The sequence below is a fragment of the Amblyomma mixtum genome, chromosome 10 (genome assembly GCF_055824585.1).
Source record: "Amblyomma mixtum isolate Tamu chromosome 10, ASM5582458v1, whole genome shotgun sequence".
NCBI lineage: Eukaryota > Metazoa > Arthropoda > Arachnida > Ixodida > Ixodidae > Amblyomma > Amblyomma mixtum.
In genome coordinates, this window is record NC_143021.1 from 163,645,038 (window position 1) to 163,789,216 (window position 144,179).

General features: G+C 49.1%; 3 protein-coding genes and 1 pseudogene across 5 annotated transcripts; 2 read left to right on the forward strand and 2 right to left on the reverse strand.

The window, feature by feature from the left end:
- Nucleotides 1-7,787: 7,787 nt before the first annotated feature.
- LOC149327578 (uncharacterized) lies at nucleotides 7,788-9,755 on the reverse strand. The gene has a single exon (XM_089565032.1). It carries the CDS (start codon nucleotides 9,753-9,755, stop codon nucleotides 7,947-7,949), a length of 1,809 nt encoding a protein of 602 aa, XP_089421158.1. The 3' UTR covers nucleotides 7,788-7,946.
- Nucleotides 9,756-32,985: 23,230 nt separating this feature from the next.
- brun (trafficking protein particle complex subunit brun) lies at nucleotides 32,986-120,327 on the reverse strand. Of its 3 annotated transcripts, XM_089562902.1 has the most exons (24): nucleotides 119,860-120,326; nucleotides 114,323-114,485; nucleotides 113,615-113,684; nucleotides 110,747-110,931; nucleotides 105,416-105,603; nucleotides 87,112-87,281; nucleotides 81,876-81,947; nucleotides 79,339-79,458; nucleotides 76,128-76,191; nucleotides 75,350-75,446; nucleotides 72,953-73,099; nucleotides 69,584-69,809; nucleotides 67,183-67,309; nucleotides 63,606-63,798; nucleotides 60,920-61,005; nucleotides 57,047-57,169; nucleotides 50,373-50,416; nucleotides 47,574-47,716; nucleotides 45,862-46,011; nucleotides 44,247-44,343; nucleotides 42,330-42,423; nucleotides 39,546-39,644; nucleotides 37,952-38,076; nucleotides 32,986-33,281 (listed from the first exon to the last, which is right to left on the reverse strand). In XM_089562902.1, exons 1-24 carry the CDS (start codon nucleotides 120,125-120,127, stop codon nucleotides 33,099-33,101), a joined length of 3,234 nt encoding a protein of 1,077 aa, XP_089419028.1. In that variant the 5' UTR covers nucleotides 120,128-120,326; the 3' UTR covers nucleotides 32,986-33,098. The 3 variants fall into 3 exon arrangements, with proteins under 3 accessions (XP_089419028.1, XP_089419029.1, XP_089419030.1); XM_089562903.1 differs by lacking the exon at nucleotides 39,546-39,644; XM_089562904.1 differs by lacking the exons at nucleotides 32,986-33,281; nucleotides 37,952-38,076; nucleotides 39,546-39,644 and having other exon boundaries at nucleotides 42,405-42,478; nucleotides 44,125-44,343; nucleotides 119,860-120,327.
- Nucleotides 120,328-127,748: 7,421 nt separating this feature from the next.
- On the forward strand, nucleotides 127,749-128,806 carry LOC149327580 (uncharacterized; annotated as a pseudogene).
- A 3,657-nt stretch (nucleotides 128,807-132,463) lies between these two features.
- Nucleotides 132,464-136,117, forward strand: LOC149327581 (uncharacterized). The gene has a single exon (XM_089564918.1). It carries the CDS (start codon nucleotides 132,464-132,466, stop codon nucleotides 136,115-136,117), a length of 3,654 nt encoding a protein of 1,217 aa, XP_089421044.1.
- Nucleotides 136,118-144,179: the final 8,062 nt, after the last annotated feature.

Consider the following 144,179-nt stretch of genomic DNA (forward strand, 5'->3'; position numbering starts at 1 on the left):
AAGTTCTTTACGCCAATATCCATTCATTAAATCGGTAGCTGCTGAGAGATATTTACGATATAGATTTCGCAGCATCTTATTCGTGACAACGTCCGGTCCCGCGGCTGATGTTGTGCGAAGGTGACCGATTGCAGCCCACGACTCCGGGTCCTTTATGTTTGTGTCTTGCTCCTCGTTAGGGGCACTCGCGTAGCTATTAAGGGCGTTGCGTTTAGACATGTTTAGTTATATCTTGCGACGTTCGTCCAGGAGCTCCGTGGAGGAGAATAATGGGGTAAAATTTTTAGAGAGCGAGAGACAGAGAGCAATTTAACGGAAAGAAGGTGCAGAGGTCGTCTGAAAAATCGTTGAGGCCAGTACTAAGGCTAAGTGCAGAAGAGCGCTTGGCCCGCCAAGGACCGGTGATAATCTGCTGAGCCCGAGTGAAGCTATTCACTCCAGGAAGGAGGGGGAGGGGAAGGGAAATAAGAAGATGTAATGGCAGTGTTGCCTGAGTGGAGATTGTGTTCTTAGTCCAGGGTTTGGCGGAGTCGCGTCTGGCGAGGAGGGAACATAGTAGCAGAAAAGAGGAACACTCACCAAGAAAGAAAAAAGGAAATACAAATTGACCTTTCGGGGCCCGTACGGGTCCCTAGTTCACAATGCGGCGGATAGACGAAGGTGGTGACTTATGTACGGTGCAGCTGGCGTAACGAGTATGCGTAGATACCAGGATGGTTACCCCGCGTTCGGTTTAAAACATGTGGTGTCGTTTGGATGTGATGTGATTCTAAAAGTACGCGGCAAGATAAATACTTCTCCGTCGCAATGACTGAGGCGTTGTCCCAATAGATGGTATGTGATGCAGCTTGATAGTGCTCAGCCAATACATTTTCTTTCGTGTGGCTTTTGGCGACGTCATCTTGATGTTGTTTCAAGCGCCTAATGAAATTACCTGATTCGCCGATGTATGAAGTGTTGCAATCTTTGCAGGGATTATTGTATACCACTCTGGGATATCTGCTTCGTACAACCGGATCTTTCACTCTGACAAGTTTTTGCTTCAGTTTACTTGGTGGCACGTTGGCGATATGGACATTGTAGTCCTTGAAGACCCTGGCTAAGGCCTCGATGACTCCTGGAGCGTAGGGGATGCTTGCCCGCTTACTTTTATCGGTGGCTGTTGTTTCGACGTTTTGACGTGAACAGCGGCATTCTCCGGTTCTTATCATACTTTGAGGGTACCCGTTGTTGGAAAGGTCCTTCCTCGCGATTTTTAGTTCTGATCTGAGTTTCTTCGGGCTTGAACAAAGGCGGAAAGCGCGGCCAAAAATTGCGGGCGTAAAGGAGCGTTAATGCGCCACAGGGTGTGCCGAATGAAAACTCAGGTATCGACCAATGTGAGTGGGCTTGCGGTACACGCACGCTGCGAAAATATTGCTTGTTCTTTGCACAAGTACGTCCAGGAAGGGAATGGCGCCATTCTGTTCTTCTTCTTTGGTGAATTGTATTTGCGGCTGAAAGGAGTTCGGGTGTTCAAGGAAACGGCTTGCATCCTGTCGGCGAATCAGACAGAAACAGTCATCGATGTAACGGAGAAACAGTTTAGGTGGTGGATGAAATGAAACAAGTGCTTCTGCTTCAATGCGTTCTAGCCAAACATTCCAGCCAAACGGGGGAAGAATGGCCTGCGCTGTGGAGCAAGCAGTGGGTAATGTTAACCCTGGTAAGCGAGAAGAAGCTCGTTGCCGTGCCATCGGGATCCTTTCGAAGTGTTTCGGAAAGAAAACAGAAACATTGACTTCCCCTGAATTGCAGGACTTGAAAACACTCCAAGAGAACGAAAACATTGCCATCCTGCCTGCTGACAAGCGGAATTCAACCGTCGTTCTGAACCAATCGGACTACATCCTGAAAATGACGACACTTTTGCAGGACGAGGCGACGTACGAAAAAGTGAACCGTGACCCCACAAAGAAGGTAGAGACAGAACTTCAAAGACTACTTTCCGACGTCTTCAAGTTCGTCCCACCAGAGAGCAAGCACCTCTATTTTCGGCTGCTGTGCCACAACGGCTCGGCACGTGCTATCTACGGCCTTCCTAAGGTGCACAAACCGGACATACCACTGCGCCCTATCGTAGACTTTACGCGCTCTCCACTGCACGCGCTCTCCGGCTACCTGCATCAAGTGCTTCGCCCTTTGATTGGATGAACAACGACGTATGTAAAGGACTTCTCCCACTTCGTCAAGAAGCTAAAGGACGTCACTGTAGACGACGAGGACGTCCTAGTCTCTTTCGACGTGAAGTCATTGTTTACGTCAGTCCCGGTAGACTTTGCAGTTTCATCCTGCAAAAGCCTTCTAGAAAATGATGCCTCGCTCCCTTCACGTACTGCTTTAGAGGTTGTTGACCTTTGTCGTCTGCTTGAATTCTGTTTGGGCAACACGTATTTTGTCTTCAGGAAGCAACACTACAAACAACTCTTTGGTACAGCCATGGGTGCTTTCGTGTCCGTCGCATGCGCAAACATTGCTCTAGACCACATTGAAGCAGAAGCACATGTTTCATTTTATTCACCCCCTAAACTTTTTCTGCTTTACATCGATAACGGCTTCTATCTGATTCGCCGACAGGATGCAAGCCGTTTCATCGAACACCCGATGTCCTTTCAGCCGACAATGCAATTCACCAAAGAAGAAGAACAGAATGGCGTCATTCCCTTCCTTAACGTACTTGTGCAAAGAACAAGCAATGGGTTCGCAGCGTGTGTGTACCGCAAGCCCACTCACACTGGTCGGTACGTGAGTTTTCGTTCGGCACACCATGTGGCGCATAAACGCTCCGCTGCGTTCGCACTTTTCGGCCGCGCTTTCCGCCTTTGTTCAAGCCCGAATATACCCAGATTAGAACTAAAAATCGCGAGGAAGGACCTGACCAACAACGGGTACCCTCAAAGTATGATAAGAACCGGAGAATTCCGCTGTTCACGTCAAAACGTCGACACTACGGCCACCGAAAATAGTAATCGGGCAAGCATCCCCTACGCTCCAGGAGTCACCGAGGCCTTAGCCAGGGTCTTCATGGACTACAATGTCCATATCGCCCACGCATCACCACGTAAACTGAAGCAAAAACTTGTCAGAGTGAAATACCCTGTTGAACGAAGCAGATTTCCTGGAGTGGTATACAAATTCCCTGCAAGGACTGCAATGCTTCATGGATCGACGAATCAGGCAATTTCATTAGGCGCTTGAAACAACATCAAAATGACGTCGCCAAAGGCCACACGAAAGAAAATGCCTGGGCTGAACACTACCAAGTGGCATCTGATACCATCGATTGGGACACCGCCTGTCATCGAGACGGAGAAGTATTTATCTTCCCGCCTACTTTTAGAATCACATCACATCCAAACGGCGCCACATGTTTTAATCCTAACGTGGAGTAATCTTCCTGAGATTCACGCATGGTCATTATGCCACCTGCACTGTTCATAAGTCACCACCTTCGTCCATCCGCTGCCATTGTGAACAAGGGACCCGTACGGGCTCCGAAACGTCAGTTTGTTTTTCCTTTTTTGCTAAGTGTTCCTCTTTCCTGCTAGAATGTGTTCTGTGTCCGCCTTGAATTCTGGGCAGTTGGGACAATGAGCTGTGTCACGCCATTCGGTGTTGCAGAGTATTAGAGGCCTGTCAAATGTTTAGGGGAATCCCCCAAGGTGGAGTTGATTTGTAATAAGGGAGTAATTACTCATTGACGTCCACCCAAGCGCAGCCATACGGCTACAAAGAAAGCTAAACAGCTTTCTCAGAAACTTCGCAGTTAAAGAAAAATTCGTCCTGGTGCGGGGTTCGAACCCGGGACCACCGCTTCACCGGAGCAGTCGCTTTACCAATTAAGCTAACCGGGACGCCAAGCTCATGGTAGGGCGAGAGCGAATTGATCAATAACTCGAAGTGGGAACAGTGTTGACCAAATGTTTAGGGGAATCACCCAAGGTGGAGTATATTTGTAATAAGGGAGTAATTACTCATTGACGTCCACCCAAGCGCAGCCATACGGCTACAAAGGAAAGCTAAACAGCTTTCTCAGAAACTTCGCAGTGAGAGAGAGAGAGAGAACAACTTTTATTTAGAAAGCCTGCAGAGTCGGTTAAGCTCCCTCCAAGCAGGGAGGACAAGCTTCTACCGCGACGCGGCCACTACGTCAATCTCGTGCGTTGTGCTCCTTGAGGTCTTGTTACGTCCCTCGCTACTTCCGCGGGTTCGAGAGGGCCGCCGCCCCCTTCCTGGGGGTGCCGCCCCCGTCTCCTCGGTTTCGCTCGGTCGCTGCCTCTCGAGAGCTGCCGAGACCTGCTGGACGGCCTTGAGTTGTGTCTTATGATCACAGCTCCTCGTTGCAGCCTCTAGCTGCGGCGGGATCGTCGTCTTCTCGCTGGCTTCGCGCGGATTTACGCTACAGTCCCAAAGGATGTGAGCCGCGGTGGCTCTCTCCTTCGCGCACAGTCTGCATATGTCACTCGCGTACACACTCGGACACACGTGCTTAGCTAGCACCGGGGTGAGCAGGGACCCCGTCTGTAACTGTCTATATAACACTGCCTCCTTCCGGGTAAGCACCGGGTGAGGTGGCGGCATAGTCTGTCTGTTCAGTCTGTACCATTTCACTATTTCGTTGAAGGTGGTCATCTTGTCCTTGGCACTGCGTCGCGACCAGGACTCCGAGTCTGCCGTACTTTCAGCCGCGCGGTTGGTTAGTCCTCGCGCGGCCGAGTTGGCCGTCTCGTTGTGGTTCACGTTTCCGCGTACCGACACGTCACTGCCCATGTGGGCCGGAAACCACTTGATCACCACAGGACTGTTGCGTCCGATGTCTTCGGCCTTGCGCAGTATGCGCGCGGCCTCACTACATACCCTACCCTTGGCGTAGTTCTTCACTGCCGTTCTAGAGTCACACAACACTGTAGTACATCCGGGGTCGGAAACGGCCAAGGCGATGGCCACCTCCTCCGCCCGGTGCGCTTCTCGAGTCCGGACGCTCACCGCGGTCTTCGTTGCACCCGTCGATGCCCCGACAACCACCGCCGCGTATGCGTCGGTGCTCCCTTGATACTCTGCCGCGTCCACGTAGGCGGCGCCTTCTTCTCTGGCGTGGAGGTCCACGAGAGCCCTGGCCCTCGCCAACCTCCGCTCCCTGTTGTGCTCGGGGTTCACGTTCTTCGGGATCGGGAAGACCCTGAGCTTTCTGTTGATGCTATCTGGTATAGGTACGTCTTTCTGCTGCTTGCCTTCCCTCGGTTCGAGGCCAAGGTCCCGCAGTATCTGTCTTCCGGTTCTCGTTTCGGAGAGACGCTCGAGTTGCGCCGTTCTCTGTGCTTCGGCTATTTCGTCCAGCGTGTTGTGGACTCCCAGCGCCATGAATTTTTCGGTGCTCGTGCTCCCGAGGAGACCGAGTGCCGCCTTATACGCCTTGCGTATGGTGGCGTCTATCTTGTTACGTTCACTCGGCCTCCAGTTGTGGAAGGCGGCCACGTACGTTATGTGGCTAACTGCGAAGGATTGAACGAGCCTAGTCAGGCTCTCCTCCTTCATCCCCGCTTTTCTGTTGGACACCCTCTTTATGAGTCTCATTGCCGCAGCCGCCTTGCCCGCGAGCTTGTTGACCGTTTCACTGTTGACTCGGTTTCGCTGGACGAGCAGCCCGAGTACCCGAATCTTCTCGACTTCCGGTATTACCTGTCCTCCCGCCGTCTTGACCGTGATCTTGGGACGCTCGTACTTGACTTCCATATTCTTTCTTTTCCTGCACGATCCTTTCGGGGGAATCACCAGCAGTTCTGACTTGGCCGGGGAGCAAACGAGTCCAGACCCGTCCAGCTGCTCCTCGTTGGCGTTGACCGCTTCTTGCAGCGTTGTCTCGATGTGTCCGTCGCTTCCTCCCGGTACCCATAGCGTCACGTCGTCGGCGTAGATGGTGTGCCGGACTCCCGCTACTCTTTCTAGCCGGGTGGCCACCCCGATCATCACGAGGTTGAAGAGTAGCGGGGAGATCACTGACCCCTGCGGAGTTCCGACGCTGCCCAGCTTCTTCTCTTCGAGCTGTAGGTCTCCCGCACAGGTTTCGGTGGTTCGTTCCGTCAGGAAGTCTTTGATGTACTGGTATGTCCTCCTGCCCATGTTTAGCCTGGATACTTGGGCCAGGATAGCCGAGTGCCTCACTTTATCAAAGGCGCTCCGCAAGTCCAGCCCGAGTACGGCTCTGTTGTCCTTGGTGCCCGTCGTATCGTCGATGATCTCGTTCTTCAGTAAGATCATGGCGTCTTGCGTCCCGAGTTTGTTCCGAAACCCGATGATGGAGTTTGGGTAAAGCTCCGATTCTTCCAGGTAACGCTGCCACCTGTTCATGAGAACGTGCTCGAGGACCTTTCCCACGCACGAAGTGAGTGAGATCGGCCTGAGGTTCTCTATGTTGGGCGGCCTGCCAGGCTTGGGGATGAGGATCGTCTTGGCTGCTTTCCATTGCTTGGGTAGCCTTCCTTCTTGCCAGCACTTGTTGTAGAAGTTCGTGAGCGTTTCGATGGCCGCTTCGTTGAGGTTCTTGAGCGCTCTGTTGGTCACTCGATCGGGACCCGCGGCAGACCTTCCATTGAGTTCCTGCAGGGCAACTCTTACTTCCCAGGTCTGGATGTCGCGATCTAGCGTCTCGTTCTCCTTGCCTTGGTAATCCGGGTGTCTTTCCGTGGGGGTGGTCGGCAGGTACTTGGCGTCCAAGCGCCGCTTGACCTCGTCCTCCCCGTGTTCGCAGATTGCCTTGTGTAGGATCCTGGCCAGGTTGTTGTGTTGGTGGCCCTTGGTCTTGGTTTCGTCGAGGAGGTGCCGCAGCATGTTCCACGTCTTGCCCTTGTGCATCTGTCCGTCGGCTTCGTTGCAGGCCTCGTTCCACTGTTGGGTGCATAGCACCCTGCAGTGGACCTCGATCTGCCTGTTGAGCTCGGCGATCTTCTTCCTTAGACTGCGGTTGGTTCGTCGCTTCTGCCACCTCGCCTTTATGGACTGCTTGGCTTCTATCAGGTGGGCCAGCCGACTGTCCATCTTGTCTATCCGTTCGTCCGTCTCTAGCTCTTTGGTGGCTCCTTCCGTCGTCTCAACGACGTTGGCCGCCCATTGCTCGATGTCCGTAATGTCCTCTTGCACCGCGGGTAGCGCCTTTCGAAAGGCGTCCCAGTCTGTAATGCGATGCTTTCTTATGCCGGTGTTGCCTTGGCCTTCGAGCAGTATGACGACCTCTACGATGTAGTGATCGCTGCCCAGCTCTTGGCCCGTGTTTCTCCATTTCGCTTCTCTTGATCCTCCTTCAGTTTTGATGAAGGTAAGGTCCGGAGTTGTGTCTCTCGTAACAGATGTGCCGATCCTGGTGGGAAAGGCCGGATCCGTGATTAGGTTCAGTCCGACGTCGGTGGCGTCTTGCATCAGCTCTCTCCCCTTGACCGTCGTTCTGTGGTAGCCCCAGTCTTGGCTCGGTGCGTTAAAGTCTCCGCACACTACGAGCGTATTGCTTCCCGCGACTGAAGCTGCCTTGTGGAACAGTGCCTTGAATTTCTGTTGTCCGTGGGACGGGTTGCTGTAGACGTTCACCAGGAAAGTGCCCTCCCTCCTCTTCTTTCCCGTGATTACTTCCACCGTGCAGTGTTCGATGGCGCTTCTGCCGATCATTTCGTGTTCCACGAAGGTGATCCCTCTCCTAACGAAGGTGCAGACCCCTCTGCCCTTGCCCTTGGACGTGTCCCTTTTGCTCGGCGGGCTGTCGTGCGACCGGTAGCCCGGTAGTTTCGGCGTTTCTTCGCTGTGTGTTTCTTGAATCATTATGACGTCTGGTTTCCTCGTTAGTTGCTGCAAGTGTTGCTGCAGCACTGCTCTCTTGCCGGTAAAGCCGTTGCAGTTCCAGTGCCAGACCAAGAGGTCTCTCACTGGGGGTGTGGATGCTGCTGTACTTGCTGTCCCGTCCATGATTGCTGCAGTTTGGCGGTGATCTGTGCTTCCATACATTGTATTTGTGCCTGTATCTGCGTCTGCAGCTGTGCTTGCATTTGCGCCATCATGTTCTGGATCGTACTCTGTATATTCGTTGTCATCTGCTGAACCGTTTGCGCGAGCGCAGTAAGTCGTTCGTTGGTTTCCTTGCTGGTCGCCTCGAGACGGTCGAGTCTGACGTCCTGTTTTTCGATTCTCTCCATTGTCTTGCGTTCCTTGGCGACCTCTATGGCTCTCCTCTTGGGAGCCGGTCCCGCCGTTTTCGTGGCTCTCGGGTCCACCTCGACCTCTAGTTCGTCCTCGGTTATCTCTTCTTGTTCCCTCTCTTGTGCGGGCTTCGGCAGCAGCTGCTGCTGTTGCTGCATCGCAATTAATGTCGTTAGCTTCGCGTTGATTTCCTTGATGGTTGCGTCCTGCTCGGCGATTCTCTGCTTCAGCTTCTCGTTCTCGTCTCTTAGGGCTTTTATTACCATTCTATTCTCTTCTTGGAACTTCTTCGTGGCGTTTTGCGCCGGTGGTTGTCTCTTCTCTGCCATGTTAGCCTTGACTGCTTCGGCCCAGGTGACTCTTTCCCCCGGCTGCGACGGTCTGTAGCGGCTGGCGCTCCTGCCTCCCTTGCTGTTGTCCCTCTTGCGGCTGCTGTCGCGCTGCCTCGAATCCCCACGGAGTCTCTCAGCAGACGGCGCTCGCAGCGGCGGAAAGCTTTTCGGATCCAGTTGTTGCTGCATGGCTTCCATCTTGCGTTCCCATTGCCGTTTTTTGACCACATACGGCATCTTGTACTTGTTTTTGCATTCCCTCTCGCCCGTTGGATGCTGTCCCCCGCAAAGCTTGCACTTGGGCTTGCATTCGCGTTTGTGATCCTCGCTGGGGTTCACGATTCCGCAGCCGAAGCATACTTTGGCATTGGGATTCGGGCATACGTCTCTTCTATGGCCGATCCTGCCGCATTGCCTGCACACGTCAAAGTGCTTGCGGTAAAGCCCGCATCTGACTAATATCGAGCCATACTTTACGTAGTTCGGTACTTTTTGTCCAGCGAAGAGTACTATCACTGTGGTTGTATTGCCGATTCTGTGCGCCTCCACCGCTAGGGGGTTGCATGGGTTCACGATGTTTTCGGTTATCTCTTCCGGGGTGTCTTGTACGGCTATGCCTCGGATGACTCCCTTGACCGTGCCGTCCGGCGCCGTTCGGTAGGCGCTGACTTCGTATGCCTTGTCTCCTACGTTTAGGGTTTTGACCTTAGAGTACAGCGTGGCACGCCTCTCGTCCGGGGTGCTGACCACGATGATGTTTTGCTGCGCGTTCGTGCAGATGGTGTCTGCTTTGGCTTCTTCCTTCGTTATTCGAACCGCCGTCATGACGGCCGACATAATTATTGAAACCTCAGTTCTCGCTACGTTGAGACCTCCTCGTGGTCTCATAATTATCTTGGTGTCTTCCTTCGGCATGTCTATCGGCATCATCGCCGCTTTCGTTACCGAGGCTGCAACTCTCTTAGCAAAACTGGCCCTAGTCTTGGGTCTAGACTGGCGAGTAGTGGCGGCGGACTCACCGTTTTCCTTGCCGGCCATGATCTGCTTGATGCGCTTGCCGGAGGCCGACCAGCCTTCGGCTTCTTCCGGTGTAATGTCCTCTCCGGGAACTTCAATGGACGTACGCCCGCCGAGACTGCCGATGCTCGGCGCTGACGTTATGTTGTCTCCCATCGACGTGGCCACTTCCATGTCGGACGCCATCTTGGTCGTACTCGTCGTCGGGTTAGGCCTAGCGGCCGGGCCCGTCGCCACCGGTGGTCGTACTTGTGGTAGGCCGACGCTAGGCCTAGCACCGCACCAGAGAAAAGTCCTCGTAAATCGGGAGAATCACGTACCGCTTGGTCAAAACTGGTACCGGTCGATGCCCCGCACCTTCGCGCACACTTTGATACCAAATATATCGCGGTAACTGTAAATTAACACTGCGTTAATTGGCATAATAGCAGGGGCCGATGAGAAGCGCGTCCCCTCCCGTCGGCGACCGCAGCGCCATCCAACTTCGCAGTTAAAGAAAAATTAGAGGCCTGCGGTCTAACCCGCGGAGTGAATGGCTGCGCCGATGGCCGAGTAGTCAAATGTAGTGGCAGGCGTAGTTCATCTTTTCGCGCCACAGCAAGTTCAAACCCGGCTCTGTACTTCATCTTTTTTCTTTGGCGGCGCTTGTGAGAACCAGGTTCCTGTTCCGGAATTCTTCCCCTCCTCAGCAATCCACGTGCTGCCGCGGTGGCTCACTAGTTATGGCGCTAGGCTGCTGCCCTGAAAGACGCAGGTTCGACACCGGCCGCCGCGTTCGAATTTTGATGAAGGGGAAATTACGGAGGATTGTGTACTACGCAATGTAAGTGCACGTTAAAGAACCTCAGGTGGTCGAAATTTCCGGAGCCCTTCACTACGGCGTCCTTCATAGCCTCAGTCGCTTTGAGATGTTAAACACCCCCAAACCAAACCAAATAACATTCCACGGTTGGCAGATGGCCAGTGTAGCGCCGGACGGCGGTTGCTGGCTTTTCACTAGAGCGAGGTTTTTATGCTATCACCTAAAAGGGCAGACAAGATGATCGCAGACTGTAGCCATAAATTCGTGTTGTCACAGACACCATTTATTCATTTCATGAGTGCAGTCTACTCCTCCCTCAACAACCAAAACTACTATACGCCTTGTATGTCCGCATGAATAAACAGTTGGTAGTCTTATGTGTCTTATGTGTCCTTTCTTTCTGTCCGTTGTCCGTTTTTTGCACTAACCTCTTCAGAAAATGCACCACCAACTAGCCCGGCAGCTTGCTCTCCTGTACTAACCGAAGTTTTTGCATTGGGAGCTGAAATCTATCTGGGCAAATGGCAGCGTTGTCGTCGGGGCAAACGGGAAGATGGTAACGAGGAAAACGCGAGGAGTTCTTGCATATAGCAAATGGAAGGGAGAATTTCCGGTGACCTCAAGAATTGTTGTGTTATAAGCGTACGTGACATACGGTAGCTCTGCATCCCCGTTGCAATAGTCAGAGGAGATTTAGAGGGACAACATAGTTGTGCGGGTGCAGTTTTTGCGCTTCGTAGGATCATTTATCTGCGGGTGGTACGATGTCTTATGCACAAAGCCGGAGCATTTCTTCCATGGCATCAGCAGCGAATTGCCGTCGACGATAACTTATAATAGCAGAACATTTTGCTGGGCTAGTTGGTTCATTCTGACATTAGTGAAAACAGCGCGAAATAAGAAGCCCGAAGGTGAAACGAGGAAGTGACAGGAAAGAGCGCTGACTGACAACTGAATTTATTGAGCGAAACTCACGCAATATATAGGAAGACAGTGGCAAAGATAGTCAGATGCAGTCAACGTCACATGGTGCAAAGAGCCAAAAAGCGAAAAAAAACAAAACAGGGTGATAAAGCTAAAGTGAACTGAATCTCAAAAGGGATGGTAACAAAATGAAAACTACACTCAATGACTATACACAGTTAATGTCACATGGTGTAAAGAGCCATAGAAGCGATAAAAACATAACAGGGTGAAAAGGCTAAAAGTCACCAGAATCTCAAAGGAATGGTAACAAAAAAATACATGATGACTTAAACATTTAATGTCACAAGGTGTAAAGAGCCATAAAAACCGATGAAACATCCATAGCAGGTAACAAGGGTAAAACCGATAAACACTGGCGAAATGGAATTGTGGAAAGAATAAAAAATGACTGATTGTGACAACGTAAAGGCTAAAAAAATGCACAGACCTTAACAATAAAACGATGCAACAGTGACACTCAACGATTGAAACACGCGTAGTGAACAATAAAAATTTAGCAATGCTGTTCCAAAAAGGCAGGGTCACTCCCGTACCAAGATTTAGACGCGTCACTGACGCATTCCAAGCCCTTTCTATTTATAAAGAAAGCTTCCTTCAACTCCCGGGCTACGCTGTCTCTACTCCTATCAAGAACAACAGTTTCGCGTAATCGAGGCATGCATTTACAATCTTTGCAATGAAGCGCTAGATTAGAGCCAGTGCCTTTTTCAAGTGAGCGCTCATGTTCCCTTAAACGTTCGTTCAGGCACCTTCCGGTTTGTCCAATATAAACTTTGTCGCATGTAAGCGGAATCTGGTAAATCACCCCTTCCCTACACCTGACGAACATGTTGGCATGCTTTACGCCACAGGTTTGCTGTCTTGGCTTTTCGTTGTTTATCCTGTGACACAACGTAGCTAGCTTGCAAGGGGCAGAAAAGACTACGGGAATCTCATATTTATTTGCAACCTTTTTCAAATTATGTGCTACCCGGTAGGAATACGAGATAACGGCTGCCCTCACCCTCCTATTGCTTTCCTGAGTAACGTTTTTCTTCTTGCCTTTAACTTTCTGAAGCAGGGTTTCAGTCACTGCCGAAATCACAGTCTGCGGAAAACCTGCCTGCAGTAACCGTGCGGTCTGCAGTTGGAAGCTCTCTTGCATGCAATGCTCGCATGATTTTGTTAGTGCAGATGCTAATCCTGATGTGGCTATGGCTCGTTTAACTGTTTTTGAGTGAGCTGACTCGTAGGACAACAGCTCCTTTTGACTTCGAGGCTTGTACATCCAACAGAATCTATCTCGTTCCAAGGATAGTTCCAAGTCCAAAAACTGTAACTTGTTGTTTTCTGGAAATTCACAAGTGAATTCCAAACCATGGCTCAGTTCATTAAACGTATCTAGAATTTCATTTACAGTGGCTCTGTAAATGAAATTCATTTCATTTACAGAGCCACTGTAAATGAAATTTTTCAAATTTCATTTACAGTGGTTTTCAGGTATGTCGACGATTTTTTAGTTGTGTTAACCAAGCAAGACGCAGCAGCTTACAGAGCCACTGTAAATGAAATTCTAGATACGTTTAATGAACTGAGCCATGGTTTGGAATTCACTTGTGAATTTCCAGAAAACAACAAGTTACAGTTTTTGGACTTGGAACTATCCTTGGAACGAGATAGATTCTGTTGGATGTACAAGCCTCGAAGTCAAAAGGAGCTGTTGTCCTACGAGTCAGCTCACTCAAAAACAGTTAAACGAGCCATAGCCACATCAGGATTAGCATCTGCACTAACAAAATCATGCGAGCATTGCATGCAAGAGAGCTTCCAACTGCAGACCGCACGGTTACTGCAGGCAGGTTTTCCGCAGACTGTGATTTCGGCAGTGACTGAAACCCTGCTTCAGAAAGTTAAAGGCAAGAAGAAAAACGTTACTCAGGAAAGCAATAGGAGGGTGAGGGCAGCCGTTATCTCGTATTCCTACCGGGTAGCACATAATTTGAAAAAGGTTGCAAATAAATATGAGATTCCCGTAGTCTTTTCTGCCCCTTGCAAGCTAGCTACGTTGTGTCACAGGATAAACAACGAAAAGCCAAGACAGCAAACCTGTGGCGTAAAGCATGCCAACATGTTCGTCAGGTGTAGGGAAGGGGTGATTTACCAGATTCCGCTTACATGCGACAAAGTTTATATTGGACAAACCGGAAGGTGCCTGAACGAACGTTTAAGGGAACATGAGCGCTCACTTGAAAAAGGCACTGGCTCTAATCTAGCGCTTCATTGCAAAGATTGTAAATGCATGCCTCGATTACGCGAAATTGTTGTTCTTGATAGGAGTAGAGACAGCGTAGCCCGGGAGTTGAAGGAAGCTTTCTTTATAAATAGAAAGGGCTTGGAATGCGTCAGTGACGCGTCTAAATCTTGGTACGGGAGTGACCCTGCCTTTTTGGAACAGCATTGCTAAATTTTTATTGTTCACTACGCGTGTTTCAATCGTTGAGTGTCACTGTTGCATCGTTTTATTGTTAAGGTCTGTGCATTTTTTTAGCCTTTACGTTGTCACAATCAGTCATTTTTTATTCTTTCCACAATTCCATTTCGCCAGTGTTTATCGGTTTTACCCTTGTTACCTGCTATGGATGTTTCATCGGTTTTTATGGCTCTTTACACCTTGTGACATTAAATGTTTAAGTCATCATGTATTTTTTTGTTACCATTCCTTTGAGATTCTGGTGACTTTTAGCCTTTTCACCCTGTTATGTTTTTATCGCTTCTATGGCTCTTTACACCATGTGACATTAACTGTGTATAGTCATTGAGTGTAGTTTTCATTTTGTTACCATCCCTTTTGAGATTCAGTTCACTGTTAGCTTTATCACCCTGTTTTGTTTTTTTTCGCTTTTTGGCTCTTTGCACCATGTGACGTTGACTGCATCTGACTATCTTTGCCACTGCCTTCCTATATATTGCGTGAGATTCGCTCAATAAATTCAGTTGTCAGTCAGCGCTCTTTCCTGTCACTTCCTCGTTTCGCCTTCGGGCTTCTTCTTTCGCGCTGTTTTCACTAATGTCAGACTTATAATAGCATTGGGTGCGCCACAGCGAAGAATAACAAAGTGTAGAAGAAAACATCACCAGCCATTGCGGTGGGCGGGAGCTGTGGTTTCCGTGTATCTGGTGAGATATTCTACTCATACAATCATTAGCGGCGTCCCTTTGTGACTTTGGGATGGACCAAGCTGGTCAATTCCAATCTTTTTGAAAAGGGGAAGTGGGTGGTTTGACGGGCTGCAAAAGACCGACCGGCGTGGTCTTGCGGCCAATAAAAACACTTGCGTATTCGGTGTGAGGTATGAGGAGCCTAGATGTCCACATCTGATGTCATCGTACATAGCGTGCAAAGGTTGCGCGCGGAGGTATATCGGGATGGTGAAAAGCAGGGCAACGCCATCGACAGGGTAGTTAATTGTGAACAAAATAGAATCTTCGTTAGTAAATGGCGTTCAGTCTACTCGTCCTTCTGCCTCTTCTATAATGGGATGCAGTGAGAGGTCGCTGCGTTGCTCTCGCCTAAAGGTAGCCATAGTTCTGAACGTCGGCGAGAACGAAGCCTAACACCCTTCGAAACCATCTTCATCTTTGACCATTGTCGGCCATTGGTAGCATGGCAAGCAGTCTGCATCACTGTGACGGCGCCCACTTCTGGACGAGACAGCAAAGCTATGGTCTTGAAGGCGCAATGCCCAGCGCGCCAGGCCGAAGTCCGATGGGCCAGCATAGAGAATGATGGTCTGTGACAATAGTGAAGTGGCGTCCATATAGGTATGGTCGGAACTTGTGCGCAGTGAAGACAACTGCAAGGCACTCCAATTCGGTGACAATGTAGTCGCCTCACATTTTGTTAACTTGCGGCTGGCATAGTCTATAAACGTACTCATACCCACTGTGCAGCTGGAGAAGCACCACCCCAAGACCGACGCCACTCCTCCTCGCGCATAATCCCTTTGACTACAGAAGCGATGTGTTCTGTCTCAGGTACGTCGATGATGGCGACAGCTGCCACATTAAAAAGGCGGCCGAATTTGGGCGCTATTCGGTGCGCTTTGGGCGCCTCAAATGCAAGGCACCGCTTTATGACATCTGCAGGCGGTGTCTCGTGACATACGGAAGTTATAGACGTCTTTAGGAACCCCTTGAGATGATGCCCCATCCCGTCTTCTAGCATCTGCCGGCTCGCAGTGCGAAAAAGTTTCGATATATCCTCGATGTATCGCGTGCATGTTTCACCCAGCAGCTGGCCTGTCTGGGACAGTTAATATTCAGCGCGTTCCTTGTTCGCAAGAGTATCTCCAAAGTACTTCGTGATTTCTTCAACAAACCAGCTCCAGGTGGTGAGACTTTCCTCCCGTTTGCCAAACCATGCCAGAGCCGTGCCAGCAAGGAAGAAAACAAACTATTACAGGTGGGCAGCACAGCTTTAGCGGCTGTATTTGCTGCATACTGTCGGAGCCATTATTCAACGTCCTCTTCTATCTCGCCGTGGAATACACGCGGCTCTCGCTGATGGGGCAAGGACGTCTCTTCCTCAGCTCTCTGCTCCTGGGTCTGCGTCGCATGCGTGGTAGTCATTGAAAGGACCTCTTGAGGCGGTAAAGGTGGCAAACCTGCTACACAGCGGCTGCGAAAGAGTACTGGCGAATCCAGGACATTTTCACCCAGCACCTCCACCAAATATACCGGATGAAATGATTTTAATACAGGTGCGAGCTCAACGAATCAGAGCTGGCCGCAAACGCCTGAGAGCCCAGATTAGACTGCGCGAGCCTCCCTCTTCTTCGAAATCCGCAGTAAGACGTTACGCGGCGTAACAATATGATTTGACTCCAGAGAAAAGTTTTTTGATGAAGCTCGGTAGCTGAAAAAACCTGAGTGAAAGCTCAGCTTTTCAACTTAGAAACCGACCTTTCAAGTCGCCACGTTGCTGAACGTCGGAGGGCGCCATGAGATATGTACATGGACATACATCATTGAGGTTGGTCGAGATGATCAAGTGCACGTTGTCCTGAATGACTACGTCGAACGAGTTTGCATTTGAGTGTGGATGTTGAGTCCCAGATAACTTGCTTCGACATTGCACTAGTCGTAATCTTAAGAGGGGCAATGATGATGATGATGACAAACTTTATTTGGAACAAGGGAGTTTTGGTCACGTCGGTCGTTGGGCCCCCGCACGGTCCCACTGCACTCAAACGTTCATGTCCCGGAGGCTCATGACGCTGGCAGCCCGGCATGTGGCGATGGTTAGCTTGGCCGGGTCCTCAGAACGCAGTAGGGTCTCCCAAGCCTCCCAAGTGGTAAGGTGCTCCAGGCCCCGCGGGGGAGGATCCGCCGGGCAGAGGAAAAGAATATGGTCGAGAGTGGCTTTGGGGTGGTGGCAGAGGGTACAGGAAGGGTTCGTGTGGACTGGGTGATATCGCGAGCGTATATAAGGGGAGGGCAAAGTGCGTCTTTGGAGCCGCCTCCAAAGTGTCTGATGGCAATTGTCGAGGGAGGGATGAGGTAGGGGCTAGAGCCGACGCTCGGCTTTGCAGGCCTGCGTCATTTTTACTGAATTTGTGCGTGCGCTCCCGCGAGAACCCCAGGTCGGAGGCCGCCGGTGCCCGGTTGAGAGAAGCTCGGGCTAAAGCGTTAGCGGCCTCGTTTCCGGGATTCCTGGTGTGGGCAGGCACCCATATCAACTCCACATGGCGGGGCGGGTGCGCGGCGAAGAAAGGGAGGGAGCGGGAGGGGCGGGTGCGCGGCTAAGCTTACGTCTTTCCAGTTATTACAAGCATAGGGCATCTTGCACGTTATAAAGCTCTCTCATCGCTGTTAATGTCATTCGCTTATTTTTGCCCTTCGATATGAGAAAATTTCGGCTGTCTAAAGAGGGGCAACGTTTCTTTAGATAGACCCAAGCACTACGATTTTCTCATATCGAAGGGCAAAAATAAAAGTAAGCAAATGACATTAACAGCGATGAGAGAGCTTTATAACGTGCAAGATGCCCTGTACTTGTGATAACTGGAAAGACGTAAGCATAGCGAGTGGACAACCGTACATCGGCGAGGCGGCGGTACAAGGCGAAATTCCCTGAAGGAATCGTGATCAATGGTTCGAAATGTGAATAGGGCGACTGTACCCTATTAAACCCTAGCGGACTGCAGCGGTACTTGGCGGCCTATTTGAAAGAGGCTCACCGCGGTGCTGTGACGTAGGATGTTGCCGTGCGTGATATTGTAACGTAACGTTACAAAGAAGTCTCCTGCGCCGAGGAACACCGGCAGCCAGTCAGGTCAGCACGAGACGGAGCAGAGTCACTTCGTCTTTCTCCAATGGCCCGTTGCGTTCTTCCTCATCTTCTCAAGGAAGGCATGCGTCATCCCCCTTGTTTGCAGCATCGCCTCGATGCGGCCGACTAGTAGCATACTGGTGGGCTATGGGCTGACAGATAGTGGGCTAGGTTGGTACAGGAGGAGCGCAACACAAAACGGGGCACTATCAGTCTCCAGATCGGTCAGCAGGGCGGCCGTGGTAGGGTTTCATTCGGACGACGTGTACAACGTCAGTGAGCTTGCGTCGTCTGCGGCTTGAGGGGTCTCGGGTGGCAGATTCTACTTCGTAAGAAACGTCACTGATGCGGCGGAGGACACGGTATGGTCCGAAGTACCGGCGCAGTAATTTTTCCGACAGTCCGCGATGGCGAACGGGTGTCCAAATCCATACATAGTCTCCAGGCTCGTAGGAAACAAAGCGCCGTCCCTGGTTGTAGCGATCAGCGTCTAGTTGCTGTTGTAGGTATATACGCTGCCGTGCCAGCTGCCGCGCTTCTTCTGCACGCTGAGCAAAACTAGCGACGTCCATATCAAGTTCACTTTCGCAGTCAGGGTATACGGGCAACATCGTATCCAGGGGAGTGGTCACTCGGCGGCCGAAGACAAGCTCGAAGGGAGTAATCCGCGTCGTCTCTTTAAGTGCCGTATTGTATGCGAACGTGGCGTATGGGAGAATTTGATCCCAGGTCTTATGCTCTATATCCACGTACATGGACAGCATGTCGGACAGAGTTCTGTTTAGCCGTTCAACCAGGCCGTTAGTCTGCGGGTGGTACGCCGTGGCCCGTCTATGGCTAGTGTGTGTAAGATTCAGCACTGCCTTAGTCAGGCGGGCCGTAAAAGCTGCCCCACGGTCGGTAATAATAATAGCCGGGCGCCATGGCGCAATACGATGTCGTGAACAAAGAATGCTGCGACTTCGGTGGCAGTTCCATTTGTGAGCGACGCGGTCTCAGAATACCGGGTCAGGTAATCCGTCGCGACAACAATCCAACGCTTTCCATTAGTTGACTTTGGAAAAGGGCCAAGAAGATCCATTCCCACTTGTTGGAAAGGAGTTTTCGGTGGAGCAATAGGTTGAAGAAATCCGGCTGGTTTCATGGGGGGAGATTTTCGACGTTGACAGTCACGGCAGGTTTTAACATAAGATCGTACTGAAGGTAATAATTTCGGCCAATAATACTTCGCCCGAATTCTGGCAAATGTGCGACTAACTCCCAAGTGGCCGGCGGATGGTTCGTCGTGACAAACGCTCAAGATGTCAGGCCGTAGGTTCATAGGTACTACGAGTAGGAATGTCTCTTGTGATCTTTAAAAATTGCGCTTGTAGAGAACCCCACTTCGTAAATTGTATGACTGCAAGCCACGACGAAAAACAGGCGGTACCCGACCACCGCGGCCTTCTAGGTACTCGATGAGCGGCGCCAGCTCCTGGTCCTTGCGTTGAAGGTCAGCCATATGGGATTGAGTAATGGCCCCAATGAAGGGAAAATCGTCGGCGTTTTCCACTGCAGCGGAGTCTAAGGGCGCGCGTGATAAGCAATCTGCGTCTTGGTGTTTAAGTCCCGACTTATAAACAACGGTAACATCATACTCTTGAAGACGAAGGCTCCATCGAGCCAAGCGTCCAGACGGGTCTTTGAGGCTGGCCAGCCAGCACAGCGAATGATGGTCGCTGACAATACGGAAGGGTCGTCCATACAGGTATGGTCGAAACTTGCTTATGGCCCAGATTACCGCAAGAAACTCCTTCTCCGTCGTTGAATAGTTCGCCTCCAATCGGGATAGTGTTCGACTCGCGTAAGCTATAACTCGTTCTACGCCATCTTGCCACTGGGTAAGTACAGCCCCAAGGCCAACGTTGTTGGCATCAGTGTGGACGTCAGTCGCTGCGTTTTCATCGAAATGGGCGAGTATGGGGGGCCTGTAGAGGCGGCTTCGGAGCTCCTGGAAAGCTTGTTCTTGATCGCCTCCCCACAGGAAGGGTATGTCTTCTCTGGTTAGGGCTGTCAATGGTTCAGCTATCTTGGAGAAATCTTGGACGAAGCGTCGGTAGTAAGAGCAAAGGCCCAGAAATCGCCGAAGTGCCTTTTTATCGCTGGGACGTGGAAAACTTGACACTGCGGTAGTCTTGTCGGGATCAGGGAGAACGCCGTGTGCACTGACAACATGGCCAAGAAAGCGAAGTTCTTTGAAAGCGAAATGGCATTTCTCCGGCTTGATTGTTAATTGTGCGCCTTTGAGTGCTTGAAGCACAATGCGCAACCGGTCCAGGTGTTGCTCGAAAGTAGGCGAGAAAACGACGACATCATCTAAGTACACTAAGCACGACTGCCACTTCAGACCTGATAAAACCGTGTCCATCATACGTTGTAACGTGGCCGGCGCAGAGCAAAGACCAAACGGAAGCACCATAAACTCGTATAGGCCGTCGGGCGTCACAAATGCAGTCTTCTCTCGGTCTCTCTGATCCACCTCGATTTGCCAGTATCCGCTTTTGAGGTCTAATGAGGAGAAGTACCTGGCATCGCGTAGACGGTCGAGGGCATCATCAATCCTGGGGAGCGGATAGACGTCCTTTTTGGTCACGTTGTTTAGTTTCCGGTAATCGACACAGAATCTCAGGGTGTCATCTTTCTTCTTGACGAGGACTTCTGGCGACGCCCATGGGCTCGTCGAAGGCTGGATTACGTCATCCGCAAGCATCTCATCCACTTGCGTTTGAATGGCTTCACGTTCCTTAGGAGAAACCCGGTACGGGCGTTGGCATATCGGTAACGTGGCCTCATCGGTTATGATGCGGTGCTTGGCGACAGGAGTACGACCGACCTTGGAGCCAGTGGCGAAGCAGTCTGCGAAATCAGTCAGAAGAGCCGAAAGAAGATTCCTTTGATCGGGCGTCAAGTCCGGGCTAATTTTAACGGTTTGAAGGAGACGGCAAGATGTAGCCTCCTCTTGAGGGTTGGCCCCGGCGGTGCACAAACGAGGCGAGGCAGTTACGTCGTGAAGGAAGGCAACAGCCGTTTCCTTGGCGAGGTGCCGCATCTCCTTAGCAAAATTCGTCAGGAGGACAGTAGCACAACCGTTATGGAGTTGAACGAGTCCTCGAGCAACGGCTATCTCCTTCTCGAGAAGTAGCGGGAGGTGCCCATCCGCGATGCCCTCGTAGTCGTGAAACAAGTCATGCGCACAAGAACAAGCACACTAGACCGTGCTGGCACCCTCACGTCATCGTCGACAATACGCAGAACGTTGAGTTCCGGATCCTCGATTTCAATGCGCTCCACGGCCCGTTTCGTCGAGACCGTGACACGCGCTTCTTTCAGGTCAATGACAGCGCCGTTAGTTTGCAGGAAGTCTAGGCCAAGGATCAAGTCTTTCGAACACTCGCGAAGTACGACGAATTCTCCGACATACACAAAACCCCGGATGCCGACACGCGCTGTGCACTTGCCTACAGGGGTAATCAAGTGACTCCCCGCCGTGCGAATTTTCGGGCCGGACCAGTGCGTCAATACTTTCTTCAATTCGCAGGCAAGGCCGTGGCTCATTACCGAGTAATCAGCACCGGTGTCTAGTAACGCCGTTACATCGGCTCCATCAATCTTTACGCGCAAATCGGATGTAGTGTGTCGGATGCTGTCGCCACCTGTCCCAAGCGGAATGTCGTCGTATCGGTCGAAGGTAGCCCGTCGGATGCTGTTGCTACCTGACCCCAGCGAAATCTCGTCGAGTCGGCGTGACGAGGACGGAGTATTTTCACAAGGGGGGGCAATGACACATGCCTTCCTTAGAAGATGAGGAAGAACGCAACGGGCCATTGGAGAAAGACGAAGTGACTCTGCTCCGTAGTGAGAGGTAGATTATGCGCTGGAAGCGTGCCCAGCACCTCCACCAGATTTGTAACGTAACGTTACAAAGAAGTCTCCTGCGCCGAGGAACACCGGCAGCCAGTCAGGTCAGCACGAGACGGAGCAGAGTCACTTCGTCTTTCTCCAATGGCCCGTTGCGTTCTTCCTCATCTTCTAAGGAAGGCATGTGTCAATATGACCTGCATAGAATTTATGCTGTGTAAGCAGGTTGGCGAGTTTGCCACTGTACGCCTAAGTTCTCCGCAACTAAAGCGTCTTTACGTTTTCAAACCTAAAGTCGTACCACAATTCACATAGTGCCTGAGTACCTTCCCGTGACACCTGTCCAACATTCCTGGATAAAAATTTTGAAAATCGGAAAGCTTTAGTGCACCGTTATGGAAATATTGAAGGTAATGGTCCGTTCTTGTGCCATGTAGAAAAATCTTTCCTTAAAAGTGTTTCCATCAAAACCCTTCCATCAAATACACCTTTATATGAAAATATTGCGTTTATGAGCGGCTTCCTGCTCAAAAATGCTTTTCTCCTGAATTGTTCGGTATGGAAACACAACCAGCTGTTACCCTCGTACACACTTAACAGAATATTTTCGGTGGGTGCCGTGAAAGCAGGAAACGATTTTTCCTACCTTAAGAAGTCTGCGCTTTTAGAGTATCGATGCCTGCGCTATACTGCTAGCTGCGGAATTATTGCGCATTCGCTTCTGGCGTGGAAGATTGATGCCGTGTTTTTTTTTTTAGAAAAGTACATTGTTTTGTGAATTTCACACTCTACTTATTGGGGCCTTTAGGGCCACAAAGCATCACATAAGCTACTTCAATCGTACAAAACCACTAACGTTTAACGTCTTTTCAATAGCATACGCAGCAGGCAACGCTGCGTAGGTTTGCAAAGTGCAGCACCTCTCCCTTCGACTTGAATCGACAAGCATCAAAGCACGGGGGTTGCCTACGCTCCATGTCGATGAAGAAGAGAGTCCCGGAGACCATGTCTGCCATAAAAAAAGACGGCCGCGACGAGGAGCCAGATCATATTGCACGGTGCATATTGCATATTGCAGATCATATATGGAACTGTGAATAATCTTCGGATGAATTTGCTCTTCTCGAGCATTGAGACGGAAAATTTTCGTTGCGATGTCCTAGCAGCTGGTTGTTACAGCAGAGGTGCTCGAGGCTGTGGCTCCGTGCTGGGCTTGCACACGCTGGGAGCAATATTGGGACGGGGCTCCTCAGACGGGAGGCGGCACTGAGGTGGCAAGCTCATCGATTCGAACCTAGAGGCTTGAAATTACCGGCTTAGCTGGCGTCGGGACAGCGGGGACCAGTGGTGAATTCAGCTAGTTCAGCTAGAGGCTTCAGGCGGTTAATGGCCATTTTGCCGGCAGCCCCAAGGACAAGGCGAATCGGCTATTGTAGGTGCTGCAGAAACAGGTGTCAAAGCAGCACGGCATGGATGGAGGCTTTTCGGTCACGAAACATCTGCCCCATCCGATCGCCAGTCCATTCCGGAAGAGTACCGGCCGCCAAAATTCCCGCAGGTGAAGACCTGCTGGATGCAGGAGCGTTCCAACGCTGCGGTTCCCTCCAGCACCTTCCTGTCCAGGGTATCTCCTGTGGCTTCAGAAAAAACGTTCGCCAGGTTACCGGCCATCTCAGGAAAAAGCTTCGAGACAACTTGATAGTAGCGCTTTGTCTCCGATCTGATGTGGTGAGGACTGAACTACGCCTATACCCGGAGAATCCATACTTGCAGGTTCTTGAGCCTGAAAGATAGAAGAAGAAACCTCTGCTGCCGAATGTCCTGCTTTGGCTGGTTCGGTTCTGTGGACGGGCTGCCAGTACCGTCCATGGCTCTACGCCTTGTGACCACTTGTGGGCGCAAGGCTTGGGCTCGAAGCGAAAAAAAACTCTCAGACGTAATGGCCCCCTTTGCCATATCCTGAACTGCTTTGCCGTTGCCGTTACAGGAGTACAGAGACCCGCCCACTGCCTGTCCGAACGCGTTGATTGGACTCGATTCGTGAGGCGCGCGCGCTGCTGCCAGACACCTGAAGCCATCTGGCACCCTCATGGCAGTGTGCGCATGCGCACCGGCAGAGTGCGGTTTGCCGGTAGTCCGGAAACGGTAACGCGGCACACGGTATGCTAAAGGTGCCTAATGAAGCTAGAAGTCTACAACTGTCGCGTGTGGTCATGTGCGCATATCCCAGCCATTCTTTGTTTCATTATTCTCCGCCTAAGTTTGTTTTTATACAAAGCCTTACGGGGGGCTAGGAACGCGTCTTCACCGAACGACAACTCCCTAAGGAAGCGATATGAAGTCGTAATTGAATCCTGCATGGCCTGGCGATAAGTGCAGGTGATATTAGGTATAGTTTTGTATTCAGGTAGTGAAATGCTCACAACGTGAGTGATGCCGCGGGCAGCAGGGTTTGTCAGCAGCGGTAGGACACTACAAAGGTTCGGGTCAAACCCGCATAGTGCTCTTGCGATGACGGGCCCGGTATTCAGCTACATCATTCCCGTTTTAGTGATTCGCAACTTCGCCTCCGCTTTTCAACCATTAATGCAGGGTTGTGCAGTTCTAACAGCTATTCATAATTCGCGAGATTCATTTCGGAAAATACATGTGCTTGCGGAGATTGCTCGTTTCCTGTAAGTGAAAAAACAATCTAGTTCAAGGACGGCAAGGGGCGCTTTTGGCCTCTCGAATTTAAGCACGAATTTTTTTGGATGTCGTCGTTTTTTCTCTAAAATTCAGATTTAAAGCTCATCTTTCTACCTTAAGCTATTGAAAAGTGTTGCACCTCACTTTTACAGCTTACGCTATTACATCACTATTACAACACGCGCCAGAACGAGTGAATAAATGTCTAAATAACGTAATGGTTAAGGCAGCCGACAAAACGAAGATTGTGAGTAGCCCGGGCGCCGTCCGTATGCAACATCTCGTTATCGACACACATATTGCTCAAGCCTGTTCGGCTCTCGAGAGAGCTGTGGGATTGCGCTCATGTGCTGAAACACTTCAAAGCAGACGTGCTCTGAAAATCAGCTCAGCACCTTATACCTACATATCACGCCATTTGAACGTCGAACGAAAATAATATTTATCAGTCTAGCAGGAGAACAGCAGTTCGCAATTGATGGCTCGGTGCTGTAATTCGCAAGAGAATATGTCTACTTAGGGCAGGTAGTCACCTCTGATCCGGATCATGAGAGGGAAATAACTAGTAGAATAAGAACGGGGTGGAGCGCATATGGCAGGTTCTCTCAGACCATGACTGGCAGTTTACCAATATCCCTCAAGAGGAAAGTATGCAACAGCTGTATCTTGCCGGTACTCACCTATGGGGCAGAAACGTGAAGGCAAACAAAGACGTTTCAGCTTAAGTTAAGAACAACGCAGGGAGCTGTGAAAAGAGAAGTGATAGAGGCGTAACGTTAAGAGATCGGAAGCGGGCGGAGTGGGTGCGGGAACAAACGCGGGTTAATGACATCCTAGTCGAGATCAAGAGGAAGAAATGGGCTTGGGCAGGGCATGTAATGCGAAGGCAAGATAACCGCTGGTCCTTAGGGGTAATGGAGTGGATTCGAAGAGAAGGCAAACGTAGCAGGGTGCGGCGGAATGTTAGGTGGGCAGATGAGATTAAGAAGTTTGCGGGGATAGAGTGGCGCAACTGACGAAGGACAGGGTTAACTGGAGAGACATGGGAGAGGCCTTTGCCTTGCAGTGGGTGTAGTCAGGCTGATGATGATGATGATGAACAGCGACCTATACAGGATTGGAAGAGCATGATTTGTACCATGTTACAATGAGGACAGCCTACAGAGCGCAGTGTTGTCTTTTAAGCTCGGTGAGAGGTCCGAGCCCATTCCCCGCTCTAACGCAAGATGTCAATTCCTCACTGCGTACAAGAAGTGGCCGGCAGTGGCGCTCAATACAAATGACGTTTAAAAGCTTGGTTAAAAAACAAAAAAACAAGGTGGTGCGTGTTCGCCCGCTCGGCGTTTTGAACAAGTGCATGATTCTTAAGCAGCTGTGAAGTTATAATTAAGCATCAAAAGTGTTCCATAAGCAGCGAATAAAGTTCTACGCTTTATTTCTTCATTTTTGATCGAAGTCATTTCTTACTGGCAGCGATGGTTAATTATAAATAGTTTTCCAAAGCCATTGGAACGTGCTTATTTTCAGTAAACGGGATGTTGGAGCTTCAATTAATGGCCGCAGTGGTCGTGTTTCTAAGCAGAGAGAAAGCACGAACTCCTGTTTCTGGAACGCTATTTGTAAGAAGACCCGGAGGGGCCGAAAGTTTATGCTTCTCCCGAATGACGTTTCGCTTAGCCTACAAATGTGCTATGGAGATCTGAAAGCATGCAATCGAGGACGATGATTTAACAAACTGCTCTTCGTCAAGCAATTCAATAAAGGTATTTCCCAAGCGGTTTCGATGAAAGTCCAAATTTTCAGCCTTGAATTGTAACCTCAGCAGAAGCTTAGCCTTTTTTCGCAGAACCAGAAGCTTGTGCGAGCAGAGAGCTGAAGCATCCCAAGGCGGCGGTGTTGTATAACTCAGTCGGCGAACGCGTTACGAGCAAATCTGTCCTGCGTCAGGCGTAATAACGCTCCACTAAGAACGCCGGAGTAGTTGAACTTTGTATTTTCCATGTTGGTACAGCAGAGTTTCACTCCTGCTGCTAAATTTCAGTAAAACGGGCTTTTTAACTTGTGTTGTATCGTTCAGCGTGTCTGGGGTTGAGTTTCGGAACATTTTTTTTCGTAGCAAATGTGAGGAAGCTGATTAGACTCGATATACAAATTTCACATTTAAGCATCTATTTCCTTGTCAGAGAAAAACTACCTGCATAGAATTTTGCCGCCAATATATTTCTATTCCCATCACAATGAAGGGAGCAGCTATAAAGGAGAGAGTATGGTTTGTAATATCCTCAATAGCATTCAGCAACGAACAGCTTATTTAGGGTTGAGTAAACTTTTTTTCTCAGTCCGCCCCGTCGCCCTGCCTCATCGGTGTCGCTGTCAGAACGGCACGTGTCTATTTATCCTGCAATAATGGTTGAAAAGCGAAGGCGAAGTTGGGAAGCACTAAAACGGTAATGGTGTCAACCAGGCAAGCACGGGAAAAGCTACTCGAGTTCTACAAGCTCCAAGATAAGAAAGGCAAACTGGTCGTTGATAAGCTGCGCATCGACAAAAATACCTGCGTATATTATAGCGCCTAAATAGTATGCAGAGTGGTGTTGTAAGTATTTGTGCGTCCTATTCACTCGATCTTTGAAAGAAGCTGTTTTACCGTGTGATTGGAAAACTGCTAGAATTAAGCCTTTGTATAAAAGTGGAGAGAGGACATGTACAGAAAATTATCGCCCTATTTCGTTAACTTCGACAACGTGCAAATTATTAGAACATATCATTCATAAGCATCTAACTTATTTTCTCGGCGAGCATAATGTACTGGCAGATGTTGAACAGGGTATTCAACATGCACTGAGCTGGTCGAGACGATCCATGATTTTGCAACAGCAGTCAACGAAGGAAAACAAACAGATGTTATCTTCATGGACTTTAGAAAATCTTTCGATAAGGTTTCGCACAAAAAACTTCTTCATAAACTCAGTTTTGTTATAAATAATAAACAGACATTAACACGGATACGATCGTACCTATCTGATCGCCATCAGTTTGTCAAAATACATAAAACCCGCTCCAATCATGTTCCTGTCGATTCTGGCGTCCCCCAGGGATCCGTCCGTGGCCCCCTACTGTTTTTAATATTTATTAATGATATTGTTAATGACCTGTCAGTAGGTATTAAGTTATATGCGGACGACTGTGCGCTGTATGAGAAAATAAGTTCGACTGACGATCAAATTAGGCTGAATAATGATTTTAAAAAACAGTTTCTTGGTGTGAGAAGTGGCAAATGTCAATTAATTTTGAAAAAACGGTATTTATGAGAATAGCACCTCAAAAGAACCCTCTTCTATATCACTATACTGCTAATAGCAATTTTTTTCATGAAGTTACAGAATATAAGTATCTATGCCTATGGATTTCTGATAACCTCTCTTCGACCAAAGATGTAGACTATATTTCATCAAACGCTCTCCGAAAGCTCTTTTTCTTATGACGCTCGCTTAAATTAGCGACCCCTGGTACACGCCTCCTTGCCTACAACACTATTATTAGACGAATCTTACAATATGCAGTCATTATCTGGGACCCGTTGACAAAGGTAAACATAAATGAACTTGAAAGAATCCAAAAGAAAGCAGTAAGCTTTATATATAACTCTTACGGGCGAGCATCCGTCAGTGATCTCCTCAAAAAAAGCGGCTTACCCTCTATTCCTAACATAAATCACATACATGTATGTCGCTTAAAATCTTTCTTTCAGTTAATAATAAATTCTTCTTTCAGTTAATAATAAATTCAAAGTTGACACCTCTAGTATCCTTACTTATTCCTCGGGGTAGCTCCAGACGCCACGCGACAATGATTTGTTCCGCACCCCGGCCGCGCTTCTCCTGAGCCGCACTTGGAAAGTTGAGCGCGAGGGGGGGACAATCGAGTACAAAAAAAAAAATGCCTAGCTTATCCCTCTCTCGATTCAGGAATTTCCTGTCTTCAACGCGTTCTGCGGCGTTCTTTCGTGCGGTAGCTATGCGTGCTCCTCTGTGGCCCGCTGCGAATTTCACCCGTCCTACAAGAACTACCGCAGGGTCGTCACAATGGGTCAGGTGGCCTTCGTTTTATCTGAACCCTTCCTGTCAGTCTTGCCTTTGTGCGGTGCCTATTGCACCTGGCGTGCCGCGATGACAACCTCGGACGATTACGCTATTGGCCGGCCTTTAACCTTACAGTGTCCTCGGCCCGTACTTTGTCCGTTCTCTGGAGAGCACCCCTTGGTTTGGCTCTCCTTGCGCGCGGCCGCCTTCCAGAAACTGCCCTAGGAGATCGGCCTCGCGGTGTCCTCACCCTCCGCATCTTCTCTCTGACGCAGCACCGAGCCGCATTTCCCACTTGGTTTTGAACAATGGGCTCGTGCTTTTGGCGAGTCACTGCATGTCGCAGTATCTGACTCTCCCGACGGCAGTTTACCTCCTGCTGAGCATAACTTGCTCTCCTGAGGCTTGCTTTTCGATCCTACGACCCTAACGCTCTGGCCCGTAACTTGATCTGAGTCACGCTGTTCGGCTAACGCAGCGTTATTGTCCTGGGTACTACCCTCTCGATCGCAGCAATCAGCCTCCTTCCCGGAAAGTGCATGCTCCTCTGGAGTCAAAACCGCCGCGCTGCACATTTCCTTACTGCTAGCATTAGTGCCCTCATTATCCCCCGAGCCCTCACGGCTTGCGGATATGCACTTTCCGCTAGCCTTAGTGCCCACATTATCCCCCGAGCCATCACGGCTTGCGGATATGCACTTCTCGCTAGCCTTAGTGCCCACATTATCCACCGAGCCCTCACGGCTTGCGGATATGCACTTTTCGCTAGCCTTAGTGCCCACATTATCCCCCGAGCCCTCACGGCTTGCGGATATGCACTTTCCGCTAGCCTTAGTGCCCACATTATCCCCCGAGCCCTCACGGCTTGCGGATATTCACTTTTCGCTAGCCTTAGTGCCCATATTATCCCCCGAGCCAGAACTAGGTCCGGTTTGCGCAGCTTTTTCCAGTCCATGTCTGCTCCCAGGCGACGGCTAGTCTGTACACTACGTGGTCAGAGAAGATTCCCAGAAAATCTCTGGAGCCACATGACATTACCTAGGTTAACAAATTTCCAAAGTTGTACAACCCGGCAAAACTCAGAGACAAAACCGTGCACTTACCCATACCAGAGCCAGGACGCCGCGCAGACCATCACACCACTGCCATCCAGTAGATGTGACGGGTGGTCGGGACCAGGGTCTTCACCGCATGAGGACGAAGCAGGCGCAGACTACGGAGGGAAGTCTTTAGGAGGAGTAGTAAACTTGGAAGGTTTATTTACATTATGTACAATAAGCAAGGGGACCAAAGGTCAGGAAAGGGATGAAGCTGTCGACAAGAGGTCAGGGAAGAAGCACTGTGACACAGCACAGATTGCTGCTTAAAATGCAGTTCACATTCCCCAGGCCCCCAGCTAGGGAATCTGATCTCTGGGCGAGTGTCCAATGGGCATTTAGCTTCTTCTTAGGCTCCGCCCTCGCCACGTGACCGCGCATACCGCACAGACACACACACACTGGCAAGGAGGAACTTGGCGCCTGGCCGTCGCGAACTGTTTGGTTTGCCGCGGGCCGACCAGGCCCAAAGGTCGTTCGCTGCTGAGTGACGATCCTGATCGTGGGAGACGCGAGTGCTGACGGCTCCCACCGGTGACCTCTTCAGGTCGGTGGAAGGGACAAATCTGCCGTGACCACCCCCGCTTTGTCGGCTGCTCAGGGGGCACGCGGCCAATGGGAATTGGCGCCGCCGTCTCCTCTTCTAGGCCACAGCAGAGTGCAGTTCGGCACCTGCAGTGCCGCATTCAGCATCGCCGGCGAAGGGGATTAAAGCCTTTGTTCACGCCGACGCCGTCGCCAGAAGCCGCCCCCAGGCCAGCGTTTCCTTGCGTCTTCTGTTAAAAACAGCGCCTTTGATCAGCGTAGCCCGATGGCGCCAGCCCGGCTCGCCGTTCTCCGCTGGCTGGGCCCCCGATCACAACAGTAACCTTAGTAGAATTGCGAAAGCAATTGAGCGCGTTGTCCCTTCTTCGCTTCGTTCTTTCGTTGTTGCCTCTCTTACGCGCTCTCCATAACGAGTGCAATCCACTGAGGCGAAGCGCATATATGAGAGATCAGTGAGATCAACTGAGTGTTGTTGACAGTCGCGTGTCCTAGTCTGCGGTAGTTTTTCATCATAGAAAAGCAATTAATTAGCAGATACTAATTAGCTAACTTTTTAATTATTGCCTTCAGGAAGAAAGTGTCAATGCAAGAGTTGTACATCCTATTGAAAAATAACCATTTGCCGTGTTTGCAACAAGGTACCACTGATACAGCTTCTTTTATTTGCCTTAAAAGAAAGCCCGCGAAATACAAAAAGAACCACGTGGTGGATGGATGGATGGATGGATGGATGGATAGGAGCGCCCCCTTTGAAACGGGGTGGTGGCAATTGCCACCATGCTCAGCTTTTCTTTATTTATTATTTTTTTTGTTTACTGTGTTGGCAATTCTCATTAAGATTCTCCATCAACTTTGCCTACGGTTTCCTACTATTCTAACCTTATTCCACATCTCTGCTTTTCAGCCACCAATCCTCCAATCGCTTTTTGCTGACTTCCACTGCAGATTTATTTACATGACCATTGTTATCTTTAAACCCTAGGGCCTCAGAAAGAGTGACTGTGCCTGCATCGACATCCGGATGGATACCATCACATTTGATTATGAGGTGTTCAATTGTTTCCACAGATCTACCACACACTGCACATGTGTCATCTTCGTTAAATTTCTTTTTGTAGCTGCGCGTTCTAAGACACCCTGATCTAGCTTCAAAAAGTAGGGCACTGCCTCTTGAGTTATCATAGAAAAATTCTTTCCTGATCTGCCTTTTCCAGAATCGATATAGTTCTACACTATGTTTCTTTTCCATTGAATTCATCCAATTTTTAACTTCCGCGTTTTTGACCTGTCGTCTAATGCTCTTTCTTTCTCCGTCATCATGACCGGCATACCGCAGTCGTGGCCTAGTGGTTTGAGCGCCCGTCTCGGCTGCGGGAGGTGGATGGTTCGAAACCAACCCACCGCCGGGCACCCACCGGTCAAAAGGGTACAAGCGTCCCCCGGCCTGGCGCTCGGCTTCCTTTAGGGGTGTACGTTTGGGAGAAGTGAAAAAGGGAAGCAGTTTCAGCGCTCCCAAACGACCGGTCAAGCAACTACATCCGCTTATGTTTGCAACGCTGTCCCGAACAGGGTTCGGCGTTTTGAGGTGGTGGCGAGATATGCGCCAGGAACTGCATGCTTATGCGTCATGGAAAGTAAACGGGCGCTGCTTTTCAAGCAAGGGAAGCGCGGCTCGCATGGAGCGCTTTTTCACGCAAATCCTCGCCTCGAGTGATAGGCATGTAGGCTATGTGGCCGTGCCGCCGCACTTGCACCGTCACGGACTGAAGAAGCGGTCGCTCTAGCGCCCACGCGAGAGTTGCTGGCGTATATATCGCAGCCATCGCAAAACGCCGAACCACGTTCGGGACAGCGTTGAAAAGATAAGCGAATGTCGTTTCTTCACCGGTCGTCTGGGAGCGCTGAAACTACTTCCCTATCGCACGGTTCTTTTTGTATTTCGCGGGCTTTCTTTTAATTAAGGCAAATAAAATAAGCTGCATCAGTGGTACTTGGTTGCAAACACGGCAACCGATTATTTTTCTATGGGATCTACAATTCCTGCATTGACACTTTCTTCCTGAAGGCAATAATTAAAAATTTAGTTAATTAGTCTCTCGTAATTAATTATGTTTGCATAGTAAAAAAATACTGCAGACTAGGACACCCGACTGGCAACAACCCTCCGTTGGCCTCACTGGGCTAAGGGCACTTCGCCTTTTTTAAAAGCTTGGTTACATTTAGCTGGGACACCCTGTATATACACCCCCCCGCGAGGCGACACCTCCTCTCCGTCTACCCCAGCGGAGCACATCTGGTGGAGCGAGCGGCGACGGCAGCGGCGTCGACGGCGGCGCCATCTGTTGGAGCGCGGCTGCGGCGTTGCTAGGCAACGGCGGCTCAAGGTCGTCCGTGGGCCAACGCATACGGCTGAAGTGCGACCATGCGACGAGCCGAGCTGGCTGGGGTAGTGTTCCTTTCACAACAAAAAACAGCAGTTGCTAACACTGGGTCATGATCCGTGTTATCCTGTATTACACCGCTAGACAATCGCAACAGTAAATGAAATCAACTTCTTAATGTTTGACATTATCAAACAAGCCAGGTATCAAAATTTTAGAGCTTATATTTTTTTTCTCGTGGTTAGCTTCTTGTTTAGATAAGTTTTACCAACGGACTACTCTTTTGCAGTGGAGGAATTGTGTGCGGTGGTCCTGAGTGTGGGCGGAGCTTCACTGTAGACTGAAGTGAAGAGAAGGAAAGCATAGCAGGGGCCGGCAGAAAGTTAGGTGGGCAGATGACGTTACGAACTTTGCGGGAATACGGTGGCCGCAACTGGCGAAGGACAGGGTTAATTGGACAGACATGGGAGAGGCTTTTGCCCTGCAGTAGGTGCAGTCAGGCTGATGATGGTGATGATGAATGGGTGATTCTATATCTTCAGTCTTTTCCTCTTCTTACCCTCGCTGCAAATCGTTTTCAGGGCCCTTTAATTACTGCAGCAGAGTTAGTGGAGTACATGCCACCGTGAAAATTACGTAACTGTTTATTAACATTTCATCACGCACAGTAACAATGTTAAATGGTTTCAGTGTGTGTTTTACATAACACCACATGGTGCAGCCACCTAAGAATGCTTCATCAAAGGGGTGCCACGGTGACTTCGATGGGTGGGCAGCACTTCCAGACGCGCTCGTCATCTCTGAGACCGACTGGCGGGCGCTGCTGCTGTTGCTGGGCACGGCAGCTGAGCTCCAGCTTGTACACCCCCGTCAGTAGGAAGGCCAGTGTGAACTCATGAGCCTCGCTCGCACCCGGATCGACCTGCAAAGTGCAGTCGCACTGCCTCTATCAACACCAACATTGACGGTCTTGACCGCTGGCAGTGCGTTGTACACCTCACTCAAGAAAGCACTGTCACACCAGAAAGCGTTAGTCACATGCACAAAGGAAGGAAACTGGCGTGCTCCCAGCATTGCAGGGTTCGCAAGTCGGGAAAGCGACACGTGATTGGCCAGGTGCGTCCCTTTAACCCTTTCAGGCGCTTTGTACACAATTGTGCAAGCGGCATACTTACAGCTTTTTCTGAGAAACTGGAGCACTTAACAGCGATTTCATTGTTTCAGTGAAATTGAGCACCCTTCTTGTTGCAAATAAGTTGCTTTTTTGTATCATGTAGCGAATGCAGTAAATAATATTTCACATAAGAGTTGAGCTAGGTAGCATTTTGTCCGCTGCTTTTGTGCAGACAAATTTTGCCGCCAGTGAAAACATAGATTGTTTTTGCTCAATTTCGAGTGTAATGTGAATCTTCGAAACACAAAGCAATTCCACAATCCCTAGGATGTTTACTTGACACACGAGAACATTTCGATGTTATTATTTCTAACAAATCAGACACTTTGTACGGAATTCTCCACATTGTTGTAAGAACTGACCTGCCGGTCTTTCATGTTCTAAAACTAACGAATTCCCTTTCCTGAGGCCTGAATATACTACTTAGGTGAAAAAATAATTGATGTCAGTCAAAACAAAAAAAATGGCGCCGGAAGGGTTAAATGCCAGCATGCTGGCAATAGAGAGGAACAAGAAACCCAAATACAGATGCAGCAGGTTTATACTGTGGTGACTTCATGAGATAAAGTATACATCACTTAATGGCGCAGTCTACACGCCATGTGAGTGTGGTCATTAGAGCTTGATAGCCAGCACCTGGCAATCTTAATGCAACAAACACATATTTTGATGAAACTACATTAAAACAAGCGAGTAGAGTAAGAGCAAGTTATGTCACATAAGATGAACGCTTTTCATGCCTTCAAAAAGCACGCAAAAGAAGTGAGCTGTCGCCAAATAATCATGGGCAACCAGTAGAAAGCCAACCATGTAGAAACCCAGCCATTGGAACTTAATTCCTGGCATAACGCGGTCTCTTCCATTAAACTATCGGTGCCACATGATGTTTTCTTTGTGTTGTGTTCATTGTACATTGCTTCAATTTATTAGTTACTGCCTATCACATTGCTCGCGCTATGTATTCAACCATGTTATATGTAATCTTTTTGTGGGTGTATTGTACATAGTCATTTTTACAAATTGTTACTCCTGCAATAGCCCCAATAGGGGCTGCAGTATGTAAAAATAAATAAATGTACTTGTGCACATGTTCACAGCATGCATGCAGCATTTACAGGCAATCAATACCAATCATCAAGTGTGAAATGGACATTTGCAAATGAATACCGACAATACGAATACCTGCCCACTATGTTCCAAAACGCACCAATCATCGCCACACGGTTTTGAATTTCAACAATTAACACCTTATCAGCATTTCAGTCCTTCTTGCATCGTGCTTCAGGTCAATGGAATCACCTTCCTGCTGAAATCTTCGACATCAGTGATAACCACCATTTTCACAATGCATGAGCTAACATTGTATAAATAACAAAATTTTTATACCACTCATTGTTCTTGTTTATGCATTTCTTGTTTGTAAGCACTCCCTTCTTTAATGCCTCTAGCCCTGAGGATTCAATAAATAAATAAATATTCAATCTTAGACATTTGTAACAAACTAAAATTATAAACGAAATGTCTGGAGCAACAAAGTTACGACTTTTATGTCCTATAGTAAAAAAACATGGCTACTTGCAAAAATGTAATCATTATAAGAGCAGTTTGCTCTTCAATGTGGTCTAGAGCACATAGCATGTGTCTTTTTATCTGACAAAACTGTTCCATAAAGTAGCTTGTTATTTTTTTGAATGACTCTATACTGAATCCAATCAGGAAAGGTGCCAGGCAGGTGGATAAAATTTGTGACAGTATGTGCTCCATACTTACAGGAGGTATTCTGAGGGTTGGAGTGGGAAAAATTAGTTACGAGCGTTAATAGGGAACACCTAACGAACCCTCCAATTTCCTAATGCATTGCAGCTGCACGGCTGAGGATAAAAGACACAATGTACAACTGTAGACTTAAAAGCGAATACTGCCATGATGTAAGAAGGGGGGAGGGGCATGCATAGGGCATTATATTCACACTTTTATTGTAGGTGCGAAAAATAAAATAAAGCACAGCATAATTCAGTAAGAGCACAAATTAGCCTAACTAAGTAAATGTGCCTCCAACGCCGTTTAACTTGGAAGCTTTAAAATGTGACCCAGGAAGTAAATTTCATTCAGAGATGGCGTGAGAGAAAAAAAAACAACTGTACTTGAAATAAATAAAACTTCCGCACAGGTAGACCAGTGTGCTCAGAATAATACTGTCCTCCTCTACTTCCCTAGATGTCAGCACACACAATTAAGGGGGGAGCCTGGTCTTGAAAATTTTTTTTATTAATCTAGTCATAGTTATGAAATTTTCAGGGCACATGTATTTTTCTGCGCTGATTCTAAATATGTCATTTAATTGATGTAAAACAATTTCTTGAGCAATTATGCACTCTTTATACAAGTATTTTACGAAGAGTTCTCAAGAAAATTTGCTGTGGGAAACTCACTGAAATGTATGGCATTGGGTTCTCTTGACACCAAGGAATGCATTTAGGGTAAAATCGTCATCCTGGCTCTCATAGAACTTGAGTTACGGGGTACTGCAGCTGCCACTTCAGAAACAGGAATACACACTTTCCTTCTCATTTCTGAAGCGACATCTTCAAAACCCAGTAACTCGAGTTCTGTGATAGGCAGGATGATAATTTTACCTTTATTGCATTCCTTGGTGTCAAGAGAACCCAATGGCATGCATTTCAGCGAGTTTCCCACAGCAAATTTTTTTCAAAGCTCTTTGCAATATACATTCATGAAAATTATGTAAGTGCTCAAGGAATTGTCTTACATGAAATTAAATGACATATTTAGAATCGGCACACAAAGATACATGTTCCCTGAAGATTTCTTAACTGTGACTAGATTAATAAAAAATTTTTTTCAGGGCCAGGCTCCCCCCTTAAGTATGGCATTGTAGATTCTACTTGTACCCAATTAGTTCAGACTATACACGATTTTGCGAAAGCTATTAACAATAGTAGCCAAACAGATGCCATTTTTATGGATTTCGCCAAAGCATTTGATAAGGTCTCTCACAAAAAACTGCTTTCCAAAATTAATAGCACACTCAGAAATAACATAATCATTAATTGGATTTCAGCATATTTGAATAACCGTCAGCAGTATGTCTCTTTTGGGGAACATTCCTCTCAAACTGTTTTTGTTGACTCTGGCGTCCCTCAGGGCTCAGTGCTTGGGCCACTCTTGTTTATCATTTACATTAACGACATCGTGAAAGACATTCCAGTTAATATTAAACTATATGTGGATGATTGTGTGCTATACTCTGAAATTAAAAACATGTCAGATCAGGTAAAACTTAATGAGGCTCTTCAGAAAATTAATGCCTGGTGTGATGCATGGCAGATGCCTGTCAACTTTCAAGAAACCGTGTATATGAGAATCACTCACAAGAAAAGTCCACTGATGTTCCAATATTCATTTGATAACAACATTCTTTCCGAAGTCTCACACTACAAATATCTAGGGCTATGGATTACTAACAACCTTGACTGGACTAAACACATTGATCAAACTGTAAATAATGCAAACCGTAAACTTTTTTTTTCTTAGACGTGCATTGAGACTTTCCACACCCCGAGTTCGGCTTCTAGCGTATAAATCGATTGTCCTTCCAATATTAGATTATGCGGCAATAATCTGGGATCCATTCACCAAAACAAACGTAAATAAAATTGAAAAAATACAAAAGAAAGCAGTACGTTTTGTTTACAATAGCTATGGACGCACATCAGTAAGTGACCTCTTAAACAGGGCTGCTTTAATATCTATAACCGAAAGGAATCGCGTTGCTCGACTAAAGTTCTTATACCAATTGGTCAAAGGTCATTTTAAAATTAACATTGATCGACTAATATCCTTCTCTTCAGGTTATTCTACAAGACAACGTCACAATCTTACAATCACCCCTTTCACTCAGCGTAATAACTGCTTTAAATATTCTTTTTTTCCGCGAACAGTAACGGAGTGGAATCAACTTACTAACGACGGAGTCCTACAGCTATCTGTAACATCATTCATTGGCAACCTCAGTGCACAATAATGTCCTCTGTCATGCATTCCCGTTTCCCATTTTTTTTTAACTGAATTTAATATTGTGATCGTTTTGGTGCTCTTTTTTCATTTAATTAATTCCCTGTTGACCATGTTCACTGATGACTTGATAGTAGTGTATTTATATGCCCCAAACCTTAGTGTACTTTTTTGCTGTGTTACGTCATTGAGCCTTTCATTTTTGCTGTTGTGTTTTTGTTGCTTATTATTAATTTGTGGCCTTTGTACTTTTTTTTCTTAATATTTGTACTTACCTATTTTCTGTATGCTCACCCTGCGAAAATCCCTTCCTGGGATTGCAGTATTAATAAATAAATAAATAAAATGCGCGCACACACGCCCATAGGAATGAGTGGGCGTACATGTTCAATGAAGAGCTTGTCAGAGCCAACAAACACAGCCTTGGAGTCGAGCCGGTAGCTGAGGGTCCCATTCTGCCGGTCTTGGTAGCCCACAGCCGACAGCCAGAGACGCTGAAAGCTGACCTCTGCAGCAGAAACGAGCACGACAGAGAGAGTTATTTAATAAACCCTGTCCCGTAATGCCCACCAATTTGAAAGAGGACATGCAAGGGACGCAAACATGTTCTTTCAGAACTGATGCTATAGTAAGGTACAACTTTAAAAAAACAGCAGTTGCTAACACTGGAGCGCGGTCCACGGCATCCTTTATTACTCTGCTGGCCAATGGCAACAGTAAATGAAATCACCTTTATAATGCTTGACTGTATCAGACAATCCATGTATCAAGGTTCTAGAGATCATAATTTTTTTCTTGTGACAAAACTTCTTGTTTATGTAACAAAAAATGTTTACGCAGCGGACTACGTTTTTCGACGTGGAGGAATTCTGTGCGCAGAGCTTCACAGCAGACGTAAGTTGTATCGACTACAGTTTCAATGAGCCCTGCAGCGCCTCTAAAAAATAACCGCATAAGGATCACAAAAAATGCCGCTGAGTGTGTACGTCAGTGGAGATACTGTGCATAAGTGACACAGAAAACACGGAACATGCACATAACAGCAGGAAAACGAAACACGCATTGTCTGCCTGGCGTTATGTGCATGTTCTGTGTTCTCCGTGTCAGTTATGTGCAATATCTCCACTATGAAAACTAACCCCCGTTACTGCCTTGTGTACAGTGGCTTAGAAGCAATGTCGTCTTGAAGGAATTTGGTGCAAAGACTAACACCATATTTACAAAAGCAGGGGGCACTTGCAGATGCATGATGAAATTGCTTGACTGTGCGGCACGCATTTCTTAACTTGTTGCCTCTTAAATCAGGCTGAGGCTGCCGAAGACGACGCCGTGTTCACACAATGCTTTAGTTAACATATCGAATGAAATTTGCGTTATATTCGTAGCTGTGTAGTATTGGTGCAAATGTGGTACTTTCACAAGGCTAAACAATATCGAAAACCTGATAACATGAAATATGATAAGTGAAAGTAAATAATTGTCACATGAAGGGACGATAAGACCAGTATGGAAGGTATTTCTGAGTGTTTCTTTTATAAATCGATACTTTGTGTTTAGTAAGCAGCCAATTACCAGACAGCATCCTCAGAACTATGCCACCACCAACAACTGACACAGTGAGGATTTTTGTTGCTCCGAGTCACTTTACTATCACCATCATCATCACCAGCATGACTACGCCCACTGCAGGGCACAGGCCTCTCCCATGTCTCTCCAATTAACCCTGTCCTTTGCCAGCTGCGGCCACCGTATCCCACTTCACTACGTAGGGGTTTTACTGTATGTGGCATAAGAAACTCTCGCAATGCTTGCATAGCAAGACTGGGGTTGTTACAGTTGTGCCGTAAAGAAAAACAAACAACATAAAAAGTCTGGCAGCACAACACCCCTTCTCCGCTCCTGAAGCCACAATGACTCAGGGCGGGCACAAAGGGTCACTCTTCACTGTTGGCAGGTGTGGCAGCCAGTGAGACTCACGTGACACGTTGCGGAGCAGCACGCTCAACCGCAGGGGCTCCCCAACGGGGAACACATACTCCTGCTCGGGGCTGTGGAGCCTCCCGTCCACCTGCACCTCTGCACATTCCACAAACGGGGCACATGCAAGTTAAAGTTACAAATGCAACTCAACTACAAAGGTAACACTGCCTGTGCAGTTTCCTAGGGAGCAACACGCTGTTTAATAATGTCCATCCTAAAGAGACTAAAAAAAATTCCCGACGATTACGTTATTTCCTAATGCGAAATTTCGGCGCAGCTCATCAGCTGTTTCAGCCTTTCGATAGATTGAGGCAAAGAATTCGAGCAATACATCTATGTACAATTACAGACAACTTATTATTTTTCACACATATTCCTTCTTCAAGAAACACTCCACTAACAGTAAAGTTACACTTGAGAGAGATTCCAATACAAAAGAATTATTGCACTTAAAGTGCACTACCACAAGAGAGAGAGGCAAACAAAGAAAACACAATTTGTTCACTGAAGCTTAAACGGCGGCTCGGGCGGTCAACGCCCTTCTTATATGGGCTCGCTCGACGTCTGTCTGTTCTTTGCACCAAGGCAGACGTGCACATACACACAAGGTCGGCTGTGCAATCTCCTTCTCGCACTGGGTGCACGTCCTCATTGGTCAAAGGCCTGGAGTGGCTTCGAGGAGCATCTGGAACTTTCTGCCATGGCACCACCACATGAGTGAAGAGGTGGAGGGCATCTCTTAGCGCAGGCAAGGCTACGCCCTCTTCATCGACATCGCGTAGAAACGACTCGGACAGTGTAGAACAATCGACAGCAATCCCCCCCGCGCGCCGCCCTGGCGAGCGGTGGGAGAGGGGGTAGCCAGGGGCTAGTTGCTGTCCAGGGGTTCCTTCTCTCCCATTTTACGACATGTGCTGGCGAGACGCCGCGGCGCTTTTTTTTTTTCTTGCTAAGGAGGGGAGCAAGTTGCGCTTTTATTACCCTCTCCTGGTTCCAACGAACGATGACGGCGACGCCGCGAAACGCACAAACAGGTGCCTAAGAGCTGCACTCGAAAGCACTTTTATTTTCATTTCCGTTTTTGTAGTCTGAGCATGCTTGCCAGTGATGGACAACAGCCTCAGAGCCAAACCAGTGCACATCTGTACCAGCAAAATGGACAATCTCTCACAGCACATACAACAGACGTGTTAACAGGAAATGCAAAGCCACATAATCCATCTCTTATTGGTGTGTGAGCAGATGAAAGCTGGAATGAACAAAACCTTTATTCTCTGAAGAATCCGAAAAGCCAACACTTTTCATGCAGCTCATCGACTCATCAGGCCTCAGTTCACTGTACAACACCACCATGCAATCCAGCTTTCTATTGTAGCACACAATGGCATGCTCTCATCATACTGGACAATTCACACCAGTCCTTCACACGAAAAATGGAAAACTTTGCGCACAGCAGGTCAACACTGACTTTGTTCTCACAGAGGCCTAAGAAAACAGATCAATCACTCACTGTAATGAAAATCAGCAGGAGTGTAGACGTAGACCTCTCTGCATCAGGAAACCTCATGCGTGCATGCATACTTAAGTCTCAATGACACCCTGTGCACAAAATACACGTCTCTCTTGCTGCTTCTCACTCACTGTGGTGAGCGCCTATTCACACCCAGCACTGGAAGTGTGTGCCAGCCCTTTGTGTGCGACCCCACGAATTCGAGGAAAGCGATGCACTGGCATTCCTCGTTCGCAGGATTGCAGGCTGCCATAACTATCCCTCTACTTCTATCTCTTTCTCTCTCGCCTGTGCTTGTTTCGTTCGTAAATAAAACCAGCCCCCCAACATCCTACGCATTTACCAACATGCGTCTCCTTTGGGCCTCTTGGCCAGACCAAGCTTGCCCTACTATACAGTATTGTGCGTTTTTATCGTGAATATTTTTAAAAAATTTCCCGCCTCAACCGCTAGCTCAGTAGCGGTGAAACTGCACACAGAGCTTGCGTATTATGGTAACTTTTGTATTGTAGCAAGTTTTACAACGGTACTTACTTAAGCCGTGCATAATGCAAAAACGTAATCGTCTGCGTAGAGATCGGTGAATCAAAACCCGCAAACGCAGTTTTTTCGCTGAAGGGCGACAGTGGCACCATCTGTTTCCTGCAGTGGAAAGCATCACTACAAGGCGCCGAGGCGAGCGTTGCAAGATGCGCGGACCCTTTGAATATGCCGTTCCAACATTTGCGTCCATTTCAAGTGTAGCGCTTCCAACATTTTCAGCAAACTGGACAGAAAAAATTATCATAACAACTGATTTAACGAGTCTTTACCATTCAAAGGATATTGTTTGCAACGCTCATCTTGCCGCCTTGTCATGACGCTTTCTACTGGAGGAAATAGATGGCGCCACAGTCGCCCTTCAGCAAAAAAACTGCGTTTGCGGGTTTTGGTTCAATGATCTCTACGGAGATGATTAGGTTTTCGCATCATGCACGGCTCAACTAAGTAAGTACCGTTGTAAAACTTGCTACAATACAAAAGTTACCATAATACGCAAGCTCTGTGTGCAGTTTTATTGCAAACGGTCCAGCGGTTGAGGCGGGAAAATTTCTGAAAATATTCACAATAAAAACGCACAATACTGTATACTATATACTACAAAGTACATACTACGATGCTTCTTTACGGCGATCCCAATCACACCATCTTCTTTTCACTCTTCTCCCCCTTCTTTTTTTTCTATCTGTGAAGCGGTACACCCAAGGGGCGAGAGAGGTGTCGCCACTTACCCCACTGCAGGGGCGACTGCAGGATGGTGTCGAGCATGTGTGGCGTCCAGGGCACCTCGTCCAGGCTGGCCTCACCACCACGCTCCAGGGAGGGGTGCCACACACACCGTCAAGGACACTGTGCCTTCTTGCTCTTCCACATGCACTCACTTGTCCCCAAGAAACACGCTCCCGTTTGCTCTAAACTGCCGCAAGTGGCAGCGGTCATCACCATCATCGTCAGCCTGACTACGCCCACTGCAGGGCCTCTCCCATGTCTCTCCAATTAACCCTGGCCTTCTGCAGCTGTGGCCACTGTATCCCTGCAAACTTCTTGATCTCATCCGCCCACCTAACTTTCTGACACCCCCTGCTATGTTTTCCTCCTCTTGGAATCCACTCCGTTGCCCTTAATAAGGACCAGCGGTTATCTGGCCTTCGCATTACACACAGGTACACAGGGTTTAATGCCCCAAAGCTGCACATGAGCCGTAAGAAGCACTGCAGTGCAGGAATCCGGAATACAGTAGCATCTCAATCATACGAATCTCAAAGAGTCATGAAAAATGTTCGCATCATCCGAAATTCTAATCATCCAAAATGAATAAAACCTGTATACAGAATTCATGCGAATCTGTTTTCGGTTTATGGGGTTCACTTATGGCTGCGCACCCCCACTGATTCGTGACGTCGGCATTGTGTTGGTTGTGTGGCACCTCTTACTATTCCCGGTGCGCACCAACTGTTGACCCTGGTGTCAACGATGTACAGCCAGCAAATACTTGTGCTCGGGGGTGTGGTCACGGCTCACACATTCTTATCATCAGCAGTAGGGTGGGGGGTTGTTTGTAATATCCAGTTTGCACACAATGCACTCTGGCGATGGCATTTTACGAATTCCTATCATCCCGATAATATCGTATCAATCGGTAGCGTATCCCTGAGATTGTGCTGTATTTTGGGCCACCTGTTTCAAAACATGCCACCATATTTCTCAGTGCTACAGCCAGCCACAAGAAAGATGATTTGAGTACAGAGCTTTCAATCTTCGCGCAAAAAAAAAAATATGCTTGCTAAACTTCAGTACACTATCCCTTGAGGGTAATTTTTTAAATTTAAGTTTTCTTTGTTTTTAAAGCAACCATTTACGACAATTTACATCATTTTCCCTTTGAAATGTAACAGCCTTTATGTCAGCTCCTGAGATACGAATTATGAATGTACTGAGTGCATGATTAATGAACCATCACACGGATGTTGAAATTTAATGTCAATTACGAGGATATCCTTTGTCAAGGTTTCTGAATTTGGCCAACAGGTTTGTCCTCAGGACATTGTGGCTAGTTGAAATCTGACCACAATCACTCGTGTAAGTAAGCTCGGGGCAGAAACGTGGAGGCTAACAAAGAGAGTTCAGCTTAAGTTAAGGACAACGCAGCGAGGAACGCAAAGAAAAATGACAGGTGTAACGTTTAGAGATCGGAAGCAGGCAGAGTGGGTGAGGGAACAAACGCAGGTTAATCCTAGTCGAAATCAAGAGGCAGAAATGGGCCTGGGCAGGGCATGTAATGCGAAGGCAAGATAACCGCTGGTCCTTAAGGGTAACTAACAGAGTGGATTCCAAGGGAAGGCAAGCGTAGCAGGGGGGCGGCAGAAAGTTAGGTGGGCGGATGAGATTAAGTAGTTTGCGGGTATACGGTGGCCACAACTGGTGAAGGACAGGGTTAACGGGAGAGACATGGGAGAGGCCCTTGCCCTGCAGTGGGCGTAGTCAGGCTGATGATGATGATGAAACTCGATGCTCCTCTGAGTTTACCTGAGATTCCTTGAGTTACTCTGAGGCTTCACCCGCAGACAGGGCAACTCTTTCGCTAGTGAGGCATCTGGTGCTAGCAGACTAAAAGGGAGGTTTCCAGCATTCACACGAGCCAAGGATATGAGCCACCAACGGAGGGTGACGGCATCCCGCAAGTGCTGTCGGCAGGCTGGCTCCAGGCGAGACAGTCGAGCAGACCCTTCCTCCTCGCAGGGCCAGCTGCGAGAGAAGTACAGTTGTTTGGCTCCCTGGCTCAATGTCCAAACATACTCAGACTAGTGGGTAACACGTAGGCCTGGGCTGACACCAGGGGAAACTGATTCCCACGGCACTGGCGGAAGGAATCGTGGACAGTGAATGCATTAGTGCCACGAAAACCAGCTGGTCCATCCAGCCTGTCACTCTAAGGCTGCTTGCGGTTTGTGAAAAAGTAATCCAAAGCATGGTTTATTCAAGGAAGAACATTTATACAGCCTCTGCCCTTATCCATGCTCTTAATCCCAGTTGACAAACATTCACAGATATGCATCAAGAAACAGCATTTCACTGTGGCGAAGAACAACTGATGTGTCAATGATGCAACTATCACCTCGCTTCTTGATATAGAAGGCTTCCACGAGCTCACGTTCTGCCCTATCTCAGCTTTTCAATAGCACTTTGCAATCAGATAGTCGAGGCTTGCAGGCTACACGCTTCTCTTTCGAGCAGGCTTGGCAGTGGTCTGGAAGATGGCCTCTCTCCCTTAAGGAATTCGTGTTCCAGCAGGTGCTCATTAAGACACCGTCCGTCATTAATACCCGTGCCACACACGCACAAGAAATGGCAGTAAATGCTTGAGGCCTTAAGTTTGTTAACCCCATTATTTTCGGAGTTGGTGCTACACGTCCACATTTAATGCCATTGTCGAAAGTGACGATGACGATAACACTTGCAAGGTAGTCAACGGTTTCATCTGAATATAAACATTCCTAATGAACACAATATATCGGGATGTTGTTCAAATGTAATGCAAAAACGATTTTCCAGAAAATACGGGTGTTCCTGCTTTGCAAGTTGAAAAAGTAGCCATAAACTTGCATGTCAACACCCAAGTCGAGAGTACCTGTCAATAAGGCTCGTTAAAATGGCGCTCTTTGCACTGAAAATGCGGTATTGACACCTAATCTGACTGAAAGTTAAGAGTTAACCATTGCCTACTGGTTAGGAAGTTGTTACTAACAAAGTTGTATGCTTTTCTGTGTGTGGAATGGGAACGAGAGTACGCATTGCACAGGTGAATGAGTTGTGGCGAACTCAGTAGGTCGCTTGGTTTGGTTTGGTTTATGAGGTTTAACGTCCCAAAGCGACTCAGGCTATGAGAGACGCCGTAGTGGAGGGCTTCGGAAATTTCGACCACCTGGGGTTCTTTAACGTGCACTGACATCGCACAGTACACGGGCCTCTAGAATTTCGCCTCCAAAGAAATTCTAGCCGCCGCGGCCGGGATCGAACCCGCGTCTTTCGGGTCAGCAGCCGAGCACCATAACCACTGAGCCACCGCGACGGCCAACCCAGGTTGCGAATGGCAGTAAGGTTAATGCCATTAAATTTATGCATGTGGCACTGCACGAATCCCATTGAAACTTAAGGCAGTAAGCACTTAATGGCATTAAATCTGTCCGTGTGGCATGCGTATAAGATATTTGTACCCCCCCCCCCCCCCCCCCCCCCCAGGCCCCCTCACACTGGGTGACCCACCTGTCGGCAGTGCACCGGGGGACAGTGACAGGGATGCGGCAGGAGTCCTTGGCCTCGAGCAGCAGCGGCTGGCGCTCGTCATCCGCACGCAGCTCCAGCTCGTGCTCCGTCTCGTTGCGGAGGTCCAGCACCAGGTGGCACTCAGTGGGCCTGCACCACAGAACCAGACACGGGACTGAAAGCACTGAAACGTACAAAATAAAACAGCCACTAAGTTATACTTGGCAAGGCGACGCTCACCACCACCCCGATTCAGCGGGGATGCCCACAAAATTCATCCATCCATCCATGGATCAGCTGGGTGAGAAGGATGAATCCCAATACTGTAATCCACCTTCCTTGCAGGTGTCACGAAATATGTCACACATTTGAAAGACTGGTGCAGCGGTGAAGCAATCTCATCAGCTGTCGCAGTGCCTGGTGAACAAATTGTGTTTTGCTTGTTTGCCACTCTCATGTGTTAGTGCACTTTAGGTACAATAATTCTTTTGTATTGTAATCTCTCTCCAGCGTAACTTTGCACGAGTTGCCCTTTTTTGTTAATCACTTTGTATATGTTTGTACTAGTGATTCTGAAATCCTCTGTATCGTCTCTTCACTGAATAAACTTTGTTTTGTTTTGTTAACCTTTGGCTCCGACCCATTCTCTGGCTTGCGATCGGCGAGAGATGGACACGAAACAACCAAAAACCTCTTGTCACTTGGCAGCTGGTCTCTGCTGAGCTTGCCACGCTGAGTTGAGGGCATCTCCTTTGCGTCCGAGACTGCTACCCCCCCCCCCCCTACGTTCTAAGGGTGTCTGGGAACTGCACGCTAAAGTGCGTGAAATGGTGACAGCAAGACCTTCCACTCTCAGAAACAACACTAAGAAAAAAATTTCTTGCGGGAAACTCGCTGAAATGTATGTTATTGGTTTCTCTTGACACAAAGGAATGCAATAAGGGTAAAATTATTTTCCTGCCTATCATAGAACTTAAGTTATACGGTATTGAAGTTGCCGCCTCAGAAATGAGAAGTGTGTATTTCTGTTTCTGAAATGGCAGCTTCAGTACCCTATAACTCAAGTTCTATGATAGCCAGGAAGATAATTTTACCCTCATTGCATTCCTTGGTGTCAAGAGAACCCAACGACATACATTTCAGCGAGTTTCCTGCAGCAAATTGTCTTAAAACTCTTCGCAAAATACTTGCATAAAAATTGCATGAGTGCTCAAGGAATTGTTTTACATGAAATTAAGTGACATGTCTAGAATAGGCACACAGAAATACATATTCCCTGAAGATCTCTTAACTGTGACTTCATTGATAAATTTTTTTTTTCAAGACCAGACTCCTCCCTTAAGACAAGCACCACTCATCAAGCTGAAATTGGTGGTTGGCCACCACCACCCTCATCATCATCATCCTGACTACGCCCACTGCAGGGCAAAGGCCTCTCCCATGTCTCTCCAATTAACCCTGTCCTTACCCTGCCACCGTATGCGGCCACCGTATATCCCCGCAAACTTCTGAATCTCATCCTCCGCCCACCTAACTTTCTGCCGCCCCCGGCTACACTTGCCTTCTCTAGATGTCCACTCCGTTACCCTTAAGGACCAGCGGTTGTCTGGCCTTCGCAATACATATGCCCTGTCCAAGCCCATTACCACCACTATTACCACTAGTGGCCACCACTACTACTGCACGTAAAGCAGAGAGGGAGGGGGACGCACTCCTGGGCGGGCAGCACGTCCCATCGGGAGATGAGCAGTGACGGCTGCACCTCCAGGGTCAGGGCCAGCCCCAGCTGGCGGCAGTAGCGCGCCTGCAGGCCGGGGCCCCCGCTGTAGCGCAGCTGCACCACCACCTCCACCACCTGCACACAGCAAGGGTTCCTTCCTCACCTCAGTCGGGCATTCGCATCAGAGACACTGCTTCACTGAATAGCTCTTCATAGGACACCACAGGCAAACAAGTCCAGCTAGGTCAATACATTAGTATGACCAGCTGGGCAAGTCTCTGGTAATCTGCTTAACTTGGAAAGGGCAAGGTAACAGCAGCGGACAGACACTACTTTCAACTAATACCCCTGTGACACGGGCACTTTCGATCCTCATTGAGCCAATGCTCATCGAACTCAATGCAGATCGACCGTTGTCACACGGCCACTTTCAAGCGCAATCGAGCTCGATCCTGCTCGACTCGATGCCGATTCCTCAAGAGTGCTGAGGTTCCAAGCACAATCTAAAGCACTCTCACTCTCACGAAGCTGTAAAAAAAAAACACTAGTTAACAAAACAAGACCCCAACTGTTGTTGTAACTGATTGAAATGCAAGCCAGAACATTCTCAGGCATTAGGCCTGCTTATATGCAAACATATTTATAAATAATCTCGACACCATGCTCCAAGCTTCGCCGTCAGTGTAGACAAAGATGGCGTCCTCCTGCTCGTCAACGTGCAAACCGTGGAGCGAGCATGAGACGGCCGCTCTCATCGACTGCTGGCAAGACCGCCTAGATGATTTGTGGGGCCAGAGGAGGAACACCGCAGTCTACACTGAAATCGCGGAGGCGTTGCAGACCCTCGGGTTCCATTGCACAGCAGCAGAGGTGCGCCAAACGTCTGGCTACAGATTTGGCTGCCGCTGTACCCGACTGCACAGTGTTGCCGGACATCACCATGTTCTGGCTGTTGGAGGAACATTTGGCGCCACTAACACACGAGGGAAACTTCTCGATGAGCATCGAAAATGCCCGTGTAGCACCGGATGGATCCAATGTGCTCGAAAATCTGGATGCAAATCTAGTTCAATGAGGAATGAAAGTGCCCGTGTGACAGAGGTATAAGGCTTATCGCAGGCCACATGAATATGTATAGTACACAGAGAAGAAACCACAGTGCCATACAGGTATAGTCTAAAAAAGGCTAAAAATAAAAATAAAATGCACCGCGAGTAAAAAAATCGAGTGCCCTTTCAGACACCTCTGGTGAGAGTGAACAAGGGGGTACTAACGCAGGTGTAAGTAGCGCCTATCCAGTGCTGTCGTCTTGTAGCGTCCCTAACAAAATTGCATTCTTCCCAAACAATAGATTAGTGCCTTGAAATGACAAGCATCTTACCACTACCGAAAACGGAACCATGGCCAGCTAGAAAGTGTTGCCACTGTCAAAAAACTGCTGCCAGCTCTGGCCAACACAGCTGCACTCAGTGGAACCTGCTACTTGCAAACAGCATTCCTAGAGCAGTTCGTGTTTTAAAGTGGCTGACAGATGCAGCAGAAATGACTGGCAGGTGCTGCCATCGGTGGAGCTTGAGAGACCCAGGTTCCTCCTCCTGAGCAACCTCTCGTGAGCAACCATTAATTTAACAGCCACCTGCCTTGGCGGTCAGTTTGCTCACAATCCGGTGGGCAAGTTGTGATGATGCCACAGGGTCATGTGATCTAGGCAGCCCACCTAGGTTGGTGGAGTGGCCGGTTGCTCCGGCAGCTCCGCCTGCGAGGCTTCAAACAGTCGCCGCCGCCTCCGCCACCACTAGACAATTTTTTCCGACATGAAGGTACTAACGCTGTCATATTGAAGAGCCTGTGCAGCACTTGCTCATGGTGCCCGAGTACATTTCAGTCTGGATTTTGATGAGACTCTAGAGACTTCAGTTTCAAGGACCCCATGTCACAGAAAAGCGGGTAACCTCATCAGCGTCGGACTGGCCTTAGCCTGAGCAAAAAACCCCAGATGCATTAATTAATGAATAAACCTTAGTACAAAATTGGTCCAGTTGGGAATGAAACCAGGGACTCCAGAGTGGAGACAATCTAGTAAGCTCATTTTTCAGCCAGGGTCTGTTGCAGTGGACACAGTTGTTGCCAGACAACACTCTTTTCTCTTTCCTCTTATCTTTCAGTCTCTTCTATCTGCCAGTCGGCCAGCCCCTGCACTTTTCCTTTTCATCCTTCTCTCAGTCACAACCAAACAATTCCCTAGTAAATAGGGACCTTGTTTCAGAAGGATGTTTTAGAGACATGTACTCTGGTGCCCATTCCTTTGGTGTACACCCAGATATGGGTATTTCCTTTCCTCAAAACCAACTTTCATTTCATTATCCTTGAGGCCCTTAGGGCCTAGTTTGGTGTCCACTGAGATATGAGAGAGACAGTCCTCATTTTCTTTCTTTAAAAACCAGTTTTCCACTGAGATATGAGAGAGACAGGCCTGAATTTCTTTCCTTAAAAACCAATTTTCCTTTGAGATCATCATTTCCCCGAAACCAATTTTCATGTCATTTCCCTTCCCTTACAGTACGGTTCCTTGCGCTCCCACTCTTAAAGACTAAGCTTAAGAGACCTCCAAATTTTTCCATCTATTCTGCTGATCGGGCTAGCAGTGTGGTTACAGAAAACCACCTGTGTGCCTGTGATGTTGCCGGTGACGCTGTTCTGTCACTCAAACATGGCACCACGGACGAAATGTGGCAAGGTGAAGCAGCATTAGATGCCGAAAGAAGTGACATCCAATCACAGCGCAGCTCACCCTGGTTGAAGGCGCAGCCACCTGCGAGCTGTCCACTGGGCCTCCTGCAAAGCATAACAGTGCAGTCGTCTTCTTTCTTCTCTATTCACAACACACACAAGTTTTCACAACAGAACACTCCTTTGTGTTACCACACATGCTCACTAAGAGCCATTGGTTAACAGTCCATGTTTCTATTTGAAAAAGCTAAGTTCTTATTTGCCGCTTTTACTCGTGCCAACAATAGAATTGCCTTGTGCCAGTGTCACGCTCCCAAGATACAGCTAATTAAAGGGGGAAGCTGGTCTTAGGAAAAAAATTTTTGCTAATGAAGTCACAATAATGGAATATTCAAGAAACATGCAGTTTTGCATGCTGATTCCAAATATGTAATTTAATTTTATGTTCAACAAGTCCTTGTGCACTTATATATTATGCTATGTAACTTTTTGCCGACAGCTTTCAATAAATTTTGCTGTAGGAAACTTGCTAAGACGCATGCCATTGGCCTATCTTGACATCAAACTATGCAATAAGGGCAAAATTCTTGTTTTACCTATCATAGGAGTTGAGTTACAACGTTTTGAATTTGCCACTTTACAAACGGGAAGAAACTTCTGATCTCAATGCCCTATAACTCACCTTCTGTAACACGCAGGTTGATAACTTTACCCTTATTGCATAGCTTGATGCCAAGGCAAACCAATGGCATGCAGTCTAACATGTTTCCTGCAGTAGAATTTCTTTCAAACTCTTGCCAAATGCTACCTAACATATTGCATAAGTGCACAAGGTACATAAAACTAAATTACATATTTGGAACCAGCACGCAAAAATGTATGTTCCCCGAAGATTTCATGGTTGTGACTCCATTAGTAAAAATTTATTTCTGAGACCCTCTTCCCCCCTTAAAGGGACCCTGAAATGATTTCGATGGACACATTCTAGTGCAACGGATCTATAGAGGTGGTCTTTAAAGGGGTCGTGAAACGTTTTCCGAAAATTTTGAACGACGTGTGTATTTGGAATGCTGACCCTTCATTCTATAGTATACTTTGGTTCGTTTCATCGTCTGGGTTGATTGAATAGCGAAAAAAACTAAATTTCGGTTTCCCAGCGCGCGTCCCCCTCAACTCACAGCAAACGTCATTTTAAGAAGCCAATCAGAGGCTTCTGTCGTCAACACAACATGGCGGCTTAGCGAGGCCTGTTTAGCCATAGTTGACCGAGGTTACAGCACGCATATTGACTCGAATGTGGCACCGTCGTCTGCTCAGAATGGAGTCTGCTAGCTCTCAAGCTGACACATGTGCGAAAAATTGGACGGCTCGCCGCACCAGTCGACGCTTGCGAACTGCCGCCGACAGCAAGCAGGGACACGGAGCAGCAAGCATCTTTGCGCCACTAGACTCATGCCCGGCCCACATCCGGTGTAACACTTTGCCACCGCACACCAGCGCCTGCGCGCTGCTTGGCTACTGAAGTTCGCACCAGAAAAGACAAAATAGCGATGTTATCAGAAAGACTGCAGGCTGTACTCGGGCGGCCACAAAGCATGCCTGCCCACGTAGCGCGCTTTCAGCAACGACGCTGGACGCGGGCGCGCCGGGCGACGAACTGCACTGCTCTCTGGCTGCCCTGGTCGTCGCTAGGCCTGTTTCGCATCGAAGCCGCAGTGGACAGCGCTTCGGAAGTAGCCTGGGTTATGATAAAATGCCTGCTTTTGGCATCGCTTTACTGTCAACAGCATCGTCTCACAACAAAACATATGGTCATTGTTGCGGTGCGCTCGGCAGCGGAGCTATATAGCGGACGCCAGGCGCGCAAGCCGGACCGCAACGGCCGCGGGAGCTGAGCGGCGGTTGTGGCAAGAAATTTGCTCGTATTACAGTTGCTGCTTCTACCAGCAACTCGGCATTGTACAACGATCCTCAAAAATGATCTATTTTCCACGCTTCTTGCTCCCAAAGTTTATTATTTACGTGAAGAAAAATATTTAGCTCATTTTTATGACGCCAGCAGACGGGATCCAGGTTTGCCGGCCGGCCTGCAGACTCGCTGTACTTCACATTCGCACCAGAAAAGAAAAAACAGCGCCATGCTATCAGAAAGGCTGCCTGTTATATTCGAGCAGTGGCAGCATGCCGAGCTTTCGGCAACGACGCCGCCTGCGGACGCGCCGGGCGATGAAGCTGCAATCGAGGCTTGCCGGCGGCCCTGGTCGTCGCTAAGCCTACCTGGTTTTGCATCGATACTATCGATACCGCAGCTGAGGGAGCTTCGGAACTGGTCAGCGCTGTAAAAGGTACTACTCTCGTCACCCCTTTAACTGTGAACCTGTCCCATAATAAAATAAAGATATGCTCGATTTCCGCGACTCCAGCGGAGCTAGCAAATGCCAGCTATGTGAGCGGCGACCAGGCAGTAAATAAAGCGGTCATTGGATGAAATTTGCTTGTATCGCCGAATTAAATGCTGCCAGCAACTCGGCATCAGCCAACGATCCTCAAAAATGATTCATTTTTGGCATTCATCTATTCCAGTGCTTGTTATGAGCATGAACAAATAATACTAGCGTGTTTTTCTGACGCCGGCGGCCGGCATCCAGGCTGACAGGCCGGCCCCGAGAAACGCGCCCCCACGTCATTATGGCGCTGGCGCTCTGCGCGCTCGCATTCTGCCCCTTGTCAGTGCGACGCGCCACGTGCGGCTGAGCGCAGGCGGCGAGCTGCTGTCAGTCGTTGTTACGCCGCTCGCAACGGCACGTCGCGCGCCCGGCAAGTAGCAGTCATGCCGAGAGACCGCGACACCTCTGCCTGCGGAAGCCCCGACCGTGAACCTCCGAACCCGGTCGTGGACTCGAGTCTTCATCTCTATCGCAAGGGGTGGGTTGACTCGCAGCCCCATCTGCAAATTATGCCTAACCCTCTTCACGCTTCTGGACTATATTTTTCTGCAGCAAAGAACAGAAGCGCGGAGCCGATGCGCGCCGCGATAGCTGACTCGTTCGTATCGAGTTCATGTAAACGGAGAGTCGTCGAGATGGGCTGACCTTGCTCAGCTCGATTCTCTGACTCAAACCACCGCGGTCAAGGAACACCACCTATAATAGGCTCACGTAAGCAAGGCTACGTCGAGCCGCTGATACTGAAGCCAAGAAGGATGGAGAAGCAGAACCGAAACCGAAACTGGTCCCAGGTCAGTGATTGATATATGACCATGCGCTGCAGTTTAACAGAGTGCAATTACGCGTGCAAATAATTGGAAAACCTTGTTTCACTTTCTGAATTTCTCATAAAGCTATTATTTTAGGGCAAACGAAAGTTGAAGATATCTCTACGTTTCTGAAGATCTTAAAATGACATAGTCGAGTAGTGCGTGTGCCAGCCAACGGCAGCGCATGGTCGTTTCATGAGCTCAAAAAGGCAGCGATTTCGAACGGGCTTTATTAAATGCAGACTCAATATTGAGTGGAAATATTTCGGAATTAGCATGTCTAATGTTTATGGAAGCAGTAAAAATTAAAATCGGGCAGCTTCATTTTCTTTTCACAACCCCTTTAAGGGTACTTGATTGAAATTTGACAGCTCTGTGTGGACCCTAAAATTTAAAAAAAATTTTTAAAAAGTGCTGCTCGCAAGCGATTAGGACAACACCTAGGCTCGCCCAGACTGCCCACTGACGTCATCGGGAGTGGAAAGGTGTCGCCCTAATCAGTTGCGAGTTACTGCAGGTAGCGATCGAAGCCTCTTCGAATCGCAGTGCACAACTGCTGTGATCATTAATGTTTGGCTTACGGTTTATGGGGGTTTAACGTCCCAAAGCGACTCAGGCTATGAGGGACGCTGTAGTGAAGGGCTCCGGAAATTTCGACCACCTGGGGTTCTTTAACGTGCATTGACATCCCACAGTACACGGGCCTCTGGAATTTCGCCTCCATCGAAATTCGACCACCGCGGCTGGAATCAAACTCGCATGTTTCGGGTCAGCAGCCGAGCACAATAACCACTAAGCCACCACGGCGGCTGAGGCCTGAAGTGTTGGTTTATAAAAAAAATCAATAAGAAATGCCTTACACCCTGCTCTCATCTTCCCTTAATATGGTAATTATTTATTTTCAGTTACCACATCTCACAATGTTTGAGACTTTTCTTTTACGTCTTGTGGATGTACCACATTTACATGAATACAACGTGGCTATAAAAATAAAGCGAGTTTGATTCCATGTCAAAACCAAGGTTTTGCATGATTACAGCATCGTCTACTGTAGATTCAGCGTCATTTAAAGATCCACAGAAGAGGAATCTGAACTCGTATTTTTGAAGCGAAAAGCTTCACTAGGCTGGTCAACACCGGGTCTGGCGTATGCTCCGTGATCAGAATTAGCCACAGCTGCACGTGCGCAGAACCGAATGATGTCACAGAAGAGGCGCAGGCCCCACACAAAAGGCTTACCAAAGAGGAGGTGACAGATGCGCAGACTACCCGCACCTGCACAAACTACACAAGATTTTCCCTACACAATATGCAGATGAATGCCCATGGTGTCAGGGTAAACCTACACTAGAACATATCACATGGACCTTCCCTAAGGCAGACTTAGAGCCAAGGATAAGCAGCTCGTGTGTGATGCAGTGGGAGCACTTGCTGGCCAGCGAGGGCGAGGAAGCGCAACGATTTCTCGTACGCCGAACCACGATGGCAGCGGTCCAGTGCGGCACCTTGGACCAAGGATCGACCTCGGCACCCAGTGACCCGCAAGGGTCAAGAATACTTCAAATTTATCAACAATAAAGTTTTTTCCATCCATTCAGGTGGTCGGAGCGGCCGCCGCCGCGACTCCACCGCCTGACCTTCTGGAGCAGCCGCGCGCTACTGCGTATGTGCGCCGCCTCCTCACCGCCACTACTACTGCGCGCTCGCCTCCTCGCCACCGTTGGACCTTTCGTTGCAGCCGCGTGTTTACCACAGTTGCTACGCATGCGGAAGGAGGGCTATATAACGCGCTCGCCTACACCGTTATCGCGGTGCTCCCAGTGCACTGTGCGCGAACTGCGACAGCCATGACGTCAAACCAAGCATAACTGCAGCCTTTCGCTTGTATATCCAGGCGTAACCAGAGCTAAGCCACTGCCAATTTTGTTACCGCGGCAACTTAGTCTGCATGTTCCGAGCATTCTTAGAAACTTCGAATTATGGTCCTGTGTGGCAGATTTTCATAATTTATATCAGAATAAATGTCCCTGCTCCCGCCTTTTTTGCACTCACCGCAGAGCGTAGGAGGAGTCAACTAACGTGTGTAGTGCCTTTGAGGCAGTTGCGCGGTGGCTTCGCTTTTGCTTTTATTTCTTTTTTTAGGTTTCCGTGAATAAATACACCCAGTCGCAGACTACACAGCTGCAAATTAGGCCCACGGAAATAAAAATACGCCTGGACTCCTTGCTTTCGCCACTCGCTACGTATCACTCCACCGATGGCAGAGTGGCAAGCCGCCACGGGACTGACTGGGAGGTTGGTTGACTCCTCCTACCGTCTGCCGGCGAGTTCAAAAGAAGACAGGAGCCGGGACGTTCAATCCGATTTAAATTAGGGAAATCGGCTGCACAGGGCAATAATACGAAGTTTCCAAGAACGCTCAGAACAGGTAGATTGAGTTCCTGCGGTAAAAAGATGAGTTCAGATTCCTCTTCAGTGCACCTTTAAGAAGCAGTAGTCAAGAAACGCGCCTGACACAGTCAAGCGCGGCAAAACCGACTATGCAGTTCCGCTGCACCTCCGCTTCTTGCCGCTGCTTCCCTGTGCTTCGCGCTGCCCTGCAATGAACACACCCCCTTTTCTTCCCTTTTCTACTCCTCCTTGCACTTTTACTGGCTTTCCTTTCTCAGCGACCTAAGCTGCCTTCTTTCTGTGTTCATACCAAGCTTTACTTTGTCTGCGCGTGCCGCACGCTTTGCCTCACGGCCTCAAGGTCTTCCAAAAGTTGGCTTCTCCTCGCGGCTCTGGAGCTTGGTAGTAAGGCCACCTCAAAGAGCGCCGTTTTACCGTTTTCAGTATCTATTTGCCTCACAATCCTAGACCTCGCGCTTGCTGCGATGGCATCATTCCGCGGGAAGCACATCGCCGCGGCCAGGCGCTCTTTACTATAGCCGTTTCCTGGGAAAAAAAAATCTTTCCAATAACCGGAAAGAAAAAAATTTACAGCAGTCTATGGACGACGAAATGGGACTGCAGCTCCTCTTTAATATAACCGAGTTTACGTAGTGGGTTTCTACTGTATAGCCAAACACATAGTTAAAAGCCACTATACTTCGGTCAGAGGTTAACAATCTTTAAAACATTTATTCAGCTTGAAGATCAAGTCAGGCAACATCAGCCACAGTCTTTGTCTGGGCAAGGACTGCAAGTCCCCTCGTGAATAGGATAAAATACTCAGTCGTCCCCTCGCAATGAGGGGCGAGAAACCGAGGTCAGTGGTAGCAAGTAATCCCACATCGAAAGCCTACAACTGTTCACACTTTTTCCAAAGGAAACATTCAATCCTATAACACGCAAGCACACACACACACACACGTGGACGAAAGCATTTCCCCTCCATTTCTTTTGGCTATAAGAGATGCAAGACATTTGGTCAGTCCGAACATGACATCGTACAAAGGCCAACTGTGGCTGCGGATGCTCCCACAGTGCGTGCTCACCAGGAAGCAGAAATGGTGCCTGGCCGTGCACATCGAGGGTCAGGGAAGCCGCAGAGCCCGGCAGCAGGGGCAGCTGTGACTGCAGGCAGTCGGGGCTCCACTGGATGAGGCTGCGCTCGGACTCTGCACATGACATACCGTATTTTCCGGTTTATAAGACGCAGCTTTTTTTCAAAAATCTTGCTGGTGCGTCCTATACAAGGGTGCGCCTTATACGCGAACTTTTCGTTTTTTCTTTTTTGCGAATTCAGAAATTACTCAGGTTCATGCTCAAGCTTTTTTCACCAAAAAAATATTGCTGCCAATAACGCGGTTGTAACACGGTTAATACTTCAATACGGGGACCATCGTGTGCAACTTTTTCAGGTGAACTTTATCATGAAACGGCGGGGATGATGACTTCTGGGATCACAAACAAATGGTCGTTTCGGAGGCCCCAAGCAAAAGTAATGTGAAATGCCAAAACAAGGCGATAATTGCGCTTCTCGCCATTATCAAGACAAGCCAAGACAAGCCAGCATTCTTTTTTAGTGACCCTTTGCAACTTTGTTTGCTCCATGTATGTAGCACATACGTAGTGTGTGTTTCAGCCGCATTACCTTTAGAAATGGGCGAACTTTTTGATAGCGCATCTGAAGATGAAGACTTCGAAAGTTTTAAGTAGAAATAAAATGTTGTTGTGGACATATGGGAGAGCTCTTTCGTTTTTTTTCTTTCTTTTTTGCTAAAACCTGGGCGGGTATGGCCTGCGTGCTGCCTTTTCGATCACTTAGCATTGCTTAAGAATTTCTCACAGGTACGGTGCATTTCACGATGGTGGCGCAAGCGTGTTTAATTAAGCCTCACTAACCTAACTGGGTAAATTGGGGTGCATCTTATATACCAACTTCTTTAGTGACAGCCTGCATATATGGCGGGTGCGTCTTATACAGGGGTGCGTCTTATACACTGGAAAATATGGTACTCAATGACTGAACCGTAAGGAGGTCTGCAGTGCAATGAGAAAATGAAGCTCTTAGCTCCCACCTGGACTAGGCCCATAAGTGGATGGTGACCATGCAACACAAGAGCCAGAGAAGGAATGGAGAAATGAAACCAACATGAGCACCGTCCGATGCCTGGGGTTCACACTACCTTTGCATCCTAGGTCTATTTTTGCCACATTCACCGGTTCTGTTGCACCATTGAGCCAGAATTTGCTACCCTAGTTCAGAGTTTAGTTCTAGTACCGAGGGCACTTTACCTTCCTGTGGGCAGTGTTCGTGTCATCTGTGCATCCCTCATCTTGTTTTGCACTGTATTCTTCAGCTATGTCACACCAACAAGCTCAATTCACTACCCTTCATTGGGATCATCAATTCTGGTTGCATTGCAGAGCAGTGTAGACCACCAGAACAACACCGCAACGAGTATTACATCTGGTTGTGAGCTGTGGAGGCAGGTGTTTACATGATGCTGCACTGCACGTGCCCTCGAGCCTTCTTGTCATTTTGAAGTCATTGGGGGTGCATGAATAGGCAGAAACCACCCAACGACTGTTATGCCTGAGCTCCCATTGCTGCGTGCACTGCAAGTCCACTAAACGACATAACAGTGCATGCATTAATCTATACTTGCATGAGCAAGGCAAACTCGTTCCCACGTCAACGAAAGAGCGATGCAGAAAGGCACCTTAGCTGAAAGAGTGGTCCGCTGTGTCCACACAAGCTACCATCCAATCAACACCTCCCCGCAGATGTGTAACAAAATGAGCACTACCAGCTAAGGCACTGTGAAACAAGGAACACCAGCAGTTAAGTAAGGTGGGACTGCCCATGAACCAGTAATGCAAGCAGGCAGGCAAAGAACGGGAGTAGCAAAAGTTGGGGAACTTGATTAATGTTCATGGTGAAGAGAGAGAGAGAGAGAGAAATGGACAGAAAGGCAGGGAGGTTAGGCTACCCTACACTTGGGGAGGGGAACAAAGGGGCAAAAAGGAAAAAGAGCAGCAAGGAAATGAGTTTCTCAAATGTCCGGTGACGACTATGTCACGGGGGCAGAGGGCGCGCACAGAAAACTTGAAGATTATAGATGGGAACACAACGCCGAGTCCCTTAAGAACCTCGGGAGCGCTTTCACTGCTTTCCTTTGTGAGGAACGTTGTGTCCAAGGCCCCAGAACTTCCTGCATGCTTCCAGCAGAACTTCCAGCTTGCAAGTTTCTAGTGTGATGCACACAATGCAGAATGCCCTGCATGCTTTCATGCATTGGCAGGCACTATAATTAAAGCGACACTAATGATAAAATAAACTTGGCTTGCATTGATATACTCCCATGTCCCAATAACAAAGAAGCTACTTTCACTCCAAGCGGGGCTTTTAATTCTGCATAAGGTGCAAGCAGCATGTTCAGTTCAGTTCAGTTTATTTTCCTTAAAGGCCTCCTTGTATCAGGGGTATTACATATATCACATGCATACAAGTGGTAAAATTTTAATCAGAATGACTCTAGGGATTGAAAGAAATCATTTTCAAGCTGTGCCGACCACTGGTTTTGTGCAAAAAAAAAAAGGGGGTGGAAAGTCATACCAACGACTTGATAAAAATTACCCAAATCTGATAAGCATTCATGCTCCAGTCGAATTGACGTAGAAGAAAACTTGCATTAAGATTGAAAATTGCTTCAACAAGTATATGAAGCAGCTGACTAGTGAAAAAGGCTCAATAGCTAAAATACTTTTCAAACTTTACTCTTCCCGCCTATACGACCAGCACAGAACTGTACACCCATGCTTGTAAAAATGCACAGAACAGCACAGAGGCCTATTAGCGAAGAATAAAAACACACTGGAAGGTTTCTCTGCTAGTTCAATAATATTCAGCATACAAATTTATGGTATGCAGGTGCACAGTTGGCCCTTTGCCGTTACTTCAAGCAAATGGGACATTTGTCATGCCGTCATAAAAGGATTGAAAGCTAAAAAAAAAAGAAAGGTCCAAAAATGAAGCACAGATGCCGACCCCCTAAGCGGTTTTGTAAAAGCAGTGCATCCAGGCAGTTTCTTGCGTGCAGATCCCTGTGGTAAGGCACCGTTCACTTCGAGACCGTGATCACAGGAGTCCTTCACAGTCTCGAAGTCATGAGAATGAATCAAGTGGCAGGAATACTTTTAAATTCGATTTTCTCACAGCAGTGAGCACACCTACTGCTGAACAAACATCAATACCTAGAAAAAGCCATAGAGTCGAATCTTACAGGGAAGGAAATCTGGAAGTGCCCTCAAGCGTCCCCTTAATGCTGAACAGAATCACCGCTCCTTTTTACATCATTCGAATTTTCTGCAGGTTCGGTGCATTTTCGCTACATTTCTACACCAGCTTACCGAGTTTCCTGCTGTGTCCTGAGATGTGAGCCAGCGAAATGCAGGTGGAAATTAGTGATCCCTACTCAGCGAGCTATGGAAAGAAAAATGACAGGTGTAACGGTAAGAGACTGGAAGCGGGTGGAGTGGGTGAGGGAACAAACACGGGTTGATGACATCCTAGTCAAAATCAAGAGGAAGAAGTGGGCTTGAGCAGGGCATGTAATGCGAAGGCAAGATAACCGCTGGTCCTTAAGGGTACCGGAGTGGATTCCAAGAGGAGGCAAACGTATACCATGGGGCAGCAGAAAGTTAGGTGGGAGGATGAGATTAAGGAGTTTGTGGGGATACAGTGGCTGCAACTGGCGAAGGACAGGGTTAATTGGAGAGAGACATGGGGGGAGAGGCCTTTGCCCTGCAGTGGGCGTAGTTAGGCTGATGATGGTGGTAATGATGACGTGACTTCTACACAACAGGAGGCCTGCCAGTCTGTGCTTGCAAGGCAGGCTGAGAAGCAAGGACACGCAACCCACCTCTGTCCAGCTTGGTCTGCAGGCTCAGCTCCAGCATCTCGATGGGCTCCGCCCCTGAGTTGGTCAGCGTCAGCTCACACTGGCGCCTGCACCAAGCAGCAGAATACCAAGGCATGTGAAGGCAAACATGCGACACCACAGGAGGTGGAAAAAGAAGTGCTGGTGTATTTACGCCACGGCACCAAGAGTTGCATTAACCCTTTCAGGCACCATTTTTTGTTTTATTAAAATCAGTTACTGTTTTCATCTAAGCAGGACATTCAGGCCTCAAAAAAGGGAGCTTGTTAGTTTTCGAGCATGAAAGACCAGCGGTTAAGTTTTTACAACGAAGCAGAGAATTTCGTACTACAAAGTGTCAGATTTGTTAGAAATAGTAACATCAAAATGTTCTCATGTGTGAGGTAAGCACCCTAGGAATCGTGGACTCACTTTGTGTCTCCAAGATGCACATTACGGTCAAAATTGAGCAACAACAATCCATGTTTTTGCTCGCGGCAAAATCTGTGCGCACAGAAATGGTGGATGAAGTGCTGCCTGGCTCACTGTTGAGTGGAATATTATTTACTACATTCACTACATGGCACAAAAAAGCAAGTTATTTGCGACGAGAAGGGTGCTCAATTCCACTGAAACAACGAAATCGCTGCTAGGTGCACCAGTCTCTCAGAAAAAGCTGTGAGTTTGCTGTATACACAACTGTGTACAAAGCGCCTGAAAGGGTTAAGCATGCATAAAAGAAATCTCTTCAGTAAGAAACATGCTGAAGGTTGTAGAAGCGAGTAACCGAGGAAAGCAAGGTTTATCATCATTCTTGACACCTAATACCATATTGAAACGATTGTAATTCAACTTATATATTTTAATTTGAAAATTCGAACTAGGGGGGTTCAAATTACCATCAAAACCAAAGCACACCACCATAAATAAAGGCGAAGAAAACGTGATATCAGGGATGCTACAGCGTGGTTGAAATTTTGTTTGCTCTACAGCTCTACCCAGTAGGATTCGGATATTCTGTGTGCTTGTTTGGAAGGATTCTTCATTTTCTTTCTTTCAGCTCCACACTCCGCCGAAGGGAGTGTCGGTAGATAATGGAAGGGCCACTGCTCCAATAGTGGTGGCACCATCACTCAGAATGGCATCGCTTCTGGGGAGTGCCGGTAGATGATGGAAGAGCCAACGCCGCTCACGCGTACCTTCTCTTTAGCTCTGTTTGGTGCATTTGACAACTGCTGGTATGTTTTACCGATTTTTAGTGTAATCAATCGTCACTTGTGCTCCGGGTCCACTAAGCACCCAGTGCTTGTTCATGGCTACATTCAAGATGGCTGTCATTCCTTACGCCGAAGAAACGAACAACTACGCGTCGGGCCACAAGTCCGACATTTCAGAACTGCTTATACATGCGTGGCGGCTACAGCGAGGAAAAATTTTCCGCTATTCCATGTGATGTCGTGGTGCGGCTGTTTGCGAAATGTGGGATTTCATAGGACAACAACATCAGAACGACGTGCTGCGGGAACACAGCAACGGTGACCACATTGGCGCAAGTGCGAACAAGTAGTCTAGTAACTAATACTTTTTCATTTTGGAATGTGCCCAAAGGCATGTCCAAGCGTGCCTGCTGATAGGGGCTCACGATAAGCAGCAGTGGCCAGATAATATTATCGAGTTCTACTGTTATAGGTGAAGCTTAAGCGATCTCAAAGTTTTTTTTTTTCCTGACATGCGATATGGGTGGTTGACTAACACTTGAGTCAAAATGTGTGAATATGGTAAGAAAAAAATACTCCATGGAAATTTATCTCTTCACTGTTCTTGGGAGTGTTGTTTGTTCAGTGTTTCTGCCAGTAGTATACCAACCACATAAAATGAAAACAAATGCAGTCACAGACTCGCAGTACAGTGCACTACATGCTTGCTACTGAAGCTTACTGATGTGGCTGTGAAATCCGTTGCCCCCAAGACACCAATGTGTTCTGAAGTACAAGAACTGCATTCTAAGCTTAACGACAGCCAAGAAGCAGGTAATACAGGAAGTATGGACATGTCAACAGGGGACCAGACTCATTTCGAGCCTCTGATGTTCTTGTGATTTCGCATCATCACTCCCTTCATTTGAGCTGGAAAAAAGAACAGACGCGTGCGCATGCACGCACGCACATCCATTGCCAGATGGCAGTGATGAAATTTAGCATAGCTTGGCTGTGTCGTTCAATCTCCGCAACACTGGGGACTGGCATTAAAATCAGCTCTGCGATAGGCCCGTTCGATTCGCCTGCACTACATGAACTGGTTCTTGTGATGCTCCGCTTAGCCATTTGTTTGAATAGTGCAACGACGTCCTCTGCATGACGCTGTTTATTTAAAGGGGTCATGACCTGGTCTACGAACCAATCGTGCTTTTAAGTTGCAGCTACTAACCACATTATTACGCGTACTTAAAAGTCGTTCGCAACACTTCTGCACTTTCGTGTTTGTTTCTGTTCGGTGCTAGTGCCGCACTGTGCCTACGTGCTGAACTGGCCCTGCATGAGTGTGGCACTTTTTTTGCACCACCAAGAACTAGTTCACACCATGCAGGGTGAAACAAAAGAACCTAAAGTAACTGGTGCTGATATGCGGTGAAAGCTGCATGCTCTGTGCACAACTTGTCTGACGAGCTTTCCCTGAGGCCGTGACTCACTTCTCGCCGGCATAAATGGTGAGGGCATAGTTGTTGACCACGTGCGCAGCGTCCCCCACGGTGGCGAAGTCGGGTGCCAGGGGCAGATTGGCGGTGGCCTCGAGCAGGGGCAGGGGGGCCACCACGGTGACCGGTGGAGGCGGCTGCGCCAGCGTGCACTGGCTGTGCACTCCCAGGACGCACGTGCTGTAGCCTGCACGCACACACAATGCCCAGCACTCTTGAATGGCTGGTATCGTTAGGGCACCTGAGGAGGAGGAGGAAAGGTGCGTGACTGGGAAGGTTTCGGTTCTGCCCAGTGGGCGTTCGTCCATTTATTTGCAGCCTTGTACGCCCCTGCTCAAAAGTGGAGAGACCAAGCAAGCCGACAAAAGTTGGAGGACGCTTAAGCTTCGCCTCTAAGAATGGAACGCGACAGCGTGTCGCAGGCTGCCAGGGAGTCCACGGAATGCCATCGCCCGTTCGGCGCGACGCCTAGCCTGTTGAATAAATCGCTCGGAGTCACTCAGGGGTGGTATTCTCCCGGTGTCGCCTTTTGCGACATGTCGCATTCGCTCTTCGCTGATTGGCTCGAGCCGCGGTGACGGCGGCGTGACGACACGGACACGCCTTCCTGCTACGTCATCGTTATGTCGCCCCAATTTACTACGCTTAGTCGAACAACGGAATGCGCTGAAGCGATTCGCGCGGGCGACGGGCTACCGTTAGCGTACGAACGCAATCGGCAGTTGCGGCTTTTGCGCCCTTGGCGTGAAAACATGGAGACGTCCTTTCAAGCGAGAGCCGCCCGCTTCAGCCAATTCAGCAGTCCTTGCGATTCCGGTCGTCATGTTTACCGGCAACTACTGGTGTTGTTACTGTTCGCTATGTCTTACCTTGCTTCGACGATAAAGTTTAAGCTGCAATTCAGCCTAGTTTTTTAGATACGCTCTCGATTCTGGAGCACGCAAGCCTAATGGGACCTCCAGCTACACTGCTACCGTCTGCAACTGCCCGAAACGCAGCCGAAACCTAGCACAACCATCTGGAACGAAAGAAAAATAGATTTGGAGCTTTTTCGTGGTGTTTTATAGACTTAAATGAAGTAAAGCGAGTTTATATTAAATTTTCAAATGTTTTTTTGAACATTAGACGTCATGTGATGGCAAATATTCTTGCTATAAAAGATACGAAACTACTGCTGCTAGTGAATCAGCAATGGTAAATTGTCGCTTCTCGGAGTGAATGAATGCACCGCAGTCGAAAGTGCTGGCGGCTTTTTCCGTTTCTTCGAGCATCTGTAAGCACTTTTTTAGGCCCCGCCCATATGCGACATGTCGCAAAAGGCGACACCGGCAGAATACCACCCTAGGAGGCCTCTCAACAAACCCGATGCCACAAACGCCAGCACAGCTTCTGCGCCGAACAAACGAGCAACAAGCCGCAAGCTTCGTGGTGAACGCGCCTTGGATGTGCATTATGTTGTTCACTGCTCACTGCGTGATTCCTGTGTCCCGGCACGGCCCCACTGCACCCAAATGAGACAAGCGGGAAACGCTGCTGTCACATGCTATCTGTTGGGGGGGGCAGTGGCGTACATTGCGAGGAGGAGGAGGAGCGCCGGTCCTGTTGTACTCTTTTTCGTTGTCCTTTCGTTTAGCGCTGTTTTTTCCAAGGATTTAGGAGGGAGTGGTACCATAGTGGAGATCTCCGGAATAATTTCGAACCCCTGGGGATCTTTAACATGCACAGACATAGCACAGCACACAGGTGCCTTCTGCGTTCTGCCTCCATCAAAACACGGCCGCCGCGGTGGGGTTCGAACCCGGGTACTCCGGCTCGGTAGACGCGCCTTAACCACTAAGCCACCATGGCTGGTTTCTAATAATCCACTTATTTGCAATTTTATTTCCAAATTTTATAGCGTAAGCAATACTGCGCCAGGTTTCGAGCCGTCGCGTAGCTCCCGGCAGTGCCAAACAGATGGAGCGCCGTTGCCATAGCAACCGTTTCAGCCGCGCTCCACCAGGCGGCAGGACTGTCGCTGCCGCCTATCGCGCGCTCTCGACAAATGTGTCAGAATGTAGAGAGAGGAAGCGGGAGAGAAATGGGGAATAAATACGCGCGTTCACCTCGGGCTGCGTAAGCTCCCGAGTTACGTAAGCTCCTTGCTTATACAACTTGCTCGGTTTAACCACAGTTAATCCTCAGCTAATTTTTTGTAAGCTCAAGACCTAGAACCCCCCTTAAAGATACAGCTCAGCCTCCAGTGCATTTCTTGCATTCAGCTTGTAGATGTGGTGTCCTTCACAGTACAATGAACTTTATGAATTAGACCACCATTCATGTGGAAATTTGGACAATTCGGACTGCTGCCGGAGTCCCACCAGACGCCCACAAAATCTATGGCGCCGGAAGCTCCTTTATTCATGCGCTATGGGCCCACATTGGTACATTCAGACAGGCTCCCACAGTGACACTGTGTCAACATGTGGCCTGCCCGACAAGCGATCCTCCGAGTATTCGTCCTCAGGCCTGAACTGTTTATTAAATTGAGCACAATGGCAGACATGTTAACAACCAGCAGGCCCCTGTCGATAAGCCTAGGAAAAAATCCGACGGCGTAGTTTCGTTTTCGGAGCTTTGCTGCTAGCCTGCAGCTATGGCAGCTATCGGACACACATACCAGCCAGCCAGCTGAGCTTATAGCCACATGATGTTTACAGCAGCGACTGCCTCGTTACTGTTTTTCTTTTTTCTACTCCGGCGTCAATGTGCGTCTCTCAGGCTTCAGTCCATGTGGTATGACCCCTCTTCCAGCACGTCACAACTCTGAACTTGTCACGTGCAACAAAATTGCTTTCTCACGCAGTTTTTGTGTTAGAAGGAGATGAATAGTGCCCAGGCTTGCCCCAAGTAAATTGTTCTTTGACAAGATTTATTTTTGGCAGCTTTGGGGAGGGGGGGGAGGGGGGGGGGCATTTGATAATTTGCTATTTGGGTAATTCAAGCATTTTTTCTCTCATTCTTGAAACCCGAATTAACAACTTACCACAAAGCTTATCATAAAACTTATCGACATTTTGACCTCACCTTGTGCAAATGGAAAAAGATTAACCCCGGTGCTCTCTGAGCAAGCTGCACTTGTGCCATTCAACTTTTTTTTTCAACTTTTCTACTCTTTATTGTTTTTGCAAGTAAGCATTTGTTACTAATGTGTAATCTTATTATGATCTTGTGCTGTTGATGTGTGTATGTTCTTTTTCGTGCTCCTGATAAAACATTCTGCAAGCCATTTTTCTGAACCAAACTCGCTGAAGTATGCTTCTGAAAGCACTGCTATGTAAACTTCGTATCTATATGCTCCCACCTGCTTGGTCTTCCGAGACTGCAGTATCTCCCAAATAAATAAATAAATAAAATAAATAAATCAGCCTCATCAAACCAGAATGATGGCACCTGTTGCTGGGCTGTTCCTTGCCCAGGCTATTCCTATGCACTGTGCAAGTGCCAGCAGGTTAGCGGATATGTTCACGGAGTGACTCTGAAAGACAGCGCACCCCGCGCACTTCACCTGACGCCCCCAACCCTGACCCACCCAGGAGGCGAAGCTGTCCCGTGGCCCGGGGCGTGCCCAGCAGCTTGACCGGGTACGGGCTGGACTCGGGTGGCAGCTCCAGGGAGGCCGGGAAACTCTCCAGGGGAACCCCATCCGCCACCAGGGACTGCACAGCAAACAAACAGATGCAGCAGCCTCTGACCAACTGCCAAAAGATGACTTCCCGGGAGATTACGGAAGCCTTCCGTATAACAGAGTCGGCTACGGAAGCCTTCCGTATAACGGAGTCGGCTGATGAATGCGTTAGTTCGCCATCATTGCTGCTACTTGACGCTGAGGTGGATTATCTTGAAAGAGCATTAAACTAGAGAGAGAAAGGAATTTTAATGAGGGAAAGGTGGAGAGGTCGGCCGGTGGTAACAAGCATTAAACTAGCATTAAACTAGGATAACAGGTAGATTCGTGGTGCTGTAACACGTGTTATTGCCTGGCGCCTTTGTAACCTTGTCCTGGACTGCGCATGTAACCGTTCGTTTTTCTATATATTTTGTTCTTTTAATAAATTTTGTCAGTTGCTAGTGAGCACTTGTGTTGTCGACACTCCGTCTCTGTCCTTGTGGTACCACAGCAATATGAATTCGTACCGACTCGCCCAGTTCTCAACCCTTTTGCACTGCCTAAGACCTGTCAGTCTGTCAGAAGCACATTGCCCACCTACACACACCGGACAGCAGACGTCACTAAACACAGCCGATCCCGGATGTATTGTATCTACTCGAATCTAGGCCAGCCTCAATTCTAAGCCGACAACCGAAAGTTGAAGGCCAAATAAAAAAAGACTTTTCTTGAATGCAACCCAGCTGAAAACACACTAATTGAGAACGACAGCAGGGACAGCATGCAAATGGCATTTAGTTCCATGAACCTGCTCCCACTCACTCGTCCTCATCATCGCTGACCTCCTGATCACTTTTCTTCATACAGTGCACAACATTCTGTGTCACTGAATACATTGGAAATGCTGCATTTTTGGAACAAGCACGCAACCAAGCTTTCCGAGATGTCATCCCAGGCTGCAGTGATCTAGCTATAGCTACAACTCCTAGCAACGCGCGCCTGATGCGGCCTGTTGGAGTTAGCTCGCGCCTTTCACTGGTTCCGTGGAGTGCCTCTCTCTCCTGCCAGCTCTCTCGCTTTGGCCGGTAGCACTTGTGTGGGGACTGGAAGTGCCGCTGACCTCTGCAATTTCAAGAACTGTGCCAGTGCTGATTCTATTTCAGGTTAGCAGCCTTTTTTTGGGCCTGTAAAGGGCTCCCTCATTGCAGCACAAGCAAAAAGTTTATCACAAATATGACAAAGTCCTCGATTCTAAGATGGCCTAGGAGTTTCATACCTCGTGTTTTTAAAAAAACCATCCACCTAGATCTGAGCAAACATGGTATAGAATTAGTGCTTACATTGAAATGTCAAAAAGTTCCCTTGAAAAACCTGAAAACCCCGTGTAAAAGTATAGCAACGTTGTTCACACTTATTGAACTCCCATTTGCTACACATCGAACTGTGCCCAGCAACCCTGCAAGTGGCATTTCTCCAAATAGTACTTGGTAAAGTAAAAGCTTTTAGTGCAAAACAACTAAGAAAGGACGCGGACAGAACACAGACACAAAGGAGCGCTCCTTTATGTCTGTGTTCTGTCCCCGTCCTTTCTTAGTCGTTTTCTGTGCTAAAAGCGTTTACTTCACCAAGACGAACCGACTTGCCCAGCAGAACGTGTTACCAAATAGTACTTCCATGACCAATTTTCCTTGGGCACCTGCCATCAGCACTAGCGCTTTGAAAATGCATGCCAAGGTGAACGTGGGGTGCACTTGAGGGTGGCCATCAGTCTGGCCTGCTTTATTTCAAACCGACACTGCTACTACGTGGGAAAGCCCAAGTTCATTGCACCGGCTGTCATGTGGCGAAGCCAGTCTTGCTGACAGAAGGCTTGCTGTGAATCGCAAATCGCAGATTACTTAGGTATTCTCCATTAACTCTTCTTTCCAACTGTTCCTAATTCAGGCCTCCGAATATCTCCTGTAAACAGATGGTGAATAGCATTGGCAAGATCATGTCTCTCTGCCTGACATCCTTCCTTACTGGAATTTCACTGCTGACTTTACGGAAGACTATGGTAGCTGTGCCTCCCATCTGTTTCGCTCTCCCCTCCACTGCCTGTCCAATGTGACCACATGTTCCTTGCATCGTTCCCCTCCTGTGACTCTTTTCTTGGGGTGTGTGTGCACTCTGCCCCGACACCTGCGCCTCTGCCTGGTGTTCATGGACTTGTGAGGGTGACGATGCTTGACAAGAATGAGGGCTAAAAATCTCTGGACACAGCCCTCCAGATTCTACGCAGCGGGTCCCTTCAAAGTAAGGAGAAGTACGTATGTGCCCCCACCATGTGCTGGACGGCCAGCTCGGTGGGCAGGGGGTTGCACAGCTGCAGGGCCACCGCGGCCACCTCCCCCTGCACCCAGAGGAGGGGGGCCCGGCCCGACCGCCGGTGGGGCTGCAGAGGGGAGAAGATGAACGGGCTGTTGGTGCTGGAGACAGACGCCGAGCCTGTCTGGGAGCCCAGCCGCAGGGGACGCAGGTGCGGGGCCGGGGCCTGGGGCTGGAACCGCCTGCACACACACAACCACACACCCCGTTGGGGGCCCGGTCCGTGTCCGCTCGCCTTGCTGGTGCACAAGGAACACTAGGAACGCAGGAGGACCGCCGTCACGACTGGGTTAAAGGAGTCCCGCAGATACTAGGAGGTGATGGATGGATGGATGGATGGATGGATGGATAGGAGCGCCCCCTTTGAAACGGGGTCGTGGCAATTGCCACCATGCTCAGCTTTTCTTTATTTTTTTGTTCAACTATGTTGTCAATTCTCATCAAGATTTGCCATCTTCTTTACCTACGGTTTCCTACAATTCTAACCTTATGCCACATCTCTGCTTTCCAGCCACCAATCCTCCTATCGCTTTTTGCTAACTTCCACTGCAGATTTATTTACGTGACCCTTGTTACCTTTAAACCCTAGGTCCTCAGAAAGAGTGACTGTGCCTGCATCGACATCCGGATGGATACCATCACATTTGAGTACGAGGTGTTCAATTGTTTCCACAGATCTACCACACACTGCACATGTGTCATCTTCTTCGTTGAATTTTTTTTTTGTAGCTGCGCGTTCTAAGACACCCTGACCCTAGGCGCACTTGTTACACTGGCGCCATCTAGTGGCGCTCACTACAGGAGTGACACGGGCAACAGTGCAGAGGTTGCTGAAGTAGTGCATCCGCACAGCTATATTACTCCGCCACATATCATTCATTCATTCTTGAAACTCCGGTCATTGTTTGGATGAATACAAAGAGCAGTATAAAATGATGTGGTAGCATTGAAAATCATGGCCGAAGCTGTGAGACGCTGAGTGTTCGAGCTCTCTGTTCATAACATCCACGGAGTGTGAACTACTTTTGGGCGCGGATTTAGTAGAAGCGATTCGCCCTACCAACTGTGTATCATACCACCACGTGTACTTTTTGCTTCTCAAAATCTCGACGAGTCACAGGACAAAAATGTTGCAAGAGATAAAAAGAAGTCTAGGAGGTGCCAGTCACGGCACTTAAGATTTGTCACTACGAAATATGATGAACTACTTTTCACGTGCGGACTTATCCTGCACGAACAGGCGCGCTAGCTTTGGCAGCGTTGCCTGCTATGTGTGAAACGGAGCATAGAGGTCTACAGATTCACCCATCACTTGTGCCAGAAGAGTGAACTATTTGGGCCAGTGGAAATGCAAATGTTGCAGGCCACTTGTACGGTTGACCTCCCAAGCTTACACATATGGTGACTATCTGTGGGCTTAAGGTGCGCAATAAACACAGATTTTAAACCAAAATTTCATCATGATTACAACTACAAAGCTGTGCAACTGCAGTACCAGAGATGGTAGCGCTTAAAACAGTGCCGTATGCACTCCGCCTATTCAGTAAAATGAAGAACAGATAAAATACCACAGCATTTCTGTGTTCTTTGAGCAAACTTTAGGGCAATTTTTTTTTTTTTTTACAGACAGCATGCAGTCCTGCACATGTCACACAGCATCAGTTAGCAATGCTAGCTGCAAAAGATTTCAGTCCGCAAATTTCATTGCAACGTCGTTTTACATGCCCCAAAGAGAGTACTAATATAACGGCACTTTTTTCATTTTGAAGCTAAATTTCAAAACAGTGCTAATGGGCATTTAGAGTATGTGTTAAACTATGATTCAGTTTATTTCCTGAAGTACACGATATTCCATTTTGGGCCAATACCAATGCATGCAAAAGCTCTCAACTATTGCTCACAACCAAAATAATATAGAAGAACCACATATTGGTTATAGGCACTGCTTGTGGACATTTTCTATACGCTCCACAATATGTTCCTCCAAGGAAACACAGCACAGTCACTGATACCATAATGGCCACAGTGATATCAAAACTGTTAGCATAGAATGCAGAAAGTGCACAACCAGACTTTCTTTTATGATGCACAAAAGCAGAAAACAACAAAGCATCTGCATAATCAGCAACAGCGGGGATAATCCCATGTTTCCAATCCCAATTCACTTCGCTCGTCAACATTGCCAGCAAAATCAAGGCAACTCGGGCCAGTCCAATGTACCTTCCAATTCTTTCAAGAATGCACCAAAGCAAGGTAGAGGTATTGGATACACTTGCCTTAAAGGGAAGCTTGGACTAATCTGACCAGTGTCCGTACCTATTTGGTACGCACACACAATTTGCTCTACAAGCCTCTCAGACTGTGTGAATTAACTTTTTTTTTCTTGTAGTAACGCTGTAAACGCCTCATTTGCCGGTTCCGCATCGGCGGTGGTGTTGTAAACAGATCACAAGATTAGCCTTACTAAACCTGTGGCCGCTTTGTAGTCTTCGTGACGTAGAGTGGATGTTGTGTGGGGCACTCGTAATGCTTGGTCACAAAATGCGATGAGTACCTCGACACAAGGCTGTTTAGACAGCCTGCTCCAAAATGACAGCTCAGAGTACGCAAGCTTTCATTTCACAGCCCACAGTGCAGCCTCCATCCTTCTGGAGAATATTTCTCAAAAAGACAACATGCTTCAATTTCCGAAAAAAAAAAAGTCAGACAAATATGAAAAATGACAATAAAATGCGTCCAATCTCTGAACTAAGAAAGAGGGTCCAGCTTCAGTTAAGGACAACGCAGTGAGCTATGGAAAGAAAAATGACAAGTGTAACGTTAAGAGATCGGAAGCGGGCAGGGTGGGTGAGGGATCAAACACGGGTTAATGACACCCTAGTCGAAATCAAGAGGAAGAAGTGGGCTTGGGCAGGGCATGCAATGCGAAGGCAAGATAACCGCTGGTCCTTAAGGGTAGCGGAGTGGATTCCAAGAGAAGGCAAGCGTAGCAGGGGGCGGCAGAAAGTTAGGTGGGCGTATGAGATTGAGAAGTTTGCGGGGATACAGTGGCGGCAACTAGCAAGGGACAGGGTCAATTGGAGAGACATGGGAGAGGCCTTTGCCCTGCCGTGGGCGTAGTCAGGCTGATGATGATGATGATGAATCTCTCAACTTCAATTCACATAAAAAAAATAACAAAACTTCATTACTAAACCAAAGAAATCTCTCACAACAGCTACTCTGTGATAATGCATTGGCGAGTATCGTAAAACTAGTCCTGCGAATTTTTGCTCTCAGCGTGGTGATTTTGACGGAGAGAAAGGACAAGCGGACTTGCACTTACCGGACAAGCGGCAGGTGCAAGAGAGGGGGCTGGGCTGATGCCGGGCCCTGCAGCCGGCTGGCCAGGGCCTGTAGCTGCTGGCAGGCCTCCGCCCGCTCCGTCGGAGACAGCCAGTCCAGGCGCCACTCCAACAGCTGGCACACATGGCTGATGACAAGGACCACACACACGGCTGAATCAGTGCTCTCTCCACCAAGCCAACTTGAAATCAAACTGCCAGATATCATATATTGATCCCATGGTAAGGCTGCAAAAAAAGGCTCGTAGGCTGACCAATTTTGTTGCACCTAGAACTCCATCGCGGCCTTTATTTAAACAAAATAATAATATGCCACTAATATCGTAAGAGACTATCGTTTAGCAATTTTTGTAAACAATGTTATTTGCAACCCTGGCACCATTCCTTTAGTTTCATACAAGTCCCCTCCGTCCAGTTCTCGTTCAGCCGCTCATGGAAAGTTCTTGCTTCCAATATCTAACAATCATTATGGTCATCGATGTCTCCGCTTTTGTGGTGCCAAAATTTGGAATGCAATTTATTTATTTATTTATTTAGTAGAGATACTATCAGTCCGGTCAGGACCAAGATAGGAGTGATACAAGGTACAGATTACAAAGGTGGAACACGACAAACAAAACACCAGCACCATCCAGTCGGTGCCAAGTTTTAACATGTCAAAAAATGGAACTGACCTCTAAGCAACAAATAAAAATGCGCAAAAATATCGCTGCAACGAAACAGAAAACAATGTGAAAACACCATGCCCAACACAAATGCAATCCCATGCTCAGTCATATCTTCACCTAATACATTTAGAGCATTTAAGAATTTTTTCATTCATACAGAAGTGTCTGAATAAAGCGACACAATATGCGTCTGTGGCGTGGCATATTACTGATAATCTATTGAACGTGGCAGTCTGAATACAGAACGACCTTTCTTTTTTCTTTGGTAATATGTATGTCATACGATAGTGTTTCAGTTTGTATAATGTTGTTTTGCATTGCAATTGTTTCATTCTACACCAACAAATATGTATGTTTTTTTTTTTTCCTGAATCGTCAGTAGACTTATTTGCATTCATTTTGGGATCCCCGACTAGCCTCTGGCTAAGGATCTTTGTGTGTCTTTATGTAATTACATGTGTGCTTTGAAATAAAGAAAAGAAAGAAAGATGATTTCAGAGAACATCACGCAATGGGTCGCTGAGTGGAATTTTCAATCACTGCCCAATGACCGGGAATAATATAGCTGCAATTACTTCTGCCTGGAAAGATATCTTTTTAAGTGCACAAAATTTTTTATCCTGAACACGCGGAGGACTCTTGCACTTTTGCACACTGCTATTTTTGCCAACTACGGTTATGAATAACTTTGAATATACTGTCAGGAAACATCTTACAATTTTTACAAAAAAACTATGATTACCAAAGAGTCTGCCTAGTTATTCTTCCTTTTCTGAAAATTTCTATACACATGGCACATGGGAAGTTGTTCTCACTAACACTAGATGATTCACCTGAAAAGAACTTATTTAATGCCATACTGTACGAAAACACATTTAATAAACAATAAAAATTCATTGACGTTCGGTCTGTTTACGGCACGGCGCCCTTTATCTTTTATGGATGCTTCGCCCCTTTGCATCACTGCACTGTGGAGAAGCCACGGTTCGATCACATACGAGCAGATCGCTGTGTTTTTCAGGTGCTTCGTCCCCTTCCTCTAAGCAGTCCGAAGAAGCCGCTGCATTCCACCTCTTCATTTTGCACCCTCGCTGGAATGGCCCCCTCGTATGTGAACGTACTGCTTTTTTTTTTTTTCATGCTTCGCCCCTTTACATCGCAGCACTGCAAAGAAAGCACCATGCAGGGTGACTGGCGCTTTATTCCAGATGTATGTGGCGTGTCCCCGGATTCAGTTCACTCAAGTTTGCCTGTGTGGAGCTGGGCGCTAAGCGTATTATACGCCTTGATTTTTGTCAAAATGCTGAGCATAGTAGCCAGGAAATCTTGTTATCCAGGAACATATCACCCGGAAGAAAAATAGTGTAACGTTTATGGGACATTTTTATTGCCCGAGATTCTGAGCGCATGAATCGGGAAATCGTACAAACCGGGAATATAACATGGAAGCACAGAATCGGTAAATCTTCTGGCAAAAATTAAAAGACCGCATTGTACTGCACAACACACGCATTACACGAATATTCATAAGCATTAAATTGGCACTCCAGCAGCAATCGAAATTTCTTTTTAAACAAAAAAGAATTGCTTCATCCATGTGTACACAGCAAAAATGATTCATACACAGACATGGCAGTCCAGCCTCAATTGAAAACAATCACAATGTGCTAACAGAGAGTGAGTGAGTGGTGACGAGGAGAAGGGACTCACCTGACAGCCAGGGCTAGGTCGTCCATCTTCCTGGCGGTGACCAGCAGGTCCTGAAGGAGCTGGATCTGGAGTCGGGGCCAGCCTTCCATTGTGCCTCCTGCGGTCATCACCAGGATCCCCATCATCATCATCATCAGCCTGAGTACACCCACTGCAGGGCAAAGTCCTCTCCCCTGTCTCTCTCCAGTCAACCCTGTCCTTCGCCAGTTGCCGCCACCGTATCCCCGCAAACTTCTGAATCTCATCCACCCACCTAACTTTCTGCCGCCCCCTGCTACGTTTGCCTTCTCCTGGAATCCACTCCGTTACCCTTAAGGACCAGCGGTTATCTTGCCTTCACATTGCATGCCCTGCCCAAGCCCACTTCTTCCTCTTGATCTCGACCAGGATGTCATTAGCCCGCGTTTGTTCCCTCACCCACCCCGCCCTCTTCCGATCTCTTAACGTTACACCCATCATTTTTCTTTCCATAGCTCGCTGCGTTGTCCTTAACTTAAGCTGAACCCTCTTTGTTAGCCTGATTTTGCTTGCCCGATTTGCAAACAGTTACAGAGGCCTGTAACACTTGCAAAACCTGTCGCGGCCAACCAAGATGGCTCTCAGTAAGCAATACTGCTGGTGTTTTTGTATTCCTCCCTTCACGTTCATCTTGGTCTGCAACCAAAAGATGTTCTGCAGAGACATTGTCAACTTTGCAAGCACCTGTCAGGCACACACCCCGGAGACGCACAGTAGGCACCGCATTTGCCCATCGGCCAAACCCGACTGCCGTGCTCACCCTTGGCTGGCTTCTCCAGGTTGAGTCGATATCCAGGCAGGCTCTTGAGCAGCAGCTGGTAGCACTGCGCACAAAGGGTGCAAGTGCTGAGGACGATGAAGTGATGGCGATGAAGTGACTCCCACAGCATAGCTGTTTCCTTTCCCTCATTACATCATAAAGGGCAACTGAAGCAACTTTAAAATTTGATGAGTTTAAGGTTGCAATGTGCGAAATGGGCAGGTAAAGCCTGCAAAATCATTTTGCTCTAGCATTTGAAATGGTGGCGTAATCGCCGAATAAAGTCATCGTCGGCATTCACGCTTCTCTGAAGTGCACAGCGGAGGGCAGAGGCCCCGATAATGACATCACGTGTGACAGCACTACGTTTCCAGCGAACAAATGGTTATTCCAGGAAAGAAAACCAACGCCATCAAAGGAGAAGCTCACGATGCACTGTTTGGCGGCATCTGACGACGCACAGCAGCATGCAGACGTAGGCAGCGGACATCTGAAAATTCGGCAACAACGACATCACTGCCGAGTTTCCTCACAGTCCCCCAACGTAGTGAGGAGAAGCCTAAACATCGGCGCGGTTTTAATCGACGATTATACCACCATTTTGAACACTAGTGCAAAAATACGTTGCATGCTTTATCTAGAAGCTTGATAGATTCGAATTCTTCAGTAACCTCGAATGCTCAGAAAGCCGTTTCAGCTTCCCTTTAAGCACTTTAAGGGGGGAAGAAGGTCTTAGGAATAAATTTTTACTAATGAAGTCACAACTATGAAATCTTCAGGGAACATGCGTTTCTATGTGCTGATTCCAAATATGCAATTTAATTTTATGTACAACAAATGCTTGTGCACTTATGCAATATGTTAGGCAACTTGTGCCGAGAGTTTGAAAGAAATTCTACTGCAGGGAACTTGCTAGATTACATGCCATTGGTTTCCCTTGACATCAGGCTATGCAATAAGGGTAAAGTTATCATCCTGCCTGTTATAGAAGGTGAGTGAAATCACTAGTTTCTTCCCATGTGTGAAGTGGCAAATTCAAAACCCTGTAACTCAACTTCTGTGATAAGCAGGATGATAATTTTGTCCTTATTGCATAGCTTGATGTCAAGACAAGCCAATGGCATGTGCCCTAGCAAGTTTCGTGCAGCAAAATTTATTGAAAGCTGTTGGCAAAAAGGTATTTAGCATATTATATAAGTGCACAAGGACTTGTTTTACATAGCCCCGCCGCGGTGGCTCAGTGGTTACGGCGCTCGGCTGCTGTCCCGAAAGACGCGGGTTCGATCCCGGCCGCGACGGCTGAATTTCGATGAAGGCGAAATTCTAGAGGCCCGTGTACTGTGCGATGTCAGTGCACGTTAAAGAACCCCAGGTGGTCGAAATTTCCGGAGCCCTTCACTACGGCGTCTCTCATAGCCTTAGTTGCTCTGCGATGTTAAACCCCAATAAACCAAACCAAACTAAACCAAACTTGTTTTACATAAAATTAGATTACATATTTGGAACCAGCACCCAAAAAACACATGTTTCTTGAAGATTCCATTATTCTGACTTCATTAACAAAAAATTTTTTTCTAATACCAGCTTCCCCCCTTAAGTGATTCCACTTTAGATGCAATCATAAGCCGCACTCCCACTCCATCTGCTGATCTGTTTATCACATTCCTTCCAGAAAAGCATAAAGGGGGGAGCCTGGTCTTCGAAAAAAGTTTCAGTAATGAAGTCACAGTTAAGAAATCTTCAGGGAATATGTATTTTTCTGTGCCGATTCTAAATATCTCATTTAATTTCATGTAAAACAATTCCTTGAGCACTTGTGCAATTTTCATGCATGTATTTTATGAAGAGCTTTGAAAAAAAATTTGCTGTGGGAAACTCGCTGAAATGCATGCCATTGGGTTCTCTTGACACCAAGGAATGCAATAAGGGTAAAATTGTCTTCCTGCCTATCACAAAACTTAAGTTATAGGGTATTTAAGTTGTCGCTTCAGAAATGAGAAGAAAAATGTCTATTCCTGTTTCTGAAGTTTCCCCATAACTCATGTTCTATGATAGCCAGGATGATAATTTCACCCTTATTGCATTCCTTGGTGTCAAGAGAACCCAATGGCATACATTTCAGCGAGTTTCCCGCAGCAAATTTTCTTCAAAACTCTTCGCAGAATACTTGCATAAAAATTGCATAGGTGCTCAAGGAATTGTTTTACATGAAATTAAATGACATGTCTAGAAGCAGCGTACAAAAATACATGTGCCCTGAAAATTTCACAACTGTGACATTAATAAAACTTTCTTTTCAAGACCAGTCTCCTCCCTTAAGCAAGCTGATAATGCTTAGCCCTTAAGATGTACGGTGCTGATAATAACATAGGCACGAGCGAGAATATTATCAACAACTTTTTCCGACCTCTTCACTAAGTTAGGAATATTATAGAATGGGTACTGCCATCTCCCAAGTCCACAACACAGTTCAAAATGTGCCCTGTCTTATCTTAGGATCACAATCATCGCTGTTATTTTTAATAATGATGAGTGAGGACTGGCAGCCTCAAACACGACCGACTTGGATGCCACAAAAACACACCCAAGTAACACATGTAAATATGCCGTCAGAAGTAAATGGAAAGCAATATTCATGAAAAAATTTAATCATTGCCCCCCCCCCAATTCATGCATCCTTGAGTACACATGTGCAGCCTAATTGTGATTGTGCGAACTGCACTGCTGTGCACCAACAAACACGGACCATTACGCTTTAGATATAAAGAAATTAAATTTTTTTTGACAAGCTGCCTTCCATTTACATTTGACGGCAAGTGTGCATATCCCATAAAGAGCTGGGTCAGTTCGCGCGAAGCAGACAAGTCCGTCTAGTTCCCAGCCTAGCTTCATGCACAGTTTAGACCCTCAGCTGGATATGAGGAGAGGGAAGCCTTATAACAGGCTCGCTTTATGAAGGGACACCACCCCTTGAGAAAAAAAACAAAAACATGAAGTCCTAAATGCCTCAGTGTCACCCGCAAGTGCATGCCTTATTCTTCTCATTGTGTGCCTGACAAAGTTAGGCAGTTATCTCTCTCCTTTCCTCAGTTCCAGTGGAGGGCCTGTCCTGCCTCAGTGAAACCACAGTGTGCCAGTCAGCCCAATTCCTCACAGAGCAACATCTCCTTGCTCTGTCGTTCACTTTCCAAAGAAAACGGGGGTCTCAGACCTGTGTGGGGTTGGGCTTCCCCGCCATGCACTTGAGGGCAGCCACCCGCATGTAGAAAGCAGCCTTGCGCTCCAGGCCCAGCTCCGAGTAGAGCCGGGCCAGGGAGCCGTACCACGACACCTGCGCAGCACAACAAGCACAACTCTTACCCACACACACACGTTCAAAAAGCAAAGCACGCTGAACGAAAAGAAACTGACGACCGTCTATTGCAGGTGCACGAATACAAGTGCCGAATAAATGCATTCAGAAGAGGACACCTAACCCTTTCAGGCGCTTTGCACACAATTGTGGAGCAGCAAACTTATCACAGCGAGAGAATATAGCGCAGAGTAGGACAGGACTCAAGGAGACACGAAGCTGAAAGAATAAATTCTTCGAGAGAGACATGTGTAAGCGCTCCTATCTTTTTATCTGCTCTCGTTTCTGAAGCAACATACCAGGCTTAACCAAAGCTAAGCCCCCGCCAATTTTTTTTTTTATGTCAGCTTGGTTCTGTGCAGTAAAGCTATTAATTTTTTTTTTTTAGATGCCCAGTACTCATGGAAATAAAAGTTAAACTCCAGCATGCACAACTGCAAGAAAACGTTTCTTACGATATGAACTTTTGTAAGTTATTCCACATGTACAAAGATAAATTGAGAGCTTTATTGCACCCCTCAACATCTCAGCATTCATGCGTAAAACACAGAATCATTCTACTGTCACTCATCACGAAATGCTACAGGGACAAGTGATAGCAATCGCAGAAGTGAAAGCTGAGAAAATCAATCTTACAGTTTATTCACTCGTCCGCCTCGTTTATCGCCTTGTATGCTTTTGCTTTTTGTCAGAGAAATGCCGCATTCTAACCAACCAGAGTTCAGATCTTCTCATCTCTCTGTTTCCCGGCGATACTAAGATGGTGGTTCTTCGTCATGGAGAACCAACAGAATTCATGATCCACCGAGACTGTCAAAAGCACAATTTGCTTACAATTTTCAATGACCACACATAAAAAAAACGCAATTTTCTAAATTTCCTGTAATTTTTCGTCATGAGACAAATAAAGACCTGAGGATTATAAAAAAAAATATATACTGAGAAACCGAAAACATTTACTAAATTGGCCACGTCATTCACCGCGTCCCCCTAATGGTTAAGGGGGTATGAGGGTCTCAAAATTTTTTTTATTTGTTAGTATATCTTGCTGAAACTTAGCATGCAGGCATATCATTGGATGCTGATTTTGATTATGCCTTAAGATTTCAAATATCTCACCTGAGAAGGAAATATATGGCAAAATAACATATCCTAATTATGTCATTTCTTATGGGCCTTTATAGTAATTTATCAGTTAAAAAAACTTTTTTAAGAATAAGGAGACATTTGCAAAGGCCCACAGCACATCTTAAAGCTAATAAAATGCCTATAAAATCATTTTGTTGTTCATAAATAAATAACAAAGTTGCAGGGAAAAAATAATCTGGCAGTAATAAACCTACACTTGGCCTAATTGCTAATCTATTACGTTTAGAGGAAAAAGGAAAGCTTTAGGGGGTGTGGGGGACCTTTGGAAATGTTTGCATATTAAGAAAAAGCTTTTTTTAACTGAGAAATTATCATAAAGACCCGCGAGAAATAGCCTAATTGGGATGTTATTTTGCCTTATATTTCCTTCCAGATTAGATATTTGGAATCTAAATGCATATTTAAAATCGGCAATCTATGATACACCTGCGTGCCAAATTTCAACAAGTTATGAGAACATATGAAAAACACCTTTTTAAGACCCTCATCCCTCCTTAAGCCAATACAGCTGACCCTTCGCAGCATATCTGGCAGCAAAACTGCTCCCAAGGGGTGTGAGTTGTGCTTGGGATGAGCATTTGTCAGTCACCATCAGAAGCAAGAAGGCATCAAGCGACAATTAGAGCTTCATTCTGGCAGTCCCTGATGATGCAGTAAACCTCCCTCCGAGCATCTTCATAAATGAAAGCTAGGATGAAAAATGACAGGACAGGATGAGGACACAGAGAAGAAGCGGCAAGACACGAGCGCTGACTATCCACTGAATGGCTTATTGGAGTAACACGTATACGTTAACATGTACAGTCTTTGTCAAAAGTAACCGGGCTGCATGGTTTGCTTCTAGCTAGTGCAGTGGAGCCCTTACAGCTTCCCTGAAGCTGAAATGGTCGTCAAAGGTAAGGACTCGGGGTCTTCTTACCTTTCAACACCTTTTGACCTTTAGGAAAGCCACAAGGGCTCCACTGTACGAGCTAGAAGCAAACCATGCAGCCTGGTTACTTTTGACAAAGACTGTACATATACATGTCACTCCAATAAAGCATTCAGTTGATAGCGCTCGTGTCTTGTCGCTTCGTCACTGTGTCTTCGTCCTGTGTGGGCTGTTCAGTCCTGCCATGCACCAACCAGCTCAGCTCTCCGTACTTCTACAGATGGAAGATCAGTTGGCGTTGACGTGTTTGCACTGCCTGTGCGCAACAATCTGCAACAACAGAGGGGCCGTCCAACACAACGTGGCGTCTTCTCACCTTTTCCAACTCAGACAGGGCCAGGTTCATGGAGACCACGCTCTGCACGAACTCAGCCGCGGCCAGGGCCCTCTGCACAGACGAAGGGCTTAAGGTAGCGGCAAAATGCAGATACTGCACTCAACACAGAAAAATAGACTCAGAAATCCACACACCTTCCAAGCTATACACCTCCCTATGTGATGCTCTCGAGAGTATCCGACTGATCTATGGCTGCATTCAAACGTATGTATGCAAATGTTGCCTCCCTGCCTGAATGCAGGATTGCAGGCCAGTCAGATTTTCCAAAGAGAGCAGTCTCGTCTAGACAATCCCTCCGTTTTTTTCACAAGATGTTAAATAAACAACTCTGATTTTTTAAATGACTTTGCAAGATTTCAGGGTCATTAAACCGTTAAAAAAGAACATACCGTATTTACTCGCATAATAAGCGCACTTGCATAATAGGCGCACCCCTAGTTTGGTCGCAAAAAATCAGATTTTTTTATTTCCGCGCATAATAGGCGCACTCCGAACTTGGCACTGTAATCAGTACTGTATTTACACGATTGCAAGCCGACACATCGCCGCCCCCCGCCCCCCAATCTTTATTTTAACAAAGTTTTTGCTGAACTGACTACTAGTTCTCACTAGTGATGCTGCCATCGCAGCTGCTGCGGACCCACAGCACGTACAACGACATCGCGTAGAACAGCCGCACACAGTTTTCAGGGATGCTCACTTTAAACGTGTGTTTGGAAAGCTTTATCTCCAGCCGGATACATTCCTGACTTAGGCCCGCGAAAACCTCGGCGCCTGGAGTCACGTACGAAAATTTAGGCACGCCACAGTCGCAACTGCCGCACTTCTCGGCCACGTCAAATTTCCGACCTGCCGCACGCTTGCCGTGTTCGAGAGCAAACTCCCAGCCATGTAGCTATTAAGATGCTTGCCCGTCGAGCTAAAACAGCAACGCTCAGCAGCAAAGCCACAAACCACGATGAACTAACGCGCTACCGCTGATCCCGGCACTTGACAGTAACAAAAAAAAAACTGGAGCTGGTGATGCTGATGGCGATATAGATAGCGAAAGCTCGCGGCGGAGGAAAACGTTGAAGATGATGATAATGACATTGGCCTCGGGCGCCTTCCGTGGGCGGCGTCTGGAAGCTCCTGTGCGTGTGAGGCCTCCGCGATCAAGCGCCTGTTGCGCGCAGCCAGAGCTGATCGCGGAGGCCTCGGCGCGTGCATTTCGAAGGCAATTCCCGCGTGGGTCGTGGAAAGTTTTGGTGTGGCCCTTACACGGATTTTTTTAAATATTTTCTTCGGGAAAACGGGGTGCGGCCCGTACACGAGTGCGTTTATGCGGTATGTTCAATTTTGCGAGTCGAAAAATTTCCGGAAATTTTACCCCACGTAATAGGCGCACCCCGAATTTTGAGCCGGATTTTCTGGAAAAAAAGTGCGCCTATTACGCGAGTAAATACGGTATACACTGGAATGTGTAAATATCCGATAATTTTGGATATTCGGTCGAACGGTAAAGTACTCAATATTCTATTTGATTTAAATGTTTGGCATTTGAAATCCCGAAGTATTAGTCTCAAGCGTGTAATGCCTCTAGAACGCTCGCTTCAAGCAGTTCCAGTTCAGCGAATGTCGTCTGGGACGGCGCTGCGGTGCGCACGCAGCCAAAGCCCCAACTTACACGGACAATTACTAGGCATTTTCACATTACATCTTCTAACCAATTACAATTATGTTTTTTAACCAAGTGCAATGGGCAACTATGCGAGCACAAAGCGGAATTAGCATGAGACATGAATATCGGTGCACCTTTCCAACACGTGAAGTGGGGTGGCACTGGGCGCACACTGTGTACACAGTTACTGAATAAGCACCTAGAGTTGTGCATTTGTTTTCCCTGCGCCTCTCGTGCCTCTATTGGCTAAACGTGACCACAAGGTGAAAAAGCATCCATGCATTGCGGAGAAGCCAACTCGTTTGCATCATTTAGCACTATACTCCGTTTCTACCTAACAGGCAACGCTGCGGAGGCTGCAGAAGTAGCGCGTCTGCAAAAACATATTGCTCTGCTACGTATCATTCGTCCATTTCGAAGCCTCGATCAGTGCCTGGATGAAAACAAAGCACGGTATAAAATGAAGCGGCAGCATTGAAAATCAGGGTCGGAGCCGTCAGGTGCTCAGCACTCGGACCATCTGGCTATAATTTTCACTGATTGTGAACTGCTTTACAGGCCCGGATGTAGTAAGGGCGATTCACCCTGCTAGCCGCGTATCAGATCGCCACAGTCATTCTTACTTCTCAAAGTCTCAATGAGTCAAAGGACGGAAATGTGGCAAGAGGTAAAACGAAGTCCAGGATGTTGTCATTCACAACACTTAACATCTGTCACAACAAAATATGCTTGTGTTCACTTTAGTTGTAGGGCGAACTACTTTTTGGGTGTGGACTTAGCCCGAGTGAACAGGCACTCTAGCTTTGGCAGCGTTGCCTGCTATGTATGAAACGGAGTATAGATAGTTGCTCACACTCCACTCGTACACCTACTGTTCTCAAATGACGGCCAGAGTCTAAGCTGACCACCGAGGTTCCTTAGCGGGGAAAGTTAGCACGCGTGTTTCGATTTGGGTGCTGCATTCACTACAACACTTCACCAGCGGACGCTTCACTTACGGCGTACTTCCAGCGCTCCTCGTGCGCCCAGTTTCAGTCGCGTGAGGGAAAAAACATCGGATATCTTCGCGAAGCTGCAGGGCTCTAGAAATTGAGTCTTTTATCATTTCAAAAACTGATATGACATCGTCTTGTTCGTGGCGTCGAACTCCCAATCAGGACAAGCCACCCAGTTACGATAATTAAAAAGTTAATTACTGGGTTTTGTTAATTACCTGGATAATTACAAGGGTTTTGCAGCACATTGTGTCCGCCGGGGCAGAGAGTGTGATCCTACATCTATTTTTTTGCTATACTGAACAAAATATTTTCAGAAATTTTTGCAACTGTTTGCTGAAACACCTGGTATATTTGCTTTACCGCCAGGTTGCGCAACTTTCATGGGGTCACTCTTTTTTTTACAGCGTTATATTTTATATTAAGGAATTGGACTTTTTGGTTTAAACCGAAAAAAAAAAAATAAACAAAAGTATGCTGAATTAAATTTTTTTAAAATCAGTTTTAACTAAGAAAGGTCCTTCAAATGCACGATGCAGGTAGCTGGCAACTGACCAGGACTTAAACTGAGCCAAAGGAAGAATGAAAGAGAGCATGTAAGCCAGCGGCATATTACGACACTGCTACCATCCGATTAACGCAGTTGTGCGCTTTGATGTATTGTCCGCTGCCTGGGAGGCTACAGATCCTTGCAGACTCCTAGCGAACCAAAGTTTGTTCATCGTTATCATCATCATCAGCCTGACTACACCCACTGCAGGGCCAAGGCCTCTCCCATGTCTCTCCAATTGACCCTGTCCTTCGCCAGTTGCGGCCACCGTATTCCTGCAAACTTCTTAATCTCATCCACCTACCTAACTTTCTGCCGGCCCCTGCTACGTTTGTCTTCCCTTGAAATCCACTCCGTTACCCTTAAGGACCAGCGCTTATCTTGCCTTCGCATTGCATGCCCTGCCCAAGCCCATTTCTTCCTCTTGATTTCGACCAGGATGTCGTTAACCCGCGTTTGGTCTCTCACCCACTCCGCCCTCTTCCGATCTCTCAACGTGGCACCTATCATTTTCCTTTCCATGGCTCGCTGCGTTGTCCTTAACTTAAGCTGAACCCTCTTTGTTAGCCTCCACGTTTCTGCCCCATAGGTGAGTACCGGTAAGATACAGCTGTTGTATACTTTTCTCATGAGGGATATTGGTAAACTATCACTGCCCACTTAAGGCGGTTGCTTGGCTGAGTTGCTAGGCTGGTTCAGCAACAGCTCCATTGTTGCCATAAAACACAGACCAGGTAATGCCCTGCCCTCTCGCTCAACCAAGCGCAAAAACTTAATAACCTGACAACCCAGTTTTTAGAAGTAAACTTAAACTTGCTTTCCGTTTTGAGGGCTCCTAATTTCACTTATGTTACTTTTTCACTTCTTGGTAACAGTGCTTCTTTCTACAAGAACACCTGTATGTACGACTGTTTGCATGTTAATAACTAGCACAGAGATCGATCGTTCTAACAAAAAGGCCAGAATAAACTCTAAGCCACTTTTGACCCCAAATGATTACCATGTTTTATCGCCTAAAAAAACTGGTATTTGACCTGTAGAAAATAATCGCGTGTTTCTCAAATAAACACCATGAAAAGTCAGAAAATTCAAAAAATTCAAATAATAAAAAATGAAAACTACAACCGTCATTTCCAATATACCCAATACTCCAGACACGGCCGTTTGTGTGTTAATTACTTGAACATAAACTGTTCTTAATAAGAAACCATGTAAACTATTCTCACCTTAAAGACACAGGGGTTCCCTATATATAACCAAAAAAAAAAACAGTCACTTCAACGTGGGAAATAATATTACCAAAAAATTGCGTTCCAACACAAACACCGTAAAATGGCAGCTAAATTAAAATAAAACAAAAAGTCCAACCTCTATTCATATGCCAGTTTCAGCTTTGTTGTTGCAATGCTGAGAGCAAACTTTAAAAACACGGGTACTGAGCACAGAGGCCATGAGAACAGAGCTAGCCCAGAGAAGGTCCATCTTCCAAATGGCGCCAATTGGTTCCCTGGTTCCAATATCCCTCAATAGAAAAGTATACAACAGCTGTATCTTACCGGTACTCACCTATGGGGCAGAAACGTGGAGGCTAAGAAAGAGGGTTCAGCTTAGATTAAGGACAACGCAGCGAGCTTTTGAAAGAAAAATGATGGGTGTAACGTTAAGAGATCGGAAGAGGGCGGAGTGGGTGAGGGAACAAATGCGGGTTAACGATATCCTAGTTGAAATCAAGAGTAGGAAGAAATGGGCTTGGGCAGGGCATGCAATGCGACGGCAAGATAACCGCTGGTCCTTAAGGGTAATGGAGTGGATTCCAAGAGAAGGCAAGCGTAGCAGGGGGCGGCAGAAAGTTAGGTGGGCGTATGAGATTAAGAAGTTTGCGGGGATACAGTGGCCACAACTGGTGAAGGACAGGGTTAATTGGAAAGAGACATGGGGGAGGCCTTTGCCCTGCGGTGGGTGTAGTCAGGCTGATGATGATGATGATGCAGGTAGGAAAGATGGACTCACCCCCTGGGCTGCCAGCCACCGGGCTGCCTTGATGCCGCACTCTGCCTGGATGGGGGCCACGGGTGAGTACTTGGCGTAGTGGATGCAGCTCTCACGCAGCTGCTCCCAGCCCTCGTCCACGGCCGCTCCACTCAGGCGACGTTGCTGCTGGATGGCTTCACTGCCTCCCGCTGCAGGGAAACACCTCCATGTGGGCCGATGCCATGAATGCCTCCAATTTTCGAGCACTCTCACGTAAGGAACTCGTATTTCACCTCCGTTTTCACCCACGAGCCAAGAGAAAGCAGTTTTTCCTTGCCAAACCTTAATCATGCACTTATGCCACTTATTACCATTGCATCTGAGACAATTTTATGGTTTATGGGGGTTTAACGTCCTGAAACGACTCAGGCTATGAGGGACGCCGCAGTGAAGAACTCCGGAAATTTCAACCCCCTGGGGTTCTTTAACGTGCACTGACATCGCACAGTACACGGGCCTCTAGAATTTCACCTCCATCGAAATTAGACCGCCGTGGCCAGGATCAAACCCACGTCTTTGGGGCCAGCAGCTGAGCACCATCACCATTGAGCCACTGCGGCGGCTTGAGAGAATTTTAAATCTCACTGATAATCTGAGATCATCCACTTCCCCTGGGCCAGACAACATCCCCCCCAGGATACCTAAAGGAACAAAATATTTTACGAGCCAAATCTTACAAATGATCTTCACTCAATCTCTTGAAAGCAGCCAATTTCCGGGCAACTGGAAATTAAGCAGAGTTGTGCCAGTTTTCAAAGCTGCAGACTGCACTGACCCCACAAATTATAGCCCCATTTCGCTGACATGCCTATCGTGCAAACTTTTATACCGTGCAAATATATAATATACCCATATATTGCATCTCACCTCGAATAGAACTTCTTTCCCAACCAACATGGCTTCAGGGCAGGTTTTTCATGGGAAACAGACCTCTTTGGATTCACTACTATCTTCACTCAAATTTAGACTCTTCATTTAAACTGATATTATTTACTTAGATTTCGCCAAGGGATTTAACCATGTCTGCCAACAACGTCTGATGTATAAATTTTAGGGTCTGTCAGTTGACCCTCTTACTTTATCCTGGATCCAAAGCTTCTTAACGAACCACCTAAAGTTCACTGTCATCGCCAGTCATGTGTCCGAAACTACCAGAGTAACTTCCGGGGTACTCCAGGGTTCGGTTCTTGCTCCGTTATTATTCTTAATCATCATCAACGATTTGCTATTGGGTATTTCATCAACTGTATGTCTTTTTGTGCATGACTTCATCATTTATCGGCACGTCAGCAACAGCAGAGATCAGGCAACATTACAGGACGATTTTAGCCGAATCCAGAAGTGGTGTTCCAACTGGCTAATGTAGCTGAATGTTTTAAAATATAGATTCATGCACATTTCCCACAAATGCTTGAATCATTATTTTCCATACACCCTGAACTCCATAGCCTTGTCTCAAACTAATTGATACAGGTACCTCGGCATTGAGATAACGACCAGTCTAACATGGGCATATAACAAAACGAAACTATGCGCTAGTGCTTCCAGGTTTGCTTGGATTCATCAGGAGATCACCTGCCATGACCCACCCAGTCATTAGACAAGTAGCATGTGAAAAATATATTCACAGTAAACTAGAATAAGCTTCAACAATACGGAACATTTATCAGGCTTAATTATTTATTTATTATTTATTTCAATACCCTAAAGGCCCAATGTGGGCATTACATAGGGGGGGATTCATCAAAGAAAACAGCAAATATAGAACACAGAATACAAACGGCTGAAAACAGAAGTAAACAAGTTAAGAAGGCAGGTACAAGTTAATAAGAGGAAGGAACAAAAGGCTAGGAACAGGTATTTGAAAAAATGCACATGTAGCAAACCCCGCAAAAAAAAAGATCAACAAAAATCCCGCCTTCGAAAGTTACTAAACACAGCATCTAACATTTTGCGGAACATTACGGCCGATGCACACACACTGGAGCAACGAAAAAAAAAAGAAGAAGAAGTGAATCACACAGTGATAAAAAAAAAATAAGAAGAACACACATCAATATATTGTGACACCCATGAAAACGCGATGCGTATTCTATTTGGTCGGCATCGCTGACTACCAAGAAGATGAGGTGAACGAGGTAGATGTGTGTCTCGTGCTCGGCAAGTGTACCCAGCTGGTTCTCGGTCGCTCGTCGTGGTCTGAATACACCCCCTGGTCGTAACAATATGTTAGAATTTTCTAAACAGAAGCAAAGAGCTGTTTGAAATACTTGACTCATTTGAAGCCATCCAGAACCAGGCAGCTCGTTTCAGTACCTCCAAGCATAAACTTCAGCTCAGTGTTACTACCATGGAATCATCTGTCGGCCTCAAATCATTAGCGCTTCACTGAAAAATTTCAATCCTCTTCCGCAAACAGTACTTAACTGTCCAGCACTTTGGGAAAACCTTAGAGTATGATCACCTTGCTGCTTACCAATTATTAATACAGCTTTTGCACGGCTCCACTAATATATTGAACAAATCATTTCTTCCTAGTGCAATAGAAGACTGGAGTAACCTGCCTGAACACATTGTCATTGACACTAATTCTTGACACAGCTACTCATCAACCATTTCAATGAACAATAAAAATTTTCCTGCACCCTGTATCAGCTACCGTGTACTGCAATCCAATCAACATGTTTCACTGCGCTCATATTACTGTAGTCTGTATTGCTGTATGTTTTTTTTTTCCTGTCACATTACGTCCTTACTCGAAAACTTCAATTTGTTGTATTTTCTTTAGTTTCACTTAGTTCTGTTATTGGTGCCCTTTCATATGTATGCATGACTGCTGGACACTTCTGCATCCCCCCCCCCCCCCCCCCCGTTTTCACCCCCCCAATTTAATGTCCCTACAGGACCCTTTAAGGCTTAACAAATGATGATGATGATGACAACATTGAAAATAGTCAGCTGGCCAATCAGCATGCCTCACATGACATGCTCAAACTGAAGCTTCAAGCTATGTTCAAAGAAAAAAAAAACTAAAGCAAAAATGGAATACCTGAGGCAATAAATACATGATGCAGCAGACCTTCAGCCATAAAACTGGAGATTAATAAGCAAGTACAGTCGATTTGTTTTCTCTGAGGTAGACATTCTTTCAATCTAGCTCAATTATACTGAAAACTGCGCAAAAAACGAAGACACAGAACAAGAAGGCACGACACGGGCGCAGACTATCAACTGAATTTTTATTCACATGAAGAAGCCTATATAAGTATCTTCTGCCCACAGTGAGACAAGCACAAAAACACAACAACCGCGAAAATCAACCCAAAACACAATCACCCACTATCCCTTCGCATGCACCGTGATGCGACCGTCAATTACACTTCCAAGAAACTGCGCACCAACAAAACCACAACAACCTTAACGGTCACGCTGATATCACGCCAAAGACCCATATCGCCTGCTCACCTTAAGAAAACTGGCCAAAAAGGTTATCTCCCTATCAAGCAAGGCCACAGATGGTGATGCCACACAGGAATCCGAGTCTTTCTTGATTAGGTAAGCCTCCACCATCTCCCTGCATACCTCATCGCTATGTTTGAACAAGACGCTGGTCCTGTTCAAATGAGGGTAGCACTTTTCGCAACCCTTGCAATGCACAGCGAGATTAGAGGAAGCCGCGCCCTTCAACGACCTACGATGCTCCGCCATCCGCTCGTTTACACAACAACCCGTCTGGCCGATGTACTTTTTTCCGCACGAGAGCGGCACTTCGTAAACAACTGCAGTGTTACACTCTGTGAACCTAGTTTCCTTCCGGTGCGCTACCGAACAACCAGTTCCAGCACGACTGCCCTCAGACTCTAGCTTTTTACGCACAGCACTACAAATCCACGCAAGCTTATTTTTGGCCGTGAAAATCACGTCCACTCCGTACCTCGCCCCCACTTTCTTGAGCCGGTGTGAAATTCCATAGACGTACGGAATTCCCACCACACGTCTCCGTCCCTCGTCCTGCTTGTTACTGGAACCACTACTCCCCTTCTTGGCCAGGATCCTTTCGGAAATCTCAGCCAACAACTGCTCCGGAAACCCAGCTTCCTTCAGCCTCTCCGCCTGTGCCAGGAAGCTAGCCTCAACTTTGTGGTTACAAGATTTCGCAAAGGACGCTTTTAAGCAGGACGTGGCTATACCAGCCTTGACTATTTTGGAATGCCCCGAGCTAAAGTTCAGCAGTGGCTTCTTCGTTCTAGGGTGATATTCCCAACACACACCATTATCCAGGTACTCGATACTGAAGTCTAGAAACTGAAGGGTATCCGAACTGGGCATCTCAAAAGTGAATCTGAGGCTGCCACCAGCATCTTTGAACATTTTTACGACGTCCGGAACCGCCCTGGGAGAGTTTGACTTCAAAATGATCAAAAAATCATCGACATAGCGGAAAAACTCTTAGCGCTTAATTACCAAGATCCTCCGCCAGTTCCTGATCCATCCTGCTCAGATAAATATCGCCCAATACAGGTGCAACCTGGGAGCCGATGCAAACACCCGACTTCTGGACGTACACCTTACCGCTCCACCCAACAAAGGTCGATTCCAAGTAAAAAGAAAGCAGTTCTAGGAAACTCTCTGTTGAAACACCACATTCCGCCATAAACACCAACTCGTCATTGTCTCTGACAATGCAGTCTTTCACTCTCTTCATCAGCTGAGGATGGGGCAGCGAATAAAACAAGTCTTCCACATCGATGCTGAAGGCGCAGTACTTTTTACTGTCCAGCGCTGACAGGAACTCAACCACATTTTCAGAGTTGTTCACCAAGAAGGGGTCCAAAAGATTGAGCGATTTCAAGTGCCTCTGTAAAAACCCCGACACAACATGCTGCCATGTATCCTGCTCAGAAATGATTGCCCTGAGAGGGACGCCCGGCTTGTGAGTCTTTGCCGTAAAGAATAAGTCCACAACTGTACCTTTACCATTCTTGACGGCCGTAGCCAGTCCTTCAAGGTTGCTTCCTTGCAGCAGCGCCACGGCTTGCTTTTTGATGGCAGCGGGCTTTACAGCTACTTCCTTGAAGTTCTTTTCCACCGCCTCACCCGCTTTTTGGGCAAAAATCTTTTCTGGGGCGAGGACAAAGAACCCTTCCTTGTCTGAGAGGAGAGGCCTCAAGCCCTCAGCGACCAAATAGTTCACCAAACCTTCCACTCGCCTTGGCGTCTTTGCCTTTCCACGGTCCATCACAACTGCGGAGCACTCCTCCACGCATCTAGGTTTGTCTGCCTCGGGAACAGCCCTGGGGACAGAACGCGAGAGCGACAACCGCTCTAGTGGCGTCATGGCAGGCTCAAAGCAGAACTTTGGTCCCAGCTCCAGGGTGCGCCGGTGTTGCTCTTCGATTTCTCGTTGGCCTAGGACAGTGACCTTCCTTGTGGTTGCTAAAGTCTTCTTCCTGACAGGCAGCGTGGGGCGAATGGAATTCCATAGGAACTCAGTAAGGCGGTCCGCTGTTCTGTACCAATCCTCACAAACCCGGTGCCGCAGTCGTTCATCCGTCATCACGCCACAGTGAACGCGAAGGCATAGCTTGTAAAACCTTGACTGTCTCCACCACTCCGAACTAAGGATACGGCAGAACCGTTTGGAGTGAGCGGGGGACGGCCGAAGCCATCCGCATAACGCCTGGATGTCAGGAGGACAAACTTGCTGTTTTGCATACCATGACGTCGTTCTTGCTCGGCACACGCACACAGCCATTAAAGCCGTCAACATCGCTGAGTTAAGAAAATTAAATGCTACACATAATAAATAAAATAAATAAAATAAACTGAATAAAAATTCAGTTGATCGTCTGCGCCCGTGTCGTGCCTTCTCGTTCTGTGTCTTCGTTTTTTGCGCAGTTTTCAGTATGAATTCCTACCAACTAGCCCAGTTTACCATTCTTATTAGCTCAATTAGTCTGAGCGTTCAGTTCATTTGAACTGAAGCTTTGGTCCCATGAACATCATGTGTATCAAACACCTCCCTTAGTTTGAATACCACATAAAGCGAACCTATTTCCGGCCCCCTTTTAGTTTTAATGCACACAAGACGTCAGCAGTGCTGGATCTGAATAATATATTCACCGAATCTTATCACTGACTCCCAAGAGCAAAACCTGTACAGTGCAAATGGCACACTGACTGCTCAATACCAGGACCAAAAACAGCCAAAACTGCCACCTGGATTGTGACAGAAGTGCAACCACATTCTAGGCTGCAGCCTGCTTTATACCATACCTTGTTTTGGTGTGCCCAACACGGCCTAACCGCACAGGCATGCTATTTGTTGCTTCAGCAGGGCGTAAAAGTTTGTGCCCCTAACTATCCATGGGCTCTAGTGGCACAGTGAAAGCGCTGCATGTCCTCGTTAAGGCCCCTTCCTTGTGTTTCCTCTGTTTGAAAACCACCAGTGTAGGTTCACTACAGCTTGCGCTGCCTTCTCACATCCCAGTGTTTGCTTATAATGACACCCTGTCGTAGTACCGTTGCTGAACGATTTTTCGGACCCTCAAGGGGCCGAGGTGGCGTCCGGAAAATCAGGCAGTCCGAAAAAAACGAATCCAAGCAAAAAAAAAAAAAGTAGCCTTATTTATCGAGCGGCTTGAAAAATTGGTCAATTTGCCTCTGCGGGGCGCTACGTTGCCGCACAAGTAAGTCGGCTTGCACGTCGGCAAGGGTGATGTTCTCACTGTACACAGCCGAAAGCACCATCAGAGCGCGGGTTAGTTCACTGCTAGTTCGCAACAGTCTCTGGCTCCTCACTGTCGGAGCCCAATTCATCACTTTCCAGCACCTGGCGAACAATTTCGTCGTCGGTAAGCTCAGTGCAGAGCTCGATCTCACTGTCAGCGTTAGCAAACTGCTCCAGCGTCACTTCCATGGGAACAGCTCCTGCAGCGCGCAAGTGCTTAATGAGGTCAGCAGATGAAGACGGCTGATCGGATTCACTGGCGCTATCATGGGATGACGACGGCACTTCATCTCTGATTGCGAAACCGGTGTGGCGGAAGCAATTCCGCAGTGTATCCTCGGTCACCGCCTTCCATGCATCGGAAAGCATGCCGAGTGCAGACAACAAGTCGACACTGTAGGTTTTGCCGCTGTCAATGCATAACACCATGCGACTAAACACGCGTGACCAATAGAGAGGTGCTTGCGTGTCCGGATAACGCCTTGGTCCATGGGCTGCAGTAGGGACGTCGTGTTCGGCGGCAAGAATTCCAGCTGCACAGCTTTCAGGTCCTTGACATGGCCATGTGCAGTGCAGTTGTCCCCCAGCATGAGAACTTTGCGTCCTTGGCGCTCAAACTTTTTGTCCAGCTTCCGGATGTGACCTCCGAAAATCTGCTGCGTTATCCAAGCCTTCTTGTTGGCTTCGTACAGCACTGGAACACGCGCTCCTTTAAAACATCTGGGATTTTTTGATTTTCCAATCACCAGCATCGGGAGCTTTTCGGTGCCGAGCATGTTGCAGCCGACAAGGACTGTTAGCCGTACCTTGCTGTGCTTGCTACCGTAGCAAGGGTCGCCAGCGAAAGCAAGGGTTTTTTCCGGTAACAGCTTGTAAAACAGGCCGGTTTCGCCGCAGTTAAATGTATCTTCAGGCGCGAACTGCTGGAGCAATGACTGCAGCCTGCCACACCGATAGCTTTCAATAGCCACCTCGTCAACCACGGCACTCTCGCCGCGCATTTTTTTGAAGCTGAGGTCGTGTCTCCGCTTAAATTTTGGACCCAACCATCACTAAATTTGCAGCCTTCAATATTCATCTGCAGCGCCAGGGTTTCTGTCTTTTTCTTTAAAACATCACCGGACACAGGCACCTGTTTGGCAATCATGGCTTTCAGCCACAACAGAATGGCTTTTCTCAAGCTTCGTGTAGGCACCTTGGCTGACGTTCTATTGGCGGGATCCAGATGACTTCTCGGTGGCTTCTAGAACTCTCACCTTGTTTTTTAGGTAATCTGAGATTGTCTGCTTTGCGATCGCAAATTGCTTTGCAATGTCCACTTGCGACTGGCCACTTTCCACTTGCCTGATAATGGTGGCCTTCTTTTCTATAGTCAAACAGCTCTAATTTCCTCGCTTTGAAGGTTTTGTCGCAGAGGCGGACAAGGATGCCGGTGTCGGCGCCATCGGCAACTGCCTGTAGTTGACGCGGCGATGTAAACAGCACAACACACCACACGAGAATGGCGACTGCGGCGACTGACGGCTATGCACAGGACGGTAGCACGGCAGAGCTGGCACTGGCGGGACGGTGTAGGGACAAAGGAGGTACGGTGCAGCAAGCGGTGCCTGCTACCAAGGCTATACCGGGTATGCCAGGTTCCGGTTACGATGGCGTGATCAGCGAACGACATGACACGTGGGTTTGAGGTTGCAGAAAACCAAAATGGCAGCAACCAGAAAAGCAAAATGGCACTGGCGTTGTTTGCGTTTTTGGTAGCTCTTGAGTCACTAATAGAAAGAAAGAGACTGGAAAATCGAAAGAGAAGGATTTCAAGCGTCTGAAATTTTGGTCAGTGTTATACATTGGCTCTATGGAGTGCGTGGCGGTGCCATGGCAAGGTCCGGAAAATTGGGCATCCAAAATATTGGTCGGCAACTGTATAACACCCCCAACACCACTACTTCCCTTTGCAAGGAACTCAAATTATCGCACAGCTTTACCACTCGCAGTCTGCCAGTACAAGCTACCACAGGTGCTGCTAATTTATGTTTTTAAACAGAAAGTCCTCTCCTAGCTTTTCCGGGACAGAAAATAACGGGTGTGCCGGGAAGCGATCCAAATGAATTACACTGGAATATCTTGTTAATTCAAACTCATTTAATCTCAACTCCCAGTTTCTTCAAACTGATGCTTGGTCAGCCCGACCAGCCTCACCTCAGTTCATATTTCGTGCGATTCTAAGAAACCTTCGGTGCCCTCTGAGTTCGCATTGTCGAGATTCAACTGTACAGATAAATGAATTCCCCACACTTGAAAGCTATTTCCTTCTGAAAAAATCCAGGGGGCACTTTGGCTCTCTAAAGTGCTGCAAGGCAAAAGCCTTTCTTGGCGCACTGTTTGGCATTGACTGCGAGACTGTTTGTGCTATACTGGTGCTTTATTTGACTCACACTTCGACTACACATTACAACTACACACTTTGACTGCCGACTTTGACTGCTTCTTTAGCACAACTGTCTCTCTGCTTCGATGAGTTTGGTTGTATCCATGGCTCTGTTCGCAGTAATGAGGTATGTAATGTGGTCATCCACAGACGCCTTATGCACCCTGTCAGAGCGGACGACAACTATTTTATTAGCTGTCGTCTGCTCCAAAAGGGGGCGTCAGGCATCCGTGGGTGACCTCATTACTTCAAATCCGCGCACTCGGACGTCATAACCATTTTGACCAACTGAAAAGCGTGACAGCTCCGCTAACAACCTTCTATCGACAACGATGAGGCATTAAAGGCTTTCGCTTTAATAAAGAGCTCCACTGGCAGCTCCTGCAGACAGCAGCACCCCCACTCCAAACCACTTCCTGCAGACAGCAGCGCCCCCACTCCCAACCACTTCCTGCAGACAGCAGCGCCCCCACTCCTAACCACTTCCTGCAGACAGCAGCGCCCCCACTCCCAACCACTTCCTGCAGACAGCAGCGCCCCCACTCCCAACCACTTCCTGCAGACAGCAGCGCCCCCACTCCTAACCACTTCCTGGAGGCAGCAGCGCCCCCACTCCCAACCACTTTCTGCAGACAGCAGCACCCCCACTCCTAACCACTTCCTGCAGACAGCAGTGCCCCCACTCCCAACCACTTCCTGCAGACAGCAGCGCCCCCACTCCTAACCACTTCCTGGAGGCAGCAGCGCCCCCACTCCTAACCACTTCCTGGAGGCAGCAGCGCCCCCACTCCTAACCACTTCCTGCAGACAGCAGTGCCCCCACTCCTAACCACTTCCTGCAGACAGCAGTGCCCCCACTCCCAACCACTTCCTGCAGACAGCAGCGCCCCCACTCCCAACCACTTCCTGCAGACAGCAGAGCCCCCACTCCTAACCACTTCCTGCAGACAGCAGTGCCCCCCCTCCCAACCACTTCCTGAAGACAGCAGCGCCCCCACTCCACACCACTTCCTGCAGACAGCAGCACCCCCACTCCTAACCACTTCCTGCAGACAGCAGTGCCCCCCCTCCTAACCACTTCCTGCAGACAGCAGTGCCCCCACTCCCAACCACTTCCTGCAGACAGCAGTGCCCCCACTCCTAACCACTTCCTGGAGGCAGCAGCGCCCCACTCCCAACCACTTTCTGCAGACAGCAGCACCCCCACTCCTAACCACTTCCTGCAGACAGCAGTGCCCCCACTCCTAACCACTTCCTGCAGACAGCAGTGCCCCCACTCCTAACCACTTCCTGCAGACAGCAGCACCCCCACTCCTAACCACTTCCTGCAGACAGCAGCGCCCCCACTCCCAACCACTTCCTGCAGACAGCAGCGCCCCCACTCCTAACCACTTCCTGCAGACAGTAGTGCCCCCACTCCTAACCACTTCCTGCAGACAGCAGTGCCCCCACTCCTAACCACTTCCTGCAGACAGCAGTGCCCCCACTCCCAACCACTTCCTGCAGAGAGCAGTGCCCCCACTCCCAACCACTTCCTGCAGACAGCAGCGCCCCCACTCCTAACCACTTCCTGGAGGCAGCAGCGCCCCCACTCCCAACCACTTTCTGCAGACAGCAGCACCCCCACTCCTAACCACATCCTGCAGACAGCAGTGCCCCCACTCCTAACCACTTCCTGCAGACAGCAGTGCCCCCACTCCCAACCACTTCCTGCAGACAGCAGTGCCCCCACTCCCAACCACTGGATGGATGGATGGATAGGAGCACCCCCTTTGAAACGGGGTGGTGGCAATTGCCACCATGCTCAGCTTTTCTTTATTTATTATTTTTTTTGTTTACTGTGTTGGCAATTCTCATTAAGATTCTCCATCAACTTTGCCTACGGTTTCCTACTATTCTAACCTTATGCCACATCTCTGCTTTTCAGCCACCAATCCTCCAATCGCTTTTTGCTGACTTCCACTGCAGATTTATTTACATGACCATTGTTATCTTTAAACCCTAGGGCCTCAGAAAGAGTGACTGTGCCTGCATCGACATCCGGATGGATACCATCACATTTGATTATGAGGTGTTCAATTGTTTCCACAGATCTACCACACACTGCACATGTGTCATCTTCTTCGTTAAATTTCTTTTTGTAGCTGCGCGTTCTAAGACACCCTGATCTAGCTTCAAAAAGTAGGGCACTGCCTCTTGAGTTATCATAGAAAAATTCTTTCCTGATCTGCCTTTTCCAGAATCGATATAGTTCTACACTATGTTTCTTTTCCATTGAATTCATCCAATTTTTAACTTCCGCGTTTTTAACCTGTCGTTTAATGCTCTTTCTTTCTCCGTCCTCATGACCGGCATACTTACTGGTTAGTTTTCTAGTTCTTTTCCGCCACTGTGAGTCAACGTTCTTTCTGTATAAATATTTAAATACCTTAGCTGCCCATCTGTTATCGTCCAATTTCCTCAGGCGTTCTTCATATAGTATTTTACTCTTAGCTTCCCGTGCCTCGAACGATGCCCAGCCCATATCCCCTTGTACTGCCTCGTTTGTGGTTTTGCCGTGGGCACCTAGTGCTAATCTTCCAACAGCTCTCTGATTTACGTCTAATCTCGACTGAACTTCTGCCCTTAAGCACAGAACCGCATTGCCGAAAGTAAGTCCCGGCACCATTATTCCTTTCCAAATACCTCTTAGTACTTCATATTTGTTGTACCCCCATAATGCCCTATGTTTCATTATCCCGGCGTCTCTTCGTCCTTTTGCCCTAAGAGCCTGTTCATGCTTTTCCGTGTATATCTGCCCTTCGTTTAGCCATATCCCGAGGTATTTGTATTCGGCCACTTTGGGTATTTCGTGGCCTTGTATTGTAAACACCTGATCAGTTGTATCGTTAAAAATCATCACACCTGATTTAGTTGCGCTAAAACTGAATCCTAGAGCGTCTCCTTCGTCTCCACAGCAATTAACCAAAGTTTGTAAATCTTCCTGGCTATCTGCTAACAGTACAATATCGTCCGCATACATTAAACCCGGGAGTCGCTGCTCAACTACATTTCCGCCTAATCTGTACGATAGATTATAACCCAGATTACTTTCTTCTAGCCTTCTTTCCATATTTATCACGTAAAGCATGAACAGCAGCGGTGATAGAGGGCAACCTTGCCTTAATCCTTTGTGCACCCCTACAGTTGTGGTACTTTTTTTCCCTTCCCATGTAATTTCAACTTCATTATCTCGGTAGATTTCCTGTAGAAAATCAATTACCTCATCACCAATACCTAAATCTTTCAATATGCTCCACAGGAGTTCACTGTTCACGTTATCGTATGCACCGCTTATGTCTAGAAAGGCTATAAACAGAGGTCTATTTTCCGCCTTAGCTATTTCTATGCATTGGGTAAGCACGAATAGGCTATCATCTAACCGCCTACCCCTTCTGAACCCATTCTGAAGTTCTCCGAGTATCCTATTCCCTTCTACCCATGACTGCATTTTTAATTTCACCGCCTGCATTGCCAGCCTGTACATAACAGATGTTATCGTAATCGGACGGAAGGATTTTATGTTCATCTTATCTCCTTTCCCTTTATAAATCAAATTCATTTTACTCTGTCTCCAGCTGTGCGGAATTTGCTGATTTGTTATGACTGCCTCCAATGCTTTTATCAGCGCGTCCTTGCTTCTTGGGCCAAGTTCATTAATCAGCTTAATTGGAATTTCGTCTATCCCTGCGGATGTGGTTTTAGGAATATTCGCTTCCTGCAGACAGCAGCGCCCCCACTCCCAACCACTTCCTGCAGACAGCAGCGCCCTGTTGAGACTGGGGCATCCCACCGCTGCCACCACTGTTGGGACTGGGGCATCCCACCGCTGCCACCACTGTTGGGACTTTGGCATCCCACCGTTGACGCCACTGTTGGGACTGGGGCATCCCACTGTTGTCACCACTGTTGGGACTGGGAGTCCGAGCCAGGAAACGATCGAGGCGACGGCGAGTAAAGGACGTTTATGTACAGTATGTACAAGGGCTTTTACATGATACAAGAGTCAAGAGCACCATGGGCAGGCACACAGAAGAAGGGCGGCCCCGGCGGCGAGCGTAGCTCCGGCGTGATGGCTCTTCTGCTGCCCGTCTGCTGCTCGGGTTCAGCGCGGGTCCGTTTTTGTAGCCGCTGGTAACGGTTACGGCAGCCAGCCGTTCAAATCCTCCAATCACTGGCCACCGTTCAAATTAGACCAATGGTCGAGAGCCGGCGAGCGGCGGAGGAGTTCGCACCGACGGAGAGGAGGAGAGGAGGAAGGGTCCGTGTCGGCGCCGCGGTGGCTGGATGAGTCACGCTGCATGTCGCGACTTGTCCGAGAGAGTCTGGGCCTGCTTTGAGCGACGGCGGGCGCGCAGCGCTTGTTTCCAGAGAGGCCAGCCAACGAAATGTGTGCTCTGGCACTACAGCACCACCGCCGCCAGACAATGCGCCGCGAAGACGAGCTACTTCCGCGTGGCTCGGATGCGGGGCGCGCTCGTACGCCAGGCTCCTCCAAGTTCTCGTCCGGTGTTCAGCCGCAGGTAGCTCCAGGCTCCTTTCCGAGAACGGGTCCCGTTCGTCAGGACAGGATCACTGCTCCGCAGCTTTGTCGCCCAGGTGACTGGATCAGCTACGCTCGGTCCTTCAGAAGAGCTTGCTTCTCAGCATCGGTCGTTGATCGTTCTGCAGGTTGCAAAGAACCGACCGACAACAGGCAACACCCAACACGAGCAAGTGCCTTCTGTCACCCGTCAATACACCAGACTTAAAGTCTCAAATCGCTGTTGGCTACATTTCTGTCCCCTTTTTGTTCCCTCTCCAACAAGAGACGCATGTGGGATACGAGAACTCGAAAGTAATTAACTCAAACAAAGTTTCAAACACAGGAAACACTCGGAATGAAATGAATGCAAAATAAATTCGCTCTCTTGAGATTACTCGGCCAGGAAAACAGTCAGCTGAGGCCACAAATGAGGACATTAATTTTTCCCGGATCTACGAGCGAACTTAACAGCGGTTCGCGAAGAGACAAAATGTAGGTCACGAGGAGGCGAAGCCAGCCTTGCTTAGAACACACGGCTTAGTGCGTCTACGTTCGCGTTTTCCTCGCTTCTAACGGACAGTAAACGACACCCGCTACAGCGGAAACTAGTGACTCTGCCTCTTGCGCTGTGCTGCGCTTTTCTCTCTCTCTCTCTCTACTACCGTGGTAGCTAACGTCTCTGCCTCTTTCGCGGTAGACGCGCTTTTCTTTCTCTCTCTACTACCGCGGTAGCTAATGTCTCTGCCTCTTTCGCGGTATACGCGCTTTTCTTTCTCTCTGTACTTGTCTTTCCAGTTTCTACGGGAGCTACAGTACGAGAGCGATTCGCTTTCATAGACTGGCAACTTGTCCCTTTCTTTGCGCTTCGCGTGCCAGTCGCGACGTCCCATAGCGAGTGCGCAACGCTTCCGATGGGACCGTTCTTTCTTTCTCTCTGTTCGTGGGGGCAAGTCAGACCTTGCACGAGTCTTGACTTTCTCGCGCATCCGTTTGCCTTTCCGCTCGGTGTGTAGTTCGCCTCTACACGGCCTTTTGATTTTACGCCTAAGTGGCGTCATTTCGAATCGCGGCTTTCTCTCGCGATAACTGTGCTTGGCTGAGCGCTTAGACGGTTTCTTCTTGGCCATTTTCTTGCCCCTGTCACTGCGGCCTCGTACAATCTTTCGCTCTTTGAGCCGTACTCGCGTTTTCCTTGCGCGCGCGTGCCGCTTTCTGTGGGAGCGCGGTCTCTCCCGTGAATGCAGCGGAAAGCGAGAGCCCGCATGAGAGCACGTGCCTTTGCGCGTCTCGCTCTCTCCGTGCTGGCGGCAAGATTCACACTTGTCCCGCTCCTTAATTTTTCGCCTCCCGGGCAGCGCTCTCTTGAATCTCGGTTTGGTGCCTTGGTGCACTTTTCCGCGCGAATGTTTGCACGATTTCTTTTTGCAGTTTATTCTACTGCCCAGACCTATGTGCCCCGACACACTTATGCGCTTCGATTTGCGCGATAGTAATGCCTCGCACATTTCTTTAGCTCTGGTTCTGACGCTTGTTTCAGGGCTGACAACGTGACTGACTTTACTGAAGTCATTTTGCCGGCGACGCTGGCGCTTCCGATGGTGGAAACCCGTTTTCGCGCGTTTGCCCTTTCCCTCTTTTCGGCGGCGCCTGTCTTTCTTATGCCTTCCTTTCATCTTTCGGCGGCACCACTCTTTCTTTTGCCTGCCTTTCATCGTCTTTCGGTGACAGCTCTCTCTTTCGAGCTTGCCTTTACTGTCCTTTTGGCGGCAGCACTCTTTGTCGGTCACCTTGTGGTGATAGCTCACTTTTCGGAACTGGCTGTTACTTTCCTTCCGGTTGCAGCTTTCTTTCTTTTGCTTGCCTTTCATTTTCTCCTGAGGAAGCACATGCTGCTTTCGTCGCCTAGGTTCCTGTTCTCTGACAATGTCACTGTGATACTCAGCCGATTCACGTGCGCTACCTAGATCAGACCTGTCTTTGGCGCCTTTACTAGCCTCCTCCAAACTGCGTTCTTCCTTGTCAGCGTCACTGAGTGCGCATTCGTCCTCATCTTTCTCGGACGGGCTGACGTCTACCGCCCCTATGTCGTCTGGAACGTTCTGTTCTCCACTGTCGTCCAGCACCTTAGTTTCTTCAGGCGCAGACGAACCAGTGTTTTCTGTCGACATTACTGCTGATACGCAGCTCTCGTCATGCTCCTGACGCGTTTCAGCCAATTTCGGTTGAGGGTCGGCTGTGCACTCAGTCGCGGTGTTCCCGCTACTGCAGCTGATTTCTGGAATGTCGCAAAGCTCAGAGCAGTGCGAAAGCACGGGACTCGTTTTGCATTCCTCGCCAGAGACACTAACGCACAACTCAGCGTCCGCAAACTCTATATGCGTCCGCATCCGTTGATCGGAAGTCTCAGGTTTCTGCATTTCTGCCGAACGCGCTGCACAACACGGTGTGCCGACCTCATCTACTTCGCTTGCGTCGGCGCAGGCGTTTTCATTCATGTCCAGACGGACGTCCTCTCTGCCCTGTTCGGCAACTTCTCCTGCTTTCGACACGCTAGGAGATTCGCTTTCCGGTAACTCCGCCACAATCTCAATGGGCGAGACCTCTGTTTGTGCATCGTCCGATGCTGTGACTACCTTATCCGATGGGGTAGAGGTTTTCTCAGTTGGCGAATGCGGGGCAATTCCCAATGTTACCGCAGCAGTTACATCTGCCATGTACGGACTACCTTCCTCTGTGCCGCACTGGCAGCTCTGCTCTACAGCTACGCACTCTACCTCTGCGTCACGATCTTCCGACCCTTCAGCATTTTCGAGCCACTCTAAAATGTCGGCTTTAAACTGGTACGGAAAATCGTTAAACGATGGGGTGCTATTCTCTCGCAGGTACCTTTGGCGAAGGACCAGCGGTGACACGTTATATCTCGCCAGTAAGAAGCTTTTCAGCTCATCGTAGTCCGCCAAGCCGTCGTCCAACAGGCGCTTGACAACGTCATACGGTTCGCTGGAAAGCAGGGCTACCAACTTCTGTGCCCAACCATTCCGCTCAACGCGCTTTCTCTCGCAGACGCGCTCGAACTCCGCAAGATATTTCGCCATATCTTCGGCGATCACGAAGGGCTGCGGCCTGTCTCTCAGCTGCTGACCGTTGGTCTCATGCAGAGCGAACAATGTTCTATTTCTCTCATAAAAGATCTCGTGTGCTTCAAGCTCCAGGTCCATCTGTTTCTTAGCGCGGGCATGCCGTTTTATCTCAAGCTGCCTCCGTTTTTCTGCCTCCTCGCGCTCACGTTCTGCCTGTTCGCGCTCAAGCTGCTTCTGTTTTTCAGCCTCTTCGTGCTCACGGCGTCTTTCGGCCTCCTCGCGCTCACGGCGTCTTTCGGCCTCCTCGCGCTCACGGCGTTCTGTGATCTCTTCCCAGGCCTCATTGGCTTCCTCAGCCGTTACATTCTCCTTTCGCATGAGCTCAAGAATCGCATGCTTTCGTTTTGCGGGGCCCAAATCAATGCCCAACTCTTCACAAATTTCGATGAGTTCCTTCACATTGAAGTTCTCCATCACTCACAATAGCCTCTTGTAGTTTGCCCTTTTCTTAGAATTCCCTTGCCGTTCACTACTATAGCGCTACTAGTATGATACGCGCAAGAAATTCTTTCCAAAACGCCTCGTTTACTCCCTCTGCACCAGCTTTCGTTTCAAAGCGCTCCGACTTGGCTCGAAACAGCAAAGCTCTCTCCAGTGCAACACACAGCCCTACTCTAAACTACAATCACCTGTGCTAGAGCAGTCTGGCGAATTGAGGGGAAAACATCAGGCACTCACCGCGCCGAGGTAGCTGACGCCGGTCGATCCCACCGCTGCCACCACTGTTGAGACTGGGGCATCCCACCGCTGCCACCACTGTTGGGACTGGGGCATCCCACCGCTGCCACCACTGTTGGGACTTTGGCATCCCACCGTTGACGCCACTGTTGGGACTGGGGCATCCCACTGTTGTCACCACTGTTGGGACTGGGAGTCCGAGCCAGGAAACGATCGAGGCGACGGCGAGTAAAGGACGTTTATGTACAGTATGTACAAGGGCTTTTACATGATACAAGAGTCAAGAGCACCATGGGCAGGCACACAGAAGAAGGGCGGCCCCGGCGGCGAGCGTAGCTCCGGCGTGATGGCTCTTCTGCTGCCCGTCTGCTGCTCGGGTTCAGCGCGGGTCCGTTTTTGTAGCCGCTGGTAACGGTTACGGCAGCCAGCCGTTCAAATCCTCCAATCACTGGCCACCGTTCAAATTAGACCAATGGTCGAGAGCCGGCGAGCGGCGGAGGAGTTCGCACCGACGGAGAGGAGGAGAGGAGGAAGGGTCCGTGTCGGCGCCGCGGTGGCTGGATGAGTCACGCTGCATGTCGCGACTTGTCCGAGAGAGTCAGCCCCCACTCCTAACCACTTCCTGGAGGCAGCAGCGCCCCCACTCCCAACCACTTTCTGCAGACAGCAGCACCCCCACTCCTAACCACTTCCTGCAGACAGCAGTGCCCCCACTCCTAACCACTTCCGCACTTGTGGAAGCTCACCCGTCAGTGTGCAGGTGGCGGCCACGGCCCCCTCGAGGGTGGCGGCCAGCCACAGCCAGTCGGGGACGCTCCGCAGCAGCTCCTGGGCCTCGGTGTAGAGGGCGTGTGCTTCCCGCCCCAGGCCCAGCTGCAGGCTCAGGTCGCCCAGCTGCTTGCGCTGGCGGCCCTGGCACCGGCGGCGGAACTGCCTGCGCAGAAGAAGAAACGGGCATTCGTGTGCCACATCGCTATGCAGAAACGAGGTTACCCGGAATAACCCTTCCATCACAAAGGCAGAAGGAAACTGCGCATTCCCCTTTCCACCTGGCAGTGCGTATAACACCCTGCTTCGGTGCACAAAGGGTTTTTACAAAGGTCATCATCATCAGCCTGACTGCGCCCACTGCAGGGCAAAGGCCCCTCCAATTAGTAGCCCTGTCTTGCAGTGGTAATCAGCAAGGTATTTGCCTGGGCTAGTCGGTACATGGTTCAAACTGGAGGCACAGCGCATGAAGGATCAGACTAAGACAGAGACAAACACAGTGCTGGCTTGGACAAGCTGGCGACCAGTGTAAACAAAAGCACTGGCTTGAGCTTGCAATGCTTCTTCTCGGCCAAAACGCACACGACGGAATGCCCTTTTCGCGTCATTGTAACCGAAAAGGGTACTTGGAAACTTGCCCTCAGGTGCTACCTTCAAAACTGTTTTTCGGAACTAACCATCAATAACCCTTTCCTTGTGCACCGCCCAGCAGCTGTGTCTGGATTTTTTCAGGAGAAACCTTTGTCTGTTGACATCAAGGCCATGTTCTATTCCCTCCCTCAAGAAGCCGTGCACACCGCGGCGGGGCGAGCAATTCACTTGTACAGTGCCACCAAATTCCAAAACCACTGCGGAATCAACGTTGTCAGCCTCCTTGATCTACTAGATCTATATCTGTGCTCGACAGTCATGTCTGTCAACGGCAGCTACTTTATCCAGAAGGAGGGAGCCTGTATAGGCTCGAGCCTCGCTCCGTTCCTCAGTGACTGTCTCTTAGCTTCCTTGGACCAAAATGTACACAAAGCCTTACTTGGACCTTCAGTGGTACGTGTGTTCCGATACATTGATGACTTTCTGGTGATTTTCAGATTAAGAAGTGGCCACAGTGTTGCAAAACAAGCCAGTGATATCCAAAAAAAAAAAAACAGCGCTGTGTTTGTCTCTGTCTTAGTCCCGTCCTTCGTGCGCTGTGCCTTCAGGTGGTAATCAACTTATTGATTACTGCCATGATTGACACAATGCAGCAATGGTCACCCTGGCTGCTCACTGCATGGAATCCGACTGCAATTATGGTTCAAAAATATACCATCATCTCCAGGGAATGCAAGCACTGAAACACATCTGGGAGTGGCAGCCCTGCATACCAATGGCAGCAGCAACACCTGTCTATGCCGGCCTTCGAAATCGCAACACCTCAATACGACGCTCTTGTTTCTGATGCGTAACAGGTTCATGAGTCCAGACCACTGTGCCTCTCAACGCTGCATTATGTTATTTATTTTTTACGCCCTACATTAGATGCAACAAAACTTGACTTTAAGGAATGCAGTGTCTACAGCGTCCTTGTGACATTGCTTGGTTTCCAACCTCCCTTTACAGCAAGGGGACAATAATGATGAATGCTGCACTGAAAGCAAATTTCCCAACAAAGGTAGTCGCAACCATCAGAGGAAAACAATGCATGCACCCACATCTATCAAAAAGCAGAATAAAAATAAGGAGGTCCATGGTGAAGACCTGCTACAAGTGTTGCTAGGTAGATGGCTCTACAGTAGAAGGTGACACATAAGTGTGAAGATCATGTTCTAAGTAGCATGAGTTCACATTTTCTTGTGTGAGAAGCAATAACAGATGAAAAGTTGAGAGACTGATCACTGTGTTCGCTCCCCTTGAGAACACACAGCATCCTAGCTATTCTAGCCAATGCCCGTTGTTTGCATTTGTTGGAAGGCAGGCAACACTGATTCTCCCTCTCACAATGATCCTCAGTGCACATGCATCTCAAAAAGAAAACAGAAGGCATGTTATGGCCATACAAAATGCTCCCACAGCAGGGGGGGGGGGGGGGGGGGGGGGGGGGCAGTGGCAAGGAGGGCAGTCACCACCCCAACATTTCTTCACAGGAAAAAAGGCCCCCCCCCCCCCCCCCCCTTATTATCTGACTACCTGCACTCAGATAATATTTCTCACAGATGCTCAATTCCAGGACATAATTAGTGTAAAGAAGAGTAGGGTTACACTGGTTAACTTCATAGCCAGTTGTAAAGCCTTCCGTTTTGCTAACCTACACCAATCATGTCCCAACAGAAGTAATCGATTAACTGACTTCAATCCATGAGCATTATTACCACAACTGAAACAGTCTGTAAGCAATTTTCTTTAATGCAGTCTGTCACTCCTTTTGTGTGCATCATTACGGAGCTGCCCATTTCAATTCAGGTTTTGCATACCCTCACAAATACCCCTCCGAAAATTTTAAAATAACAACGAATACTAACCAAAAAAAAAAATATAAAGTTTAACATTAAAGCAATAATAGCAAACAAAACAATAATGAAACAAACCCGAAGTCTTGCACCCCACCCCCTCCCTGCCACTCAGAAAAATGTTCCAGATTTGCTGCAGAGCAGTCACATTCTGAATAGCCAAGACAAGCAGGCCCATGGGCCAACAGGAAAAGTACAAACATATAGATTTCATAACCTCAAAGGCACTGAAAAAGTTAGGATACCTCCGTCGCACAATAAAAGCTGCTCCTAGAGATACGAAGCTACTAATGTTTAAATCGCTAATCCGTCCACTACTTGAATACGCCTCCCCTGTATAGAACCTGCATAAACAACGCGAAATTAACCAAATCGAGGCAGTGCAGAAGAAAGCCGTTCGCTTCATATGCCACAGGTTTGGTAGAGATTTTTCGCCTTCCACAGCACTTTCATCACTGGGCCTGCAACCACTCTCATCTCGACGAAGGACTGAGTCTTTAAAATTTCTGTATTGCATTATTAACTAGGGGTGTGCGAATATTCGATAATTTCGAATATTCGATCGAATAGCACGGTATTCGATATTCGCTTCGCACCGAATTCTCGGTATTCGAAATTTCGAAGTATTCGCCTCGCGCGAATAGTGTTTCTGGGGCGCTTGCCCGCTTGCTTTATGTGGTTTCAGTTCCGAGTATTGCCGCATAGATGGCTTTTTTTTATCGCGCTTTCAACGCTCGGGGGTCAGTGAATACACGAATCACAACCAGGTCGGGGTGCGAACCCAGCTACAAACGAAATAAAGGTGAGGGCGACGCGCTCTTGCAGAAGATCCTGCGTTCTGGCCGTCTCCGAGCCTCCGCACTAAGGCTGCCATAAGCCGCGTCGCTGCCACCGTGTCGAGGCAGACGCAAAGAAGGAAGAGCACAGCCATCAGTCGTCTAAGCTTCAAAACAAGAAACCTCAGTTTACTGTTGTTGTTGTTGCGACTGAGCGAAGGATGAAAAGGAAAGTGCACGGGCCTGCCGACTGGCTCGAGCCGAGCCACCACCGCTGCCACGTGCAGATAGAGGAGAGTTCAAAGATAAGAGGAAAGAAAGAAAAACGAAAAAAGACGCGCGTCACACACCGCAACAACCGCGTCCTCCGCGGCGTCCGCGGACGCTGGCTGGAAGATCAGATAAGCACCGAAGCCGCGCCCGCTCCACCGCCTCTCGATTTTTTTTCCCGTTAGAGTTGCGGAAAAGATTACCAGATAGGACAGATGCGAAGATACACATGCAGCCCTACCGCGCTATCGCTTCACCCAGTCAGGTGACGAATCATGCGTACGGAACATGAGCGACCGTTCTCGGCAGCTTTCAAGCAAGCCATCATATTACCGGCGGAGGCGTGAAAAATTCAGCAGCAGCGCGGGGACTCGATGTCGCCCAAGTGTATACTTACGTCAATGGGAAGGGCGCCTTTAGCGTGTGATAACGCTAAGCTTATTGTGCACCCGTGGAGGATTACTGCCGTTAACGCTCGGCATCTACCACTGGCGTCTTTTCTTGCTATTCTGACTGCTTGCGCGTTGATGGGAACGGAGCGCCGCCGTAATCAGGGCATTGAGCCATCTTCGGTGGTGTGCCGAACTCCATCGCCGCAACTCGGGCACTCCCATATGTTGGAGGCTGAGAGCATTCTTGATGGAAGCACGATGCTGAGTGCTGCTCGGAAGTACTACCGGGGACAATTTTGCCAGGACGCGCGAGCGGTGCGAATGACGTTTCGCTTGCGGCGCGAGTTTTGTACAGCCGTTTCCATTCTTGCTCGAGGGAATGCAAGTCTGGGAATGTAAAAGTTGTTCTTCCAGTATAAATTTCCAGTAAAAATTGTTCTTCACTCTAGGTGTTAAAATTTTGAAGTGTGGTTTTAAATAAAGCCTCAGTGCAGTGTGTAATGGCATCGTGTGTTGGGAAAATAAATGGTTTTGGAAATGCCTACTGTCACTCAGCCTCTTTTTAGTGCCAGAAGTACTATTCGAACTATTCGCTTCGAAATTATTCGAAGAAAATTGCTATTCGCTTCGAATTCGCTTCGAATCAAAAAACCACTATTCGCACACCCCTATTATTAACTCTTTCTGCCTGACCTCTGCAAATGATTACCTAACCCCTGCTATACCATCTAAAACTAGGAAGTCATCACAGCCTAAACATCACGCCTTATTTTGCCCGCACGGACACTTTTAAATACAGTTTTTTTCCACGTGCAATCGAATATTGGAATTGTTTACCCGGTTCTACTCGCCTCTTCCTTTAGAGCTGTTTTTAGCGGCCATTGAATAGTTTTTCCGTTTTTCTTGTTTTCACTCGTACTGTTTCGGATGTTTGCCATTTTTGTGCTCCATGTTTTCCTACATTGTTGTTCACACCCACCCCTGCAATAGCCCAATAGGGCTGCACTATGTATAAATAAATAATAAATAAATAAATAAACAAGAAAACATAGCACATGGTTTAGCATGGCTAAGCATAAAATATTGTGTCGTAGCTCTAGCTATGGCGGGTATTTAAGGATATTATGTGCTAGAGGCATTTCACCTAAGAGTCGGGCTCAAGGCCTTTTTACCTAGAAGGCATTTACCATGAAGGCCTTTGAGTAAAGACCCGGGTAAAGGCTTGTCAGGTGAACATACCTGGCAGGTTGCCCACAACCCGGTGGGCAGGTAGGTTGCCTGCCACAAAGCCCGTGCATGCACATACGTACAAGTACATGTACATACATGTGCTCAAAAGCTACTGCAACAAAAGTGAGAAGGTGCCTCAGAGACAGCAGCCCCACCTGGATTCGGTGTCGAGGCCGACAAAGTCCTCAAAGGGCGCCTTGAGCAGGGGCAGCGCAGAGGCGGACGGGCCGTGCCTGTCGAAGCAGCGCTCCAGCCGGCGTGACTCCAGCACCCAGGCCAGGGAGGCCGCAAAGTCTGCCACGTCCCGCTCCAGCTTCTCCCCGTCCAGCTCCGGGTACAGCTGCAGTGGCGGAAAGTCCATTACTCTACCCCCCAACAGCCACACAATTTTTTCCATCGTGTGCCCAAGATGTTCTGAGCCACACAGCAGCGACAGTCGCCGCACGACTGCCTTGAAGTGTGCCAACTGTCGTGGCCCTCACGACTCTTCCTCGAAGGACTGCCCTCGCCTTAAGACTGAGAGGGCGGTATTGAAGCAAATGGTGCGTGACCATTCAACCCACAGAGAAGCCGCTTCACAGGTGCGACGACGTCGTTTGCGCCACCGCCGAAGGTCGTTGAAGGGAACAAATACCTTCGAAGAGAAGACCCCAAGCGGCACTGCAGTTTGTCCGCCTCCACCGACAACAAATCAGGAAAGCCCGGCAACTGGTGACACACGCCCTGCTGCCTCTGATACCGCGTGGCCACCACTACCAAAGCCTAGAGTGCGTACTGCGTCAGGTACGTTGCCACGCCCCATGTCTGCGACACCTACGACTGATCCGGGCAAAAAGCATGATTCCGACCATGGCGAAGATATGCAAGTGATTGCAATGCTCACGTCACTGATGAACGTCATGCATGCTCTGCTGTCCAGCTTGTGCACGCCAGTAGCACACAATGCATTGCAAGTACTATACGCGCTACAGCCATTTCTTGCAGCTCTGCATTATAAGACACTATGGCTCCCCTGGAACTATCTTTTCCGAAGAAAGTCAAGCAAGCTTTTATTTTTCATTGGAATGCCCGCGGGCTCCAGTCCCGGATTTCAGATATCAGACACCATGTTTATGACAACCGCTTCCCCATTCTGGTTATCTGTGAACCGAATCTGCCCAACATTTTACGATCATCTGGCTATGAAGCATTTACTTCTACTACGCACAAAAGAACCAGCAAAGTCTACATTCAACGTGAACTTACATATGTGCTCCATTCGGTTCCTCCACACAATGACAACCAGTATCATCTCTTGTATGAGTGCCCTGTCTTCGTTAACGAAAGACGTAAGCTGCGTTGTGCTCTGGACCGCCTTGATCCTCGCCCTTTCGCAGAGGCCAAGATCCTCGGTTCGTGGCCACAATAGTCGACTGCCATCAAGGCTTACAAGGCATTGTTTTGTGTTTTGAGAGAGACTGCCTTGATTGACAGATTGTGACTGTTTCCCGTTCCTTCTCTCTCCCATTCCCCTCATTCCCTTCCCCTGTGCAGGGTAGCCAACCGGAAACCTTTCTGGTTAACATCCCTGCCTTTCCCCCCTCTCTATATCTCTCTCAAAAAGTATCATGTGAACATCGAACAAACTGTTTTACAGAGCCCCATGATGAAGCGAAGACAGATGAAAATATGTGCCTGTGCACAAAATGCATGCCATTTGTAACCTGCTTTGCCAGTCCACTTTGCCTGTTCAATACTTGCATGGCATTGTCATAAAACTGGACAGCTGTAGATGCAATGCAGTAGAGTGGCTTACACTGCCAATTACAACTCTTGCAGCTGCGCCTGAAAGAGCAGCTAGGCAATGATCACAAAAGAGAATGAACTCTCACAGTTTCGTATCAAGCACAATGTGTACACAGGGGCCCCACAGTCCAGTAGTTGCTGCTTGCCCAACACAGCAATGAACACTCAATTACTAATGTGCCATGTCAGAAGTGGTTTCTACTGCACACTATCATCTTCAAAACAACGCACGACAGGACTTAGTAAACTACTAGACATTCAGTGTGACAGAACTGCTTAAAAAACATACAAGTGTGTACGAGGTTACAGGCTCCATTAGCAAACCAGGAGAACAATGAACACAAATCAGAAGAGACACAGAAGACATAAACAAGATGTGCAAGTACGCTACATTAAGAAATATCACACTTCACTGCACACACACGACACTGGCTAGAGTAGATAACAGAAAAAGAAACAAAAACAAGAGGACAGGTGGAAGCACAAACATTATCATCATCATCAGCCTGACTATACCCACTGCAGGGCAAAAGCCTCTCCCATGTCTCTCCAATTAACCGTGTCCTTCGCCAGTTGCGGCCACAGTATCCCCGCATACTTCTTAATCCCATCCGCCCACCTAACTTTCTGCCGCCTCCTGCTACACTTGCTTTCTCTTGGAATCCCCTCCGTTACCCTTGAGGACCAGCGCTTATCTGGACTTCGCATTAGATGCCCTGCCCAAGCCCACTTCTTCCTCTTGATTTAGACTAGGATGTCATTAATGCGCGTTTGTTCTCTCACCCACTCCACCCGCATCCGATCTCTTCACTTCACACCTATCATTTTTCCTTCCATAGCTCGCTGTGTTGTCCTTCACTTAAGCTGGACCCTCTTTGTCAGCCTCCACGTATCTGCCCCATAGGTGAGTACCGGTAAGATACAGCTGTTGTATACTTTTCTCTTGATGGATACTGGCAAACTGCCATCGAAGCACAAACAAGGCACTGATTTACTAACCATTATGGTTAAAACCCACCAACACTCGAAGCTTCCATACTGGTACACCACTCTTGATCCCAGCCATGCAACAATGTTTTTCCATCGTCAGGGACCCTGTTTCACCGTCTTGTTGCAGTGGCAGCAAAGCACCACTCAACCCACACCAGTGCCCAGCTGGAACAGGCCACGCATTTCCAGCATTTCAGGGCCACCTCTTCATTTGCCAGCAGCGAGACCAAACACAGAGTGGTGCTCACCAGGCACTGGGTGCTGCGAAGCTTGCTGACTGGAGGGACCGCCTCTTCACCCCGGTCAGCTTCTTCCTCCCTGCACAGAGCACCACAAGAGACAGGATGCCTCCAGCAGACTGGCATTTATCTAGCACCCTCTCATCTGAGGACACCTACAGAACAAACATAAAAGCAAGGTTCTGGGCTAGTTGGTAACGCATTTAAAGGGAAGAAACAACACAAAGAAGCACGGACACACGAAGAAACGACAGCGCTCGTGTGTGTGTCGTTTCTTTGTGTGTCCGTGCTTCTTCGCGCTGTTTCTTCCCTTTTAAGAACAAACGTGCTCCTTGCAAACAATGACACTGCTGAATAGTGCACTGCATTACTTGAAAAATTGGGCCTAGATCAACAGAAGTACACTGAGCTCTTACTGCTTATCAACTGTACAGCATACATTTATAGTGCAAATTAAAAGCCAATTACTGTCTAAAAGTAGGTTAGCTTTTTTTTTTTCAGTTAGCCTAAATAACGCATGCTCTAAGGTACATCCGCAGAATGAACTCTGCTGCTTTTTCACCCACAGGTCAATTTCCTGGAAGTCCTCTAAGCTTTGGGCACAAAACCAGTTAAAACCAGTTAGGAATTTTCACCTAACTGGTTCTAACTGGTCGACAAAAGAATTCATGCACCCTGTCTCCCTTGTCCTAACCTTCAGATCCTACACAACCTCACCCTGATGCGGAGGCAGGCTGCGGAGGAGGCTGTGGAGCAGTGCCCCCAAAGAGGAGGCAGCGTGAGTCGATGGCCGTCGGGTGCTGCTGCAGCAGCTGCTCGTGCAGGTGGCAGAGCGCCTCTACGCCGCCAACGCCACTCTCATCTTTGCTCCCACACTCACCTGTGCCAATGAGGAGAATTGTCACACCCACCCGAGTCAACAACGAATGCAGCAGATTTTCCACATTCTGGTAAAGGTCCGACGACAGCAAGCAAAACTTTGCACAGAACATCATCGCACATTTTTGTCTCGATGTAGGTGATGTAAAAATTGCTCACCACGTCATGCACAGTGCAGCATAAAGAAGTAGAGGCACCCCGTACGCATCCAAGACATTCCACTGAAACAGACACTGAGGACTAACTGAAGTTGGATTGCATCGATAGATTACTGTCTCCTGATGACAAAGAGGCCCCTCTCATTTAAAATAAACCTTCCATGAACTGAATATCCCTCAAGCGAAAAGTAGAGAACAGCTCTATCTTACCGGTACTCACCTATGGGGCAGAAATGTGGAGGCTAACAAAGAGGGTTCAGCTTAAGTTAAGGACAACGCAGCGAGCCATGGAGAGAAAAATGATGGGTGTAACGTTAAGAGATCGGAAGCAGGCTGAGCGGGTGAGAGAACAAACGCGGGTTAATGACTTCCTAGTTGAAATCAAGAGGAAGAAGTGCGCTTGGGCAGGGCATGCAATGTGAAGGCAAGATAACCGCTGGTCCTTAAGAGTAACGGAGTGGATTTCAAGAGAAGGCAAGCGTAGCAGGGGGAGGCAGAAAGTTAGGTGGACGGATGAGGTTGAGAAGTGTGCGGGGATACAGTGGCTGCAACTGGCAAAGGACAGGGTTAATTGGAGAAACATGGGAGAGGTCTTTTCCCTGCAGTGGGCATAGTCAGGCTGATGATGTTGATGATGTTGATGAACAATGAAGCACAGGTGTAACCATCACCGAGCGTTTTCACAAGGAAACTGCAATGGTGTTGTGGATCTCTGAGAGTAGCCTACACTGCCATTCACTTTGAAACAGCAGTCACCGAGTCCTTGTTGTTTGTGATATCATGAGTTTGAATTCATTGGCAGGAAAAAAAAAGACAGCAATAACCTCATACCTTGCCACTGAACAGCAACATCACTGTCACTAAGAAATAAAACAAAAATTGTATGGAAATGCCCTCAGAGTCCCTTTATTATTGGTTGCGTAAGATGGCCTTTGTTCTGCATCACTGTGAAAAAAACTGGTGAAGGAGAGCCTGCAGCTTCATCAAGCTCTCCATGACAGCTTTCGCTACGGGACTGCAGCCTACTGTATTTTTTACTTGATGCAAATAAATAAACAAATGAAATAAATAAATAACAATATGGAGACAAAAGATGCTGCTCTAAGTGCTACTATAATTCAGCTGCCATGTATCAAAGTTTATCTGTTTGATTACACGCAACAAAAATTCCAGGGCACTGTACAGGGGGACCTTGTAGGGAAAGACAATGGTAAGCAATCACAATGGTTTGTCCCACTGGTTCATTCATTTGCGTCTTCTTAAACCGCCAACATACCGTGGAAGTTATATGGTTCACGCAAACCAGCCGAGCACTGGTGATGAGCTCTATGTACAGTTTGGCAAGGGAAGGTAGTAACATAAATGTGCTGAACAAGGAACCTGCTGAAATGCCTGCAACAGTGCACAAACATCGAAAGGGCATGACGTGTTTTCGCTGCACAACGTGCGGCCACATGAGTGGAAAGGCAGGTCGCTGTTCTGTGCTGTGACAGAACTCAGCACTGAGCCCTCGCCAAGAGAGAGTGAACAAACCACATCCTGCGTTCAGATCCTAATAGTAATAAAGAAATGAGCTCCCACTAATACTGCCTGCTCTTTTCAGTCCTCTAAACTTTGGGTACAAACATGCAATATTCGTTCTCTTTTCTTTATTTTTGTGACTAAACAAAGACCCCATAACTCACTTAAAACCAAAGCAGTCATGCAGGCATTAAGAAATCAGGATGTAGCTCATCCTTACATGAAAATATTGGAACACATCTATGACTACACAGCTAGCATAGTCCTTATAAAGTCAGCAATAAAATTTCAATAAGGAAGGGTATCAGGCAGGGAGACACGATCTCGACAATGCTCTTCACTGCCTGTTTACAGCAGTTATTCAGAGGCCTGGCATGGGAACAGTTGGGAATAAGAGTTAATGAAGAATAACTAAGTAATCTGCAATTCGCTGACGACATTGCCTTGCTAAGTCACTCAGTACATGAACTGCAGAGCATGATCAATGAGTTAGGCAGGCAGAGCAGAACGGTGGGTCTAAAAATTAACATGCAGAAAACTAAAGTAATGTTCAACAGTCTCAAATGGGAACAGCAGTTCTAAGTTGGTAGCGAGTTGCTGGAAGTGGTACGGGAATAAGTCTATTTAGGGCAGGTAGTGAGGTGGCCAAGGTTAATTATTAGCGGCTCTTTATCAATAAAATAACGAAGGAAGGAAAAGATGTTGCAATCCGCGACATCTGCCATCAAAACCTGAAGCATCTGAGTTACAGCTAGCATGAGAAAAAGGAAAGGGGGAGGGAAAAAAAAGGGAGGAGCGATAGAAAGACAGGATAGGGGCAGCCAAGGTTAGATCATCCTTTAAGTATGTAGTGCATCATCACCATCATCAGCCTGACTTCGCCCACTGCAGGGCAAAGCCCTCTCCCATGTCCCTCCAATTAACCCTGTCCTTCGCCAGCTGCGGCCACCGTATCCCCGCAAACTTCTTAATCTCGTTCACCCACCTAACTTTCTGCCGTCCCCTAGCTATGCTTGCCTTCCCTTGGAATCCACTCCGTTACCCTTTAAGGATTAGTGGTTATCTTGCCTTCGCATTACATATGCCTTGCCCGAGCCCACTTCTTCCTCCTGATTTCAACTACGATATCATTCCATTTTTCCTAGCATTAGTGGTTCATAGCATTCACAGTGCTCCAAGCCTCTACAGAGTGAGCAGGAATTTTCTCCTCGCCCCTTCAGACTTTTAAAGAGTGACGAAACTGCTACCGCACGGATCTGCAGCAAACCCACTGGCCTGAAAGCTTTAGAAATAGTCGCTACTTTGGCCTGATTCAGCTGCCCAGCCCAGAATCATGGAGGATAGTGACTGGTTGCGACTCTGGATGACCTGCTGGGATGATAATGATGTCATGGTGCAGTAGTGCGCTCGATAAAGCCACATGCCAAGCCAAATCATAGCTGCTTTGATTTCTGGCACAATAAAAGCAAGCAAAATAAAATGAAAGGATTTAAAGTGCTGTTTTCTTCTGAGCATTCTTGCCCTTCCAACATGGTTATTTGGCACTATGTTCACTACATTTTTCATGGCTATATTTTGCACAACACCAAGTAGCCTTGATTCATTTAGATGTCAGTAGAAAATGATGAGCAGAACAGAGATGGTCTCGGCACACTACAGCGTTGCACTTTGTTTACCTCTAATGAGCTTTATGGTCAAGCAAAACTCTAGTTTGGGCGAGTGGGTTCGTGTTGAAAGAAAAAACTGGTAATGGCACAAGAAGCGAGGACACGGAAGGCACACAGTCTTGTCTTTTGTGTGCCTTCTGTGTCCTCGTTTCTTGAGCCATTACCAGTTTTTTCTTTCTAATGACCTTGTCTTTTTGTCCTGCTGGAACCTCAACAAAAAAACCAGCATGAAAGAAGAACAGGACAGAAGGAAGGGAACACGGATAAGCACTTCTTTACTGTTCTTCTTTCGCACTGGTTCTTTCCAAACATGCATGCTCTCCAACTTGCCCAGTTCGGAATCTGAACATGACATGCTCCAACAATCCGAGATTGAAGCTGTACCGCAAAAGCAGCTATTCAGTGGTCAGAGTTGCTGTTTTGATCCCTTTTCGTCCATTCCGCTGGTATTATGATATATAATAAATTCATAATAAGGCAGTAATTACTCATTGACATCCACCCGAGCGCAGCCATACATCTACAGAGAATAGGTATACAGCTTTCTCATAAACTTGGGGGATTCCCCTTATACATCTGACCAACACGGTTCCCACTTCGAGTTATTGATCAATTCGCTCTCGCCCTACCATGAGCTTGCCATCCCGGTTAGCTCAATTGGTAGAGCAACTGCTCCGGTGAAGCGGTGGTCCCGGGTTCGAATCCCGGACCAGGACGAAGTTTTCTTTAACTACGAAGTTTATGAGAAAGCTGTATAGCTTTTCTTTGTATGCCAATGAGTAATTACTCCTTTATTACAAATCTACTCCACCTTGGGGGATTCCCCTAAATATTTGACCAACATAATAAATCCAATACCAAAACCATAGTAAACAGGAAAAGCAAAAATAACACAACACTGAACGAACGCAGCTGACTGTCAGAATGCAGCACACTACAATACAAGAGCAAAAATATGAATCAAATGCATAGAGTTGGGACACCTTCTTAAGAGTAACTCTGCCCGCTCCTGCCCTAGATAAGGGGTGGAGGTGAACGGGAGGGAAATTTTACTAGGCGGCAACAGAAATCAGCTGAGTGTTTCGGACAAGCAACGTTAGAAAATAATTAATTGCCAGCTGAGATTCCTTCAGAGGAACCAGCGCAAAAAAAGACAATGAACAAGGAAGAAGGACGACACAGACAGAGACGCTGAACTTTCAACTTCATTTCGGAAAAACTATTGCAACGTATTTATACAGATCTTCAGCCATTGTCCTTTAAAAAAATTGGTCTTGCTCTCCTTGTCTGTCATTGTCGCTTAAAAAAATTCTGTATAAATACGTTGAAATAGTTTTTCCCATACAAAGTTGAAAGTTCAGCACCTCTGTTCGTACGTCCTTCTTCTTCCTTGTCCGTTGTCCTTATTTGCGCTGTTGTCTCTGAAAGCATGGCTTACCAACTAGCCTAACAACAAGTTTTGCTGAATTGCCAGCTGACAACCGTTCCTACTCGTCCTGATATCAAGGGGATGCTTTAATTACGTGTCTATCCAGGGCCAGGACATTATGGAATGTGACAAGAGCGATGCCCAGCTAATTATTCCAGCTCCCTCAATTTAGCCCCGCCTTTAAAACTAGATGCAGCATCACTATTCCCTCTGTACACTTTTTTGAGAGCTGGATGCATTCCTTCGAGTAGGACTGTGGCAAGATGTAGGTCAACTGCACACAAATTCATTTCCCTCTGGTGCAAAGGAAGGAGTGCAAACATTATAACAAAACCCATTGCGCCGCTACGAATAACTCAAACAACAGATCAGTGCAATAGAAACGTCCAGTAAACAAACGAAAACGGGAAAATACGACGAACGCACTCTCAGAGCGGAGGAGGAGGGGCGGCACTGCGAGGAGGGTTATGCAACGCCAACGCGGAAGGCGCCTAGCCCTCAGACTTATAGGAACAACAAAAGAGCCCAGCTTTGCAAGGCACGCCCCCTGCGGCCGGACGCATTGCGAGAAGAGGTCGTCCATGCAGGCCTCCGACCCACCGACGGTGAGGAGTCCGAGGACCCGGCGGTGGGCCTGGAAGTCGCCCCAGTGGCTACCGTCGGCCGCGTAGTTGGTCAGGTAGCGAAGCCACACGCCGCGGCTCCCGTCGGGCTGCTGCTGGTCGTTGAGCCGCGTACAGCGCACCCGGCATATGTGCTCCAGGGCGCGATCCCATAGCGGACCCGCCGGCCCCAGCGGCTGAACCAGCACCAGCAGGCAGTGGTGGTCCTCCAGCCGCGCCTCGAAGTCCACCGCGGCAGAGCCCATGGCCGAGCCGCGATCAGTAGCTCGTCATCGCGTCGCGCACAGATACGCTGCACCAACGCATTCTGCTTGCGACCAGCTTCTACCAACTAAGCGCGAACGTGGAAGCGTTCGTTCCGATACATGAAACTAAAGCACATGGAGTTACGCTACACACAAACCACGCCGACAAATGTCAAAATAACAAAACCAACTGCTCAGCTGGTTTTCATTGTTGCCAGAGAACATTGCGGCTCAGTGTTATTTGACGCCAAACTTCAATATTAAAAGTATGAACACTAAATGGCGATTAAACAAAACTATACGCGAGAACAGAACAAACGAAATACAATGCAGCGCTTGTGCTGTCGCTAGTGCTGTCACCGTCTTTACCTACGTCAAACCAATTTGACCTGTTGATATTGTCAACAGTTTTGTTTTTTGTCTCTTTTTTTTCTACAACGAACCGTAAGACAATAAAAAAATATGAATTTCGAAAGGAAACTTGGTTGCGCCTAGTAAACGGTATTTACAACGTAGTTTCGGTTTTGGTTTTCACATGTAAGGAAGGGGTATGAAATACTAAAGATTTGAGCGGAGCCATGTGACGCATATACACCTCTGAATATACAGGAATAAAAAAACTCTCTCCCTGCGATGCAATGTCACAGATGTCACTAGAGTCAGAGACAGGCTGGTGTAAAAGTTGGAGTGAATAACTACGACGCAGGAGCTGCTGTATCGCAGTTTTTGCTTTTCTCAGATCTAACGTACGTTGCCTTTAGGCATGGAGGTCTGCGGTCACTTCAGCCCCAGACGGGCGTCATCAGAACCCGTAAACCCCTTCAATTTGGCCCAGAATTCAGCTCTTGGAAAGCTTCATACATGGCAAAATCAAAGAGCTCACTTCAGTTCAGTTCAGTTCAGTTTATTTCCTTAAAGATCCCTATTCAGGGGTATTACTTCCATACCCAATTGTAGCATATCATCTTACGCAGAGCTCAAGGCGCCACTCAGGGTAAGCGATCGAGAAAAATCCAACCTGTAGCTCGGTTCGTTTAACACACTTACCTCTAATGTGCTCGTAACGGCAGGCGTGTCGACGATAGGAGGACCCCTGTCGTTAGGCCAAACAATAGCCTCGCCGCGTAGTTTCGGTTTCTGAGCTTTGTCGCCACTCGCCAGCCCGCGGCGATGGCGACTTTGGTCACGCTACACACCTCTTTAGGACGCCAAATGACTGGTGCGTCGCTGGTAGCTCGTTGTTCTCTTTAAAAGCAGCCTTGCCGTTCCGAAACCACTTTGCGCGTTTCCGCCGCTTTCATTGGTGTTATTCTTCGAGACCACCGAAAGTGCACGCTCGTCACGAGCTTTCTTCTGTTTGTGCGATAGAGTCTCGTTACATGGTTTCACAGTATTTCGAACGCTTTCTGTTTCCTTCGGGTTCGGTAGGCAGGGCAATATGGTCGTGTCTGTGCAAAATTATTATAAAACTATCCCGGCCTGCGGCCAGTGTGGGGCCGTCGGGCATCGCGGGGATGCATGTCCGAACCTGCAGCCGAATACGTGCGGACTATGCGGACTCCAAGCTCCGCTAGTGGAGGGGGTGCAGGCCCCTCACAACTCTGTACCCCGGTGTTCTGTGGGTGGTGCCGCCCATGCCACCAACTCATGCGACTATGTGGCAAAATTTCGCACACTCAAAATGGCCGCCCAAATGGGCAAGACAAGAAATCGGCGCCCATGAAAAAAAGCCGCCATATTCGGCCTCCCGGGCGATAAGTCTCACCGGGAAACCTCCATTATGCTTCTAGTCACCATACCTCCATGTATGTATGTATGTATGTATGTATGTATGTATGTATGTATGGATGGATGGATGGATGGATGGATGGATGGATGTATGTATGTATGTATGTATGTATGTATGTATGTATGTATGTATGTATGTATGTATGTATGTATGTATGGATGGATGGATGGATGGATGGATGGATGGATGGATGGATGGATGGATGGATGGATGGATGGATGGATGTATGTATGTATGTATGTATGTATGTATGTATGTATGTATGTATGTATGTATGTATGTATGTATGTATGTATGTATGTATGGATGGATGGATGGATGGATGGATGGATGGATGGATGGATGGATGGATGGATGGATGGATGGATGGATGGATGGATGGATGGATGGATGGATGGATTGATGGATGGATGGATGGATGGATGGATGGATGGATGGATGGATGGATGGATGGATGGATGGATGGATGGATGGATGGATGGATGGATGGATGGATGGATGGATGGATGGATGGATGGATGGATGGATGGATGGATGGATGGATGGATGGATGGATGGATGGATGGATGGATGGATGGATGGATGGATGGATGGATGGATGGATGGATGGATGGATGGATGGATGGATGGATGGATGGATGGATGGATGGATGGATGGATGGATGGATATGGATGGATATGGATGGATATGAATGGATGGATGGATGGATGGATGGATGGATATGGATATGGATGGATGGATGGATGGATGGATGGATGGATGGATATGGATGGATGGATGGATGGATGGATGGATGGATGGATGGATGGATATGGATGGATGGATGGATGGATGGATGGATGGATGGATGGATGGATGGATGGATGGATGGGTGGGTGGGTGGGTGGATGGATGGATCGGTGGATGGATGGACGGATGGATGGATGGATGGATGGATAGGAGTGCCCCCTTTGAAACGGGGTGGTGGTAATTGCCACCATGCTCAGCTTTTCTTTCTTTATTTTTGCTCAACTGTGTTGTCAATTCTCATTAAGATTCGCCATCTTCTTTAGCTACGGTTTCCTACACTTGTAACCTCTGCTTTTCAGCCACCAATCCTCCAATCGCTTTTTGCTAACTTTCACTGCAGATTTATTTACATGATCATTATTATCTTTAAACCCAAGGGCCTCCGGAAGAGTGACTGAGTCGGCATCGACATCTAGATGGTTTGGTTTGGTTTATGGGGTTTAACGTCCCAAAGCGACTAAGGCCATGAGAGACGCCGTATAGTGGAGGGCTCCGGAAATTTCGACCACCTGGGGTTCTTTAACGTGCACTGACATCGCACAATACACGGGCCTCTAGAATTTCTCCTCCAAAGAAATTCCAGCCGCCGCGGCCGGGATCGAACCCGCGTCCTTTGGGTCAACAGCCGAGCACCATAGCCACTGAGCCACCGCGGCGGCCACATCTAGATGGATACTATCACATTTGAGTATGAGGCGCTCAATTGTTTCCCCAGATCTACTACACACAACACATGTGTCATCATCTTCGTTACATTTCTTTTTGTAGCTGTGCGTTCTAAGACACCCTGACCTAGCTTAAAAAAAGTAGGGCACTGCTTCTTGAGTTATCATACAAGAATTCTTTCCTGATCTGTCCTTTTCCAGTATCGATATAGTTCTACACTATGTTTCTTTTCCGTTGAATTAATCCAATTTTTAACTTCCGCGTTTTTAACCTGTCGTTTAATTTCCCCGCCCTCAAGACCGACATACTTACTGGTTAGTTTTCTAGTTCTTTTCCGCCACTGTGAGTCAACGCTCTTTCTTTATAAGTATTTAAATACCTTAACTGCCTACCTGTTATCGTCCAATTTCCTCAGGCGTTCTTCATATAGTATTTTACTCTTAGCTTCCCGTGCTTCGAACGATGCCCAGCCCATATCCCCTTGCACTGCCTCGTTTGTGGTTTTGCCGTGGGCACCTATTGCTAATCTTCCAACAGCTCTCTGATTTACGTCTAATCTCTACTGAACTTCTGCCCTTAAGCGCAGAACCGCATTGCCGAAAGTAAGTCCCGGCACCATTATTCCTTTCCAAATACCTCTTAGTACTTCATATTTGTTGTACCCCCATAATGCCCTATGTTTCATTATCCCGGCGTCTCTTCGTCCTTTTGCCCTAAGAGCCTGTTCGTGCTTTTCCGTGTATATCTGCCCTTCGTTTAGCCATATCCCGAGGTATTTGTATTCGGCCACTTCGGGTATTTCGTGGCCTTGTATTGTAAGCTGATGATGATGATGATGATGATGATGATGATGATGATGATGTAGCCTTCCCTTTGTAACGGGCGGGCGCCTACCAAAGGTGCCCTGGCTGGCACACCAGGAAGCTGGCGCCACCTCCCGGAGGTGCTGGAAAGTGACCGTCGACCTGGGCAGACATCATCAAAACCGGACACCTGGTGAGTGGTTCGGGTGGGGCTGCTGCTTCCTCCCCCCTTCTCACTCTCCTCCCAGGGGCGCACAGCGCCGAGCAAAATCAAATAACAGCACTCAGTGCCCAAAACGAGATACTGCTAAAAAAATTAACGAATTGGAATCTAAAATGCACCAGCCACCTGCTCCCCCCTCTCCTCCCGCGGCTGAGGTAATGGAGAGTGAACTCGTGACGCCGAAGGCAGCAACAAGCGTGGAGACCGCATTGGAGGCCCATTTCGAGGCCCGTTTCGGGGCAACAGACGACCGATTCGCCACCATAGAAAACCAAACCTCAATGGTGGTCAACGGCGCCTCCAAATTGTAAGAGACAATCCCCGCAATGATTGCCCAACAAATTGCGCATTCCTCGCGCTCCTCGCGCAGACGTATCCGGACGCCCTCTCAAACCTCCTAGACGCCCCCCTGGTGTAGACGACGACGACAGCTGCTCGCTCTCCGCTATGGAGGACGCCTCCCTCCCCGCGAGTGCTGGTTTCGGAGCAGCGTCACTGCAACCCGTCCTTAACCTAAATGACTATGGCGAGCAGCCCTAATATCAGGCGCTCCCCAAGAACCAATTCGTCCACCCCCGTCCAAATTGTCCAGTGGAACTGTCGGGGCTTCCGCTCCCGCGCAAAGCGGGCGGATCTACGACTTTTTATTTCAACCCTCGACTCGCTTCCGGCGGTGGTTGCCCTCCAGGAGCCAGGGAGCGGCGCGACTCTTACAAATTACATCACCTTCCAGCAGGACCCCTCTTCTTGCGTCTTTGTGCATAAAAATTATACGGCTAATCTAGTCGATCCGCCGCGGTGGCTCAGTGATAAGGCGCTCGTCTTCCGAGCCGGAGTACCCGGGGTCGAACCCGACCGCGGCGGCCGCGTTTCGGTGGAGGCGAAACGCAAGAGGCGCCCGTGTGTTGTGCGATGTCAGTGCACGTTAAAGATCCCCAGGTGGTCGAAATTATTCCGGAGACCTCCACTACGGCACCTCTATCTCTCTTTCTTCTTTCACTCTCACCTACCTCCCTTCCCTTACAGCGTGGTTCAGGTGTCCGCCGATATATGTGCGACAGATACTGCGCCATTTCCTTCCCTCAAAAAAAAAAACAATCTAGTCGACTTGGAACTTCAAAATGAATACTCGTACGTGATGGTGACACTCCTTCCGCTTAAGAAACGCGATGCACCGCTCCACATACTCAACACCTACTGTTCACCCAGACTCAAAAATGTAACGTTCGCAGCACTCTAGCCGCGCTCTAAAGGCTGCGGGCAGGAACCCCCTTGTAAATGTAGGCGGTTTCAACGACCACAGTACGCTTTGGGGTTACGTGCGTGAGGAGAAGCGCGGATGCAAGCTAGCGGAACTTGCGTCCACGCTGGGCCTGACTCGCCACACCGACCCTGCGTACCCAAGGCGGGTGGGTAACTCGGTGACCCGGGATACGCGTCCAGACCTTACCTTTACCAAAAACATGACACATGCAGATTGGGCTAACACGTAGGAAACCCTCGGTAGTGACCACTGCCTTATCAATACCACCATAAGGATTAAACCACTGGCAAGACCGCATGCACAAGCTCGGCTGCCTGACTGGAATAAATTCCGGCAAAGCTACATCAATTCGGCCTCTATCCACGAGCAAGGATACCACACGTGGACACAACGATTGGTTACACACCTTCATTCGACCGAAACTCAAATTCAACTCTCGGAGGCAGTGCCGGAGGTGGACAACCACCTTCTGCACCTCTGGGAGGCGCGGCACAGGCTCATCCGCAGATGGCGCCGCCAAAAACATAATAGAAGTTTAAAATTCATATCGCCGAGCTCACCCAGCGAGCAGCAGAGTGCGCGGCCCAACTCGCCGACTCGAAATGGGAGAACCGCTGTAAAACGGCAGCCAGACAAATGTCTAGCCGGGGCCCGTGGCGCCTCTTCCGCGCCCCAATTTACCCGACTCAAACTAGTGCCGAGACACCAAAACATCTCCAACGAGCTACTCATAGCTTCGATGAAAATATTTCAAAATTAGCGTGCAAACTTCGCGACCAGTATCTTTGCACTCAACAGGACTCCCGAGGGCCCGCGTACTCGTATGCAGGTTCAGAGAACGCGGAGCTGGATCAGCCGTTCCAGCGGCACGACCTGAAGGCGGCCCTGGCTAAAATGAAACGAGGAACGGCACCAGGCCGGGACAATATAACTGTGAAACTCCTTGCCAATCTTCCCGACCCCGCCTACGAAAGCCTCCTCGCTTTCATCAACTCAATGGCTTCGTGAGGCACCCCTCCCAATAGCATGGAAGACCGCCCTGGTACCTTTCATTCCGAAAGCCGGCAAAGCCATAAACACAGACAACCACCGTCCCATCTCCCTCACGTCTTGTGCGGGAAAGCTGATGGAGACCATGGTGCAGGACAGGCTGTCTGGGCTTTTGGAAAACCAAAATGCATTCGCAGACACCATGTTCCGTTTCCGCCCTCACCGGTCTGGGCAGGACGTTCTGCTTCAACTCGACCGAGAAATACTGAACCCTGTCGGATACCCCTTCAACGATAAGGCAGTACTCGACCCAGACTTCAAGGGGGCTTTCAACAACGTCACACACGAAATTATCTTGCAACATCTCTCCCAGACCAACAGTGCACATAACACCTTTTTGTATATCAAGCATTTTCTCTACGATCGACAATCTGTCATCCGAATTCAAGACAAAGAACACGGCCCCTATCAACTGGGAACGAGAAGAACCCCACAAGGCGCGGTCCTCTCACCGTTACTTTTCAATCTGGCCATGATTGAAACTCCCGGTTCAGCTGGCGCAGGCCGAAGGCATCCAGCATGCGCTATATGCTGACGACATAACCATTTGGGCCAAACATGGATCGGTTGGAGACATTGAAGCCAACCTGCAAAAAGCGGTGGAGATCGTGGACTCCTACGCCCGCCGCTCTAGCCTGGAATGGTCCCCGTCCAAATCCGAATTTTGCACATTCGTGCGTCGCCTAAGTGCACCACCAAAATTGAACTATCTGTGGCCAGTGGCCAGATACCCGAACACGATGAGATTAGAGTACTTGGCCTCTTTATCCACAAACATCGACTGGTTGATACAACACAAGCCAAAGTGCGCAAGGCGGGGCACCAGGTTGGCCGATGGTCCGCCGGGTTTCCAACAAACTCGGGGGGTAACGGTGCAAAGACGCCTTGCGGCTGGCGCATGCTTTCGTGACCAGCCCAGTACTCTACTCGACTCCTTACCTTCACTTGCGGAAGTTTGACGAGAACGCGAGGTGATTTTCAGAAAGATGTACAAGCATGCCCTCGATCTCCCGGTGAGCACGTCCAACCAGCGCCTCATGGGCCTGGTGATTGTAAGCACTTTCGCGGAGCTCCGGGAGGCACACTAGACCACCAATACAAAACACTTTCAAAGACCCCGTCGGGACGCCACCTATTAGCCTGACTACACATCCACCACCCAAAACTGATGGAAGAGCGCGTACGCATCCCCGAAGTCTGGAGATATACGCCCTGCACCTGCGTCCTCTTCGGGCCAACATGACACGTGACGACCACAGCGGCAAGCACCTTGCGTGGACGGAGGCACTGACCCGCCACTATGGAAACAAAGCCGGAATCTTCTACGCGGACGCCTCCGGACCTCGCCATGAGGGTGGTTGGTACACGGCCGCAGTCGTCCACCAAAACGTCGTGGTGAACGGCCTAACGTTCCGAGCTCAAGACATAACACATGCGGAGGAGGTCGCCATTGCACTAGCCGCCGCAGACCAGGACTCGCGAGTCATCATTACCGACTCGAGAGGGGCCCGCAGAAATATTCAACAGGGATACATTCCTTTCTTTGCGTATCGCATCCTTCAAAACAGCGACTACCTCGGGGTCCCTGCGTTTCGAACGATCGTATGGGCTCCTGCTCACACGGGCCTCAAAGTCAATGAAACAGCAGATGCCGCCGCCCGCGCAATCACTCTCCGGACAACGTCTTCAGACACTTGAGAAACGAATCCTGAACCCAATCCTGCCCTCACGTTTCGACAAATTACTGAATTATACCAATCCGGCCACGCAAGCTATCCTACGCCCTGTAAGGGTCTTACAAACACACAGGAACGCACCCTCCTCCGTCTTTACACGAAGACACTGCTGTGCCAGGCAGTTTTAAAGCACTTTGATCCTGCATGTACTGGAAAGTATCTGTACTGTGCGGAGAAGTCTTCGGACATCTTCCACATGGTATGGGCATGTCAGTCAACCCCGAACCTCGCCCCAAAACCCAACCGCACCAGGGAGGGCTGGGAGGCAGCCCTGCTCGGCTGCTCTGACTTGGTGAGCCAGAAGGCCCTGGTCGAGTGCGCCCGAGCCGCAGCGGTCGCCAATGCGCTCTTGTACTGAGGAGCGCACCTAGTGGTTGTGAGAGGTGGTCCTTTCCGGGATACCTCAAACTTCCTCCCTATTATGTAGGCATAATAAAGTTTTTCAGAAAGACAGAGAACAACGTTGTCAATGCCTGCAGCCCACGCTCTCTCTTACCCTACGTACCTATAAGCGTAATTCAGGCGTCCACTGACCTAGGGAGCCCGCTATGCGCACTTAAAATGGCACAACGTTGTCAATGCCAACGCATGCAGCGCAGATCGGTCACTACCGCCACGTGGCCCAGCACCGTCGCACCGGTCGCCGCCTGCCGCACTCCTCGGCGGCGGCCGAGATGGAGGCGTCCGTTACGACGAGGGAGGCGTCCGCTACGTCTACAATGATCGTGGACAACCAAATGTGCGTTCAAGTTCAACCGTACTCCTCGGCGGCGGCCGAGATAGAGGCGTCCGTTACGACGAGGGAGGCGTCCGCTACGTCTACAATGATCGTGGACAACCAAATGTGCGTTCAAGTTCAAGGCAAAGAGATATCACCAGAGGAATACCACAACGACGCCGGATAGACGCTCGCGGGGGAACGCATGTCGAGGCTCCGCCAGCGGACCCCCGACGGCGGCAAGCCTGACGGACCCGGCGGGAGTCAAACAAGCCCGAAATCGAAATTCCACAAGAACGTCAGAGCCTCGGCCATCAAGGCAGCACGCATGCCAGCCATGCCACTGGAAGAGAGCAAGATAGTCGTCAGACCCAGAGGGGGACTGGACATCGTCAAGACCGGCACCACCACCGTCGCTGCGGCCATACTCGCCGCGGCCAAGATCACGAGCGAGGAAAGCGCCGCGGACACCATCTGCCCCAACACGCAACAGAACATCATGGTCGTCAGTACACCGAACGAAGACAACGCGGCTAGGTACGCTAAAATCCAGGAAATCTATATTCAAGACAACTCCTACGAAGTCAGCGCATATCGCACGGCTCCTCACGACACCGTAAAGGGCGTCATCAGAGGCATCCCCATCGATGCGAGCACCTACGAGATAGATAGGAACATCGTCAACGAGAGAAACCCGCTAGCAGTGGGCGCAAAGAGGATCGGCAGCACGACCACCGCGATCGTGGTGTTCCAGGGACCCAAGGTACCGAACTTCGTCCGATACGGAGTCACCCTGATACCGTGCCGCCTCTACAGGAAACAGATCGACGTTTGCAACCAGTGCGGCCGAGTGGGACACCGAAAGGACGTGTGCCCGACCCCCAATATCAAAACGTGCCTGGCCTGCGGACTCGCCAACCCCAAAGAAGACCATGGCTGTACCCCTAAATGTAAGCTGTGCGCGGACGAACACCCTACCGGAGACCGAACGTGCAAGGCGAAATACAAGATCCCCTAAGTAGTGCGCAAACGACAATGGGAGCGCCGACAGGCCGAACGCCAGCTGCTGTCGGAGAGCGATTTCCCGCCACTCGACAAGCCGCCAGCTGCGGGAAAGTCAAGGACTCCATCTGAGAACCGCGCGCCAAATTCCAGAGACAGCAGCTGCAAGAGAAGCCTCAGTAGGAAAAGGTCACCATCACGTGAGCGAGTCAGCTGGGCTGACGCAGCTAAAGGGAACAATATAAGGAACGCGCATGAAATCACCGAAGCCACGAAGAAAGACGATATAAACAAGATGCGAGAAGCCAACGAGACATTAAGACAAGAGAACGCGGCGCTGCGCACGACCATCAACAGCCTCACGAGAGAGATCGCCGAGATCCGTAAGTTGCTGCAATGCAACAACGAGCCTCCACAGAGACTCACGCCAAGCACAAGCACTACCGACGAAACAACCATGAACACCCAGGAGACAGCCGTAGAGGAACCGGCACCTAAGAAGCGAGCCGTCGAGGCCACGCGCAAGCAAACAGAGAAAATCGAATCGACAACCCCGAGGCCAAATTCGAAGCGAAGTTCACCAAACTCGAACAATTAATCACGGCGAATGTAGAGGGCTAGCATGCGCCATGTGTGTTTATTCCCCCCTCCCCCCTCCTTTCTTCGCGGCTAAGGAAGGGGGGCTTCGTCGTTGAGCGGGCCCCAGGGAGATATGGGGATGCGCGCGGTCTCATTAGGAGCGCCCATCTTTCTGTCGCCTTTGGTGTCGCCGCTGCAGAACCCGGAGAGCCCCCGGCGGGGGGGGGGGGGGGGGGGGGGGGCTGCGAGGAGAGCGCAAAGTGGGCAGCAGCCAGCAGCGAAGCGGGCTCACCCAAGCCTCCCATTGTCCCCTTTTTGGGGAAGGACGCGTGTTCCTCGCCGGGACCACTTTGTGCCAGTGCACAAAGAACCAAGAGCATAAAAAGGTCAAGCTGCCGTTTCATCTTACGCCGACAGCTCAACGCGGCTTCACAAACACCACTTGCGGCCCAATTAAGTTTCGGACGCTTCGTTCGGAGGTTCGACCGCTTTTCTTTTGAGAAGAGAACACTGCCGAACGAAGCGGGGTCCGGTGCGTCCGGATGAATGGGAGCTGTGGGCGGCGGTGCAGCTGGCTGGCGTCCGGGATAGCCCCGAGGCTCGACGACAACGCGGGCTCAAGAAACGGGCCGCGCGCAGAAGACGCCGCCGCACAGGACGAGCACTGCCACCTGCTTAATTGGGGACAGTGGCGGCCGCTTGACTTATGTCGCCGCCCCGACCCCGGAGGACAACTGGTGGCTTCGGCAGTCCATTGTGATCCGACTCTTATCGGAAAGTGGATCTGCGCTCCCGGGCGATGTTTGCGACAGTCGCAGCTGGGTTGGGGCCGACAATTGCCCTAGTGCCGGGAAGCGTCAAGGTCACGGGGACTGGGGAGACAAACGTACCCGTGGCAGTGTTTTGACATGTCGTTCTTATGTGTTTTGCTTTTTCTTTCCATAGGGGAGAGAGTTTGTTTACTACGGTGGAAGTGTGGGGCGGGGCACGTAACCCGGGGGGCCAATCCGTATGTGTGTGAATTCTCGGAATGTACGGTGTTTTAAGGGAAAATGATGCCCTTTTTACAATATGTACATTTGAGAGAGAGTTATGTGCCTTAAGGAAGTTGGAGGGCGGACCACGCGGCTAAAAACCAATCGTGTTAAGGGTTTGACACGATTGGATGCTGATGAATGTGGGCCGGGCCCATGTGTCTTTAAAACTGGGTCCCGGAGCCCGGAAGAGGGGTTCTGGGCTACGGAGATAGATGTAACGCATCTTCGGCTATGCCGAGTAGGGGCCTCCCCTAAATGTTAGCCAGTTCCATGTTGTTGTGGTGCGCACTGCTCAACTTGTATATATATGTAAACTATTGTATATAAAGATTCAAGTTATATCCCCTGCAAGTTCTCTGTTGTTTGCAAGTATCATCTCCTATAGACCTTCAGCCTTCAAGTAATAACAAGCCGTCTCCGACGGGGCACCCCTGGTGCAGAAGAAAGAAGAGAAAAAGAACCTATTCGCTTTTTGGTAGAAGAAAGAGCGAAACTTTACTGCGAACATCGCAGCAGTGACAGCAATGAAACAAACAATGGAGATCTACCAAGCCGAGAACACGAACAGATTCGCCTACATCGAAAGGACCCTACAGCCGATAGTGCGCCACCAGTCGTTTGCGCTCCTCTTCGCGCAACACCCACCCAACCAGGGAACCGCGTACACACCAACGCAACCATGGCTGCCAACGCAACAACAGCAGCAGCCGTAACAGCGTGGCAGTGGAACTGTCGCGGCGGCCTCGGAAGGAAGAAGGCAGTCATCCAACAGCACATCGCACATGCCGCGCGCAAACCAGACGTGATCCTATTACAAGAAACGCTCACCGACGCACCGTCCCTGCCCGGCTACAGAGTGCACAAGGGCCAGCCCGACGGGAGAGGCCTGTGCACCCTGGTCAGGAAAGGAATCACGTTCGTTGAGTACGAGCTGCAAAGCAATATCAAGATCGAGCACACACTCACCGAAATCATCCCGGGCAAGAAGAGAAAAGGAAGCATTTTTCTGCTCAACATATACAGCAACCCATCGCAGAGAAAACAGAGATTCAAAACAATACTACACAGAGCCAGCACCGCGGCAGGCCGCAACACGCTAATCGTCTACGGCGACTTCAACGCGATGAACCCGGCCTGCGGCTACAACAAGTACACAGCAAAGCGCCGCGACCTGTACCAAGACGCCATGGAACTCGACTTCACCCTCATCATGGACCAGGCGCACCCGACGAGAATCGGTAACTCTGTGTCCCGGGACACCACTCCGGACCTCACGTTCGTCAAGAACGACGTCCGGGGCGCGATCACCTGGCGAAACACGGGAACCGACCTCGGCAGCGACCACACCATCGTGGAAATCAGCATACCGGAACACAACGACACCAGCATCAAAACACACAGATGGGTAGACTGGGATGCCTTCCGAGACGCCAGAAGCCAGAAGACAGACGCTGACGGCGAGATCGAAGACATAGAGACGTGGACGGCCGAAATCACCAAGAGCGTACGCGACGCGACCAAAGAAATTGAAACGGACGCTGCGATTGATAAAGTTGACAGCCGGCTGGCGCATCTCATCGAAGCCAAGCAGTCAATACTCAGTCGCTGGAAGAACCAACGGCTCAACCGCAGACTCAGAAAGAAGGTGGCGGAGGTCAACCGAGCGATCGAGGAGCACTGCCGCGCTCTATGCACGCAACAGTGGATCGAGATCTGCAACGCGGCAGGCGGGCAGATGCATAGCGGGAAGACGTGGAACCTGCTGCGGCACCTGCTCGACGAAACCAAGACCAAGTCGCACCAAAGGGACAGACTCGCCAAGCTCATACATCGGGCTGTCTCGGTACAGGGCGCTGATGCAGTCACCAGGCGCATCAATGACAAATACCTGCCCACTACGCCCACCGAACAACACGCGCCGTACGGCGGCCTACCCAACGCGAAGCTCGATCGTGACATCGACGTCGAGGAGGTCCGCGCGGCCCTGCACGCCCTCAACAGCCGGTCGGCAGCTGGCCCGGACCTCGTCACGAACAAGGCGCTCAAGAACCTCGACGACGGCTCGATTGAGAACCTCGCAAAATACTTCAACAAGTGCTGGAGAGCGGGCGCGCTACCAAAGCAGTGGAAGACAGCCAAGACTATCCTGATGATACCCAAGCCGGGGAAGCCACCGGACACGGACAAAATTCGGCCCATCTCGCTCACGTCCTGCGTGGGCAAGGTGCTGGAGCACGTCCTGCTCAACAGGGGGCAAGACTACCTGGGACGAGAGGGGCTGTATCCGGCCACGGTGATCGGCTTTAGACAGCACCTCAGCACGCAGGACGCGATGCTGCAGCTCAAATACCAAATCATAGACAATGGCGGCAGCGCCCGCGACAACAAGGCAATCCTGGGTCTCGACCTAAAGAGCGCCTTTGATAATGTGAAACACTCGGCGATTCTGTCCCAAGTCTCTAAGCTCAACATGGGCGAAAGATCCTACAACTACATCAAGGACTTCCTCACGGACAGGACCGCCCAGCTACGAGCAGGCGACCTACAAACGCAAGAGAAGAAGCTCGGGAGCACCGGCACACCGCAGGGATCGGTCATTTCGCCGATGCTGTTCAACCTGGTAATGATCGGAGTGGCCGAGAAGCTCGCGGACATCGAAGACGTCAGGCACACCATCTACGCGGACGATATCACACTGTGGGTGACCGGCGGCAGCGACGCCCACATCGAGGGCGCTCTGCAAGCCGCCGTCGACGCGATAGAAGACCACCTGGAAGGCACCGGCTTGAGATGTTTGCCGAGCAAATCGGAGCTCCTCATACTCCCACCTACCAACAATGGCAGATGCAAGACCAGACAACGCGAATGCGAAAAAATCAGAATCGTAACCAAATCCGGCAACGTGATCCCCGAGGTCAGCAAAATCAGGATCCTAGACATGGTCATCGAAAAGCATGGAAGAAACGGCGAAACCATCGCCCGTCTCACGGCAAAAGCGGCCAACGCTATGCGACTCCTCAAAAGAGTCACTTCCCGGAAGGCTGGCATGAGAGAGGAGAGCCTAATCAGGCTCGTCCAATCCTTCATCATCAGCCACGTCGCGTACGTTGCAGCCTACCATAGATGGCTGCAACACGAACGCAACAAAATTAATGTAATCATCAGGAGAGCGTACAAGGCGGCGCTGGGCCTGTTCGAGTCCACGAGCACGACCCGCCTCTTACAACTCGGGATCCACAACACGCTCGAAGAAATAGCCGAAGCGCAACGGACCTCTCAACTGGAGCGGCTGTCCACGACCAAAACCGGGAGGAAGATACTGGACGACCTGGGAATAGGACACTCGAACGACGCGGAGACGAAGCTCCCCGTCCCCGAAGAGGTCCGACGCCAGACCAGAATCGACCCCATACCCAAGAGCATGAACCCCGAGTATAACAAGGAAAGAAGAGCGGCGAGGGCCAAGGCTCTCATCGACCTGCACGCCAACGACGAGCACGCGCGGTACGTGCACGCGGCCGAATACCAACGGAACGCCTTCGCAGCGGTCGTCATAGAGGCGTCGACCGGCGCCACGAGGACGGCAGCGAGCGTGAGAGGCGCCGGAGCGGAACAAGCGGAGGAGGTGGCCATCGCCCTGGCAATCGCCGACGTAGACTGCTACACGGTGCTGAGTGACTCGAGACAGGCGGTGGGAAACTTCGCCAAAGGCCAAGTCTGCAGGGAGGCCGAGCGCTTACTACGAGCGACTAAACTGCAAGACAGAAGAGTAAGAATCAAGTGGTTTCCGGCGCACGCGGGCGACGCGTCGGAACGCAGTGCGAACCACAATGAGACGGCACATGCAGCGGCGCGAGCGCTAACCAACCGCGCCCCGGCAACACACTGTCCGACGTGGTTCGGAGCCAAGGACCGCATGACCGACTACAGCGAAATCACGAAGGCCTACCGCCTGGCTCGCAGGACTCTCCCACCCCCGCACCCGAGGCTGAGTCGAGCGGAGGCGGTACTACTGAGACAGCTCCAGACCGGATCGCTACCGAGCCCGGGACTGATGCATCGCATGTACCCCGAGACCTACCCGACCGATACGTGTAGAGTCTGCCGGAGGGAGCCGGCAGATCACACGCACATCTTGTGGGACTGCATCAGAAATCCAAAGGAAGCAAGATCAGAAACAATCCCGTCGCGGCTGGAGGCAGCCGCGAAGAGCAACGACCATGACCAACAGCTATGGGCCGTCCAGCAGGTCCTCGGGGCGCTCGAAAGGCAGGGACCCAGCGAGCCGGCAACGGCGAGCGGAGACCCGCGCCGAGTAACGGCAGCCTCGTAGACGATGCAGGCCCTCGTCGGGGCGCGCGAGCGCCCAACTGCAGGCACAAATAAAGTTTACTCCAATCCAATCCAATAACGTAAAGCACGATTTAGGTGTCCACTGTTCCAAGAAGGCAGTTATGCGCCTTTGCTTTGCTTTCCAAGCTCGCTCCATTGGTTTCGCCGCTTAAAGCGCGACTAAGGTGCCCACTGCTAGTTACAACGGACAACGGCGACGGCGACGCCGCGAGACGGGCGCCAAAGAGACTGCGCTCTAAAAAAATTCGTTGAGCTTACTGTCAGCATCCCATCTGTTATGCAGTCATTAGTTCGTAGGGTGTGAGCCAATCCTCAACTTCATGATCATCGGTTCCGCTGAAGATGGCGGGGTCCCGCTGGGAAGGAAGCCGGCAAAGATGGCGGCTGGTCCCACTTGAAGAGATTGGACGTTGACGCCCTCGGCCATCGCGGGAGGAGCTGACAGCATGCGGCTGCGGAGCATGAGGGCGAAATGATGGCACCCGGTGCATACACGAAATGTGAGGCAGGGATTTGATATTATTCCGGAGTCATCCACTACGGCACTTGTTGCTGTTGTTAGCCTATGAAAAGATGGCACATACCTACACTGCGGGATCGGCCAAGAATGGGGAGGCGGAGGTTGCTATTCACCTGTACAAATTAAAGGAAAAGGAAACAACATGGAAGAGCAACACCGGTAGATTGTACCACTATCAGGGCAGGGACTGAAAAGAGGTAAGGTTTTGGACGGAAAACAGAGAGAGAGAGAAAAAAGAAGGAAGCGATTAATTTAAAATGTAATCAAACATACAGAAGAAAATATTGTAACTTCTAGCAAAATGTGAGGCAGACGCAGCCTCTTTCCCCGAAAAAAATTTTAGACCAGTTTCAATTTATTCAGAGAAGCTTGGTAAATGCGAGCTTCGTTGAAAGAAGCCTGAGGTCAGCGAATTCAAACAGGCTGTAGCGCTGAGCGATGAAAACGCGGCTGACGCGTTTGCCCGTATTCTACAAGAAGGAAGTGAACGGCAATGGCGATTTCTTATTACCCGCCGCACCTGCTCAGTGGTTAAGGCGCTCTACTGAGGTTCGAACTTGAACGCGGCGGCCGCGTTTCGATGGAGGTGCAACGCAAAAGGCGTCCGTATGCTGTGCGATGTCAGCGCATGTTGAAAGATCCCCAGGTGTTCGAAATTGTTCCCGAGACCTCCACTACGGCAGCTCTTCTCTCTTTCTTCTTTCACTCCCACCTTCCTCCCTTCCCTCACGGTGCGGTTCGGGTGTTCACCGAGACAAGGAAGCCACATGCTCGTCATTTCCTTTCCTCAAAAACCAAAAATGATGCGTGCGATATGCGCGAGCCACGATAAGAGAGCGAGTGTCTTGGCCACTCCCCCGTAGTGGGTATATGCCATTTTATTTGAGGACAACCAGCCAACGAGCGCACAGGCACAGCTGCCTTGGAAATACGACTGCTGACCACTAGCTGCAGACACGTCAACGCAGATGTCATCGCCTACGTTCAATGGCTACAGTCGTCGTTCGGTGGAAGAAGGCCACCCCCACGCTGGGGGCGCCACCGGGATGCAGGCGACCGTGTATGAAAGGGAGCTTCAACGAGAGCCGCCTTTCAGTGGAGACGAGTCGAGCAGACCGCAGCCTTCCGCGTCTGACGACGTCCCTCCAACCGTGAAGCGGGACGCGGTGAGCACCTGGTGTGCCTGCCTTGCTTCCGCCGTCCTGGTGGTGATCGTCGGCACGCGGTTGATGTTCATCGCCCGGCGACTCTCCGCGGACGGCCTCGCCTCATTGGAGACCGCGCGAAGTCCGGCCGCCCACGGAAACAACCGCAGATGTCGTCGGCAACGTGGAACGGCTGCAGTCGTCGTTCGGTGGAAGATGGCCACCCTGACGCTGCGATCGCTACAGGAACGCAGGCGGCTGCGGCTGAAACGGCGCTTCAACGACACCCGCCTGGCGTGGAGACGAGCCCGGCAGGCCGCAGCCTTCCGCGCCTGACGGTGTCCTTCCAAGGGTCAACTCGGACGCGGTGCGCATCTAGAGGGCCTGCGTTGCTTACGCCGTCCTGGTGATGATCGTGGCTACGTCATGCGTCGTCGGCACGCGGATGGTGTTCATCGCCCGGCGACTCTCCGCGGACGGCCTCGCCTCATTGGAGACCGCGCGAAGTCCGGCCGCCCACGGTAACAACCGCAGATGTCGTCGCCAACGTGGAACGGCTGCAGTCGTCGTTCGGTGGAAGATGGCCACCCTGACGCTGCGATCGCTACAGGAACGCAGGCGGCTGCGGCTGAAACGGCGCTTCAACGACACCGGCCTGGCAGTGGAGACGAGCCCGGCAGGCCGCAGCCTTCCGCGCCTGACGGTGTCCTTCCAAGGGTCAACTCGGACGCGGTGCGCATCTAGAGGGCCTGCGTTGCTTACGCCGTCCTGGGGATGATCGTGGCTACGTCATGCGTCGTCAGCACGCGGATGGTGTTCATCAACCGGCGACTCTCCGAGGACGGCCTCGCCTCATTGGAGACCGCGCGAAGTCCGGCCGCCCACGGTAACAACCGCAGATGTCGTCGCCAACGTGGAACGGCTGCAGTCGTCGTTCGGTGGAAGATGGCCACCCTGACGCTGCGATCGCTACAGGAACGCAGGCGGCTGCGGCTGAAACGGCGCTTCAACGACACCCGCCTGGCAGTGGAGACGAGCCCGGCAGGCCGCAGCCTTCCGCGCCTGACGGTGTCCTTCCAAGGGTCGACTCGGACGCGGTGCGCATCTAGAGGGCCTGCGTTGCTTACGCCGTCCTGGGGATGATCGTGGCTACGTCATGCGTCGTCGGCACGCGGATGGTGTTCATCAACCGGCGACTCTCCGAGGACGGCCTCGCCTCATTGGAGACCGCGCGAAGTCCGGCCGCCCACGGTAACAACCGCAGATGTCGTCGCCAACGTGGAACGGCTGCAGTCGTCGTTCGGTGGAAGATGGCCACCCTGACGCTGCGATCGCTACAGGAACGCAGGCGGCTGCGGCTGAAACGGCGCTTCAACGACACCCGCCTGGCAGTGGAGACGAGCCCGGCAGGCCCCAGCCTTCCGCGCCTGACGGTGTCCTTCCAAGGGTCAACTCGGACGCGGTGCGCATCTAGAGGGCCTGCGTTGCTTACGCCGTTCTGGTGATGATCGTGGCTACGTCATGCGTCGTCGGCACGCGGCTGATGTTCATCGCCTGGCGACTGTCCGCGGCAGGCCTCGCCCACGGGACCAAGTGGGGAGCTCCGTTGACGTAACTGCCGGGCTGCCTCTGCGGTGTCGTGACAGGTGCAATGCTCTGGAGCCTCGGGAACGTAGTCGCTGTCAGTGCTAACGCTACGTCCGTTTTGTCCGCCGTGGCTTGTGCCAAGGATAAACTGCTACTCTAAATGTACGTTAGTGAAATTATGTAGTAAAATATGTTTCTGAATAAACGAATGATTACAAGGCACGAACTTCAAGCTATGTCTGATAGCAACGCCTGGAAAAAGGCGTGCGTTAGTCAGACGAGTTTTCTGCAGACTTCAGCCATGTTCTCCGCAATGTTTTGCATATTCCGTGGTGGGATGTGAAGAATTCTGCTTCTCCAGGTGCTCAGAAAAGCATAAACAAAGCATCTTCTGCTTTGAAGATGAGAGAGCAAAGTTTATTATTAGAAATTGGTGGCACGCCCCTGGGTCCCCGCACGACAGCCTGTGCTTTCGAGTGTTTATGTTCCTGAGGTCCATGACGTGTTTCATATTGTTTTGGTCTGAAATTATGGTTGAATTTCGATGGAGGCGAAATTCTAGAGGCCCGTGTACTGGGCGATGTCAGTGCACGTTAAAGAACCACAGGGGGTCGAAATTTCCGGAGCCCTTCACTACGGCGTCTCTCATAGCCTGAGTCGCTTTGGGACGTTAAACCCCGTAAACCAAACCAAACCAATTAAAGTAGAATGAGGATTGTTATGATATACCGACCTGAAAATTGGCAGTGCACTTCAGAAAAATTCTGGCCAATTATGCAACTGCGTAAGAACGCAGAAATATCCGGAGGCGCCAGAGTGCATTTGAAGTGTTTTCGTAGATTTCAGCCCCAGTTTTGGCACCCCGTCATAGAAATTGACGAGGAGTCGCTTTAATTAGCAGTCATTCGCTGTAACCATTGGCTGGGATCCCTTTTCGCCCGTGTGCTGTGCGATGTCAGCACATGTCAAAAGAGCCCCAGGTGATTGAAATTTCCTAATAGCAGTCGACTACGGTTTCCCTCATAACCTGAGTCGCTACAGACTACAAATTTTTGTGGATCGCGGCGGCAGCCATGGCCGGACTGATGACGATGCTGGTCTTGTTCTTCCCGGTTGAGCAGCAGTGCCTCCCAGGAATCTGTACTTTTGTTCGGCTTTCCAAAGCTAAGACAAGTCCACAACGTGTGGACCAAGTTCGCGATTCCATCGCTTTTCTTGCACAGAGGGCTAAACAACTCGGAACGCCATTTGCTTGACAGCAGCGGATTCGGAAAGATTCCTGTTTGCAGTTTCCTACACGCTACCTCTTCTCTCAGAAAGTTTCTTGTGTGCACTTGTGGACGAGTGAGGTTCCAGCCTGAAATCATTAAGAATTTCCTCGTACGATTAAATTCTTCAGGAAATGTAGGTGCTCCTGTCCCGACTGGGATCCCGGACCTCTTGCCAGCGTGTGCGCGTTCTCGTTGCCTCGTAACCCTTGATGCGCCGGCGTCCAAGCCAACGCGACCTGCTCTGCCGAAGCTTGGCCGACTGCGAGAGTTTTAAGGCGGAAGTCCTCAATGCCTAAGCAGTTGTGTTGGCAGATATGTCAGCGTTTTCACGGGTGTACACCGAGATATGTGGGGCAGTTACTTCTTAACTTCTTTTCCTCTAATACAGTTTTCAGTTTCTTACGGCCCCCCTTTCTGTTTCTTCTTCACTCCTACTGCCTCCCTTCCTGTACGTTGCGGTTCAGGTGTCCACCAAGATGACAGAAAATTACTGCGCCATTTCCTTTCTTCAAAAAAAATCTTTGCCTCTCCCGTAACCAAGAGTAGAGTAAGCATGAAATGCTTGCGGGCAGCAGAGGCGAGCAGTCTTCAGCTATGGCGTATCACTCGCGAAGCGATCGCTTTCCGCAAGACGCTTCCTACCTCTCCTTTCATCGGGCTCCATTGCTCGGCTTCAGCAGCTATGACGGTGGCGGCATTGAAATGCAAGACGATGCAGAAGCGTACGCGGACACGACGAGACGCAGGTCTGACTAGAATGTGTATGCAGCGCGTTCGAAACTGTGTAGCCGGGGGGGGGGGGGGGGGGGGGGGGCTGCTGGTCCCACGAAGGGCCCCCCCCGCCCCGCTGTACAGCCCGTCAGCAGCAGCCACCAGCTGGGCGGCGAGCGGTACCACGAGGCTCACAGTTCAACAGCCAGGTAAAGTGCGTAGAGGCGGAAGCGTTTTCCGCACCACTTTGCCTATGTGACACTGGTGACGTCACCACTAGATTACGGCACACATAACTGATGACGAAGTAATGACGAATGACTAATTAGTGACTGATTACTGATTAATGACTAAAAAAATTTAGGGGGGCGCTTTGTTGGCCTAAAGTGCGGTGAGTCGGAAGCCTTAAGCACGGTGGTGCTGCTTGTGTCACTGATGTGTGGTTAAGATGTTAAACTTCGCTGCTAAGAGTGGAACGCGACAGCGTCTTTCAACGCTGCCAGGGAATCCACAGAACGCCATCGCCCATTCGGCTCTATGCCTTGCTCGTCCGTAAATTGGTTTTTGAGGAAAGGAAATGTATGTCCCGCATATCTCGGTGGACACCTGAACCTCGCCGTAATGGGAAGGGAGGAAGATGGGAGTGAACGCAGACACCGTATTTACTAGACGCGCCTTTGTTCATGCCAAACCATCGAGCTGGCGTGGCGGAGTGGTAGCGTTCTCGTCTCGCACTCCGGAGGCCCTGGTTCGATTCCCCAACTCGACCAATTATATACTCGGTTTTTATTTATCAGGTCTGACTAGAAAGGTTAATTAGGCTACTTGGTCAATTAAGCAATTAACTAACCTCAGTCCCACTAACTTGGAGCACCACTCTACCATCCCTTTAATTGGTTGCATGGCATCTTGCCAAAGTACAGTTGGCTCGTTTGAAATTCGCGCACTGTGACGTCATGACCATTTCGAGCAATTGAAAAGCGTGACATTTCTGTCGACAACTCCTGCTTACAACGATGAGGCATTAAAGGCTTCCGCCTTAAAATACTGATTAACTGCTAATTACTGACGCTTAAGCTTCGCCTTTAGGAGTGGAACGCAACAGTGTTGTGGCGCTGCCAGGCAGTCCACGGAACGCCACCATCCGTTCGGCGCGATGCCTTGCCCTTTGAACGCGACGCTTTTTGAGGAAACGAAATTAGGCAGTAATTCTCTGTCATCTCGGTGGACACCCGAACCGCACCGTAAAGGAAGGGAGGAACGCCACCACCCGTTCGGCGCGACGACTTGCCCTTTGAACGCAACGCTTTTTGAGGAAATGAAATGGCGCAGTAATTCTCTGTCATCTCGGTGGACACCCGAACCGCACCGTACAGGAAGGGAGGAACGCCACCACCCGTTCGGCGCGACGACTTGCCCTTTGAACGCAACGCTTTTTGAGGAAATGAAATGGCGCAGTAATTCTCTGTCATCTCGGTGGACACCCGAACCGCACCGTACAGGAAGGGAGGAACGCCACCACCCGTTCGGCGCGACGACTTGCCCTTTGAACGCAACGCTTTTTGAGGAAATGAAATGGCGCAGTAATTCTCTGTCATCTCGGTGGACACCCGAACCGCACCGTACAGGAAGGGAGGAACGCCACCACCCGTTCGGCGCGACGACTTGCCCTTTGAACGCAACGCTTTTTGAGGAAAGGAAATGGAGCAGTAATTCTCTGTCATCTCGGTGGACACCCGAACCGCACCGTACAGGAAGGGAGGAACGCCACCACCCGTTCGGCGCGAAGCAACCGGCGCTTGTATGCCGGTCCTGTAGGAGGGCTTAGATTGTCTCGTTAAGTCTCGTACAGTGCCCGGATGCTCTCGTTTCAGCTCCGGGATGTGTGGAATTCAGTGCACGGATGTTGGCTGTCGGTCTCGGCAAGACGTCACCACACTGCCGACAACGGGAGCTAGAAGCATTTCGTGCTTAATACCGAAGACACTGGAAACTCTGTGTGCTTCGCGAAAGCCTTGTCAACCCACTGCCGCTTCCCCAAACCGCTTGGCGCGGAATCACTCACTCGAATCTCACTCACTCAACTGCAACGAGACGTCTGGCAAAGGGGCGGCGGTGCCACCGCCGACGCGCGCGCGCTCGTTCTACCGCACTGTGTGGCGTCACGGTTGCTATGCACAGCTACCCACCGGCGCGGTTTTGCTGCTTGTGTCACTAATGTGTGGTTAAGGTCTTAAGCTTCGCCTCTAAGAGTGGAACGCGACAGCGTCTTGCAACGCTTCCAGGGAGCCCACAGAACGTCGTCGCCCGTGCGGCTCTACGCCTTGTTCGCCGGTAAATTGGTTTTTGAGGAAAGGAAATGTATCTGTCTCGCATATCTCGGTGGACGCCTGAATCTTGCCGTAAAGGGGAGGGAGGAAGATGGGAGTGAACGGTTGGTTCGGTTTATGGGGTTTAACGTCCCAAAGCGACAAAGGCCATGAGAGACGCCGTAGTGGAGGACTCCGGAAATTTCGACCACCTGGGGTTCTTTAACGTGCACTGACATCGCACAGTACATGGGCCTCTAGAATATCTCCTCCAAATTAATTCAACCGCCGTGGCCGGGATCGAACCAGCGTCTTTCGGGTCAGCAGCCGAGCACCATAACCACTGAGCCACCGCGGCGGGGAGGGAACGAATACACTGTATTCACTAGACGCGCCTTTGTTCATTCCAAACCATCGAGCTGGCATCGGAGTGGTTAGCGTGCTCTTCTCGCACTCCGGAGACCCTGGTTCGATTCCCGAACTCGACCAATTTCCTACA

Coding starts and splice junctions, on each gene's coding strand:
- LOC149327578 (XM_089565032.1), bottom strand. CDS start 9,755: ATGGCGTCCGACATGGAAGTGGCCACGTCGATGGGAGACAACATAACG.
- brun (XM_089562902.1), bottom strand. CDS start 120,127: ATGGGCTCTGCCGCGGTGGACTTCGAGGCGCGGCTGGAGGACCACCAC. Junction 76,192..79,338: donor GGAAGCCCAACCCCACACAG/GTCTGAGACCCC, acceptor CTTTGTGCGCAG/TGCTACCAGCTGCTGCTCAA. Junction 33,282..37,951: donor ACAAGCTCTTCATTGAACAT/GTACGCCCACTC, acceptor TGCACTTTGCAG/GTCGATCCGGGTGCGAGCGA.
- LOC149327581 (XM_089564918.1), top strand. CDS start 132,464: ATGGCTGCCAACGCAACAACAGCAGCAGCCGTAACAGCGTGGCAGTGG.